The sequence below is a fragment of the Rattus norvegicus genome, chromosome 3 (assembly GCF_036323735.1).
Source record: "Rattus norvegicus strain BN/NHsdMcwi chromosome 3, GRCr8, whole genome shotgun sequence".
Lineage (NCBI taxonomy): Eukaryota > Metazoa > Chordata > Mammalia > Rodentia > Muridae > Rattus > Rattus norvegicus.
The window spans coordinates 138,888,963-139,023,595 of NC_086021.1; the positions used below are offsets into that span (position 1 = coordinate 138,888,963).

General features: G+C 43.4%; 3 protein-coding genes, 1 long non-coding RNA gene and 1 other non-coding gene across 29 annotated transcripts; 3 read left to right on the top strand and 2 right to left on the bottom strand.

The window, feature by feature from the left end:
* Positions 1-15,710: 15,710 nt before the first annotated feature.
* On the top strand, positions 15,711-30,167 carry Mavs (mitochondrial antiviral signaling protein). Of its 14 annotated transcripts, none has more exons than XM_006235036.4 (8): positions 15,781-15,843; positions 17,018-17,068; positions 20,328-20,506; positions 21,919-22,096; positions 23,098-23,267; positions 25,190-25,343; positions 27,395-27,870; positions 28,606-30,167. In XM_006235036.4, exons 3-8 carry the CDS (start codon positions 20,390-20,392, stop codon positions 29,032-29,034), a joined length of 1,524 nt encoding a protein of 507 aa, XP_006235098.1. In that variant the 5' UTR covers positions 15,781-15,843; positions 17,018-17,068; positions 20,328-20,389; the 3' UTR covers positions 29,035-30,167. The 14 variants fall into 14 exon arrangements, with proteins under 14 accessions (XP_063139851.1, XP_006235096.1, XP_063139845.1 ...); XM_063283776.1 differs by having other exon boundaries at positions 15,826-16,076; XM_063283781.1 differs by lacking the exon at positions 17,018-17,068 and having other exon boundaries at positions 15,711-15,843; positions 23,176-23,267.
* Positions 30,168-40,441: 10,274 nt separating this feature from the next.
* LOC134486155 (uncharacterized) lies at positions 40,442-47,487 on the bottom strand. The gene is made up of 2 exons (XR_010064901.1): positions 47,352-47,487; positions 40,442-47,082 (listed from the first exon to the last, which is right to left on the bottom strand). It is a non-coding gene; the product is annotated as an uncharacterized LOC134486155 (long non-coding RNA).
* On the top strand, positions 47,486-85,234 carry Pank2 (pantothenate kinase 2). 12 transcript variants are annotated; one of them, XM_039104583.2, is made up of 8 exons: positions 47,490-47,828; positions 48,117-48,206; positions 60,446-60,798; positions 66,275-66,528; positions 70,065-70,241; positions 73,666-73,816; positions 79,203-79,328; positions 81,855-82,051. In XM_039104583.2, exons 1-8 carry the CDS (start codon positions 47,582-47,584, stop codon positions 81,903-81,905), a joined length of 1,449 nt encoding a protein of 482 aa, XP_038960511.1. In that variant the 5' UTR covers positions 47,490-47,581; the 3' UTR covers positions 81,906-82,051. The 12 variants fall into 12 exon arrangements, 11 of the variants coding, with proteins under 11 accessions (XP_038960516.1, XP_038960514.1, XP_038960511.1 ...); XM_017591584.3 differs by having other exon boundaries at positions 47,492-47,828; positions 73,693-73,816; XM_063283333.1 differs by lacking the exon at positions 81,855-82,051 and having other exon boundaries at positions 73,693-73,816; positions 79,203-81,401.
* Mir103a2 (microRNA 103a-2) lies at positions 74,265-74,350 on the top strand. Its single transcript, NR_031860.1, has one exon. It is a non-coding gene; the product is annotated as a microRNA 103a-2 (primary transcript).
* Rnf24 (ring finger protein 24) lies at positions 84,530-98,392 on the bottom strand (the record flags this gene model as incomplete). Its single annotated transcript, NM_001413708.1, is given in 5 exon segments — positions 84,530-89,687; positions 90,340-90,419; positions 91,172-91,213; positions 94,397-94,439; positions 98,235-98,392. Coding segments are annotated over 5 exon segments (447 nt in total). The 3' UTR covers positions 84,530-89,548.
* Between the last annotated feature and the right edge of the window lie 36,241 nt (positions 98,393-134,633).

The window sequence follows — 134,633 nt, forward strand, 5'->3', positions numbered from 1 at the left end:
CCCAACTGCTCTTCCAGAGGTCCTGAGTTCAATTCCCAACAACCACATGGTGGCTCACAACCATCTGTAATGAGATCCGATGCCCTCTTCTGGTGTGTCTGAAGACAGCCACAGTGTACTTATATATAATAAATGAGTAAATCTTTATAAAAAAAAAAAGGCTGGGGTGGAAGGTCAGGCCTCGAAGTCAATCCAGAGACCTTCAGAAAACTTGGTACGGATATGGGTGTTGGAGGTGTATTGCTAAGTAGCCTGTCTACACAGCAATACCTGATCTCAAAATAATAAAGAACAATCAAATACATGTAGGGCGTCTTTTCTGTGATGTAGCTACATAGATATCCATGGGCTTGGTAAATACTGAGGATGGATCTCTCCTTATGCCCTACACACTTTAAGAACAAGTATAAAGTCTGTCTTGTAATGTCAACCCAAGCAGTAGCCCCTTTGGTCATTGCCCGCTCTCTCCCTTGCGTGAGAATGGTTCAGTTTATTAAATTCTCTTCTGTACCACAGTCTCTAATCATTGATCTATGCTATGCCCTGCATGTCTCTTTCAAACTAATTCAGTAGAGGGTCTAAGGAGCAGAACAGTGCAGAGCAACAACCTGGTAACAGTTTCTATTTCTAGAACATTACCATTTGAGACAGACACTCTAGGCTTTGTGGCAGGTAGTTTCTAGGAAATCCTTGGGGCTGGGAACTCTGAAATCTCACCATGTGCCAACCTTTCCCACTTTAATACTGGAAGCAACCCAGAGCCTTGTTTATTCTTGGCAGGTGTTGTCCTAGCCCAGTGAAGGGATTTGCCTTTCTCTTGAGATTCAGAAACAAGCTCAAGGGTAGTGTTCGGGAGAGCAAGTTTTCTTCCAGTGCGTGCTCTAGATGAGGCTAGAGCTATAATGGGACATTGCTACACACGCACAATTTCCGTTCTGAGGGAAGGCAGGTGAAGAGTGGCCAGAACTACTCCCTCTCAAGAACAGTCACCTGATTTGTTGTGGCAAGGTCAGAGTAATTTCAACCTGTCCTTGCCAGCTTAAAGGGCTACAAATGTTTGGAGCAGCAAAGATTTTACCTGAGGCTAGAGAGAGGTGGCATTTGGGCACTGCTTGGGAATCAACACTCGATGGACTCAAAATGTTTTTAAGAGCCTTTAGCAGTCCTCCATTTCGTGTAGTCCTGGGACGTCCGCATGGTAAGAACAAAGTGCTGGCAGGCAGAGCAAACTTCAGCCTCAGGCCCAAGCAGAGGCTGACAATAAAGACAGAAACACAGACCAACAGTTTCCTAGGTATGAAATAGTAAGTCAGTAAGTATAAAGAAAATAAGATGCTAACCACTTTACAGGGCTAAACATAAAACCTTCACGGCCAAGCATAATTAGATATAAACAGAGTGTGTGCAAAGACCTCGAGCAATCTGGAAATGTCAAAGTAGACAACAAAAGGACAATGGGGAACAGGCTCACAGTGCCTTTGCCTGATCACTTGATCATTCAAAGTTGGGATCAGAGCCGGGCAATGGTGGCACACACCTTTTTTTTTTTCTTTTTTTCGGAGCTGGGGACCGAACCCAGGGCCTTGCGCTTGCTAGGCAAGGTGCTCTACCACTGGGCTAAATCCCCAACCCGGTGGCACACACCTTTAACCCCAGCACTCAGGAGGCAGAGACAGGCAGAGTTCAAGGCCAGCCTGGCCTACAGAGCGAGTTTCAGGACAGTCAGGGCTACACAGAGAAACCCTATCTTGAAAAACCAAAACAACAACAACAGCATGAAGTGGGGATCAGTACTCCTACAGGTTGGAATGTTCAGTAACCCTGGCCAAGGAATCAAAGTGAATTTCCACAGGTTTCGAGATCAAGAGTGCTCACCTGAAACAGGCAGTGGCGGTGGCGCATTTTCATCATCCTCCCAACGGGGAGGTTGAGGTGGGAAGAGTGCTTCAGGGCCAACAGGGATAAAAGTGAGCTCAAGGCCATCCTAAGCTTCATGTTAAGACTGTCTCAAAAAGCAATAAATAAATAAATACAAAATTAAAACCCCACCTGATGGAGGGGAGGGCTCAGAGCACTTAGAAGAAAACTCCTAAGTTGAATTTAGCCAGGAAAGAAAGAGAGGGGGTGGGGTGGGGGAGGGAGAGGGGAGAGGGGAAGGAAAGGAAGGGCAGGAAACCTTAGACAAATCAGAGGAAAATGTTTTGAAGAATTTAGTCTGTTCTCTGAAAAACAGGGCAAGGCAGTGAAACTCTTCCTCCTGCTCCTCCTCCTCCTGCTCCTCCTCCTCCTTCTCCTCCTCTGAATCATCATCATCATTTTCGAGATAGGGTCTCTCACCTAGCCCTGGCTGTCCTGGAACTCACTCTGTAGACCAGGCTGGCCTTGAACTCGCAGAGGTCTGCCTCAGCCTCTCAAGTGCTAGGATTAAAGGTGTGCACCACTATGCCAGGCTTCAGATGTTATTCTTATCTTTAAAATTAACCAGACAATTTGGAAAATAAGGCCAACCAACAAAGAGCGTACCACATAACAAAACGTATTATAGTCAAATGCAGGAAGTTTTACTAATTTATTTATTTTACAAAAAAGAAACACCAAAGATGTTAGTGGGGTGGGACATACCTTAAGTCCTAGTATTTGGGAGGCAGAAGCAGGCAGATATTTGAGTACAAGGCCAACCTAATACAACTACACAGCAAAGCCCTGTCTCAAAAAAGGAAGAGGAGGAGGAAGAAGAAGAAGAGGAGGAGGAGGAAAGGAAGGAAGGAAGGAAGGAAGGAAGGAAGGAAGGAAGGAAAGAAAGAAAGAAAGAAAGAAAGAAAGAAAGAAAGAAAGAAAGAAAGAAAGAAAAAGAAAGAAAGGAAAAGAAGCTGAACAAACAAAATAGGCAGTGGTAGACACCTTTAATCCCAGAGGCAGGTGGGTCTCTTTGAGTTTTTCAATGTTAAAAGCTTGTTAAAACACAGGATGTTTAGCCAAGCATTAGGCAGAGCTCTGGGGTTCCTGCAGCAGAGAGGGAGGAAGGATTGTAGGAGTCAGAGGGTCAAGGACACCACAAGAATACAATCCACAGAGTTAAATAATCAGGGCTCATAGGGGCTCACAGAGACTGAAGCTACAACCAGAGAGCCTGTGCAGGTCTACCCTTGATCCTCTGCAGATATATATGGTTGTTCTTGTGAGACTTCTAACTGTGTTGGGGACTATCTCTGACTCTTTTGCCTGCTTTTGGGTTGCCTCATCGACCCTGATATGAGGGTATGTATCTAGGCTTGTATCTTGTTATGCTATGTTTAGTTGATATCCGTGGAAGGCCTGCCATTTTCTGAAGGGAAATGGAGAAGTGGATCTGGGGGAGAGAGGTGTGAGGAAGGAACTTGAAGGAGAGGAGAGACACGAAACTGATCAGAATGTAATATATGAAAGAGAAATAAAGAAATAGGGACAAGACACAAGACGTTGGGGCTGGAAAGATGGCTCAAAGTTTAGGAGCACTGGCTGTTCTTTAGAAGAACCAAGTTCAATTCCCCTGAATCCACATAGCAGTTCACAAATGGCTGTATGTAATTTTAGTTTCAGAGAGTTGAACACCCCTTTTTTACTTCCTCATACACCAGGCAGGCACATAGTTCATAGACATACATGCAGGCAAAACACTCATGTTCATACAATTAAAAAATAAATAAAAATGCTCAGTATATTCTAAGACAAAATGAAAATGCTCTGTTAAACAAATAAACAACTCACAGTCTTCAGGAAGTCCCTGAAACTGACAAGGCTCACTAGGCTCCCTCATCCCCAAGCATACCTAAACAATAAGGACTGCTTATAAACTAAGCTGCCTAGAAGAGATTCAGACCTTATGAGCTGCCTATAAGAGATGCTTTTTAGGTTTTTGAGCTGCCAGAAGGCTATGCAGTGTGCTCCATGTTCTCAGCTTCCCTGTGCTGTCACGCTGGGAGAACTTTGGTGACATAGCTGCCTTTGAGTTCCTTCCTGTAAGAAACCACAATAAAACTCACTGGCTCACCAAGTTGGACTTAAATGCGATCCTTACTTTAGAGTCTTAAGTTTAAACTGTCATAGACTCCTTGTCTGAGGTGAGTAGATATGAACTAATGTTCATGTCTCCCCAGGAATAACATCACACAACACCAAGTAACTCCAGAGCTGTTTCGGGAAGGCCAGCCCCACATCACCAACACAGACAGGGAAAGAAGTAAGAGGTGCGACTAACATAGCCAGCTCCTCTACCTTCTTCCAGGGTGAAGCGCCTCACCACTTCCCAGACTTCTTGGCAGCTGCAACTGTAAATATGAAGTGAGTTAATAATTAGATACCACATGAGCTATTCAAGGGACAGAGGCAATTTTCCTGCTGTCACTTGATAACAGGACACAATGACGATAGGGTCAAAAGCCAGCCCCAGCATTCATGTCTCTGCAGTGTTGAAGAGGCTTCTCAGAGCCATGTGAATGGGGGTGGCAGGAGCCATCTCCGCTTTTGAACAAGGGTTTTTTTTTTTTAAGATTTATTCATTTATTATATATAAGTACACTGTAGCTGTCTTCAGATACACCAGAAGAGTACATCAGATCTCTTTACAGATGGTTGTGAGCCACCATGTGGTTGCTGGGAATTGAACTCAGGACCTCTGGAAGAGCAGTCAGTGCTCTTAACCTCTGAGCCATCTCTCCAGCCCGAGTTTTTTTTTTTTTTTTTTTAATGAGTTTTTGCTTTTATTTTATTTTGGAGGATTTTTTTTCTCTTTTATTCTTTCTTTTTTTTTAAATTGTTTTTTTTGAGACATTATTTTTCTCTGTGTAGATTTGGCTGTCCTGGAACTCACTCTGTAGATCAGTCTGGCCTTGAACTCACAGAGATCCACCTGCCTCTGCCTCCTGAGTCCTGGGGTTAAAGGCAGGTACCCACATTGCCCAGCCTTGATATTATTTTTGAGAAAAGGTCAGACTATGTAGCTCAGATATCCTAAAATTAAACCTATGGTCTCCCTGCCTCGGTTTTTCAAGTGCTGGGGTTACAGATGCATATCACTGCAGTAATGTACTCTCAAGTCCATTCAATGGCAGTGCCCTGACTCCCACATTCTGCAGCCCATTAAATTTGTGCATTAAACTCTTTGACTGGAAAAACCCGGTCAAGTGTTGGTGAGGAAATGAACCAGACTGAAAAGACTGGAGCTCCCACCACGCTGCTGCTGGGGATGTGATGCAGCCTCTTTGGAGAACTCTGGAAACTGCTGATAAGGCTAAATACAGCTTAACCTCAAGGGAAATGAGCATCCCACAGAAAGACTTCTTGTGAATGTTCATAGCAGCTTTATTCCTGTCCATCCAAACCTGAGAGAGTCCAAATGTTTCAGTAAAAACAGAAGGAACATGAACATGAGAGAAGGCTCAGTGGTTAAAAGCACTCGCGGTGAACCTCTGAGGACCTGAGTTTGCACACCAACACGCTCAGAACAAGCTGGGTGTGGTTCCACCTCTGCCTCCTCCTCTTGAACCAAATGACTGCTCATCTTCATCCCTGGTTGAAATAACCCAAAAGGATCAGATGTAGCCTTCAAAAGCTCATGTTCCAGGGTTGGGGATTTAGCTCAGTGGTAGAGCGCTTGCCTAGCAAGCGCAAGGTCCTGGGTTCGGTCCCCAGCTCCAAAAAAAAAAAAAAAAAGAAGAAGAAAGAAGAAAAAAGCTCACGTTCCAGTGACCTACTTCCTCCAGCTAGGTTCCATATCTAAAATTTCCAGAACTTCCTAAAATAACACCATTCATTGGCTGGGGTCCGAGAGAGTTCACAATATGAGCCTGAGGAGGAAATTACACATTCCACTCCTTCACAGTGATAGAATCAGAAAAAAAGCCGAGAGCTTGAGAGAGCCAGCACATGTGGAAGGTGGAAGTAGGAAGATCAGAAGTTAAGGCGGGGCCACAGGATGGCTCAGCTGGTAAAGGCACTTGTCAAGCCTGAGAACCCAAGATTGATCCCTTGGACCCACGTGTTGGAGGAGAGACCTCTTCCAAGTTGTCCGCTGGTCTCTGTCAGTCCAAGGGAAGACCCCCCAAGCACTCCAAAACACTGCAAGCCTACTGACTCTGTCCAATAGATGGCCTAGGCTCAGCTCGAGGTAGACTATAGAAGGAGTTTGGCAGATGGGTCAAAGCCTACAGTCAGCATTCCTCTAGAGTCTGTGAAGTGGGTTTCTGCCAGTCAGAAAGGGTCAGTTCTCTTGGAATATACCTGTGGTTAAATACCAAAGCCCAAAGCTAACCTCCAGGCTCCTCCAGACCCCTCCAGGCTCCTCCAGTCCCTAGTGACAAAGACCTGTTATTGAATATCAAAAGCCCCATGGTAGCCTCTGGTTCTGCTCACTACCCACTCCTTATCATGGTAAGGCCATCCCCTCCCCACTATTCCCTCCCCTTGCTTCTCCCTGCTGTTTTCTCTGATCCCAAGAGATTGCTCCAGCAATAGCCAGTCTGTTTCTTTTTCTCTCTGCTCTGGACTCTTCCAGATGCTTCTGGGTGCATGCTCTCATATTTATAATAAAAACCTCCCAAAATGGACAAGTGGTCATTTCTGTGGTTTCTTTACTGTGCCCTAGCTTACAATCTCCACATACACACTATAGAGCATGAGCAAGCGTTCATGCGCGCGCGCGCGCACACACACACACACACACACACACACACACACACACACACACACTAAATGTAATAAAAAAATTTAAAGAGAGTTCAAGGTCATCCTTCGTTACATAGCAAGTTCATAAATATGGAGGCCAGCCTGGGCTATGTGAAACCCTCCCCCCATTTTTTAAAATGTTGGGAAGAACTGTCTAGAATATGGAACATTCTAGATTCTAGATTCTGGATTCTAGATCCAAAATCTAGAATCTAGAATATGGAACATTCTAGATTTTTTTTGAGGGGGCAGATTTTGAGACAGGTTTTCTCTGTGTAGCCCTGATTGTCCTGGAAGTTGCTCTGTAGACCAGGCTAGCCTCAAACTCACAGAGATCTGCCTGCCTCTGCCTCCTGAGTGGTAGATTTTTATCTGAGTGCTACTACATAGGTATTTACTTGGATAAAAATCAAGTGCTAGGGGCTAGGGAGACATGAGTTCAAATCTCCAGAGCTCATCTAAAAGCCAGGCGTGGCAGTGTGGGTCTGTGATCCTGCATACCTACAGCGAGATGGGAGGCAGATGGGAGACAGAGACAGGAGAATCCCTGGAAGCCTGCAAGCCAACTAGCCTGGAGCATACAGCAGCAAACAAGAAAGGAGAGAGAGGCCCTGCCACCAAAGAAGGTCAAAGGTGAAGCTGACACCTGAGGTCATCCTCTGAGTTCCACACATGTGCTGTGGCATACATTCATGGTGCACACACATACATTCACATACATGAAGATTGGTATGACTCACTGAAGGTAAGTTATGCTTCGAAGAGCCAAACCTTCTTATGCATGAAGTATCCAGGGACTTGTAATTCCTGAACTGAACACCCAACACTGGAGGAAGGGCTCTAGACCAACAGGTAGCAAGGGGTCTAAGGGCATGTGCGTTCTAGCAGTACAATGGGAAGCTAGGACCCTGGAGAGGCATGACCAGGGAAAGGTTCTTTGCACAATATGATTGGCATCTTGGAGTGGAACTTATATTTGCCCATTCACGCTGCAGTCAGTTGAGCAGAACAGAACAGGAGTAGCCAGGTGTCTGTTAATAATAATGGAGCTAGTTGGAGGATGGGCAGGTATGGGGAGCTGGAGGGGGGATACACCCTCACCTGGGATTGCAGCCATCCCTCTTGCCCTCCCCCAGTGACAAGTGTCACTGAAGTGTATGAGTGCCTGAAAGGGGATCCACAAGGCAGCTTCCATGAGCCCATTATGCTGGGTTGGCTTTCTGTGGTGCTGCAGCTGTTTTGAGGTCACCCATAAGTAACCCATTACCTGTGCTCTGTAAGTGACCAGTAAGTTCACTGGTTCACGACACTGGACTTTGGTGGTAATGATTTCTTTGGTCTATTATCGGTGTCCTGTTCACCTCTCCTAAGGAAAAGTTAAATGCGTTAGGGGAGGGCTGTGGATTTTAACAACTCTCTCCTTCATCTTCTTTTTGTAAGTATGGGATGTCATTAGACAGCTGGCCTTGAATGCAAAGATTTTTCTGCCTCAGACTCTCAAGTGCTGGGATTATAGGTATAGGCCACTACATCCAAGTATAAAAGGTATCTTAATCTACCTTTTTTCTATTTTTTTTTCTTTTTAGGTTTTTTTTTTTTTTAAATGTCTCCGAGTGTTTTGCCTGCCGGCATGTATGCCGTGAGCATATCTGGTGCCTGTGGTGTTTAGAAGAGGGTATTAGGGTGATGAAGCACTATGACCAAAAGCAACTTGAGGAGGAAAGGGTACATTTGGCTTACACTTCCCTGGCACTGTTTAACATCAAAGGAAGTTAGAACAGAAGTTCAAACAGGGCAGGAGCCTAGAGGCAGCCACTGATGAGGCCATAGGGGAGCACCGCTTGCTGGCTCGCTCCTCATCGTTTGCGCAGATCGCTTTGTTATAAAACCTAGGACCAGCATCTTAGGTGGCACCATCCACAATGGGCTGGGCCTCCCCCCCATCAGTCACTAATTAAGAAAATGCCTTACGGGGTTGGGGATTTAGCTCAGTGGTAGAGCGCTTGCCTAGCATGCGCAAGGCCCTGAGTTCGGTCCCCAGCTCCAAAAAAAAAAAAAAAGAAAGAAAATGCCTTACAATCAGATCTTATGGAGGCATTTTCTTAGTGTAGAGTTCCTCCATTCAGATGACTCTAGCTTGTGTCAAGTTGACATAAAACTAGCCAGCACAGGAAGGCTCCTGCTAGCTCTTGCACTCTATCTTGGAAGTTCTTCATCAGACATTTCTGTTACACACACACACACACACACACACACACACACACACACACACACACACACACACAGAGAGAGACAGAGACAGAGAGAGACAGAGAGAGACAGAGCCTGAGAGAGAAACAGGCAGAACGAAGACTAGTTAAAGCACCGCTAAGGAGCTAGGAGCCTGTCTTGGTGGTAGAGTGCTTGCCTGTACCACTAGGTAATGTTACAAGAAGGTCCAGAGGTCTCAGGTTCCTTTGGCTGGATCCCAGCAGCAGCCTTGTTTCCTGTGCATCCTGAAGACGAGAGTTAAGATGGTGGGACAGTAGTACATGAATAATAGGACTACTTAGAAGCAAGGAAGCATGAGACACTCTCTCACTAAAGAGTGGGCTAGTCCGGCAGCTGTGAGACCCGTCACACTCTTCTGTGTTGACTCCTCTTCGTGCCTTCCCCTGGGTGAGCATTCTCTCCTCAGAAAGCCATTTTACCCAGAATTCACTCTGTTGTAACTAGATGTGTAAGGATATGCACAGGAATGTAAGTACTCCTAAAGTTCGAAAGCTTGCTGGAGACAAGGGTAACAGCACACTCTGCATACACTTCGGAGGGAGTCTTGGAGTGGCTTTAATCTGATCTAGTTAGCATGGACCACTATCATTCATTGTCCCTTATCCATTTGGGGTCCTAGGAGTCAGAGTCGACCTCGGCCATTCACTGCCATTATGTTACACTGTGTCAGGGCCTTAAACTGGCTCACATTGTTCTGTATGTCCTGTCATTGGAGGCCAACTGGTCAGTCCCTACAAGAGCTAACCTCCTGAATAACATTCTCTCCTGCAGAAACTAGGCCTCAGAAACCCTTCAGGGAATATAGGGAACAGCTTTTCTGGCTACTTCTCAGTAAGTACGGGTGACATTACGATAGGTGCCTGAGGCTTGGGGTTCCTCTGGGGACCGCTGGTCCAGGAGCACTCTATAGAAGGAGGTGGTCATGGTGGTCAAGGTTTGGCATCACTGGTCAGAATCACTTGAGGTTTTAGATCCCAGAGTCTAGATGGCATCGATTATACCAGAAAGTTAAATAAAAAGGATCCAAGACACGGGGCAAAATTAAAACAGAAGAAAGGAGCTGTTGGTACGAGTAACAGCTAATTTTGTTAATTAGAAAGTCTCATACACAATTTGCCCCATTCCGGTGTAGAGCATATCTCAGGATCGGGTTCAGAAGAGGTGAGCCAACATTTTGGTTGCATAACCATTTGAAGCTTGAAGAGAGACTTTCGATTAGCTATTGAAGGAGGCGGGGTCTGAAAATGTACAGCTGCATAAGAAATCTTGTTGAGGGCTGGAGAGATGGCTCAGAGGTTAAGAGCACTGGCTGTTCTTCCAGAGGTCCTGAGTTCAAATCCCAGCAACCACATGGTGGCTCACAACCATCTGTAATAAGATCTTCTGGCCTGCAGGTGTACATGCAGGCAGGATGCTATATACATAGTAAATAAATAAACCTTAAAAAAAAAAGAAATCTTGTTGATGGACAACAGGGAACAACTTTCACCATACCCATTGAAACAATGATAGGAAAATATATTTTTTAAAAAGATTTTTAAAAATATGTATGAGTGTTTGCTTGCATGTTTCTCTGGGTGTCTCTTGCATGCTGGGTCCCAGAGGAGGTCCAAAATGGGCATCGAATCCCCTGGAACTAGAGTTACCAAAGGCTGTGAGCTGCTCCCTGGGTGCCAGGAACCAAACCCCAGTCTTCTGCAAGAGCAGTAAGTACCCCGAATCTTGACCGTAAGGGATTTTATAACCTTTAGTCACTACACACAGACCGGACTTCAGTTCTGTCTACCACATGTTTGTGACTCTCACTCTTTTTGCATTATTTTTATCGCCTACTTATCAGTTCCTTTCTTTTTGTGTTACTTTAATTTCTTGAAAATTTTTACAGGTTTATTTTTATTTTATGCCTATGGGTGTTCTGCCTGCATATAGGCCTGTGTACCATGTGCACATTACTATAGCACATATGTGGAGGTCAGAGTATAAGTCTTAGGGCTCAGTTCTCTCTTCGCACCACGGGATCCAGGGGTTGATTTTTTTTTTAACTAAAAGTCTGAGAATCACAGGACGTTCCATTCTTGCAACAGTTGGCCCAGATAACAGGGCTCCCAGCCACCTTGGAGAGTAAAGTGCCTTGAAAGCAAGAAAATAGCCCAAAATCTTAATCTAGTAACTTATAGCTTGAGATTCAGAAGGCATCTGCCCCCTGAAGAACTGAGGAAGACAGCACATGGTCACTTCTCTTCGAGTGCCAAGGGAAGAGAGAACAACATCTGGTACTGCAGGCAGGATGGGACACTCACTGCTGAGCCCAGGGATGACAGGCTGGACACAGAGATTTGTCCTGTCCGGAACATGCATAGATCTGCTCAGATGAGCTACCATTGCACGCTGCAGTGTTCACTGGGAACGGGAATTGGCAAGAGACAAAACTTTTCTCCCAGTGTGGTTATCGCTTGCTTTTAGGAAGAAGGAAAAGCTACCAGAGGGGAATATTCGGTTTTGAAAGGCTGGCATCTAACATTTTAATGCTTAAGATCCTCTAGTACTCTCTGTGAAATAAGATATGATTGTGTTTAGTTTCTCTCCCTACAGAATAAAAGAACTGATTTGTTTATTTTTATTTTATGAGTATAGGTAGGTACCTACATGTATATTTTTGTACACTGCTTGTGTGCCTGGTGCCCACAGAGGCCAGAAGAGGGCATCTGATCTCCTGATACTGGAGTCACAGTTATGATCCACTATGTGGATGCTGGGGATTGAACTTACACTTTCTAGAAGAATAGTCAGTGCTCTTAACCACTGAGCCATTGCTTTAGCTCCCATCATGAATTTTGAACTCATGAAAGCAGACTTGCTCTCAGGAATAAAACGTTTGAATCAAGATCCAGTTGTAGTCTTTTTTTTTTTATTTTATTTTTTTTATTAACTTGAGTATTTCTTATATACAGTTGTAGTCTTTATAGAAGTGGGAATTGTCTTTTAAGGAGAAGGAAACCTGGGCATAAGGAATGTCTCCCCATGTGCCTTTTAACTGACGAGATCTAGCTGTAGAATCGTGTTAGAATTTCAGTTAGCAGCCAAGGGCCATGCTTCCCCACCCCAGCTCATACTGGGCCACACTGTATTTTAAAAGAAAATGAAAATATGATTTGGTATGAAGTTGTAAAGGCAGGAATAATTTTATTTTTCTGTCTAAGATAGCACCCTGAAGGACAGAGGAATGTAAATGTTACCCTTTTTGAGGTCCTCCGTCACTGTCTCCAGGCCTCATCACTGCTCCCTGGGGACATGAGTCGATTGCTGCTGAGCCATTGTGGTGAGTACAGTCTTCTCAGAGCTCTGATCTGAAGACATGCTCTGACCTTGGGTGAGCTTTACCAGAGACGGGACATTCTAAGGCCACTATAGAGAGAAACTTGGAGCTTAGATCTGTCCTTGCACTAATAGAGTTGGGCCTGGTAGTGGACTTGAGAGACAGAGGCAGGTGGATCTCTGTGAGTTCCAGGCCAGCCTGGTTTATGCACTGAGTTCTAGAACATCGTGGGCTACATAGATCTAGTCGCTGTGTCTCAAACACATGAACAACAACAACAACAACAACAAAGACAACAATTAATTGTGGCCATGAAGCTGGGGGATATAACAAGCAATAAAAAAAGTAATACCATAACCAGAGTCCAAAAACTATTCATTTTGTCTTACTTTATAATTTGGGGAAAATTTCAGACTCAGGACCCAGTTTCCAAGTAACACAAGCCTGTCACTCAACTGCAGTGTATCAGTCCAAACAGAACAGTAACATGACAGAGCCACCACCGTCCAAAGCTTACTTCAGATCTCACCTTTGCCCCACTGGTGTCCTTTTCCTATGTACTTCCAGAGCCACATTGGATCCCACTGTGCATTCAATTGTGATGTCGCTGTGGTCTCCTTTACTCTGGAATAGTTTTCTGATCTTTCCATGACTTTCATGACCTTGCCACTTTTCTTTTCTTTTTCCTTTCCTTTTTGAGATAGGGTCTTGCTAGGTAGCCAGCTTGACTTCAAACTTTGGATGCTCTTGCTTGAACCTCCACTGCCTAAGTGCTGGAGTCATAGGCTGTATCACATGACCCTAACATTTTTGAAGTTAATCTGTAGACCAGCGCTATCCAGTGGAACTTTGTATGTAGCTGGTCTTTGTGACTTTGTGGGTTCTTCCCCCTCCCCAACCCTTTATCCCCCTGGTTTCACCTCTAACACTAGGAGAGAAACAAGGACTTAAGGAAGAGAGGATTTAGGAAATTCCCTGAATCTAATTTCTTTCCTTTTGTTTCTTCTTTTGACCCTGGCTACTAGCAAACTGCCACCAACCTCCCTAAATGACCAACAAGGACTGACCCTGCCTCTCAGGGCCCTAGCATTGATATGCTCTCTGTAAAGTTCCCAGAATTCCTAATGTCACACAATCCTAGAAATTATCTGCAGCTGGCAAACCCATACTTCTGCTAAAGCACGAGGCAAATCATGGTCAGTTGCTCCAGACAGTCCAAAGCAGCCCCACATTCCTGTGATTAAAGCAAAAGCACATTCTTACGATATTTCTGTGTAAAAAAAAAAAAGAAAAGAAACAAAACTCCAGAATTCTCACTACATTTCTAAGATGGAAATGTTCCATAGCTCAATGGCTAGTACCCGGATGGATTTCACATTTGAAATGTGGCCAATGAGGCTCAGAATGCTGGAGGCATGACAATGTCCCTTGTCTAGATTTTAAAAGCACTGACAGGTGATTGGGAACCATGCAGCCAGGAAGCTGGATTGTTACAATGCCCTTCAGAGTCCAGCAAGGACAGGGCTATGTATAACTACATTTAGAAGCTGGTCCTCACAGGCCTGGTGCCCTCTTTGCAAGAATTGCAAAGAAAGGCCCTTGTTGTTCGAAACAAGACTGTTACTAAAATTCACTTTAGAATCGTTTACATTTACAAATTTGTTTTGTAGGGACAGGCAGTTGTGGAGATCAGACGACAGCTCTGGGGAGTTCTTCTGCCATGTCTGTCCCAGGGATGAAACTTATGTGTGATTTGCATATGCTGAAGGTTGTGAACTATTTGCATAACTACCAAAACGAACAGTGTGGTCTGAATGAAAAAGGCCCCCACGGCTCATAGGGAGAGTATTATTAGGAGATGTGGCCTTATTGGAGTGAGTGTGGCCTTGTTGGAGAAAATGTGTCACCCGGAGTGGATTTTGAGGTTTCAGAAGCTCAACCTAGGCTCAGTGGCTCGCTCTTCCTTCCTGCTTCCTGAGGATGCAGAGGTAGAGCTCTCAGCCCCTCTACAGCACCATGTCTGCCTGCGTGGAGTCTACTCCACCATGCTTCCTGCCATGCCCATAATGAACTAGCCCTCTGAACTGTAAGCAAACTCCAATTAAATGTCTTCTTTTTTTTTTTTAATTACATATAAGTACACTGTAGCTGTCTTCAGACACACCAGAAGAAGGCATCGGATCTTATTACAGATGGTTGTGAGCCACCATGTGGTTGCTGAGATTTGAACTCAGGACCTCTGCAAGAGCAGCCAGTGCTCCTAACCATTGAGCCATCTCTCCAGCCCAATTAAATGTTTTCTAAGAGTTGCCATGCTAATAATGTCTCTTCATAGTAACAGGAACCTAAGACAAACACTAATAAAATCTAATCGCATTCAAAGAGTTCCGGCATCTTTGTCACACAACTAATTCTGTTTGGTGGCAGCTCAAACCTCAGTGATCTCCACTGAATCCCTTAGGCCTCTCTTTAACATGGAAATTGTAACATTAAGTATGTCATTGATGCATTTTTTTCAACTTTTTTCATGTTTTACATTTATAGGGGGAGGGGTGATAAATGCCAATGCTTTGGGGAGTTAGTTCTCCTTCCACCATGCAGATTATAGAGACCAGACTCAGATCTTTGGCTTGGCAAAAAGTGCCCTTACCTGCTGAGCCATCTCAGCAGCCCCAGTTGATAGATTTTTTTACATATGCTCAAGCTGCGTACTCACCACCTACATTGAGTTATAAAACATTTCTACCATCTGGGCATGCTAGGGTAACTGATACTTCTTTTTAAGTACGTTAGTTTTTACTTCTTGTTGAAACAATTGACTGGAAGTAAAAAGCATGCATTCCTTTGTTTATCTCTGGTGGGCAGTGGAGGTCAGAGGTGTCGGGTTACCCTAGTGCTGGAGTTATAAGCGGTTATAACTTGGTGCATATCCCCAGATAGGTGCAGTCTTTTTGTTGCATCCTGTTCCTATCAGCCCAGCTGGTGTCACCTGGTTAGGCACCCACACCCCTGTGACATTTTGCGTGACATCCCTTGTTTACGGAGTACTGGAGACATAAGAGTGGATCACACGAAGACTCTCTCTCCTTCAGTATTTGGCTATCAGAGCTGCTTTGCTTGAAGAACATGGGACGGAATTTAAGAACATTAGTTTTCTTGGCTTCTGGACTTCCCTGGAAAGTGTTCTAGATCAAGCAGGAAGAAACAATCTCCTTTATGCACCTGCAGGAAATCAGAAGAGCCCCAGAGCAAGGCCTGCAGGGCGCTAACCTCTAGACGAGCGCTCTGGAACCTCGGGACTCATCCAATGGCCCAGAGACCGACCTGGCTCAGCTCCACCCAGGCCTTCCCAGCCAGGCAACAGCCATACTTCCGACCCCATCGCAGCGGGACTCAGTTAGGCCAATGGCCGCGCTTCCGGCCCCACCCCTCCCTCCCTCCCCACGCCTGACCAATGGCCGCGTGGCTGGCCCCGCCCCACTCCGCCCCTTCATCTGGGAGGGCTCTGCACAGTCGAACGCGGTCAACCTGTTTCCTAGTCTGGTTTCTTCTTGGTAAGTTCGCAGCCTGGGTGTGGGTCCTCAGTGCTCTGTGCTCACTGAGGTTGTTCAGGGAGGGGACCTTGGTCAGAGCCGAGTGCTCCTAGGATTTCGCAGGAGCGCCCCGGGCCTGGGCGCTCGGTGCCAGAGAAGATCCTGAACCGGATTAGGGGAGAATGCGGTCTGCCCCATACGGATTCGCGACCCCGGCAGTTCCTTGAACCGCATCCAGCACCTTTAGCAAGCAGGTAGGTGGTGCAGAGCGTTTGCCCAGGCTGGACAGAAAGAACCTCGGAGTGCCCCCTGCCTCTCCCAGGCCCTGGTGACTCGAGCGAGGCCTGGCCGCAAGCAACGACCTGTGGCAGCCGCGCCAGGGGGTAGGCCTGCCAGTCCGGGCTACGGCCTGATCCTGGATCTGGACAGTTGTAGGCAGTGACATCTGTTCAAAACAGCCTCTCTGCACTTGGAGACCTGAGTCCCGCCAGGAATCTAGCCTGAGGCCAGGAGACTTGTCTCTCGGGAGTGTGGATATTTATTTCCGTGACCGGATCAGAAGCTCTGTGGAAGTCAGGTCGGAAGTTTTGCTGTATCCAGGACGCCCCTGCCATCTCCCTTTCTCTGATATAAGAAAGAAGTTTGAGGAAAAGGATGAAAACAAGAGAAAGCAAAAAAAAAAAAAAAATGTTCTTTGGATACTGCGAAGCTTCAAAAACTTGAAGGGCATTCAGCCTCGATCTCAGAACTCAGGTGAATGTCAGTGAGGGCAGCATTAATTCCAGCTGTGTCTGAGAGACTTTTATGTCTTCAAAAAGCCTAAATGCTGCATCTTCTCAAACTTTAGTCTCATCCCCAGGCAATGACCTTGGCATAAAGATGGGTTTTGTGGCTTTTCTGCTGCAGGGACCTCTATGCTATTAGTCCGTGGCAACAAGTCGGGGGGTACAAATTCCACACTGCAGGTCAGCCGTGTAGCTTGGTATCACTTCCTCTCTTGTGATTGTGTCAAAGGATTTAAGTACAAGAACCCCAGGCTGCTTCTGTTAACAGAAAACCCTCAAGAAATGAATAAATGTGAGCTTCCTCTGCTTCTGGTGGGGTTACATGCCACTCCCCACCCCTAATCTGCATTCAGTATTGTGGTTGGACTGCAGAAAATCACTAATTTGACTCCCTCGTCATATTTTTCTAGGTGACCTGGGAAAGGAGGAGGAAGGGTTTCACTTGGCTGGCCTCTACAGAGGTATCATTTTTCATCCCCTGAAGGCCCAACAGACCTCAATCTTATCTCCCTTTATCTCCTGACCTTCTATCCGTAGCTCTTCATAAGCATGTAGCATTTGTTAGTTAGCTGTGCTAGAGTTAACATGGGCTGAGGTCACTAGGCAGAACCGGTACCTAATCTGTGTGGCAGGGGCCTGCACCTGCAGCAACCGTAGATATTCTCTGCACTGTTTCCCAGAGGCCTATACTCCCCTTCCTTCTTCTCTCCTGAACAATACTCTTGGAACCCAACAACTTGTTAAACTTGTCAAAGTGGAGCTCTTTCCATGGCTTCTCACTGCCTTCCCTAGTGTTGTAAATGGCACCTTCCTTGCCCCACCTCCCAAGAAGAAGCAATGTTTGATCCCCACCCACCTCCCATGTCCGAAGAGCACCAGGAATGTAGCTGCTCATCCCCACCTCTGTTGCCATCCTGGCCACACCCACCCACCATCCTCCTCTCAGTTGGCTGGGACTTTTCACCCTTTTTCATCCTGGGCTTCCTGAAGACTTTAGAACCTCCAGAGAGTTCTGCAGTGCAAATCGGAGCCCTGGCTCGTCAGTGATTTCCCTGTTCCACACCAAGTAAAACCCAAATTCCTTCCCACAACACCTTATGTGCTAGTGGCCTCTTTGACCTTGACCTTTGTCCCACCCCTCAGCTTTAAACCACTCACTTAGTTTCTCTTCATTCCAAATGCCATCAGGTCTTAGGACTTGGGCATCTGCTTTGCCATCTGCCCAAGATGCCAGTCTTTTCACAGTGGAAAATCATTCAGTCAGGCGTTACCAATCAGGGGCCTTTCCTTGATCACCTCCGTTTAAGCAAGGAATTTCCTCCTGGATTCTGTCCCATTGTCTCCTTTTACTTTCTTCATAATCAGAATTACTCTCTGGACTTGTCATCTGATTATGCACTAATGGATCTGGTACCTGTACCACACCAATAGTAGATAAATTGGATGTGGCATATCTTGTCTTTCTTCTCGCTGATGTGGAGAACAACTGAGAGACAAGTGAGCAAAACACGTGAGTGCAGATGGTGGTGCTTCATACGTAATGCTTGCTTTTAAGGCACTTTGCTGTGTTTAAATGGTGGGATGGCTCAGTGGGTGAAAGTGCGAGCCTTATGACCGAGTTCCATCCCTGGAACCCATGGTGGAAGGAGAGAACCAAATCACAAAAGTCGTCCTCCGATTTCATGTGTGTGCTGTGACATGTGTGTGCACACATTCACACACCCATCATATACATACAATAATAAGTGAGTAAAAATATGGAAGTGGCATATTTTTAAAAAATTTAGGCTTAGAGGATCTGGAAAGAAGGCTTAGTGGGAAGGAGCACGGCTTGCTTTTCCAGAGGACCCAAGTGTGAGTTCCAGTACCCACGGGACAGCTCACAACCATCTGTGAGTGCCCTCTGCTGGCCTCTGTGCACAGACATACATGTAGGCAAAACATTTGAGTACATAAAAATAGATAATAAACCTTGGGCCTGGAGAGATGGGTCAGTGGCAAGAGTACTGACTGCTTTTCCACAGGACCTGGGTTTGATTCCTAGCATCTACATGGCAACTTACAACTGTCTTAACTCTCGTTCCACAGCATCCGATGCCACCTTCCGGCCTCCATGGGCACCAAGCTCACAAGTGGTGTGTAAACATACAGGCAGGCAAAACACCTGTACACATAAATAATTTGAAAGAAATCTTTTTTTAAAAAATATTTAAGCTTATATTTCTGAACTACTATGTTGTATAAGCTCTCTAAATCATTAAAAAATTTTAATTTATGTGCATGTCTGTGTGAATATATACCAAGTGTGTTCAGGCTACAAGAGGGTGTCGATCCCCTGGAGCTGGAATTACAGGTAGTTTCAAGCCACTAGCCGTGGGTGCTGGGAACCAAACTTGGGTCCCCTGGAAAAGCAGCAAATAAGTGTTCTTTTCCACTAAACCCATCTAAAGGAGTAGTTCTTGTGATCCCACTGGGGGTCAAACAATCCTTTCACAGGGGTCACTTAAGACCGTCAGAAACTTTACATTCTGGTTCATAACAGCAGCAAAATTGCACTTATGAAGTAGCAACAAAATAATTGTATGGTTGGGGGTCACCACAACATGAGGAACTGTATTAAAGGGTCTCAGCAATAGGAAGGCTGAGGACCACTGCTCTACCCCACCTCTTCACCAGTGCCCTTTTCCATTAACCATTAAACCAGCCCTCCAGCCGCTCCCCAAACCATTGTGTGGAAAAGGCTAGTAATTTACCCTGTGGCATAAAATGACTTCAGTGTGGTGGAACTCAGTTTTCTTCTATGAGAGCATATTATGTATATATGGCAAACATTAGTGGTGGGCTGACATCATCATCCAGAAACAACCTGATCTGAGAGTTCTTTACTCTTCTAGTAGCTGGCAAGCTCCCTAATGGCAAGTGTTTTCTCCCTCTTCACAGTAGAATTATTCTACTATTATCATATGGACAGCTCTTGTTTGTTTGTTTTCAGTATACCCCAAAGAAGCAACATTTGTAGGTGACTCTTGTACTATCCTACCTTAGAGGTAGGAGGGGATCCAGTACCTTTCACATCCTTAGCAGCTAAGGATACAAGTGGTACTTCTGTGTTGGAGACACCCACAGACCCTTTGTAACAATGATTAAACCCAACAAGCAGAAGTGGGTTCTAGATTGCTAGCTCTCTGCTCATTAGTTCACTTTTAAGGAAAACTTGAGAGCTTCTGGATACAATCAGTAACAATACAGGTTGTTTAAAGAACTGAAAGACTAGGATTGGGTCAGCAGTTAAGAGTGTGCTGCTGGGGCTGGGGATTTAGCTCAGTGGCAGAGCGCTTACCTAGGAAGCACAAGGCCCTGGGTTCGGTCCCCAGCTCTGAAAAAAAAAAAAAAAAAGAACCAAAAAAAAAAAAAAAAGAGTGTGCTGCTGTTCCAGAGGACCAGAGTTCTGATCCCAGCATCCACATCTGGCAACTTACAACTGCCTGTTACTCCAGCTCCAGGGGTTCCAGTGCCCCCTTCTGGCCTCCACAGGCACCTTCACCCATGCACATATCCATGCTCATATACATAATTTTAAAAATTAATAAGAAATCTTTTAAAAGGAGAAAGAAGTAAAAGCTAAAGAAAACAGCGAAGATTCTAGAAGCCGAGAAAGAACTGTCTTCCTTTTCCTCCAGGCGTACCGCCAATTTGTTCTCCTGTCCATCTTTCTTCCAGTCCATCTCTCTCAGTCCATCCCACCCACCCAGGGTTGGAGTCCCTCCAGAAGCTGAGCAGCCATGACATTTGCTGAGGAAAAGACCTATAAGTATATCCGCTACAACCACAGCAAGTTTTGCTGTGTTGATGTTCTGGAGATCCTGCCTTACCTGTCCTGCCTCACAACCAGTGACCAGGTGAGCGAGGGAAGCCACAGCTGGCCAGTGTACTGGCTATAGGGTTGTACAGTCCCAAGTTTCAGCCTGTCCTGGTCCTTCTCCCAAGTCAGGGCCAGGTCCTCCTTCCTGTCCTCTGAGGCTGCTGTCTGCCTTGCTTGACTGACTTTTAGGTCAAGCATATGTCAAGCTGGCTTTTCTGACCTTGCTGAATTTCTTTCCTTTTATGTTGCACACAAGAACATGGCCCGAAGATCAGCAGGTTTCCTGGCTCTGACTCCATATTTTCCAGAACTTTCTCTTTGCTTGTTCTGGGGTCCTAGTCCTGCTTGGTTTTGATTCATTCTCTCACAGGACCCTGGCATGGAGTCAGATCTGAGGACTTGGAGCCATCAGAGTCTTGCACACTAAGACGTGCTGCAGGCCTGCCTGCACTCAAGCCAGTGAAGTGACAAAACTGGGTTTATGTTTTGGTCCTCTGGGTTCCTGTGCTCCCAGAGCTGCCTCTGTGTGTGCTCTTGGGGTCTCCTGTTCTAGGTGTCTCAGGACTACTATGCTTTCTTATGTTGTCTCTGGTACAAATGCTGTTACAGTTCAGGGCTGGGCAGTTAGGAGAGTGTGCTGGCCTCACCCTGTGTTGGACATTCTTCAAGACACCCAGGCATTTAGTTTGTAATAAACATTTCCTGTGGGTTATCACTTGTTTTTCTCTTCCTCTCCTGGTCTTCCTCTCTATCTTCTTCCAAGTCTTCCTCTTTCTCTTCTTCTTCTTCCTCCCCTGCACTCCCTTACCTTCCTCTCTCTCCCTCCTTCTTCAAACGTCTTATTATGTACCACAGTCTGGTCTCAAACTTGTAATCCTCCTCCCTGGAAGTCAGGGAAGTCAGCCTCCCTGGTGTTGGGATGACAAGCTGATTGATCATTTTCAAGTGGGAATCCAGTGAATTTAAGCAATACTACAGCTGCTGTCATACTTCTAGAACTTCCCCAGTGTGTTCTTCCCCAGTGTGCTCACCTGCCTTGCTTCCCTTTCTTGCCCCTTTCATAGCACTGTTGCTGGGCCCCTTCTCAACTCATTCAGACCCTTCTCCTTGCTTTAAGGGCTGTGGGATTCAAGCTTTGCTCCCTCCCCAATGCTGCTTTGCTTCTGCTCATCCTGTCTCTTCATCTGTACAGTAGGGATGGTCATAGCATTTAATGGGACAATGCCCGCTAACATTGACGTGCCATAGCCTTTCCCACACCTCCCTTTATTGTTGTTCATTGCCCTCACACCATACTTGGGCTACCATTGTGGCCTTGTCCTGCCTCTCACCCAGTGTCAGACAGCTGCCTTCCTCCTGTGGCTTTCTTTGTGTCCCTTTTGTAGTAGCTCTCTTCTGAGTAGAGAAAAGGCTAGGCCACTTGGCCTGAGTGGCTGTGCTGTCTTTCAGGATCGATTACGGGCTTCCTACAAGCAACTAGGAAACCAGGGCACACTCTGGGAACTCTTCAATACGCTCCAGCGTCGGCCTGGCTGGGTAGAGGTCTTCATCCGGGCACTGAGGATCTGTGAGCTGCCTGGGCTGGCTGAGCAAGTGACTCGAGTTTATCAGAGCTACCTGCCTCCTGGTGAGCATCCTACCCTAGCCTTCTTCCTGGGCCACTGCCTCTCCCTCTGGCCTGCAATCTCCCTCTTCCTTTACCCTTGGACCTCCTGCCTTTCTGTCTTCATCACTCTCCATTATAGGATATGCTTGGGTTTAGATCCAGCTGAGTCACTCACTAGCTATATGTCCCTTTGGCCCTATTCCTTAAGTTTTGAGTCTGTCACACTGGGGTGAGTGGCCACATCCCTCATGTGTGGCTGCACTTAGCTGGAGTTCCACATCTTCCCTATGCCCAGCACAAGGCACCTGCCATCGTGTTTGTGGCTCTGGTGTTTGTCTCCCTACCTGTTTCCATTCCTTCTGTTTCCACCTGCACAGAGTGTAGAGTACAGAGTCTACACCCAGTCACTTTGCCCTACTCGCCATTTCTCTTCCCTGCCCCAAGGTTTCTCTGAGAATATCCTGGTTTCTAATGATAACGGCCGAACGTCTGGTTCCTCTCAATGTCACTGCCAAGTCATGTGACCAGAGGGAGTTTAGTGTTTGGGCCTGAAGAGAAGATCCGGGAAGAAAAACCAAGCCAATCTTGAACACATCATGTTTGCTTTTGTTTCTCTTTTCTTCCCTTCTTTCCATGTTGGTCTTTTTGTTTGTGGAAGCTACGGTGCTCTCTCAAGAAAGAAATGGCTATGGTAGAGTCAGAGATGGCCATGGCAGGGGTCATTTGGGGATGACAGCTGTGAGGAAAAGGTCTTGGGACAGCAGAGAGTGAGCACTGAAAAGTCTGGCTGTGAAAGGCTGTGCCCCTCCTCACTCATTTTCCTTGCACCCTTTCCTGTCTTCCCCAGTTCTTCTTTCCCTCCTGTTCCCTCCCCAGTGATGGTTATCATGTCTAATAAATCCATCCCACATTGGGTCATGGAGTTACTGAAGGGAGACTAGATGCCCCAAAGCATCCAGGCTTCTTCTATTACCAAGTTACCTCTGATTCTTTCTGGAGATCACTCTGTCTTTGTACCTTAGGGGCCTCACTCCACTCCCTAGACCCATTGCAGTCACCAAGAATTCCTACCACGGTTTCCGAACCTTCTGCATTTGCAGCAGGCCACACCATCCCTGACAGTGGCTTCCAAGATAAACCAGGTTACCCTAAGCCTGTCCAGGACACCCAGCCACCAAAGTCCCCAGTAGAGGTAAGTCCTCATAATCTGTTTTAAGCTGCCTGCTTTTGTGTGCCTGTCTGCTCACTTCTGCCCACCCAGCCTTCCAGAGCCCCTTTCTTTTTTTTTTTTTTTTTTTTATTTTTTTTTTTTGTTGTTGTTGTTCTTTTTTTTTTTTTTTTTTTTTTTTTTTCGGAGCTGGGGACCGAACCCAGGGCCTTGCGCTTCCTAGGCAAGCGCTCTACCACTGAGCTAAATCCCCAACCCCCCAGAGCCCCTTTCTACCTCCTGAAAATCATGCCTCATTTCTGCTAAGAATGCTGGGGTTCCCTAACTAGCTACCTAACTGCTGGCTAGACCTGTGGCCCCTTAGTGTGCTGTTGAGGTCTTTGCAATGGTCATGTGATATGTTGAGCTGGGTAAAAAAGACTAGAGGGTAACCAGATTTGTATGTGAGAGAGGTGATATGAGGGCTCAAGAAGGGTGGGTAGTGACAGAGCTAATTATCAACAGTAAAATCAGGTATCAGGGGAAGATAACTAGTTCCACCGGGATGAAGTGAGTTAACAATGGGGTATAGAAGAAACCCTAGACCTAGACTATGGGTCTGAAGCCATAGGGTCTGTGCAGACTGCTGAAGAAAGGACAGTGGTTACAGACACATGGGTAGGGAACTTCAGCAGTGCCTGGTTTTTTGTTTTGTTTTGTTTTTTTAATGCACTTGAAGTCATCCTGGGGACTGGGCTGGAGAGATGGCTCAGTGGTTAAGAGCACTGACTGCTCTTCCAGAAGTCCTAAGTTCAATTCCCAGCAACCACATGGTGGCTCACAACCGTCTGTAATGGGTTTCAATGCCCTCTTCTGGTGTGTCTGAAGACAGCTACAGTGTACTCATATATAATAAATAAATAAATCTTTAGAAAACACAGTTGTCCTGGGAGGCTGGGAATAGAGCTTTCAGTTGCTGGGGTGCTTGTCTGGCATACACACGTGCCTGAGGTCAGTCTCCAGCTCCATATAAATTGGGCATGATGACACACACCTATACGCCTGCCACTCAGGAGAGAGAGGCAGGCGAATCAGAAGTTCATAGTCATCCTTAGTAAGTTCAAGGCTAGGGTGAGATACGTAAGGTCCTATCTCAAAACAAAACAAAAACAGCAACAACAAAACCAAATAGGTGGGGCTGGAGAGATGGCTCAGCGGTTAAGAGCACTGACTGTTCTTCCAGAGGTTCTGAGTTCAAATCCTAGCAACCACATGGTGGCTCACAACCATCTGTAATGAGGTCTGATGCCCTCTTCTGGTGTGTCTGAAGACAGCTACAGTGTACTTATATATAATAAATAAACAAATCTTTTAAAAAAAAAAAAACCAAATAGGTGGGCTGGAGAGATGGCTCAGTGGTTAAGAGCGCTGACTGCTCTTCCAAAGGTCCTGAGTTCAAATCCCAGCAACCACATGGTGGCTCACAACCATCTGTAGTAAGATCTGATGCCCTCTGGTGTGTCTGAAGACAGCTACAGTGTACTTATATGAAATAAATAAATTAATCTTAAAAAAAAAAAAGGGCTGGAGAGATGGCTCAGAGGTTAAGAGCACTGACTGCTCTTCCAGAGGTCCTGAGTTCAAATCCCAGCAACCACATGGTGGCTCACAACCATCTGTAATGAGATCTGATGCCCTCTTCTGGTGTGTCTGAAGACAGCTACAGTGTACTTATATATAATAAATAAATAAATCTTAAAAAAAAAAAAACCAAATAGGTACTAGGGATGGAGACTTACATTAGGCAAGTATAATCGATGAGCTTCAGCCTCATATGTGAAGGCTTCCTGTAGCCTGAAGCCAAGCAAAGGTTCCGAGGAGCTTGTGCTCTTGAGCCCCATAAATATATGCTGCCCTTTTTCAGCCCCAGGAGAAGCAATGGCTTTATGTTATTTCCTCTATTTCAGAATTCGGAGGAACCCCCACAGGCCAACTTTGGGGCCATTCCAAGGATGTCGGGTGACTCTTTGATATCCTCACCTAACCCACCGGCCCTCAGCCCTCAGCCCTCCAGAGAGCATCCCGAGCAAGAACCCGAACTGGGGGGCCCCTCCACAGCAAGTATGTATAGAGTGTGGTATGAGAGGGTCTCCTGGACCGCTCACATGAAGGTTAGGGTTACAGTTACCACTTGGCCTTCCTTAGATAGGAGGCAGGGTAGAAATAAAAGTGTGTGTGTGTGTGTGTGTGTGTGTGTGTGTGCTGTGTGCATACCTGTGTGTGTAGTAGTAGCAGCAGCAGCAGCAGCTTAAAATGCAGTCATTCATTAGCACATGGCTCAGCTGGGTAGGTCTTCTGATCTTGCTGATTTTGTGTCGGGTGTTCCCTGACATATACATAATGTTCTACTACATCCATTGGCTGGTACTTCCTCATTCTCTCTTCCTCTAGCACAAAAACCCAACTCACAGCATCTGGGTAAGGCTCTGGGTAAATAAAAGAGAGGCAGAGCTCTGAGCTTAGGCTCAGTAATAAGGCAAGAGGTCTTATTACTCCTGCTCTGTTCTGTGGTCAAAACAAATGATAAGGCCAGCCCAGATTCTGAGATTTTTTTTTTTACTAGATTCTGGTCAAATCACATTGGAGAGTGTGATTTTTGCCCTGTGGGTGTATAGTTTTTGTACCTTGCTGCATGTGGGAGAGAGCTAGGGCTATTTCTGCACTCAGGTAGAAGGTAGTGATTGCCCAGGACCTGAAGACGGGAAGGACACCTTATGGGTAGCTAATGAGGGAGCTCTTCACAAGGGGATGTCTGGTTCCCAGCTGTGGTTTGAATGAAGTGGCTCCCATAGGCTTCTACATCTGGATACTTGGTTCCCAGTTGGTGGAGCTGTTTAGAAAGGACTATGGGGTGTAGTCTTGTCAAAGAGGTGGGCTTGGAGGTTTCAAAAGCTCATGACATTCCCAGATAGTGTGCCTTTGCGCTCTCTCTCTCTCTCTCTCTCTCTCTCTCTCTCTCTCTCTCTCTCTCCCCCCCCCACCCCCTTCCAAGCCCATCCCCGCCTCATGCTTGTGGGTAAGATGGAAGGTCTCAGCTACTGCTCCAGTGCCTGCCTCCTTGCTGCCATGCTCCCTACTATGACGGTCATGGACTCTAACCCTCTGGAACGATGAGCCCCAAATTAAGTGATTTCTTATATAAGTTGTCTTGGTCACAGCAGTAGAAAAGTAACCAAGACAACCAGAAAAATCACTAAAGTGGTTCAACCCCAGATAAGTCAGCCAGGGTTCAGAACCTGGTGTCCCCCTCAGGACTAGAGTTTGTCCACCCCGACTTCCAGGCTAGAGCGGCTCACCTCTACTTCCCAAATTGAGTTCTGTTTGCTCTGTTTGTTACTGGTGCCAGGTGAGCCCTCAGTGCCCTAGGATTGCCATGTGAACAGTTAAAGGTTAGAGGAAATTGTCCCAGTGCCCCCAACTGCTTTCACAAATGGCACTTGGTTGAAGTATGTCTGTAAGCACGGGCTCCGGGAGATTTTCTGTCAGGTTTAGGGAGAGATGTCGGACATCACTTCTGACCTTTGTCAGTGATGGCAAATGTATCCTCAGAGTTCTGGGAAGAGTCTGTCGTCATCAGCTCTATGCACTGTAACTTCCTGCTACTTCTGTTTCCCCAAATCAAGCTCCCTTTCTGGGACTACTAGGTCCCTATCCTTGGGGACATATGCCTGTGGGTCAGTTGACTGGTGTTAGCGGTTCTATTGAGCCATCCTGCCACTGCTTGCCCTGATTCAGGATTGCTCCTGCTAGAAGGTAGTGAGGGACAGTAGTAAGAGGAATGTCTCAGGACATCCACGCTCATGCCCCAGGACAAGGTAGAAGGGGCTGAAGTGAGAGAAGAGGCAAGTGCTTAGGGTCGATGGAAAAGGAATAATTTATACCAAGGTTTAAGCTCTTAGGTGTGGATGAAGGTAGAGCCCATTTTACTTTGATGATAGGACAGACTAGGGTTACAAGTTAAGGGCTGAGGGGCAAGAGTCTTTTCCATGGGAGGAGATTGGGAGGCAAGATGTGGAAGGGACCATGTGATCAAGGACATGGGGACCCTTCTCTAGCCCTTAAGTTAAAACCATCCTTTGGGTTTGTTTCTGCTTTTCTCTCCCCACCTGTAGATGTTGACTCTGTTCCCATAGCAACCTATGGACCTGTGTCTCCAACTGTTTCCTTCCAGCCCCTTCCACGTATTGCCCCGAGGACAAACCTCTCGCCTGGGGTCACAGTATCAGCTCTATCTGCCAAGACCACTTTGTCCTCCTCTTCTACTGGATCAGCTTTTGCAAAGGGAGCAGGTGACCAGGCCAAGGCTGCCACCTGTGTCAGCACTAAAGAGGGAGTACCTACCAATTCTGTGACTACCAGCTCAGTGCCTTCCATCAAACCAGTACCAGTAAATACCATGTCTTCCAAGTTGCCCATCAGTACAAAGTCCACTGCTGCAACGCCCTCTACTGTGCCCACTAATATAGCGCCATCAAAATTACCCATCAACTCAGTATATACTGGCATAGTGCCATCCAAAGTGACTGCTAGTGTGGCCAAAGCAAGTGCCAGCACAATGCCACCTGAGAGGAACAACAAGCAAGCCAAGGTGAGTCCTTGTTCCTCCTAATAGTGGCTCAGGCTACTTTGCCAAGACAGCTGGTCCTTGCCCTCAGACCCTTTTACTTCCTGTGCTGTCCCTGGTCTGTTTCTTCAAGGTGGTGGGACAGATGGGAAGCAGCCAAACCCAGCCCTTGCACCTTGTTTTCCAAGAGGAATGAGAGTCATGAGCCCGCCTAAGCTCGGACTAAGTAGGGTGGGGCATGGGACTTCCCCCACTGGCATGTCTGTTAACTCATTTGGAGCTTGAAGCCCCAGTGAAGGTCAGCAGTACCATTTTGTAGCTGGAGTAGTGGGGACTAAACGTGATGGCTCATGTGTCCTAGTGCCCTGTTCATTCGACAGTGTTCTCAAGCATCCTGCTTGTAGTAGCTTCTCCAACCTAGTGACCCCTATAGCCATTTTCCCCACGACCATACAACTGTCTACCTAAGGGAACCAAGTTTGTAAACCTCAGGATCTTGTGCCTGCCCTGTGGCTCTCAGGCCCAGGTAGTACAAGATGGTTCACATGCCAGCAAGGGCTCCCTCTTAGTGGAGCTCACAGCAGTTCCGTGAGTGGGAGAGGGCTGCCCTGGAGGGGTACTGCAGCATCTTGGTCACCTACTCAGCTGTGTCTTATCCCCAAGAGAGGGTAATTTCGGCTATTGTGGGATACTAGTTCAAGCCCTTGCCACACCCTGGGTTATCTCCTGTCACCTGAACCCCTCTTCTTATGTTTGCAGGAGACCCTGGAGGCTCCAGCAACCGTAGTCACCACTGGAAGCAGCCTGACCAGACCAGATATCAGTTCCAGGAGCTTGCACTCTGGGCCAGAGTTAAGCAAGCCAGGGGTGCTGGTGTCCCAGGTGGACAACGAGCCATTCTCAGCCTGCTCTATGGACCTTGCCATCAGCCCTAGCACCTCCTTGGGCTCAGAACCCAACCATGGTCCAGAGGAGAATGAGTATTCATCCTTTCGAATCCAGGTGGATAAAAGTCCCAGTGTTGATCTGTTAGGAAGCCCTGAGCCACTAGCCACCCAGCAGTCCCCAGAAGAGGAAGAGCCTTGTGCCAGTTCAGTGTCCTGGGCTAAGTGGCTGGGGGCCACCAGTGCACTCTTGGCTGCATTCCTGGCAGTGATGCTCTACCGTAGCAGGCACCTGGCCCAGTGAAGCCTCAGCTGTATGCCACACTCACTTGCTCAGTCCTGCCAAGCATGCCCTCTAGGCTTGGGGTGGTAGATATGGCGAGGTCCACTGAGTTATCCAGGTACAGGTGCTACCTGTACTGAGGCGCCATCACTATGTGGTGGGGGAAGAGACACTGCTTCTATCCTGGTTCATGTCATCTTCTGGTCTTCAGCTTTTGGGGGCCCTGTATCCCTTCCATTGCTTCTGACCTGCCCACAGGGCAGGGTAAGATTGCATGCTATGTGCTCCTAAGGAGGTATCCCCACCAGACTCATCCCTATTGGCCCAAGCCTGAAGATGAGGAGGCATTGCACTGTTGACAGTGCCCCTCCTCTCACCCAGGTCTCCTGAAACACAAGCGTAGAATAGTGATGAGTGGTCCCGTAGCATCCAATGCCTTCCACCAGCAGCCTGGCTGAGGCCTCGGCAGAGTGCCTGGGAGCAGCAGAGCAGCTGGTCTCTTGGGAGCTTTGGGTGCTCTGCCCCTTTGGTCCCTCTCCCCAGCCAGACAGCCCTAAGGGTGGGCCTGGAGGTTCTCTGTGGACTCCAAGAAAGCCAGAAGCAGCTCCCAGGCCTGAGAAAGCCCCTGGGAGCCTTGCTCCAGCCTCCTTATCCCAGCTCTTCACTTCTCCCCTCCTGGTCTCCATTCTCTTTGACCTCCTACACTGGATGATGAGATACCTAGTGGGCAGAGCTCAGGCTGGGCTTGGATCAGTTCCACCCTTTCTCTGCCTTTAGCAGATGTTTAGCTTCTCTAGTCTTCCTCCCAGTGTGGACAGTGGGTAGCACTTCCTTTTACTGGGCTCCTCTGAGTTTGAAGGATAGAGATATTTGCCTAGTGCCTATCCCCGAGGGTGTGAGCACAAGTTCTTGCCGTCCTGCCCAGGCTGGTAGAGCTAAGGTGAGAGCATGAGAGACAGAGTGCACAGTGGTAATAGCACAGTCTTTGAGAGAGCAGCCTTCGCCTCCATCGTGCTTTTGTCTCCTCCCTGGTCAGGTGTAGACCTTACCTCTGTGCCTCACTTTTCTCACCTGTGAGATGGGGTGAATATGCATATATATGCTAATATATTCTAGTTTTATTGGGATTAATTAAAAGAGTTTATCTGTACAAATCTTGTGTGTTCCAAATTTCTTAAAGGTTGGATACATGTTATCACCACCCCACCCTAGACTGTTTCTCTGTGTAGTCCTGGCTGTCCTAGAATTCACTCTGTAGACCAGGCTGGCCACAAACTCAGAGATCCACCTGTTTGTTTCAAGTGCTAGGATTAAGGGCATGGGCCACCACCATCTGACACATCATCACTTTTAAAGAAAAGGTACCTGGTGAGAGATAGGTCTTAGCACATTCTTCCCTTCTCGGTGAGAGATAGGTCTTAGCACATTCTTCCCTTCTCAGTGGGCAGGAAGTCTAGTTATTCCTATAGCAGAAATACAGTTAGGCTTAGGCTGGCTGTGCTCATGCCTTTAATCAGCACTCAGGAGGCAGAGGCAGGCAGATCTCTGAGTGAGTTCAAGACCAGCCTGGTCTACACAGCTCCAGGCCAGCCAGTCTCCAGACAGTGAAATACAATGATGTATATTGAGGCTATCCTCACGGGCTTCCTCAGGGTGCCCTTTGCTGGACAGGGGATAAGCGTGTAGCCACCTCTATCTCTGGGCCCTATTGTGGACAATTTCTCTATCAGGGGTTGCTATTGCAATCTTCCCTACATGCCCTAATTACCTATACTTAACTTCAAGGCTCACTTCAACCTGTGCCATGAATCTAGGTGTAACCTGTCCCCAAGTTGTCTACACAACTTCTATCACCTTTGTTTCTAACAACCCTGGACTTTGTACCCTCTCCCAGAGCCATGCTGGCCATGCTGGTGAAGAGTTGTGCATGGACTAGTTTTAGTGTTACTATTCTAGTGTAGCTTTGAAAGACTAATCTCAGTAATACAGTATGTAGCCCTACAGAGGTTACCCAGATGGCGAGAGTTCAAGCACTGGTCACTAGGCATCTCTTAGGTCAAGAATGTGTGGGAAGTATCTATCAAAGGCCTTCCCTGCACTTTGCAAACTTTGGTGACCAGGCCAGCATTCAATGACACCTTTGTCTCAGCTAGACGCTTTGATGCCACCTTCAGGAAGAGGGGGGGCTTTGGTCGTGTCAGGTCCCAGGAGTCCAATGTCTGTGGGTTGCTTTCAGCCGCAGTGGGGTTCACAGCTGTAGGAGGGAGAGTTGGAGCAGGTCTGGACAAAGTGAACCAGAACCCAGGGGATGGAAGGAGCATGTCTACCCACAGAAGGCATCTAGGTACACATACCTGCGGACTTGAGGAAACAAGATTTTCCTTTAAGATGATCACTGTTGGCTGGAGGAACCCTCTGCCCACCTTTCTCTGGTGAAGAATTCCCAGAAGCCCAAGAATTCTGTTCTATCCCTGGCAAATCCCAGTGGGCCCCGCTGTGATTGGATTTGGTACAGTGCAGCTCCTTCACTTCCTTTCCCTTGTTAGATGCCCTCATTTATGGGACTCTGTGTCAGAGATGAAAGAGACATGGGTACACTCCATTACATCAGGGAGCTGTGTCTTATCATGACACCTCAGGCCTGGCAACCTTTTCTAGCAGGGCAGAAACTCCCATGCAGCAAGATTCAAATAGCATGACTCATTAGATCTCCTAGGAATAAAATCACGTCGATCCTAAGGTCCATAGTGTCCATAGATGTCTATTATAGAGTTGAGCGCTGACACTCTCCCCTCACCCCCCCGCCTCTGCCAAAGGAGAATCTGTTGGCTGGGACAACATGTGAAATGAGATATTTTTTACACCAAAACATTGCTGTCCAATATGTCAAGATCTATCATCTGCTCTAATAGTAAAGTAAGACTCTGTAATTAGTACAGTCTCAGGGATGACATAACCACATGATTATAACCATTGTGTATGTGCCCAAAGTCAGAACCCTCAGGCCGGGTGTGATGGGGTAGAGGGTATGGATCTTTAATTTCAGTCCTTAAGAACTCCCTTGATTTGGCAGGCATTGAATATTTATTAAAGGCCATGTTCAAGGGTGCACCGAGAACCACATGTGATACGTGGCAATAAGATTTCATATTATTGGCTTGTTTGTTTTGTTTGGTATTTTAAGACAGGGTCTCTCTACATAACCCTGGTGTTCTGAAACTCACTATGTAGACCAAGCTGATTCAAACTCACAGAGATCTGCCTGTTTCTGCCTCTGGAGTGCTGGGATTAAAGGCAGGGGCTTTATCATTTTCTTTCTTTCTTTACTGTTCTAAGAGTCACCCCTCTTATTACTGTCTCTAATACAAAAGGGTCTAAGGAAGTGTCCGTGGGCACGAGGGCAATTCGAGAGGAGGAAAGTTTGTTTGGATATGCTACATACCCTTAGTAATTATAGTGACTAAGCGAGACATGGTGGTGTACCATGCTCATAATCCTGGTACTCAGGAGGCCAAAGCATGAGAATTGCTGCAAGTTTAGAACCAAGGACCCATATCAAAGTGATAATTTTACAATAACTGTGATGGTTAATCTTCATGGTCAATTTGACTGGATTTAGAATCACCATGGGAAACTTGCTTCTGGATGTGACTGGGGAGATGTTTCCAGAAGGGTTTGCTGCCACCATTTATTTCCCTGCTGTGATGGACTGTCCTCGGACTCTGACTGCGAACCACAATAAGCCTTCCTTCTTAAGTTGCTTTTGTGTGAGACGTTTTATCATATTGATGAGAAAAGTAATTTAATTTATGGGGGAGCTTACAAGAGGTTAAGATCATATAACATAAAACAACTGGCACTCTTAGTTTTGGGGAGGATATAAGTTGGTATTGTGGTTTGAATGTGTATTTCCCTCCTCAGATTCATAGACTGAAACCCAGTACCAAGGTCATGGTGTTAGGATGTGGACCGTTGGGATGAGGCTCGATCATGGTGGTGCCACACTTCTGAATGGAACTCACTCTTTCATAAAGAGGCTTGAAGGCCAGTGAGATGGCTCAGCAGGTAAAGGCCATTTGACACCAAACCCAGTGACCTGAGTTTGATCCCCAGGACTCATATGGTAGAGGGAGGGAGCCAACTTCTCTGATCTTCACACATGCACTGTGACACATGCACAGTGACAGACATGCACAAGTACACTGTAATTTAAAAAAAAAGTATGAAGCCCTTCTTTCCTTCTGCTCTGTAAGGTAGCAAGGAGAAAGTATGTTATCTTGGATGTGGAGAGCAAGCTGAATTTGCTGGTGCCTAGATCTTGGTTTCCCAACCTCCAATAAGGTCAGAAATTAATTTCTGTTGTTTATACACTGTCTAGTCCAAGGTCCTTGTTGATAACAGTGCAAGCAGACTAAGACAATTGATGTGACCCTGTTGGAGATCTGGGGTTACCCTACGGGTCAGCAGTTCAATCTTTTGGCATGCTCATGACAGAAGTAAGGACTCATGTTCAAGAAATGTAAATGACTCTAACCATCACAGTAGCTATAACATCCCCGAACTGGATACGACCCCAAATGGTTATCCACAGTAAAATGGTGTTATGGTTTGGATATAAGGAGCCCCCACAAATAGCTTATGGATTGAATGCTTGGTCTGCAACTGGTGGGGACCTGGCTAGAAGAGGAAGTCACTAGGGAAACTGCATCAGATTGTGTTGCAGATGGTTGTGAGCCACCATGTGGTTGCTGGGAATTGAACTCAGGACCTCTGGCAGAGCAATCAGTGCTCTTAACCATTGAGCCATCTCTCCAGCCCTGGGAAAGAGTTTATTTAGCTTACACTTCCACATCATAGTCCATCACTGAGCAAAGAACTCAAGCAGAAGCCTGACGGGGCGCTGCTTATCACCTCAGGCTCCCTCATCTCTGAGTCAAGTGGCTTGTGTCAAGTTGAATGTGGCTCAACACATTCTGGGAATCAATAGAACCCAGGATCGTGGACTGACAAATCTGAAACAAAGTTGAAGTAATTTCTCTCTGTAAGTTGTTTGGTCAAGTATTTTGTCACCATTTATGAGGAAATTCCCACATTAATATATAGCAATGAATATGGAAGAATTTGCTGTACACAGTGGTGTTCATATAGCACATGTGTGAATCTCCAGGTGTGGTATTGAGCAGGAGTTGGTATACACAGAAGAGTAGGATCTATCAGTTACCAAGTACAGAAACAGGCGAAGCTGGCCTATGGAGGTAGGAGTCAGAATGATGAACCGAGGGAGGACAGAGCTGGGGAAAGCATTCTGGATACCGGTCAGCTTCCTCATCGGTGTGCTGATTTTACAGGTGTGTTCAACTCACAAAGTGAAGTCATTTGGGAGTCTCAACTGAGAAAATGCCCCACCAGATTAGCCTTTGGAGAAGCCTTTGGTGCACCTATCTCCCTTCTTTCCCTCCTTCCTTTCCTTTTTTTTTTCTTTCCTTCTCTTTAGTTTTTCAAGACAGGATTTCTCTGTGTAGCCTTAGCTACCTGGAACTCACTCTGTAGATCAGGCTGGCCTTGAACTCATAGAGATCCATCTGCTTCTGCCTCTAGAGTTTTGGGACTAAGTGCCGCCAGTGTCCTGCTACACTCTTATTTAGTGACTGACGTAGGAGGGTCCATCCTGCTGTAAAATGGCTGAGTAAGGTGTGGGAGCAAGGCAGGAAGCAGCACTCTTCCATGGCCTCCATATCAATTTGTGCCTCCAGGTTCCTTCCCCCTTGAGTTGCCTTGACTTCTCTGGATGATGGACTAGGAGCTGTAAGGTGAAATGCACACCCCACCCCGTGTTGCTCTTGTTCTTGTTTATTTGTTTGTTTGTTTTTTTATAGTAATAGAATACTTAACTAAGACAGTCCCTGCATTTGGCAGGGACCCGAAAGCGGTTGGGCAATGTTAGGGGGAGGGAGATTAGGTCCTGTGATGGAGGCTGTTGATTTGGGGAATATGGAAATGGCATGTCCTGGCTGGTTGGGGTATATATTTGGCTTTTGGTTGGTCCTGATCATAAGAGATGGAGTGTTGGTTAGAGGTGTCAGCTAGAGAGCTGACTTCTCTAGCTCTGGGTTGATGTAGCATGTTGAGTCTAAGCTTCCTTGGCTCCCCAGAATGCTCGCTGCCAGGGGTTTGCCTCAGAGTTCTATTGCCAGTTAGGACAGTCACTTTCCATATGCGTGTTTACCTTCTCAGACAGAGACTCATGAGCACTGAGAAGGGCTGATGGCTGATGTGCCCCGTTTCCTCAAATTCTTTACCCCTCCCTGAGGGGTGCCTGCCTGCGCTGATGAGTCTACGGCCAGTGGGTTCTCCTTCCAGCTTCATCCCAACGTGTCAGCAACAGAGAGGCAAATATCAGTTACTCCACACCCACTGCCTTCCAAACTGACTGAAAATTCTGTGACTGAGGGAACCGCGTACCTGAGCCAGCTGCCTGGCTGTTAATAAACTGCATGCTACATCAGTTGGTTATGTCCTTTACCTCGGCTTACAGTTCTTCCCGTTATCAAAAGCTAATCCCAGGGTCCACAGCCTAACCACCCTGATTAGAGGAGGCTGCCGGATACTCTGCCATCAAACTCGCAGCTTTGGAAAGTTGCTCAGACTATCCTAGCAGCATCTTTGGAACTTTGCTAGACAATCCTATAAAAGTGATTCGCTGGGATTCGATTTCCCCTTTAAATTGCTGATTAGATGCCGATTTCCCCGAGTTCTTTTACAGAAGCTTCCAGGTGCTTGTTCCTTATGCAGGCGTCCGGTACAAACAAACAGCTCTGGTTACTTCCCTTCTACAGAACTCTGGTCATGGTCCAGCCCGTTGTACAGCTGCATTTACCTTTATGCTAACTTGATATTTAACCTTGTATTCTGTTATTCTTGATGTAAATTTTTTCCTCATTAACTTTGTCACTTAAAGTCCCCCACTAGGTTGTACAGTTAGTACCTCCTGACTGCTGGTCTGATCTAGCCATCTGTTATGTTTTATTGTGGCCCCTTGGATCAGCCCTCCTCTGAGACACTTTGCTACCCCACTTGTTGACCTTTTGTCAGCTTGGAACAGTTAAACAGAGATGGAGTCAGGATAGGGGGAAGGCAAGCCCCTTAAAGTAGCTTGGGTGACTTCTGAAAGTGGAACTAATGGGCCATCCCCTTCACTACTCTTTTTGCAGTGTTTTGAGACTCAGAACTAAAACAGCCAGGTTGGAGCCTTCTGTGCGTCTGTTAACCTGTCTCACAAGAAACTGAAGGTCAGTTTAACATCCTTCAGGCTGTTCTTGATTCTTTGGCTGTTGCCATATTCCACAACTAGATGTGACTGTTGCTGAAGATGGAGTCTGTGTTCTCCTCTAACAATGCTGCTTTCACACCCATAAGTAAATCCTAACTCGTTTGAGATGCGGTGTGCAGAACCAGACCAACCCACGACTTTCTCAGAGGCCCTGATAATAGGACAAAGGGAACTTTAGTTCTGTGTCCCTGTCCAGGAACAGAATTGGCAGGGCTGGTCTGGTGCTGAGGCCTGCGCTTTGGAGGACTTGAGATGGTGGGGACCCGACTCCTCTCCCTGAGCTGCTGTTATCTATCCCAGGGCAGCTGTGTCTGAAGTGTCCCGTATTCTCTTTACCAATAGTCTGACTTAGCTGTCTGCCGACCTTGGCCATTCCCACCCCCACCACATACAGTATATCAGATGCTATCATTCTTTGATTCTTTTTTCTTTTCTTTTCCTTCTTTTGTTTTTTGAAACGGGATTTCTCTATATGGCCCTGGCTGTCCTGAACTATGTAGACAAGGATGGCCTTGAACTCAGAGAGCTGCCTGCCTCCACCTCCTAAGTGCCGGGATCAAAAGGTGTGCATCGCCACACTCGGTTGGTTTATTTCTTAGTAAACTTGCTTGGTATAAGAAAAGGTTTATATAGTAGGTATGGTGGTACATGTCTTGTACTGGGGACACATGAGTGAGTTCAAAGCTAGCTTGGTCTACAGAGGGAGTTCCAGGATAGCCAGGGCTACACAGAGAAACCCTCTTTTGAATCCCCTCATCCCCTTTTATCTTTCTCACCTTCTGGCACCTCCCCATCAGGACCCTCTCACTGAAGAATGATTGCCTAGTCCAGTTCACATGGGAACCAGACAAAAATTCAACCACTAGCCTCTTCCTATATGCAGGGACTCTGGCCAGATCAGGGGTAGGGCATGGCTCAGGCAGACCTTTCTGGTCTCTCCCATGAATGCCCTCTGCCTTGCTAGATTACATTCCTTTTTTTTTTTTTTTTGGTTCTTTTTTTTCCCAGAGCTGTGGACCGAACCCAGGGCCTTGCGCTTCCTAGGTAAGCGCTCTACCACTGAGCTAAATCCCCAGCCCCGCTAGATTACATTCCTAAAGCTGGCCACCAAGGTCTATTTCCTTTTTTGGACACTTCCTCCTCCTGAGGCTATTAACATCCAGCCATCAAAGAATGGAAATCCAGCAATCAAAAGCGCCCTTTGACTCACTTAATTAATATGACCAAATTAAAATCAAGCACTTCATCCTAACATGGGGTTCCCCTCATACCTTACATACTACCATTTTCCTATGGGCCACATCTGTCTCCTCTCTATCAAGGGCAGACCTTTGTCCTCTGTCCCCATCAAGGGGATGGGATGTTCCCATCCCTTTCTCCATCTTCTATCTCCTGTCTTTGTCTTTTATCCTCTGCCTTCTGTCCCTCTGGGTTAAATGAATCTCCTTTGTGCTGAGAACTTGGTCTTGGGGACTTGAGACAATACTTTTCCTTTTATTATGTATGGGCTTTCGGTACCCCTCCCTTCCGGCTCCTCCCCTGGATCACTTCCTTATTATCCCCATGTTAATGTTTTTACCCTGTCTTTTAAACATCTTACTTATGGAACTTCTCCCTACACCCAAACAAACTGTTCCCTTTGCTCCAGTTGTTCCCAATACATCTGCAGTGCTGCCGAGGGGAGGGGAGGGCCCTGGCACAAGGGACCGTTGTCCCTTTTGTCCCAGGCCAGATATAATTCTTACATTAGTCCTGTGTTTTCTCCTGTTTCCTTCCTTCACTGCTCTGCGGCTCCCTGAGGCTTCTGCTAGCTCATTCTGGTGCAGCACTCCTGGTAATGGGACTAGTGACCGTCACCCCAAATCAACTCTAGACTCATTTCCTTTCATGGTCTCGCTGTCTCTCTGGCTTCTACTCCTCCCCCTTTTTTCCAGCTTCCCAGACAGGCTCTCAGTCTCACTCTAACCACGTCATGTGCTTACAGTGCTATAATAATTTTCAAAACCCCAGAGGACCTCCTCTCCAACAACCTTAAGCTAACTCTGTCTAACAACAGCTCTCCTCAGCAGGAAACAGTTAAAGAATCTACACTCCCGCCCCTTTAGGGTTTGGAATGGTAAAGTGTTTCTCCTTTAAAACAGTATTCTTGTGAGATTACAGATAATCTTGCTCGATCTTGCTCAATTTGGCTGGGTTATCGGCTGAGACAGTCTGTTTTGCCCTGGGCAGGCAACTCTGGGAGGCTGAGTGCTGGTTCATTTCCCTGGCCCTATAAAGCCATCTTTTCCCTCTGACAGACTGTTCTGCCTCCCTCAGGAGTCTGCCCCCTGGCTGTGCATTTCAATAAGCACATACAGGACTGCCTGAGGAAGTCCTGTTTCTGTCTTCTGTCTTGTCTCTTTAAGCTGCCTCTGAAATTTTCTCTCTCTCCAGCCTCTCAATTCCTTTCTCTTTTTTTCAACAGGTTGGCTTGGAACTCATTTTGTTCCCAGGCTAACCTTGAAGCCCCTGCAGCAATGTTCCTGCACTGCCCTACACAGTATTGGATTATAGGCAAGAGCCACAAAACTGGCAAAACGAGGTTGTTTGTTTTTAATTATAATAAATAACATCCCCTTCCCCCAAACAAACAAACCAGGCTGCAGCAAAACAGAACATCCAGGCAGACTGCTGATGTAACTTAGTGCTCTATGGCAGTCTCCTCTGAGCTAAATTATTTCCTCCAGGGAGGAGAGGAAATTTCAATACAAACTCATTGGTTCACCCAGTTGGACTTTGTCCTGTCATGATTTACCTCTCTGGGGTGAGTAGACATGTATATGTTTCCCCAGAAGTTGCACACAATGCCACAATTCTTATCCAGCCCTGTGTTTGATCTCCAGTGTGAAAAGTTTTTTTCTCTCATTCAAAAGTAGTTAGTAGTGGGGCAGGGGTGGCACATGGTTTTAATTCCAGGACTCAGAAAGCAGAGTCAGGCAGATATCTGAGTTCGAGGTCAGCCTGGTTTACCAGTGAGTTCCAGGACAGCCAAGGCTATATAGCAAAACCCTGTCTCATCTTTAAAAAAATAAATAAATAAATAAAAGTGAGGCAGAGAAGCATACAGATTTGATCTCAACAGGCTGAATCTCCTTTATTTTAACAGTACGGGGCCCCAGTTAACTCCTACTTCCTGGGATGAAAATTGAATGCATGAGAGGGGCTGGCGCGCGCGCACGCGCGCACACACACACACACACACACACACACACACACACACACACACACACACCACACACACCACACACACCCTGGACGTTATAGCTGTTTCTGTGAGGTGACTGGGAGCAAGTGGGTTGTTTACCTCTGTAGGTGCAGCACAACAGTTAGTCTGGTGCTAAGCAATTCTTTATGGCTCAGAGCTACTGTTTAGCCCAACTTAATTACTCGTGACTCGAGATTTTCACCCAAAAGCCCGGTAAGGGCCCTCATCTCCTGAACCTCCCTCTTTGCTTTTGTGCCCATTAACCAATTGAGTCTGGTTATGAGGTTGAACTCCCAACAACGAGGAAGCATTTAATTGGACTTACAGTTTCAAAGGGCTGCAGTCCCTGAGGATGGAGAGAAGGCATGGCAGCTTGTACAGCTGAGAGTGTACACCGTAAACACTGCACATAGGAAGCAGTGCACACTGGGAAGGGCAGGCGTCTTTTGAAACCTCACAGCCCATCCTCAGTGGCACACCTCCTCTAACAGGACCATACCTCTTAGTCCTCCCCAAACATCAACTAGAGACTGAGTATTCTGACATATGAGCCTGTTGGGTCCTTTCTTATTCAAACCACACATTCTCCTACTCAAACACCACCAGTTGCCTCATCTTTCTCTTTCATGGTCTACTGTTAGGATGATGCATTTAGAATTGCGAGTCCATGGCCACTCATGTGCAGCACTTCATTTTTGCCATTACTGCCTCTAAAATATGTTTGCCTATACTTGTTAAGGCCACCAAGACCAACATAAACATATACAACTTTAAAAATCCCACATTCAGGAGTTGGGGATTTAGCTCAGTGGTAGAGCGCTTGCCTTGCAAGCGCAAGGCCCTGGGTTCAGTCCCCAGCTCCGAAAAAAAAGAAAAGAAAAAAAAAACCCACATTCTTTACAGATTTGAACACATTAGCATGTCAGTCTCTTTAAAACAGCCAATTTCTTCCAAAATCTAAAGTCTTTTAAAGTTCAAAGTCTCTCAGTCATGGGCTCCAGTAAACTAAAAAAAGTTAAAAAACAAAAACAAAAACAAAATATGGGGGCTAGGGATTTAGCTCAGTGGTAGAGCGCTTACCTAGGAAGCGCAAGGCCCTGGGTTCGGTCCCCAGCTCCGAAAAAAAGAACCAAAAAAAAAAAAAAAAAAAAAAAAAAAAACCAAAAACAAAATATGTTCTTACTTCAAGAGGGAAAAAATTAGGGTACAGTCACAAATCAAACCAAAATCAAACTCTAGCCATTCAATGTCTGGGATTCACTCACCATCTACTGGGTTCCTCCAAAGAAAGGGCTTGGATCATTTCTTCAACTCAGGTCTTTGTAGTACACACAGCTTGTCTTCTAGGCTCTGCTGGTTCCACTCCACTGCTGCTGCTGTTCTTGGTGGTCATCCTGTGGTACTGCCATCTCCCAAATACTGGAGTCTTCTGCAGCAACTGGGCTGCACTTTCTTCAATAGCCTCTCATGGATTCTCTTCATGGTGCCAAGCCTCAACTTCTCTGTATGACCCATTCCATTTTGGGGCTTTAGCTGCTACTGAGGCTGCACCTTCATTAATGGCCTCTTCTGGCCTCTCACAGTGCCCAGCCTCAGCTGTTTCCCATGATTCCTTCATGCCTTGAAAACAAGTACCACCCGGGTAACTCTTACACATTACCAAGTCCAGCTGCCAGCACCAGGTACAGTCTTGGCCACCTATGGAACAGGCTTCTCTGTGGTCTCAGAAAACACTTCCCAAAAGATTTCACCTCAGTGACACTAGTCTCTTCTTAATCACTGCCAATTCCTTAGCTCTAGCTAACTAGCATAAACTACCCCAGCAATGCAAAGGTATCAGTTGTTAATCATGGCTGGCTCTTTAGCCCCAGCTGATGAGAGTGATAGATACTTAATCCAAAATAGCAAACAGCTCTGATAGTCCTTAAATTTCCCTCTGAAACTTCACAAGTTGGGCCTCCATCCTCTGCATTGCTTTTCACATTCTTCTAAGCTCATAAAGAACATCCCATTGAGCCACTCAGTGGCTAGCCCAAAGTTCCAAAGTCCTTCCAGTCTTCCCAAAGTATGGCTGCCCCCACTACACTGGTACCTACTTGTCTTGGTTAGGATTTCTATCGCTGCAATTAAACACCATGACCAAAACACAAATTGGAGAGGAAAGGGTTTATTCAGCTTATAATTCCACACTGCTGTTCATCACCAAAGTCAGGACAAGAACTTAAACAGGGAGGAACGTAGAAGCAAAAGCTTATGCAGAAGCCATAGAGGGATGTTGCTTACTGACTTGCTCTCCAATGGCTTGCTCAACCTGTTTTCTTTTTTTTTTTTTTTTTTTTCGGAGCTGGGGACCGAACCCAGGGCCTTGTGCTTGCTAGGCAAGTGCTCTACCGCTGAGCTAAATCCCCAACCCCTCAGCCTGTTTTCTTAATAGAACCCAGAACTACCAGCCCAGGGATGGTACCACCCACCATGGGCTAGGCCCTCCCCTATAGATCACTAACTGAGAAAATGCTTTACAGCTGGATCTCATGGTGGCATTTCTCAACTGAGGCTCCTTCCTCTCTGCTGAGTCTAGCTTGTGTCAAGTTGCCACAGAACCAGCCAGTACAAGACATTGCCCTCAGCATGGTTGCTTTGGAGAATGCTGCTTTGGGTCTAACGAACAGTAACGAAGACAATATCATCTTTTACTCTCCAGTGATGCTCTCATTTAAATGCAAGAAAACTCTGTGGAAACGCAGAGTTTTTACTCTCTTAGAAGAGAGACAGCAAGCACAAGGCCCTGGGTTCGGTCCCTAGCTCCGAAAAAAAAAAAAAAAAGAAGAGAGACAAGAAGCGACTCATTGGAAGCCAAGGGCACACGATGGACTCCAAGTTGTCTCTAAGAGTTCTTTCTTTTCTGTTTTGTGAAAAACAAATCCATAGTGAATATGGCTGCCTGTTTAGTAACAGGGCATTGTCATAGATCATGGAGTTTGACCTCCCAGCCTATATCATAACAGACACTGTTACCTCTGCCTGTTTTCTCACACATCAGCAGCTCTGTGTGGAGAACATCAGTTGCTGTATTGTGGGGACACTTAGGGAACCCTAAACAAGCCCGCATTTTGATCTGAGGCTTCCTGCTAACTTGGCACTACCCTGTGTGTCCCATGATATCCAGCCATGATCCTCCAGTCTGCTATGACTTCATTTACAGCACTTCTTTTTTCTTCAAATTTTTATGTGTATGACTGTTTTTCGTGCTTGTCTGCCTGTGTACCATGGGTGTGCCTTGTGCCTGCATATCAGAAGAGTGTTCTATCCTCTGGAATTAGAGTTATGGTTAGTTTTAAGATCAACAAGTGCTCATAACCAGTAAGCAACCTCTCTAGCCCAACTGTACCCTTTAAAAGACCCTAAGGTACCAGGTGGTGCCCAAGTCTTTAATCCCAGCAGGCACTAAACAGAGCAGAGTGGGTCTCTGTGAGTTAGAGGCCAGCCTGGTCTAAGTTCTAGGATAGCCAGGACTACACAGGGAAACCCTGTCTAAAAATAAATAAATAAAAATAAAATACTAAGGCTAAACTTGACAGCTAAGTCACTCTTAATTTTCTTACTCAGAGCAACTGAGAATCACTAATCATTTGTTTAAACTTTCTTTTAACATAGCAATAAACAACTAATGTGGTATTTCAGCACAGAGACGACTTTAGCTTAGCAAGTTGTTCCTTTTAGAATTTGGTGAGTTCCTCTGAAGTGCTTATGAAGTCCTCTGTGCTGTTTGCTCTGACTTGTCCACAAGAAAACTGAGGGAGACCAAAAGTGATAAAACCCACAATAATGGGCTGGAGAGGTGGCTCAGTGGTTAGGAGCACTGACTGGTCTTCCAGAGGTCCTGAGTTCAAATCCCAGCAACCACATGGTGGCTCACAACCATCTGTAATGAGATCTGATACCCTCTTCTGGTGTGTCTGAAGACAGCTACAGTGTACTTACATATAAATAAGTAAATAAATAAATAAATATTTAAAAAAAAAAACAAAAAAACCCACAATAATGCTCTCTCTGAAAACCTTACCTTAACCCCAGAGAAGGGAAACTTCTCACTTGCTATTTTCATTTCATGTTTTTTTTAATCTTACCTTTTGAAGGTAAATTGCTGTGCTTAATCATAAGTTTGTTACTACAGTGTTAATATTAAATTTCTTTTTTTTTTCTTCTTCTTTTTTTTTTTTTTCTTTTTTTTTTTTTTCCAGAGCTGGGGACCGAACCCAGGGCCTTGCGCTCGCTAGGCAAGTGCTCTACCGCTGAGCCAAATCCCCAACCCCTAATATTAAATTTCTTTTTAAAACATTAACACACAGACTATTGCTCAAATCACAAATGAATACTTTGATGAAGTATTACATAGAGAACACATGTTACCCTTCAGATCAAGAAATCCTCGGGCTGGAGAAATGGCTCAGTGGTTAAGAGCACTGACTGCTCTTCCAGAGGTCCTGAGTTCAATTCCCAGCAACCACATGGTGGCTCACAACCATCTGTAATAAGATTTGATGCGCGCTTCTGGTGTGTCTGAAGACAGCTACAGTGTATTCATATATAATAAATAAATCCATTAAAAAAAAAAAAAGGAATCCTACCAGTTAGTTGCTGGGGCTCTGAGACAGCCCAATGGGCAAAGCACTTGTAAGCCTGACAACCTGAGTTTAATTCCTGGGACATGAAAGACAGAGAGAAGTAATTCTACAAAAACATCTTCTGATCTCCATGTGGGCACAGGCCCAGGCCCCAGGACAAAGTTCCCCATCTCCTAGATCTCCTTCCCTTCCTTCCTGTCTTTCCCACCAAATAATGTCATCTTCACTTCTTTTTTTTTTTTTTTTTTCTTTTTTCCAGAGCTGGGGACCGAACCCAGGGCAGGGCCTTGTGCTTGCTAGGTGAGCGCTCTACCACTGAGCTAAATCCCCACCCCTCATCTTCACTTCTTATATTTTACATTAATATTGAAAAAATTAGGTTTTGAAACTGGGCTTTATGTAGCTCAGGCTGACCTCAGACTACATACATAAGGGAGACAGCCTGACTTGGTCTCCTGATCCTCCTGCCTCCACCTCCCAAGTGCTAGGATTCCAGGTATGCACTACTAAGCCCGGTCCTACAGTTCAATTTAGTAATTGCAATGCTAAGGATTGAATTCAGGGCCTTGGGAATGTTAGGCAAGTGCCATGGAGCTAGTCTCCAGCCTCTGAACGTAATACAGAATCTTATATTATCTCTTTTGCCTTTTTTGAAACAGGTTTTTACTATGTGGCCCAGGCTGGCGTCAAACTCACAGAGATCTGCCAGTCTCTGTCTGCATAGTTCTGGGGTTGACTGGAGGTATGTGCCAACAATTTGCTTCTGATTTAAGATTATAAATGTCCCGCTTGTGATTAAATTTGATGATACATAGAGTGTCAGCAAGTTCACGATATAAACAATGTGAAGGGTGAGAATTATATTTAAGAGACAAATCCAGGCATGGTTGGAAAAGCTGAGGTGGGTTTTCAGAAATCTATTAAAAACTCACTCATCTGTTCTGTCCCTTTTCTTCTTAGGATAGGGTCTTCCTATGTAGCCCAAGGTAGCCTTGAGCTTGAGAGCCTCCTTAGTACTGCAAGTGTAGGCACGGACCACCACGGTTGGCTCCAGTCTCTGCCTTCTTTTGACTATGCAGGCAGAGAATGGTATAACTTCCCTCCTACTCTCTCAGCCACGATGGGGCCTGAATCTAGGGCTTCCCCTTTTTGAAGCACTCTCTAGTGAAGCTATATTTCCCTCTCCACATTCTCTGCCATTTTTTAAATCTATGTGTTTTTAGATCAATTGCCTCATCATCTAAATCTAAGCCTTGATCTCCATACTTCACAAGTAAAGCTGGCTGGGTTGGCTAAGGTTTTGTAACCTTATTCATGTCTGACTCCTCGGATTCCTTGGCTTCAATTTTGGCTGAGGGAGAAGGAGCAGGAGCTACAAAAGTAAGCGGAATAGCTAAGGAGGCTTTGATCTTATCAGCAAAAGGGGAGGTGTGTTCAGTTGCCAGGCATGGGGGTAAAAGTCAGCTACGCAGTCTGCAGATAACACCAGGAGCAAGAACAGTTTCCCCGGGGTAGCAAGCACTTCAGGCTTGTAGGTCCAATGTACACCAGCTGGATGACCAGCCCAGAGGAGGGGGGTGCGCTGAGTTCAGCAGTAGGGCTTTGATGGCTCTCACTTTTTCTCATCTATATCTTGTTTTTATTGTTTGCACAGAATTCAGAATCCCAGTGATGTCTGAAGATTTTAGCTTAAAGTCTAAAAGGAGCTCTTCTCAGGCCCCAGCCCAGGGCTTTGGGTTGGCATAGTGGCTGCACATGGGACAGAGACAGCAGGAGAGGCTGGAGCTCTTCTCGGGCCCCAGCCCAGGGCTTTGGGTTGGCATAGTGGCTGCACATGGGACAGAGACAGCAGGAGAGGTTGGCAGCATTCATTCTTACTTCAGCATGTGGCTGCCTGGCACTGCAGGGAGACCAGGAGAGTGGAATGCCCTGAATTACAGTGGTTGGGAGCCATGTGGGAGCTAGGAATTGAATCCTGGTCTTCCGAAGAGCAGTCAGTACTCTGAAGTATTGATCGGGTTTTCCAGCTTTGCCACGGGCATTCTCGATTTTTTGTTAGATCCAGAGGAGGGGGCTGGGGATGGGAATATGTATATGTGTGCCTTCCTGCAGAAGCTGGAATTTCAAGTTAGGAAATAGGTTTCCAGAGTTAATCCTACATTGTGGGGTACTAGTTTGGAGTGAGTATGGGAGTGTTAGTCAGCAGACGCAAAAGCTCAGCCCGGAACTGTCATTCAAGGGACATTATCTCCTTCAAAGAAGGTACTTGGGAAATTGTGAGAAAGACCTCTCGCACTTAAGCCTCAGTCACTTAAAATTGAGGGACTGAGGGGGATGTTTCAGGAGTACAGCTGGGTGGGATATCCAGAGTCAGGGTAACCAGAAGATGTTGAAAAAGGGCAAACAATTTAAAAGCGAAAACAACACAAAACCTGTCTTCTGTAAAAAGCCAACCCAGGGGTCTGGAGCTATGTTTCAGTGATTAAGAGTATTTGCTGTTCTTGCAGAGGACTGGGATCCATATGGGGACTCCTTGGGTTTCTTCTGCCCTCAGTGAGCATCAGGAATGCACCTGGGTCACAGACATACATACATGAAAAATGCTCAAACACATTAAAAAAAAAAAAAACCAAAAAACAACAACAAAAAAACGCACCCAACACCAGGCCTTCACACTGCCTCCGTCAGACAGAGGTAGGGGTAGGAAAAGGATTTAGAATCCACCTCCTCCCGTCAGTTGCCATGGAGACCAACCTCAGTCTTTTCATTCCTTCTGGCACCCGGGAATGAAGGGTCTTAGCACAAAGGAAGAGACGGTGCCTGTACTGTGCGGATAGTTGTGCGCCCCTACGGCAGCTATAGAACCAGACCTATGGACAAAGGCTAAGTGAGGCTAGTCGCAGCTCAAGAGTCCTTCCTTCTGCTAACACTGACTTCTAGTGGCTTCGGGAGCTCTATTGGGCCAGAGGAAGGAGCAGCAAGGAGATACTAGACTCTAGACTCCCTAGAGTTCTAGGGAGAAGGGAAGCAGCCTGACCACCGCTCTCGTGGATGAGCAAGAGAGGGTGCCCCTCAGCCAAATCTTTAGGTACTTCTACCATCTCATCTTGCAAGCGCCGACCCCGCCTACTCCTCTCACCGGTCCTGAGTGCCTGTCATTGGATGGCGGCGCGGTCTCTTCGGCTCGAGTCTGGGAGCCTATTGGACAAAAGCTCTGGCGCCCGCCCCTAGCCATCTCGGATTGGCTGGTTGCACGTTGGCGCAACGGAAAAGGCGGCAGCCGGCGTGCGCCTGCGCTCTAGCGGGCTGCGCGGAGGCGGCGAGGCGGCGCTGGGGGCCTGGCTCGGGCGGCAGCGGCGGCTGTTGCGGATGGGAGCGGGCCGGTTTGGCGCGCCTATGGAGCGCCAGGGCAGGGCTGCCGCCACCTCAGCCGCGGCCGGCGAGTCTGCGGACTCCGAAGTGCGGAGGCGGGAGCCGCTCAGGCGCCGGGCGAGTAGCGCGGCTCCGTCAGAGTCAGGGCCGGCAGAGAGCTTGAGACGGGAGCGGCCCGGCTCCCTCGGCGGCTCTGTCTCGGCCGCCCGCCCGCGCGGCGAGGGCCTCCGGAAGAGGCGGCCGCGTAAGTGCCCCGGCACGGTCGTCGTTGTTCGCGCGCTAGCGGTGCCCGCGCCTGGGTTCCCCGCCACTTCCTCCCTGCCCCCTGGAGCGTTCTGAGACTCGCTCTTTTTTTCTTGAGAATGTTCCTCCTCTCCCAAGGCCCTTTGAATCCCCCATCGCGCTCCCAAATTAAGCCTTTTATATGGCGATTTGGAGCTTACCAGTAAATGCCCCCACTCAAGCGCAGCAGGCCCAGAATTCGACTCTGGGCTCGGTACACCTCTAAGCTTTGCTCGCTTTTCTTCCCTAGAGAATTCAGGTCATCGCGGGCCCAGAGATTTTTCCGTTTCCCTTCCGTTAGTTTACGGGAATTCCGGTTTCAGCCGAAGCATTCTGTGCAGTAAGGCCTTTTCTTTCTTTCTTTTCTTTTCTTTTCTTTTTTTCGGAGCTGGGGACCGAACCCAGGGCCTTGCGCTTGCCAGGCAAGCGCTCTACCACTGAGCTAAATCCCCAACCCCAGGCCTTTTCTTTGGAGGGGAGTCGACCTGTTCCTCAGTTACTCTCAAGCCTAGGGAGTTACTCTTTTTGGAAAATCGGTTTCTCATTTTATTACCAATTTGTGTTTCTTGCCTTGTGTATTTCTCCCCTTTAAGGCCTTTAGGGTTGTTGTCTAGCAGCCATTACTACTATTGAAAGTGTCAATTGTCCTGATACCATAATAGGAACTTTACAACGTAACTGTTGTTTTACATGTGGTTAAGACTTGGTTATTAGATTGCTGTATGAGGAAGGTGAATGTTGAATGCAGGCGATGAGAGTTAAGGAAAGTGCCTGATGTGTGAGGTCCGTTGGATGGTCTGTGCTCAGCCCTACCCCCAGTGCTTTTAGCGGTGATTTGAGTAATTGGATGTAGCTCTATTTTACCACGGAAAGTTTGGGGGTATATGTATATATAACGTTTTATATCATTATATGTGTATATATTCTTTTCTCAACTTGCAAGAGATTTGATAATACCAGCCACTTGGGAGGTGGAGGCAGAAGGATCTGAAGTTTAAGACCCTGTCCTAAAGGAAGAAGGAAAACAGATTTTCAAGGTTTCTTGTAGAGTTGTTTACTTGATTAAAAATTTTCTTACCACATTTACTTATTTATCATGTGAATATGTGTGTGTGTGTCTGTCTGTGTGTCTGTGTATAGATGTAGGTCAGGGGACAACTTTCCCCAGTCCTGGAGATGGAGCTCAGGTGGTCAAGCTTGAGGGCAGTGCAGTCTTACTGACGCTGATAGGCCTTTTTGTTTTTATTTAAGACCTGAATTGCTGTCTAGCCCAGATTAGCCTGATCAGGGCAGTCCTCCTTCAGCCACCTTAGTGCTGGGATTATACTGTGCCACTACCAAGTTCCTCTTACGCTATCACCTTTCTTTCAGTCGAGGGTTAGAACATAGGGCTATATACATGCGGTAAATGTTCTGTCTCTGAGCTGTCTATAACATCTCCAGTCCAAGCACCTGAGCTTTGTTTTTGTTTTGAGACAATCTCATAGTCCAGGATGGCCTTGAACTCATCCTTTTGTGTACCTCCCAAATGCTGAGGTCTTAGGCCTGTGCACCAAGCACCTGATTTTTTTTTTTTTTTTATTAACTGGAGTACTTCTTATTTACATTTCGAGTGTTATTCCCTTTCCCGGTTTCCGGGCAAACATCCCCCTAATCCCTCCCCCTCCCCTTCTTTATGGGTGTTCCCCTCCCCATCCTCCCCCCCCCCATTGCCGCCCTCCCCCCAACAATCTAGTTCACTGGGGGTTCAGTCTTAGCAGGACCCAGGGCTTCCCCTTCCACTGCAAGCACCTGATTTTTAAGCAACACAAAAACCTTAGTTCCTTTGTGGGTTTGTAGTGCCAGTTTTAGAAGTTTAATATGACAATTGGCCATATGTAGATGATTATGCCACCCAATTTTGCAGTGTTTTGGATTATTTGTGTGTGAGTCCAGCACAATTCAGTCTGATGAACTCCAGTGGTAGGTTTGTGGTGATAGTCTGTTTCACTGACCAGAAAAATGGTATCCAGTGACACGGAGCTACTCTGGTGGAATATAAATGCAGTTGAGGAGTTTTAGCCTTTGTGCTTTTCCTCCTATCTGCTGTTTTACTGAATTGTTCTTACTTTTTTTTCTCCATTGCTTTAAACCAAACAAACATGATTTTTGTGTGTGTGTGTGTGTGTGTGTGTGTGTGTTTTCAAGGCTGTCTTGGGAAAAGTTGTGACTACCAAGTACAGAATGTAAAAGTGAGGTACAGAGGAGATGGCTTGGTCAGTAAATTGCTTGCATCAGAACACAGGTAAAACTGAGAATACAATGGCTTGTGCCTGTGATGGCCATGAGAGCAGACAGATCCTAGAAATTCACTAGTTCCAGGCCAGTGAGGCACACTAGCTCAAAAAGTAGAGGGCACCCGAGGAGCTACACCCATGTACACAAATGAGCTTTAGTTTGCACTTGCACATTTTTATATGCATGGAGAATTAGAACACAGATTGCTGGGCCCAATTCGGTAGTTGGAATAAGAATTGGAGAGGTGAGGTGGTAGCCCATTTTAATCCCAGCAAGCCAAAGGCAGAGGCAGGCAGATTGCTGAGTTCATGGCCAGCCTGGTCTACAGAGTGAGGTCCAGGAGAGCCAGGGCTACACAGAGAAACCCTGTCTCAAAACCCCCAATCCCCCCCCCCCCGGGGGGGTGGTAGGAGGAGAAGTAGAAAGAGAAAAGGAGGAAGAAGAGGAGAAGGAATATGGATCTAGAGGTGTTGAAGACACTGCCTTGGCCAGGGCTACATAGAAAAACAGTTTCAAAAAACAAAAATCAAAACAAAAGCAAATATAAATAGAATATAAATGCAAATAAGTCATTCAAACCCAAGAGATTAAAAATTCTGAAAACATTTGGGAGTGTTGTATTACTGTGGTCTAAGAACTTTTTTGAAAGTACTAAGTAGACAAAGCTTGAGTTTGTGTATTTATTTTTTGAGATCGTGTTTTATGTTTCCCAAGGTGATCCTCAGATTTTATGGTTAAGGATGTTTTGAACTTCTGATCCTCTTCACCTCTTGAAGGCTGGGATTATAGGTTCTTTTTGTCACTATGTCTGCTTTGTCTGGTGCTGGGGGTTAAACCTAGGGCTTTCTGCATGTTAGGCAACCATTCTTATATTTTTGGTTGTGAGCCTAGCCTTTAACGGCTGAGCCATCTCTCCAGCCCTAGGCAACCATTCTATACACTGAACTACATCTCTTTCCCTCCCTTCCTCCCTCCCTTATTTAAACAAACCACAGACATTTAGTTACTTATTAGTATACTTATTTTGTTGTATATGTATTTGTGTGTATGTGAGGGGGAAGTTCAGAGGACAACTGTGGGAATCTTCTACTTGGTGAGTTGTGGGAATTGAACTTAGGTGGTCATGTTTGGAAGCAGGCCTTTGTACCCACTGACTTATCCTGCTAACCCTAACCTCTGATTTCTTTATTTTTTTCTAATATGGTGTCTGATATTGGCCATATTCTCTTTCTTTGCTTGTTCTGATTATATGACAGATTATGAAAGACTGTATTTCAGATAATGGAAGTGCTGAAGAAACAATTTTGTTGTTGTTATTGGGGAATTGGTCTCAAACATAGCTTAGGTTGGTCTTGGACTTGAGATTATCCCACTTCAGTTTTATCTTTTTTTTTTTTTTTTTTTTTTCGGAGCTGGGGACCGAACCCAGGGCCTTGCGCTTGCTAGGCAAGCGCTCTACCACTGAGCTAAATCCCCAACCCCCCACTTCAGTTTTATGAGTGCTAAGATTACAAACAAAGCTACCACTCCAGGATTCAAACAAGATACTGGTTTTTTGTTTTTTTTTGTTTTTTTGTTTTTTTTTTTAATACATCCATTTGATCTTCTGTAATACCCTGCTGTAATACCCCAGGATGCCCTGCTGGATGGAGAATGCAGTTTGTTGGCTGTTGAACCCTTCCTTCCAAGAGTGTACTTCTTGGAAGTAGTCATACTTCTGAGAGAACCCACTGATAACTAAATAATCTTTGTCTCTATTGGAAAGCCATCTAAGGTTAGAAACACTTGTTTTATTGTCTTTATACTACTTTTCTTTCTTAAAATATTTATTTATTTATTTATTTATTTATTTATTTTCTTTTTTCTTTTTTTCGGAGCTGGGGACCGAACCCAGGACCTTGCGCATGCTAGGCAAGCGCTCTACCACTGAGCTAAATCCCCAACCCTATTTATTTATTTATTTATTTGAGGCAGGGTCTCTATACATAGCTCTGGCTGAACTGGAAAACTTGTAGATCAGCTTACTTTGAAGTAACTGAGATCTGCCTCTTGATCAGAGGCATGTTGCCACCATGCTCAGCCTGTACTGCTTTACAAAGGCAGTTGAAACTAGTAGGAGCTAATTTGTTTTGTAAATTGTGGCCCTGGTTTATAGCAATGTTCTGCCACACATGTTAAATTGAGCAGTGTGGTTTCCAGACTGGTTTCATCCTAGACTTCTGTATTAGAAGAGAGATGAGGGGTATGGATAAGAAATGTAAAGTATTTTAAAATGATATTAATTTGGGCTGGAGAATTTGTTGAACAGTTAGGGAGTTTGTCGCTTTTGTTAGAGAGTCTGAGTTGATTCCCAGCACCTACATGGTGGCTCACAACTGTAACTCTAGTCTCAGAGGACCTGTCTTTCAACTTCTTGGGGCACCAAGTACTCATAAAAATTAGGTGCACATACATAAAAATTCAAGCAAAACAGTTGCATACTATAATAAAATCTAAAAAAAACTATACTAAATTTTGAAAAAAAAGCATTAATGTTGTATGTTTTTGGGCACACACGTGTTGTGGTGCAGTGTGGAAGTCGGAGGACACATTTTAGGAATTAGTTCTCTCCTTCCACTTTTTGAGTTTGCATGGTGTTGTATAGCACTGACTTCTGAACCAGAGCCATCACTCATTCCACTTGCAAAAGATTATCACAACTGGGCTTGTTGACTGCTAAAGTTCCCTCACAGAGAGAGGGTAGGGAGGGTCAGTTGAACTCAGGAATTGAACTCACTTAGCAACAAGTGTTGTTTTTTTTTTTGTTTTTTTTGTTTTTGTTTTTGTTTTTGTTTTTGGAGCTGGGGACGGAACTCAGGGCCTTGCGCTTGCTAGGCGAGTGCTCTACCACTGAGCTAAATCCCCAACCCCCGCAACAAGTGTTTTTACCTGCCATCTTGCTGGCCTAGAAGTTCTTTAAAGCTTTTCAGTCAGGTGGTTGTTATATATCACAGAATGGAAAAATACCAAATAAAGATAATGTTAAATTTTTGGGAATTGCCAAGGAGATGGTTTAGTGGGTAAAAGCACTTAACATGTATTGTGAGAAATTTTGCCGGTGGAGAAAGCAGCCTCCTCTTCTCCCAAGGTTCTAGTGACAAACTACAAAGTTCACAGAAGTTCACACTGAAGGACCAGTGAGTTGATTAGGGTTACTTAACAGCCTAAAGCAGCCACATTGCAAAGTCTGGGTTTAGCATGGATGATGGTTTCCTTAAGGCCCCTTGCCTAGAAGCAATCATCAGTTACAGCAACATTGCATACAGATGACTGGGAAGAGTGGCTGGGTACTCAGGTGAGGGTCCATTGACCCTCCCTACACTCTCTGTGAGAGAACTTTAGCAGTCAGCAAACCCAGTTGTGATAATCTTTTGCAAGTGGAATGAGTGATGACTCTGGTTCAGAGGACAGTGTTATACAATACCATGCAAACCTGACCACCTCAATTTGATCCCTAGAATGTGTCTCTGCTCCAAGCCTTTTTACACTGAGGTGGGAATGGCAGAGACATGAGAATCAGCCAGAAGCAGAAACAGAGTCCCTGTCTCACAGTGGAAGGAGAGAACCAATTCCTGGAAATTCTGTGATTGGGGAGGATGGTGTCACATGTGCTGTGGCACAAGAGAATAAATAACATTGAAAAAAGAAAACAATGAAGACTGGAGCTGTAGTATGCAGGAATCCCTGAGTTTGAACTCCAGCATTGTATAAATCAGATATAGTGTCACCTGCTTATAATCCCACCACCAAGGAGGATGAAGCAGGAGGATAAGAAGTTGGAGTCATTTTTGACTACACAGCGAACTCAAGACTAGTCTGGGCTATGAGAATATGAGATTCTGTCTTTTAAAAAAAGGGAAATATGGGGTTGGGGATTTGGCTCAGTGGTAGAGCGCTTGCCTAGCAAGCGCAAGGCCCTGGGTTCGGTCCCCAGCTCCGAAAAAAAAAAAGAAAAAGAAAAAGAAAAAAAAAGGGAAATATGGGGTGAAGGTGTAACTCAGTTGGCAGAGTTCTTGCCTGGCAAATAGTTGGCAGGTTTAGCATTGCTTTATATAGGTAAAAGGTGATGGCAGCAAGATGCTAATGATGGTGCTCTAGCTATGGAGATTGTTAAACACTGTGCTCTCCCCCACCCAGGTATTTTATCTGGGTCTCATCCAGTGAGGTAGGGGTGTGTGTGTGTGTGTGTGTGTGTGTGTGTGTGTGTGTGTGTGTACATTGCATGCAAATGAGAATTCCGGTGTGTGTGCACATCCAAGTGTACACACGGTCTCGAGCAGGGTATAAGGTATCTTCCTCTGCTGTGCTATTGCTTGAGTCTAACTAATGGAAAGCTTATATCAGCAAGAGATACCCTGGCAGCAAGGATGACTAGCTAATGAATTCTTGGAATCCACTGGTCTCCATTCTCTAATGTTGAGGTTACATGCATGCATGGCTGTGCTGTTTTGTTTTGTTGTTTTTTTTTATGGGTTCTAGGGACTCATGCTTGCAGAGCATAATAGTTATTACTCATTAATTCACTGAGCCATCTCCCTCTCCTTTCAGTTTCCAGATGGAAAAATAGGTTTAGTTAAACTTCTAAAACTTTTATTGAGATATAGTGACACAGTAGAGCAGGTTTTGCAATGTCTATACAGTGGAGGATACAGGTACGTAGGAAGCATGGGAGCACAGGAATCAGAGCCCCGTGGCACTGTGGAGGACAAGCTCTTCCTTTGACGAGGACTCCTTGTGTGGTGTAGCACATAAAGGAGTTCTTTGGAATCTAATGATTATAGACTCCTCGCCCATCACGGGACACCCTTCAATTTCATTAGTTTAGAAAAAGAAGCTTTTGTAGCTTGGCAGTACTAATTTCAAAAAGGATTCTTAGGAGAACATTGGTGTTGGCAGAGTGGAGCTGGTGTTTCATAAGTGGCCCTATTTGTTTGGAAACCCAAAGGGCCTGCCCCCCACTGCCCTTCAGTGATTTTTAGTGCTTCTGATCTTCATGACTTTTTCTACTTCATTTTGAACTAATTAAAAAATCTTTTCTGTGTGTATGATTTGTGTATGTGTGAGGCATGGGGATGGAGGTCAGGACAGTCTTGAGTGTGGGTCCTTGTCTTCCATTTTGGTTGAGATAGGATTCCTTTGTTTGCTAGCTGACCCATACATTTCTGGGGATTCATTCTCTTGTCTTGGTTTCCCATTTATCTTTAGGATGCTGGGGTTGCAGATGGGAGCTGAGGTGCTCAGCTCCTTATATTTGTGCTGGGCATTAAGGTTTACGTCTTCATGTTTATACAGGAGTCAGCTTCTGTCCTTTGAGCTTTTTTATGAGTTTTTTTCCCTGTAGCTAATCTTAGTGTACCTTTTAAACTTTTGTTATAAAGATACTTAATTTTAAGTACTTAAAATCTCTTCCATATGAACTTTTTCATCTTTGACTTTGCAAATTAATTAATTTGTAGAGAAAAGTTAGGTATCTCAGTTGTAAGGTGCTTGTGATGCACAGGTGAGGACCTCATTTGTATCCCCAGTGCCCACTTACAAGCACAATGCAGGCCCGTGCCTTTCAGTATACCCGAAGTTGTAGGTTTAATGAGAAACTCAGACAATACGGTAGAGAAGTGACTGAGGCATACGCTCCGTATTGGTTCCTTCACAACCACACCTAAAGCTGCTAGAATATCCCACCTCAACCCTGATGCTGAAAATTGAACTTAGAGCCATGCATGCTAGGCAAGCACACTACTGTAGTCCCAGTCCAGGAATCATTACTTTTTGTTTTTTTGTTTTGTTTGTTTGTTTTAAGTCAATAGAAATAAAAGTTTGTTAAAAAGAGTCTCAAGAATGGGAGTGGGTTAACAGCCATGCAAAATATCTTTTGCTCCATGTATGTATGTGTGTAGGTGTAGGTATGCTTGCCTCTGTATGTGTGGAAGCCAGAAGACACTGGATGTCTTGTTCCACACTTCCTGCTTTTTCTTTTGAAACAGGATTTCTTTCTAAACCTGGACCTAGGTTGGAGGCCAGCTATCCACAGCCATCCTCCTGTTTCCACCTTCCACAGTTGGTTGTGGGTGAACAACCAACTTTTTACCTGACTGCCAGGATACTAATTCAAGTTCTCCTCTTGTACAGCAGGTGCTGTATGGCCAGAGTCATTTTTCTAGCTCTTAAGTTTTTTTTTTCCTGACAGTTTTGCTTTGTAGCCCTCGCTTGCCTAGATATCATGTCAATACTCTGGCACTTCCTGAGTGCTGAGATTGCAAATACGTTTGTGTTACCATGCCTGGCTTGCTTTTACCTGTGTTAGGTCTAGCATTATTTTCTATCATTTGAAGTTGTACATGACATTATATACATATGTTTTATTTGCTAACATAGGCTCACACTATGTACCTCAGGCTTTCCTTGAACTTGCAGTCATCCTCCTGCCTCAGCCTCTGGAGCACTAAAATTACATGCCTGGGCCACCATACTCAATTTAAAATTTGTTTTTAGCTATATGTAAAAAATATTCCTGTTTGTAAGAAACTGTGTGGTGATTTGACTCATATATCTATTGTATGTTTAAATCATTAATGTAAGCATATCTACTCAAGTGTAATTTTTCTGTGGTGAAAGGTTGCAAAATCTTTTAGGGCTGGGGATGTATTTAAGTGTTGAGGTGTACATATTGCATACAGTATGTGAGTCCCTGGGTTGGCTCCACAGGGCTACCTCCACCCTCAAACAGTTGTTTCCTGTATCTAGTTATTTGAGAAATCTTATGTTCCTTTTTTCTTCTGGGGGGTGGAGGATGCATGCATCTGTCTGTCTGTCTGTCTGTCTATCTATCTATCGATCTATCTACTTCTACCTACCTACCTACCAACATGGAGGTCTCATTATGAAGTCCTAACTAGCCTGGAGCGCCATATGTAACCATGCTGGTCTAGAATTTGCAGTGATCTGCCTTTGCCTCCTAAGTGCTAGGATTGCAGCCATGCACTACCCCTGCATGTTTTGTTTTGTTTGTTTTGTTTTGTTTTGTTTTGTTTTGTTTTAAAGTGGCCCTTTTCTGTTCTTGTCTTCAGCTGCTCAGTGCTCTTGCCTTCTTTTCTTCCCCTACAAGACAGACGTGCTGCATTTACTTTCTACTCCTTTCCTCCTTGATGTCCTTTGTTGAAATTGTGTAAGTATTTTAGGTCTTAAAGTCAGCATGCGTTTATTCTTCTGCTTATAGCTTATGGATACAATTTTTCTTAGACCCTTTCGAAATGTAAAATTATGCTACTGTGCATGTACATGATTAAGCATCTCTCTTTGATAGTCCTTGGGTGTGAAGTCTCTTGGATTCCTTCTTCCTTTTTTTTTTTTTTTTCTTTTTTTTTTCGGAGCTGGGGACCGAACCCAGGGTCTTGCGCTTGCTAGGCAAGCGCTCTACCACTGAGCTAAATCCCCAACCCCCCTTCTTCCTTTTTTTTTTTTTTTTAATATTTATTTATTATATATAAGTACACTGTAGCTGTCTTCAGACACACCAGAAGAGGGCATCAGATCTCATTATAGATGGTTGTCAGCTACCATGTGGTTGCTGGGAATTGAACTCAGGACCTCTGGAAGAGTAGTCAGCACTCTTAACCGCTGAGCCATCTCTCCAGCCCTGAATTTCTTCTTGAAAGCTGGTTGACTAGATGTTTTTCTACACTTTTCCCCTTATTTCTTTGAAGCTGATGTGTCTTTGTCTCCTAACACATTTGTTGCTAATGAAGAACACTGTTTACCTTTGTGGGATTTGTTTATTCTTAACTCAGGTTCTTCTTAGGGTTTCTCTGAAATTGTAGTATGGTTTCTTTTCTATTTATTTTTTTTGAGACAAGGTCTTACTGTATCTGTCTGTGCTGGGACTAAGTCTTCCTAAGTGTTTCCACTCTGTCCCAGGAAGTTCTAGAGCTTGTGGAAGATAAGGCATTGGCTTTTGGTTCAATCTCTATTTCCACCCCTTTTTTTTTTTTTCATACTTGAGAGACATTCTGGGAGGGATTTCTCAGTTTTGATTTCTATTTTGTGTGTCTGCACTCCCAGTTTACAGTTAAATGTATGTTGGGCTTAGAGTATATAGCTCTAAGACACATCCCCTTCACCCCTTAAAGTTTAGATTTGGATCACACTGACGTATCCTTGTGAAGTCCTTTGTGTCTATCAGTGTGATCATACAGTTGCTTTCTCTCCTAGTTGTAGACATGATTAGTTTGTGTTTCCTAGAGTATGAAGCCTTTCTGCAGGGCTTCTTTAACTCAGCTTGTTTTTGAGTTTCATAGATAATTTGCCCCCCCCCCTTTGACAAGGACAAGTGTTGAAAGCGTCTTCCATTTGACACATAATAGCAATAAACTTACTCATCAGTTTTGTTTTGTTTCCCTCAAGACAGGACTTTTCTGTGTAGCCCTGGCTGTTGTAGAACTCAATCTGAAGACCAGATGAGACTGGCCTCAAATTCAGAACCTTACCTGCCTCTGCCCTCTGCCCTCTGCCCTCTGCCCTCTGCCCTCCACCTCGAGTGATAGGATTAAAAAAGCATGAGCCACCACTGCCAGGTCATTTTTGTTTTTGTTTTAAATTTATTTTCTTTTAAAATCATGTGTATGTGTATTTGTGTGTCAGTATGTGCATTGTGAGTGTAGATGCCAGGGGAGACCAGAAGAGTGTTGGATCACTGGAGCTGTTGTAGTTACAGGCAGTTGTGAGCCACAACTACAGTTATGAGAACTGAACTCCGGTTCTTCACAAGAATAGCATCTATTCTTTTCTACTGAACCATCTCTCCAACCTGTTATCAGTTTTACATAAACTTACAAGTCTCTGGTTCTGTATACTTTTTTTATTGTACATTAATTCTTACAGTTTTTAGTTTTTGTTTTTCATGAATGAGATCACATTGTATCTGAAGATGTTCATTAGTCCTGGAAACCTTTCTTCAGATACTTTCTCATTTTTGTGGCATTTGTTTTCCTTTTTGTGATTCATCCTTGGGTGAGAATTGCTGTTCATCTGCCAGTGGGTGTAGATTCTGTTCTAAGCCACGGGATAGAGTGTAGTGGGGAGATGGGGGTATATGTGGCACGGTGTGGAGGCTCTTTCCTCTGGGTGGCAGCAGTCAAGTGTGTGACACCTTTGACTCTCTCTGATCCATGTACTCAGGGAAGAGTCTTTGCCTCTGTGAGGGTGAGAAGCACTCTTGGTAGAGAGAAATCTATGGCCTGTTGAGTTCCTCTAAATCCATTTCCTGACTGTATCCTCTTGGCTGATTGCTCTGTGCAGCTATTCCATTGTTAATGGGTAGAGGGACCCTGTGTGCTTTCCACCTTCACAGCTGCTGTTTTATTAGCATTCCTTTTGATGGTTCTGGACAGCCATCGACTAGGGGTAGGAGTGTGTGTGTGTGTGTGTGTGTGTGTGTGTGTGTGTGTGTGTTTGTTTGTTTTCCAGAATTTTTAAAGGAAAGAATATCAGTAAACAAACTTTTATTAGTCATTTCTTGATTTAGGGTTGGGAAGGCACATATATTTCCACATTTATCTGTTCTGAAGCTATTATTTTTTATTTTAACTAATGTTATGTGTATGGTTTGTATGTTGTGCTTCATGTGTGTGCCTGGAGCCCTTGGAGGCCAGAAGAGGGCATCAGATCCCCGGAACTGTAGTTACTGTGGTCTCGATCTGCCAAGTAGGTGCTCTCCGTAGCCCTCTATTTGTCTAATTTTGAAAATCTTTTTGGGCAACAAGTAGCTTGGACTTAAAGTCCATTGAAGCCTTTTATTTTTAAGCTTCCAGTGTTTTCCTTTGTCTTCCCAGAACTTAGGGCCTGGTGTATCGTGGACAAGTACTCTACCACTAAGGTGTACACAACGCTTAGAGTAAGTTCTGCGAGGAACTGACCCTGGAGTCTTAGGTAGGGTTCCTTGCTCTTTAGAGTGAGTCCTATAGCTCATTGCTTCCTCGGAGCTGGAGGCAGGGTGAAGAGTTTTTCATTTATAGTTTTTGTTTTTTAGTGTTGAAACTTAATTTGTTAGCTTTTAAGTATTCATAGTATAGTTTGGGCATGTCTGTACAGAAGAGTTAGTTTGGCTAATACTTTGTTATTTTGATTTACATTTCTCTTCCTCAAAACATTTTTAGTTTAGAATTTATTCCTTAGAAACCACAGTGTATGGAATAAGTTGCTAGTCAACTAAATGTAGACTCTATTTTTAGAAAAAGGTATTTTGACAGTTTTTTTTTTCCCATTTAGTTTTTCCGTGGTTTGGCTTGGATATTGGAGGAACCCTGGTCAAGCTGGTTTATTTTGAACCTAAAGACATCACTGCTGAAGAAGAAAAGGAGGAAGTGGAGAGTCTGAAAAGCATTCGGAAGTACCTGACCTCCAATGTGGCTTATGGGTCGACAGGAATTCGGGACGTGCACCTTGAGCTGAAGGACCTGACTCTGTGTGGACGCAAAGGCAATCTGCACTTTATACGCTTTCCCACTCATGACATGCCTGCTTTTATTCAAATGGGCAGAGATAAAAACTTCTCAAGTCTCCACACTGTCTTTTGTGCCACTGGAGGTGGATCATACAAATTTGAGCAGGATTTTCTCACAGTATGCATTTTTTAGCTTATATACAATTTATGGAAATTTGATTGTGTAAAATGATGCCAATTACAAGAATCATTTCCATTTCTAATACAGCTTGAGTACTTTTAGGGAAATGAATATATATTTAAATTAGTGGTAGTCAGGAGTTGATCCTGTAGTGATTGTTGGGCAGTGTAGTTCTTACCTGCTTGAAATATATTGGTGTATCTCAACATTTTACCATTTCTTTAGTATGAAAACTTTGAATATGGGATAAGCACAAAGATGGGATAAGAGCCTACAAGGAGTAACATCATCCAGTCTCATTAAGGAATTAAAAACAAAATTTTGTAATTTAGTCCTGGCCTAGGGAGATGGTTCAGTTGGTAAAGTGTTTAGAGGACCCGAGTTCATTCCTTAGAACCTACATAAATGTCTGGGTATGGGCCAGAGAGGTAGTTTAAGGACCTGAGTTCAGTTCCCAGTACTTATGTCAAAACATAAACTGTCTGTGCTTGAGTGGTAGGATATATGACGCCTACTTGGTCATCTTAGACAGTGCACACACACAGGGACAAATAGAACATGTTAGCTGTGGTGGTACACATCTTTCATGTCAGCAGGACCCAGGAGTTAGAGGTTGGCATAGCTCATTGAGTTTGGGGCCAGCCTGGTCTACATAGGAAGCTACAGATCTGTCAGGGGTATATAGACCATCTCAAACAACTGGTTGGTGGTGTTCCGAGCACTAGGGAGGCAGGACAAGTGGATTCTAGGGGCTCAGTGGGTAGTTTCTCCGGCTTACATAGGGAATTCCAGGCTAGTGAAGAAATGGGAGAAAGTTAGATGACACCCAGGTTGTCCTCTGATTTCCACATGTGCACACATACTATCTGACCACAAAACTGTTTTCAATCTTGTGTACCACCTAGTTTCTCTTCTGCCACCTCAGTTGTTTTCCAACATGTCTGGTTAAAAGTTTGTTTGGTTTTTGAGGAGTAGTGGGACAGGAGTGATGGCTAAGTGGTTAAGAGCTCTGGCTGGTCCCTAGAGTACCCAGGTTTGATTCCTAGAATGGCTCTCAACCATGTTTAAGTACAGTTCCAGGGGATCCAGGTAAATACATACATGCAGGCAAAAACCCATACACATAAAATTAAAAATAGAATAAAAATTTGAGAGTGGTTCTTTTCAGGCATTAAAGCTGATAGCAGATCTCTCTTACTCAAACTAGGCAAATACAGTCCCAGCTTGTGCTGTGCCTGCCAACCAAATTTCTCAAGCACATCTAAACTCCTAGTGCCAATACACTACTGTGCATTAGGTTTTGCTTTTCTCCTGTGAGCTGCCAAGTCTTAAGACTAGGTCTTTTGAGGGTTGATGTGGCGAAGGAAGTTGCAAGAACTAACAGCTACTTCCTCACTTCTCCCTTTGACTCTGTCAGCACAAAGCATAACTTTTGCTTCATGAGCAGCCAGGCTTGGCAACACAAATTTGGGCTGCTTTGAGTGACATTAATGACATCCTTTTGTGGAAGAGGTTAAAGAACAAAAGGAAGCCATAAGGCAGTGCCTTTGCGAATGCATTGGTGGAGATGTTAGGTCAGCAGGTTCTGTAAGTTTCAGATGTTTTCTAATGACTTCTTAAGTTAGTGGTCTGTTAACACATTCAAGAGCTTTTAGCTGATAGTCTAAGAGGATGTTAAATTACGCATAAAAGTTGGCAGTGGCTATTGAGAGGACTAAAGAACAGTTAAGAACAGCTAACCAGTTAGTATGCAGAATCTCCAGCACTGTCTTTATGTCTCATTCCTTTCCCTATGTGTAACTTCATAGGCTTTGTTCTTTTCCGATGTGCCCCCCCACCTCCTCACTACCCTCCAACCCCACCCTGGAAATGGCTGTTGTAATCCTGGCATAGAGGAGACATGAATTAGCCAATAAGGTTTTATACTCTTCCCTTGGGTTTTTCTTGTTCACTGGTTTTTAGTAGTTTCTTTTCCAATCTTTTGGGTGAGGCATGGAATAGTAAGTTCTCCTTTGTGAGCGTCTTCCAGTGGGTCATACTTGAGAAGTAGGTGGAGAAAACTTCTGTTTTCAAGGCACTGTAAAGGCCCCATTGCAACATATTAGAAAATTATTCAGATTATTAACAAGCCTCAATTGTGTGAGAACCTAAGGAAAGAGTGCAAACTGGACTTTGTATATTAAGAATAGGTTCTGAGGCAATTGGGTTTCTTCTGTTCATGTTCTATGAAAACTACATGGAAGGAAGGAACGGTGCTGGGAACCGACCCAGTGGGTAAAGTACCTGCCACTGGACCATGAAGACCTGAGTTTGAATCCTCAGCACTCACATTAGAAAGCGGAGTGTGGGGGCTGGGGATTTAGCTCAGTGGCAGAGCACTTGCCTAGGAAGCGCAAGGCCCTGGGTTCGGTCTCCAACTCCGAAAAAAAAGAACCAAAAAAAAAAAAAGAAAAAAAGAAAGCTGAGTGTGTGCCTGTGCAGCCAGTCTAGGCATCCAGCAAGTGCTAGTAGTTTTAGTAAGAGACCTTGACTAAAAGGATGAGGGGAGAGCTATGAGAAAGCCTGGATGCTGGCTTTCAAGCTCCACATGTGCACATGCTACACGCACAACACAGACAGACAAAGCATGGGAAATGAAATTGTGTATTAGTACTGAAAAATAGTTAATCTGTAATTTTTTTTTTTTTAAATTGGGCTGTTTTTATACTGAGTCAGATTTTCTTTTTTTTTTTTTTTTGAGACAAGAGTTTCATTACGTAGCTCTAGGAGGCCTGGAACTTGCTCTCAAGACTCACACAGAGATCCACCTGCCTCTGTCTCCTGAGTATTGGAGTTAACGGTGTGTGCCACCATGACTGCCTCAGGTTTTCCTGATCCTGAATTTGCCTCTTGATACTGAATTACATTCTGAGTAAGCTGGATTAGAATATTTGCAGATGAGTCCTTAGGTGTGACATCTGTGTTGAGACTCATTAGGAACAGTAGCTCAGTAGGATGTTTCTGTAGTGAGAACTTTGGTTTCTTTAAAAAACACAGATACATTATAATATGTATTTGTTTTAATCCCAAATGTGGGCTATGGGGCTGCTTCAGATTATCCACAGCAGCTGACTGTGATTTGCCTCAGCAGGGGTGTGATTTTGCCAGCTGCAGATAGTTTCTGCCACTGTGTGACACTGGAGAGGGTGTCTAGATGGTTTGGCATCCGGAGGTGGGACTGCTGTTAGTTGCAGTTTGTTGAGTAGTCCTGCACAGAGAAGAAATTAGATGTGTGGACAGTGAAGATTAAACTTGCTCCAAGGAACTTGAAGTAGTTTAACAGTAACGTTGTCTTCCCCTCTATCCTTTTTTCTCTTTTGTCTAGTGTTATGGGGTTCATTGAAAGGGTGGAAAAGGGAGTGGAGAAGGGTGGAAGATAAAAGAACCCACAAATTAGCCAAAGTTGGTTACATGTTTCAGAATAACAAATTCTGGGAAAGAGAAATTGATTTGACATTCAGTGTCAAAAACGACTTGTGTTCTAAAATTAGTCTACCAGTGTGGAGTGGTATTTAGTGTAGAAATGAAAATGCTGACACAGCACCGACTTACCTTAATTGAGGGAGAGAATGGTCAGATAGAGTGACAGTGGTCATCATTAAAGAGTGGGTTTGGTTGGAAGAGAACTTAATAAGAATTCATCTGAAGTTACTGACTTTTGTTGCTCACAGTAGACTGCAGTAACCTGAGTATAAACATAATTGAATGGGTATTTAAAACAGGAGCGAGGAGCGAGCTTTGTAGCAGAATTGGGTTCTTCAGTGACTGAGCTATCACCACTTCTGTAATGTGTTAGCATCTTCTAGTCAACGCCCAAACTAATCAGCCGTTCTTGAGTTACTATGTATTCATGTATTTAAGTAGCTATGCATAACTGTCACATGTACATATAAACATGATTGTAAGATAGAGCTAGTTAGAGTTTATAGTTTCTGATTCGACTAAGTATGTCTTGACATTTTCTCTGCTTAGGTAGGATTGCTGTATTTCCTACATAATAAGAATAATAAGCTAACATTTTTCTATTATTTGAAAGAATTAAGTTGATGAAAGGATTTGAACTTGATGATACTAAGTTTTGCTCTTCCAAAAAGCTGTAACCATAACCAATTAGATAGAAAGAAATCTTCTCTTTCTTTTCTTTTGAGCTGGAAATCTCATGTCTGGCTTTGACCTGCCAAGCTTCCTCCCTCCTTAGTACAGAGATCACAGGTGTGTGCCACAGGGCTTGACTTTAAATCCTACTTTTCTTGGACACTTTGTATTCCTTTAACTTCAGGTAGGTCGTTTCTGTTTTTTGTTTTTTTTTTTGGTGTTTTTTTTGTTTGTTTGTTTGTTGTTGTTTTTAACTGAACCCAGGGTGTCATGCTTTATGCATATAGGTGAACTCTACCTTTAAATTATATCCTCAGTTTCTTTCTCAGGTTATTAAGTAGTAGTAAGATGTGGTTTCTTTGATACTGCTTGATAGCTTTAGATGGTCTTTTTGAAGGTAGGTGTTAGTGTGTGTGTGTGTGTGTGTCCGTGTGTGTCTGTACGTACGTGTACACATGTACATGTACACATGCTCTGAGTGTGTGCTCACTTACATGGAGTCCAGAGGTCACCGTTGGTATTATCTTATGGAGCTGTCCACACGGGCTCTTTGATTAGACTCGACTATCTGGTCAGGGATTTCCCCCTGCACTGGGGTATTACAGGTGTGTGCCACCACACCCAGTTTTTTCTTTGTTTTGAGATAGGGTTTTACTGTGTAGCCTGTGCTGTCCTGGAACTTACTATGTAGACTAGGCTGGCCTCAAACTCAAGAGATCTGTCTGCCTCTGCCTCCCAAGCACTGTGATTAAATGCATGTGCTACCACCACCTGGCCACGCCCAGCTTTTTAAGAGTGTAGAAAATGGAACTCAGTTCTTCTTGCTGGGTGGCAGAAACCTTACCAACTGAGCTATCCTTCCATTCAACATGCCACCAGTCTTTATGATTCTGCCATTGTTGCCAGGTACTCTGATAAGCCATGGCCTCTACTGTATCCTGCTCTACTGTTCCTGTCAACAGAGGTCCTGTTTTCTGCTGTTCACTTAGGACTTTGCTCATCTCACAGTTACAGTGGTTTGTATGTAGAGTATCTGTGTCTGTAGGAACTAGAGTTTGTCTTGGTCCATCCTCCTTTTCTTTGTCCCCAGATCTGCTCTACAAAGTGTATACAAATGTATACATTTATGGGTGCACTGTTATGGTTCCTTCAGTGTAGAGATGTCTTTTAAAATGGAATTAATTTTTTTTCTGTTGGTTGCCAGATGTGGTGGCTCACATCTGTACTTAGTAAGTGGGGGCAAGAGAATTTGAGGCCAACTTAGGCCACAGTGATACTTTGTTTCAGAAAAAAAAGTTGGTTTATTAGAAAGTCTGATTACATTTTTATTTTATTACAGATAGGTGACCTTCAGCTTCGAAAACTGGATGAACTAGATTGCTTAATAAAAGGAATTTTATACATTGACTCAGTTGGATTCAATGGACGGTCACAGTGCTATTATTTCGAAAACCCTGCTGATTCTGAAAAATGTCAGAAATTACCATTTGATTTGAAAAATCCATACCCTCTGCTTCTGGTGAACATCGGCTCAGGGGTTAGCATCTTAGCCGTGTATTCCAAGGATAATTATAAGAGGGTCACAGGCACCAGGTAAACCCTTCATATAGCCATTGTCTATGCTTGATACAATAGGTCACTGAATTGTCAGGTATCACAACAGCACTCACTAAAGTTATGTGAAAGATTGAAAGTTTTAAAACTATGCAACCGCACGCTGCTTCTCTTTAAGCATTCTGATAGCATTGCCCTCTTTTAATCTCTTTTACTTAGGGTTTTTATTATTATTTCAATAAGCGTTGCCTTGTCATTGCATCCGTAGTTTATGGTGTGCATATATAGAGTACCTGAAGTTAACCATGTAGCCCTTTGGAAGAGAAAGCAAGAGAAAGTCCTTCCTTTGAAACCTGTAGACTTTGTGCACATAATGCATATTTGCTTTAGCATGGGCATGCATGCATTCATAACAGAGGATGGTATAAGGTGTCCAGGGCATGTTCCTGGGATGGTGTGTGGTAGTTTGAATAAGAATGGCCTCCATAGACTCATATTTGGTCTCCAGGTAGTTGAAATGTTTTGGAGAGATTAGGAAATGTGGCCTTATGGGAGGAGGTGTATTACTGTGGTAGGCTTGGAGGTTTCAGAAGTTCAAGCCATTCCCAGTTAGTTTTCTTTCCTCATTTGTGTCCAGAGATGTGAGCTCTCAGCTACTGCTGAAGTACCAGTCCTGTCAACTACTACTATCATGCCTACTGTTGTGTTCCCACCATGATGGTCAGGGGCTGTTAAGTATAAGCCCCCAATAAACTCTACTGTAAGGTGTCTTGGTTATGGCGTCTTACCACAGCAGTGGTACAGGGGAGTGGGCTGTGGTTTGGTGTAATATGTGGATTTTGGATTGGGAAAGTGATTAAATGCTGTAAGCGGGGCTGAATAGGGTCATCCTAGTAGGAGCTTCAAAGACAACAGTGCTGAGAGCGGTGCTGACTTTGGATGCCCAACTCAAGAGGTTTTAGAGGAGGGAGGGGGTCAGGTGTGACACATCCTTTAATCCCAGCATTCAGGAGGATTTCTGAATTCAAGGCCAGCACAGACTACAAAATGAGTTTCAGGCAGCTGGGACTGTATAGAGCAGTAGTTCTCAGCCTTCCTAATGCTGCCATTCTAATACAATTCCTGAGGTTGTAGTGACCATAAAGTTATTTTTGTTGCTACTTCATAACTAATTTTGCTACTGTTGTGAATCATAATGTAACAGTATATCTGTGTTTTCCATGGTCTCAGACAACTCCAGTGAAAGTGTCATTCAACCCGCAAAGGGGTCACAACCCACAGGTTGAGAATTGCTGATAAGAGAGACCCTGTCTCAAACAAAAAACAAAACAAAACAAAACAAAAAAAAAAAAAACCCAAAAAATATTTCAGTGGAGAACAATATAAGCAACTGGGTAGAAATTGTTCTTGTGATATTTTGGCAAGAATGTGGCTGCTTTTTACCCTTGTCCTAAAAAGTTGCCAGAGGCAAAATTGAAAAGTAATGGATTTATTTTCTTTGACTGAGAAGATTTCAAGACAGCCTCATACTGTGTCCTGTGGTTATTAGTGGTAACTGTTACACAGACTATAGTGCAAAAGAACAATTGGGACAAAAAGAAATACAAAACATAGTGTGAACTGGAAAAATAGTATCATATTTAATACAGCAACCAAAGCCTGTGTTGAAAGATAAGGTGAGGTCTGATGGGAATGAATGAGAGGGGGACCTCCAGGGCAGAACACTGCCCAGCTAAGCTTACAAGCTTGTAAGAAGGAAATGCCTCAGAAATGTTCTGCTCTTATCAACAAAGGAAGCTGCTGCAAATGTAATTCAAGGAGGGACCTGGGCCTCTTCCCATGAAGGCAGCCCAGCTTGGCAGTTATCCATTATGGCTTTAGAGTCAAGATGCATATATGAATAAAGGGATTATGTGGACTCTTCCTCCATGGTTAAAGAAACCCACCAAGGATTCCCTGCCTGTCTCTGAGGTGGCTATTATGTGAAGCTATGAAGGTGAAGCCTGGATTGCCAAGGAAACCCCAAGATGTTGGAGATGTCAGAGTCATTGGGACAGATAACTGTCAAAGAGAGCTACAGACAGGGTGTGGAACTAGCCCAAGAGAGGGAAGTGTGCGGTCAGACCGGATTTGGAGTTTGTCCTTCTGATTTTTAGTCTTGGTTTGATTCAATATTTCCTCAGTCTGCCTGTTTCTCCCTCCATTTGGAAAGCTAATATGTATGTTCTATGCCAATGTATGTTGGAAGTACATGATTGGCTTTTTGCTTTCGCTTTTACATGGCGTTACTGTTAGAAGATTGCCTGAATTTCAGAAGAGACGTGGATGGACTTTGAAGCAGTGTTGAGACTGAAATACTATGGGGACTTTTGAAGGTGGACCAACTACTTTTTGCATATGATGTGGCTTCAAGCCGATGAGGGCCAGGGAGTGGTGGTTTGAGAGGCTTACATATTTGAATGCTTGGTCCCCAGTTGGTTGAAATGTTTGGGAAGGGTTAAGAAGGGTAACCTTATTGAAGGAGTTGTATCACTGGAGATGGACTTTGAGGTTTCAAGAGCTCAAGCCATTCCTAGTTAGGCTCTCTCTGCCTCATGTTGTGTTTCTTTTTTCTTTTCTTTCTTTCTTTAATTTTTTTAAGATTTATTTATTTTATATGAGTACACAGGAGCAGTCTTCAGACACACCAGAAGAGGGCATTAGATCTCATTATAGGTGGTTGTGAGCCATCATGTGGTTGATGGGAATTGAATTCAGGACCTCTGGAAGAGCAGTCAGTGCTCTTAACTGCTGAGCCATCTCTCCAGCCCTGAGTTTCAAGATAAGAGCTTTCAGCTACTGGGCCAGTGCCATGGCTGCCTGCTTCCATGCTCCCTGCCGTGATGGTCACCAACTGTAACCCTCTAGGACTATGAGCCCCCAACCAAATAAATTCTTTTCTTCTGTGGGTTGTCTTGATCATGAGGTCTAATCATAGAAATAGAAAAGTAACTAAGTTTGGATCTAGCAGTTGAGGTACTGATAACTAGAAAAATGATTTTAAAAGGGAGGAGTAGATGAACAAGAAACAAGATGTTTGGTTAAGCTTCAGAGATTACTTGAAAACAAAGGAACTGAGGATGTGAATAGCCATTTGCCTAATGAGTAGTAACCAACAAATGAGAGTAGTTTGGGAAAGCAACAATTATCAGTAGTGGAGTCTGGTGGGCTAGGATGACAGATGCTTGAATGACTTTAGAGGTTGTTCTGCACTTGAATACAGAAGGTGACAGCATGACACTGGGTATGCTGGCCTTATGTGTACCTGACGCTCTCATACTCATCAGGACTAGACCTCCTTGGGGACACATACAGGGAGATGGGCTATATATATTTTTCTACTTTGTTGGATCACGTGACTGCATTTTGTGTTTCTGAGGCACTTGTATTTATCTTCTTGCAAACCTTATTGGTATCACTCATGTTTTAATTGAGGCAAGATTAGACTGATACGTAAATATTGATTTGGGGTTCTTAAGTCCAACATTTCCATTCCTGTGTTTTAAAAATACTATATTGTTTGCTTTTAATCATAGTCTTGGAGGAGGAACTTTCTTTGGTCTCTGCTGTCTTCTTACCGGCTGTAGTACTTTTGAAGAAGCTCTTGAGATGGCGTCTCGTGGAGATAGCACCAAAGTGGACAAATTAGTTCGAGACATTTATGGAGGAGACTATGAGAGATTTGGATTGCCAGGCTGGGCTGTGGCTTCAAGGTAAGGGAGTATGTAATGTAGTAAGAAGTACAGGACTAAAATCCTATTAGGTATGTTTTATTTTAAACCCTTTCATTGACATGTAACTTATACAGTTATCTGTTTAGAGCATCTAAACTGTAGCTGAAGATGTAGTTGTTAGTAGAGTACATACTAGTGTTGTCTCTGAAGCCCTGTACTAGTGAACAGTCCCCAGCATAGTATACACTGGCTGTGGTACCTGCCCATAACCCCAGTCCTGCAGTGGAGGTAGGAGGAGCAGGAGTTTCAGATCATCCTCTGCTCCATAGTTAATTAGAGGTTAATCTGGTATACACAGCACTTATCTCTTTAAAAATGTGTAATTTAGTGATTTGTTGTATATTTACAGACTTTTACAACTATTACTATAACTCAGTTTCAGAACATTTTTATCATTTTAGAAAGAAACTTCACAGCCCATAGCTATCACTCTTCTGTTTTAGCCTTACCCTTCTCAAAGCTGCTGTTTTCTATTGATGTGCCTACTCTGAACATTTCTCATATATATGGCATCATATTTTTGGCATCTCTCATGACCAGCTTATCTCCCTAGTATAATATTTACAGAATTTTTTGTTGTTGAGTATTGTTAATATGTCATATTTTATGTATTTATTAGTAAACATTGGGTGTTTCCATTTTTTTCTGGTGGTCATGAGTAGTGCTGAAGACCTGTGTGCTTGTCTTTGGACATGTTTTTAATTTTATTTTTTGTTTATTTTAGTTTAGCTTTGTTTTTTGATTCAGAGGGGTTTTTTTTGTTTTTGTTTTTGTTTTTTGTTTTTTTTTTTTCTTTTTTTCGGAGCTGAGGACCGAACCCAGGGCCTTGCGCTTGCTAGGCAAGTGCTCTACCACTGAGCTAAATCCCCAACCCCTTTTTGCTTTGTTTTTCTTTTTTTAAAGCCCTAGCTATCCTGGAACTGACTCTGTAGACCAGGCTGAGCTCTAACTCAAGATCGTGTGCCTACCTCCAGAGCTGTGTAATTAAAGATGAGTGTGCCCTGCTTTACTTCTCTTGATCTCTAGGAATTATATTGCTGTGCTGCATGGTGACTTTATGTTTAATCTTTTGAAGAACAATAGACTACTTTCCAATGTGACCACACCATTTTACAGCCCCAGCAACTCTACTGATAGGCTACATATCTAGCCTCATTTGGCTGTTTTGAGACTGGGTTTCAGTGTGGGCCTGTCTGGCCTCAGACTATTGAGTCTCTTTCTGCCTCTGCCTCATGGGTGTTAGGATTATAGAAAATGTTATCAATCCCCAGCAATAAGTTTTGGTGAGATCTGTCTTTATATGTTTATCTATTTTGATTTTAGTGTCATTTGCTCCATCAAAATTATGAGGATTCACTTTTAAGAGTTTATAATGACATTAATGTCTGACCCATTTGGTGTTAGCTTTCCTGTATAGTGTGTGGTAGAGTTCCGTATTCTCCCTTTTGCATGGTGTTTCTCCCTTGGTCCAGCTCATCCATCTGCTAAAGACTTCTTTCCCTAGGCTTTTGAGCCCTTTGTCAGCAAGTGATTGACTCTGAATGTTTCAGTTGAATTCTGACTGTCATTCTCATGCTGGTCTGTATTTTGTCTTTAGACAGTACCACAACCCTGTGTTTACTGCAGCCTTGCACTAAGTTTTTAAGGGGAGAGTGGCAGACATACAGGACACAAGCTCTTTAACTTGTTCTTCTTTCCACGATTATTTTGGCTATTTTGAATTCTTTGACTTTCTGTATGAGTTTCAGTATCAACTTGGCATCATCTGTAAAGAAGATAGATTTTAATAGGGATTTTGTTGAATCTGTTGACCAGTTTAAGAAGTAGTGTCAACTTTTATTTTTAATTATTTAAAAATTTTTTTTTTGGATATATATATGTATGAGTACCCAGTATGTGCCTGGTGAGTGTGAGGTCAGAAGAGGCTTTTGATCTGGAAACACAGTTATGAGCCTTCATTTGGGGGTTGGGAATAGAACCTGGGTCTTCTACAAGAGCAAGTTCTTCTGGCTGCTGAACCATCTCTATAGACCTGAGCATTACCAGCTTAACACTGTTAAGTTTTTGTTTCAGGAAGATAGACTTCTTTCCATTTCTTTAGGTGATAGTTATCTTTAAACTGCAAAAGATTTTAGTACACCAGCATTGTATTTCTTTTGTTAAGTTTATGCCTATTTAGTTCTCTTTAATTCTATTTAAAAAAAAATGAAAGTCTTTTTCTCCATCTTCCTCTTGCTGTTTTTGAGTCCAGATTTCGTTGTGAAGCCCAGGTCTGTCTTGGTGGCTCAGGTGTTGAGATGCTGGCCCATGCCACCATGATTAGCTTGGGCTTTCTATATTTCATTCTGTTTATTTAGGTATGTAGTTTTTAAAATAATTGCTTTTATGTGTATGGGTGTTTGCCTGAATTTATATCTGTGCACCATGTGCATGCCAGGTACCCATGGAGACTAGAAGAGGCATCAGATTTCCTAGGACTGAAATTAGATACTTAAAGAAACTTAGGAGCTGACATGTGGGTTCTGGGAATTGAAAGGGTCCTATGGAAGAGCAGTCAGTGCACATAAACCGAGCCATTTTTCCAGCTCCCCTAGGTATGTAATTTTGTATTTTTGTGTTAGAGAATATGTAATTTTTGTTTTGTTCTGTTTTTGAGTCAAGATCTCACTATGTAGCCCTGGCTGGCCTGTAACTTGTGATGTAGAACAGGCTCTCCTTGGGCTCTCAGAAATCTATCTGCCTCTGTTTCTAAGTGCTGGTATTAAAGGTGTGTGTTACCGTGCACAGCAAAGTACTTGGTTTTTAATAATAGAAAAGGCATTCATGTATAACTTAACTTGCTGAGAAATAGGCACTGGATAAATAACAATAGATTGTGTTTTATTAGCAGCATTTAATCACTGGTTATCTCTTCCTTATTCTTGTCCTTGGATTTTGTTCACAGTTACTATTGTAGTCCTTCTGCTGGTCAAGAAACTTGAAGTCTTTTATTTACTTTCTAGGGCAGTCTAGAACTTCAGTAGCTCACTGTGGGCCTCAGCTGTTTTTAATTTGTTTGCCGATCAAATGAATTTTCTATACTAGATGTGACTGTGACTATCTGAATAGAACAGTTGCACAATAGGGATGACCTGCTGATAAGAGATGTCTCCCAGAACCTTCTGCTGGTAGATCAGGCAGTGTTGCCTCTCGGGGAATGTACTGGATGCTCTTGAATAGGGAGCTATCTGGTACCAAAGTTGAATTTTAGTACAAGCAGGGACTGTTACCTGCTCATTTAGAGTAATTTGTGGGCTCTTTTTAGTGGATGTTCCCATCGTTCTGTAATAAAAGACTCGCTATAAAGTCATTTTATCTAGAAAAGTAACATTGAAGTTACTGGACTGTGTTGCCTTTGTTTCAGCAGTGAAATGTCTTTCTTCCACCACAGTTTTGGAAACATGATGAGCAAGGAGAAGAGAGAGGCTGCTAGCAAGGAAGACCTTGCCAGAGCAACTTTGATCACCATCACCAACAACATTGGCTCCATAGCAAGAATGTGTGCTCTTAATGAAGTAAGGGCACATGAGATTGTTCTGTTAACTCTAAGGAAAATGCTGACTTTCCTAAATGGGTTCTACCCCAACCTTACACAGTGTCTGTCTTCTTAAAGTGTGCCCAGATGTAGTTATATGGGGTAGACTTGAAATGTGAACTTCACACTCTTCAGATTCCTCTTCACTGATTGTCCCCCATCTCCCACAATACTCTTGTCTCCGCCTGAAGATGAGCACAGCTGCAGGAGGTGAATGGTTTCTTTGAGGAGAATCTAGAGGGGCCAGGAAGAAGGCCAGGTTTGAGCTGGGGATGGGCTGAATGACGGATCACAATGGTGACTAGATGCTGTGTTTACTGGGTGCTGTTGAGGTGTGGGAAGGAAGCCACAGGAAGCCACTGGAGCTGGGAGAAGACTGAGCGGTCAGAGGAAGGCCCACCTTGGTTCTTCTCCACCTCAGCAGAGCTGTCTTCGTGCTTTCAGCTTCTTTACAGTGCTGCCTTGTAGCATTCAGGTCAAGCAGCATTGTACAGGGCTATGAAAGAACCAAGAATGGGCTGCCCTTAAGGAAAGAGGATCTAGGATCCAGTTGGTGCAGCTTTATGGCTTGTCCCTATTTATACACTTTGGTTTATAATTATTCTTTTAATAATATAGACATGTGCTTTAAAAGGAGACCTTAAGACCCAAAAGGATTTGTCTAAATTTTAATTTAGAAGTTACTATATACCAGATTTTTAAAATTCCATCTTCATTTGAATAACATCACTCTTATATGTTCTCTTTCCTGTGCTTAGGTATCTAAAATTTTAGTTGTTGTGCATACATTTTATGCTTTTAACTGAAATACATATTGTGGCTATGCTTTGTGTGTGTGCATGCTCGTGCAGGTGTGAAGGTTAGAGGACAGCCTAGGGTGTTCCTTGGGCTCTGTCTACCTTGTTTATTTTGTTTTGTTTATTTTGGTTTTGGATTTTTGAGACAGGTTGTGTAGCCCTGGCTACTCTGAAACCTCTTTTGTATAACAGGCTGGCTTCAAACTCAGAGATTCACCAGCTTCTGTCTCCCAAGTGCTAGGATTAAAGGTGTGCACTACCACTGCCCAGCTTTTTTTAAAACTGGCTAAGGAGACGATGCTGGCCTCAAACTCCTAGAGATTTTGCTGTCTCTGCTTCCCTAGTGCTGGGATTAAAGGTGTGTGCCACAATGCCTGGCTCACCTTATTTTTTGACACAAAGTCTTTTCACTGGTTGAAACTTGTTGGGTGACTGTCCAGTGAAGCCCTAGGATCTGCCTACCTGGCTCCCTAGTGCTGGGATTATAAACCCACTACCACTGCTGCTGCTTTTCTTGGTGGATTCAGGGGAATTCAACTCAGTGCCTCATGTTTGCATGGCAAGCACTTACTGACTAAGCTGTCCCACTAGGTTATGACTGTATGTTTGATCAGATTTTTATTTCATCGTAATTATTCAAATAGAGCTGGGCATTTGGTTTCTTGGAAGTAGGGACTGTGTATTTAGAAGTATGAATCTGTTCTTTGGCTGTTTTACTCTTGATATGGGTCTTCTTTTGTGAGAGCAAACCTTGTGACCCTCCGTCATGGTCATGCTTAATGAATCCTAGTAGATTGCTGAGGGGCTTCGAACGGCGTGTGCCCATTTAGAGCAGCATCTTTAGCACTGATGGCTGGACAGCTTTCCTGGTGATGTGGGTGGATTTCAGTCAGTCTCTGTTAAACAGCTGTAAGAGTTTGCTTTCTTGGTTTCACAAGTGAAGCTGGATTGTTTTTAACTGTCGCATACCTTGCATAATTTGCTTTTTTGTGTCATGTCCTGTTTTGGGTTAGTTATTTTTCTCCTCGCTGTGACCAAATCCCTGACAAAAGTAGCTTAGGAGCAGGATTTATTTTGGCTCACGGATGAGGGCATAGTCCATCATGGTAGGGAAGGCACAGTGGTAAAGTGACTTGTGGCAGAGTGTGAGGCTGATTATATCTGAATGTGCTAGGGAACAGATAAATGCTGGCTCTCAGCTGGCGCTGGCGTGTCTCTTTTTTCCTTTTTTTTCAGTGCAGGATGGTGTTCCCACTTTGAAGGCAAGTCTTCTTAGTTACTCCTCGGGGATGCCCTCATAGACACGACACAGCCAAGGCCTGCACACGTGTGCTCTGATGCTTCCGACTCCAGTTACGCTGACTGACAGGCAGTATTGCCCCTCAAGCTCATCCCTTGTCAACATGACACTCAAATACCTTACTTTAAATCTAACCTTCCACTTCTTACACCTAATGTCTCATTTTTGTCATTATGCAGAATACATGTTCTCTGAGTGGCCGCAGAGTCTGTCTTTCACATCACATATGGTCCTCAGCAACTACTTTTTGTCTTTCACTGAGCCTTCTTTTACCCCAAATCTCCCACCTACTTTCATGCTTTTGTTTGTGTTGTTGTTTTGTGGCCACTGCATTTAGTTGGAGTTGCTTGCATAGTTAGGACATTATTTATTTGAGTAAGGCAGCGTGGTTCTGAAGCTGGACATAGAGAACCACACCTTTAATCTTAACTAGCATTCAGGTGGCAGAGGTAGGCAGATCTCTGAATTCCAGGTTAGCTTGGCCTACAGTGTTTCAGGCTAGCTGGGGCTACATAGTAAGAACTTGTCTTAAGAAAACAAAGCAAAACAAAGTTTGTTCTGAGACTTCCATAGTCGAATAATGGTGGGGTTCTATAAAAATCAAAACCCAAAGTACAACTTCTAGTATAGTAAGGCAGAATAAACATTTCTAGTCCATAAAGAGAAACAGGAGCATAGCGAGGAAATTACAGACTGTGGGCTCATGATTTCAGGTTCCAGCAGGCTTTCATAGTTCTCTTTCAGCTATTGTTGGTGGCAATTGTAGTTTCTCTCTTGAGCTGACTTCACATGGAGTCTATAGTTTTACTTGTCAAATAACTTGTTCCTGGCATCTCCAGTCTTTTCAAGTCTACATTGCCACGTAGACTTTCCATTCAACCCTGTCCCACATTGCTTGGCTCCGTTAGCAGTCTAGAGCCTTGGTGATTCCATAGCTTTTGCATCCTTTAAAATATTATTTACTTACTGATTTAGTGGGTATGTGCTGTGTTTTATAAAATGATAAAAAAAAAAGAAGAAGGGGGTATGTTTGATGGAGTTGCAGTGTGGGAAGGAGGTGCCTCTGTGGGCCCAAGGTGTGAGGTATTCCTTCCCTCTGAGGGACCAGCCTCAGACAGTATAGAATAGAGTTTACTTAGGGAATGGGGAGGGGAGTTGAGGGAGTAGTAGAGACAGAGAAAGGCAGAGAGAGAGAGAGAGAAGAGAGTAGAGGAGAAGAGGCCAGCCATGAGCATGTGGAAAGATGCGGGAGGGGAATGAGGAGAGACGGGGAAAGGGGGAAGGGAACAGGAGTAAGAGGAGAGGAAGAGAGCAAGAGAGGGCTTGGCGGGGGGGAGGGGGGGTGTGTGGGTCAAGCAGGCCCTTTTATAGTGAGTCAGGCATACCTGACTATTGCCAGGTACCTGTAGGGTGGAGCCTAGATGAGATGTCAACAGTGTGTGTTTGTGTTTGTATGCCAGAGGTTGTGTAAGTCAGGACAACTTTTGAGAATTGGTTCCATCCTCTTACCATGTGGAATCAAACTTGGCTTATCAGGCCTCATCTTTACTACCGAGCCAGCCATCTTACCACCAACTCTGAGATTGCGATACCTGCAAAATAATACCATGCTGCTTCCTGCCTTCAGCTCCACACGTAGCTGTGCTTCATTTATAACCGTGACAGAGGCCTTAGGTGTCTGAACCTAGGAAAGCAGTCAGAACTTTTGGAGCAAGGTGTCACTAATGTGTTCAGGTAGTGTTTTTGCTTGTTTTGTTTTAGGTTTTTTGTTTGTTTTTTATGAGAGTTTCTCAGGTAAGATTCCATTGTTATGCCCTGGAGCTTTTGATGGTGTGGTCTTAACCTCAGAGTGTCTTTCTTTCTGTTGTCTTGATGTATTGTCCCTGGTTTCTCTGTAGTGGCACTAATCTCTTTAATAGAGTCACACTAACAGGATTCAGTTCATGCTCCTTTCAAATTGCCTGTTTTTCACGTTTCTTGGATGGTGCTTCATGTTCCAGCCCTCCGTGTATCCTTCCAGCAGCCCAGAATGCCTGTTGGACCACAGTCAGTGTTATCACAATGATGGCCTCACTTTTTGGTACCAGTTTCTTTTAAAGTGTAATTATTATTATGGGGTGGGAATATACATGTGTCATATCATGCTTTCATATGTCAGAGGGCAACTTGTGAAGTTGGTTCTGGCTTACAACCTTTATGTGGGTTCTGGGCCTTAAGGGTTTGAGGTAAGCATTTTTTAACCTGTTTCTCCATTTCACTGGCCCATTGGTACCAATTTTCTGGTTGCTTTTCTATTTTTTTCTCTAGAGATATCCTTCCTTTTCTCACTCCCTCATTCCGTTCTCTTCTCTTTTCTCTGTGCCTCTGTTTCTCTTTCATACATGTGAATGTGCAGCTGCATACCCGTGCTTGTGTATGGCTGGAAGCAGGGTGCTTTACCTTTCTGCATCCCGCATTGACATAGGCTCCAAGCTCTCAGATCTACCTGTCTTGGACCCCCAATGCTGGGTTTACAGGCAAGTGCAGCCTGTCTAGCTTCTTATGTAGGTGCTGAATTTGACTCAGGTCCTTCATGCTTGCAGAACAAGTACCATTACTTACTGAGGTATCTGTCTCAGTCTCTCCGTATTCCTGTTCTTGTTGGCAAATTTCTGTCAAGGGCAATTTAGGGGACGAAGTATTTATTTAAACTAGTGGTGGGGAAGGTGTGGCCATAGGAATTGCTTGTGCTGTGGCAGTGTGAATGTGAGACTCCTGATCGCAAATGGATGGGCCAGGAATGAGAGAGAACGTGTGAATGTTGGTGCTCAGCTGGCTTTCTGTTTTCCTCAGAGTGCCCCCACCCACCGATTTAAAACCCTGTAAGTACCTTCACAGATAAACCTTAAGTTGATCCTCACTCACTCACTAATGACCTAGGGTATCTTAATCTAATAGGATGGCAAAATTAATCATCAGGAATTGTACTATTTTTTTTTTTAGCTTACTTACTGTTAAATTTTCCTTAGTAATGTTGCTGTTTATCATATTTAATACAAGCTTTTTTTTTTTATAATCATTCTGTGTATACTTTGGGGCAAGCTTGCAGTGGGTCCAGTATTGTCTAAATATCAAATCTCATTAGACCTGGACTCACTAATTGAGCCAACTGGATTGAATTTGATCCATCAGTCAAATTGCTGCTGAAAAATTGCATGATGGTGCTGGGTTTAGCTTTATGAGGAAACAGAATTCAGGGTGTGAACTCACTGTTGCTTTTCTATGCTCAGAACATTAACCAGGTTGTATTTGTCGGCAATTTCCTGAGAGTCAACACAATCGCCATGCGGCTTCTGGCGTATGCTCTGGATTACTGGTCCAAGGGGCAGCTCAAAGCACTGTTTTCAGAGCACGAGGTAAGTGACTTGTTTCTGACACTGTCCTGCAGACAGGAGGGTACAGAAGGAAAGGACTGGCCTGGGCTGCAGTGGCCGGCCTGTTCTGACTATTAACTATGAAGACTTCGTTCCCAGTGTACTGAGGGGAGTGTTGGGCTAGTTTACACAGTTTTGTGGTTGTTTGAATCAGGGCCTTGCTCTATAGCCATAGTTGTACTGGAACTTGCTCTATAGATCAAGCTGGTTTTAACTTTACAGCCTCCCTCATCTCTGCTCTCCCGGCTGGGTTGAACCGTTTTCTAGGTAACTGTGGGAAATAGTATAGTTTCTTAGGATAGCGTCCTCTCCTTCCTCTCCATCTACACAGATGAAACATCTCTGGGCAGCAACTTGAGGTTTTGGGATTAGATGTGGTGCACCAGTTAGTCCATGCAGATACATTAAAATATTCCAAACCAGAACCACTTCTGGTCCCAAGCATTTTGGATAAAGGGAATTCGGCCTGCAGTCAAAACGTCATGGATTCTGTTTCGTTCCTCTTGGTGCTTGCTCATTTTTCCCTTTTTCTTAGCCTGGCCATTTGTTCTTGGCTCCTTTGCTTATAGTCAGGCCTCTCACTTGCATGCTGATGTCTGCCCTTGCCAGTCGTTATTTGGGTCCTGAGGTACTTGTCTGCCCTCTCAAGGCAAGGCATTGGTTGAGCAGTTTGGAGGTAATAGTCTGCCTGCTTCTCAGCCCTCACCTTTGTTACCTAATCCTTTCCACAGCGGTAAAGACCCCACTGCAGCTTTTTTCTTTACTCAGTAGTAGGTCCTGGGTTTTGGTTTAATGTAACCTGGTGTGTTGTCCATTTTTCTTGTTACTTTATCTTTCATTATAAAGTAAACCTCAGACATTAGAGGCTATATCGCTTAAGGCTGACTCGCCCTTGGGTTGGGTGTGATGGGTTCCTGAGCATTGCATGTCTGTCTGTCCCTCCTTGCTTAGGTGTGACTCCTACCATTTGCCTTGGGTTTTTTTTTTTGTTTGTTTGTTTGTTTTTCTTTTGTAACTGAGAAGTAGAGGAACTGGGACCTTTTTAGTTATCATATTTAGTGTGTTCTTTGGAATCCACCTCTAGGATGTGAGGATTTTCCTGTCCCAGTTGTTGTTTTGGGAGGTCCTGGGGAATCGAACCCTGGCTCTCTATTCCAGCCTAGTGGTCTGCCCCAGCCCAGCCCAGCCCAGCCGTTCTTCCTTGCAGTACTTCAATGTCTGATGTCCGACTAGAGACTGGTGTCGTCAGTTCTTCCTATCATTCTTCTGACTCCGTCCTCTTTCTGTTGGTGAGGTTTTTGCCTCATTTAATAGTTTTTATCCTTTGTTTTTTGGTTTGGTTTCTGGTTCCAGTTTGAGCCCACTCTTTACTGTTGGAGACAGTAAGGCGTGCATCTTTTTTTTTTTTTTCTTTCTTTCTTTTTTTAAATGAGTTTCACTGTAGCTGGCTGGCCTGGAACTCTGTAGACTAGGCAGTTGAGCTTACCCCCTCTCTTCCAGTCCATTCAGGCTTCCATCCTCCATGGTTAAACTTAAGTGTCTCTTCTCACCTTCTGTCTTTGGCTGTTGGAAATGTACAGGCCCCTGCCCCAGGACAAGATGACCACTATCTGTCATTGTTAGGACTTTATTGCTGTGATAAACACCATAACCATAGTAGCTTGGAGAAGAAAGGTTTATTTGGGTCATATATCCCTCCATGGCCAGTCCGTCAAAGGAAGGGGAGGCAGGAGCTCAAACTGGGTGAGAACCGAGAGGAGGAGCTGATGGAGGCAGTGGGGAAAACTTACTTCTTGCTCTTATGGTTTGCTCAGCTTTTCTTACAGAACCCAGAACCACTTACCCAGGGGTGGGACCCCAGCAGTGGGCTGGACCCTCCCACATCAATCACTAATCAAGAAAATGCCAAATAGATTCACCTATAGGCCAGGCTAATTGGCATTTCTCAATTGAGGTTATCCTCCTCTGTCTGACTCTAGTTTGTGTCAAGTTGACAAAAATTAAAATAAATAAATAAATAAATAAATAAATAAATAAAATAAAAATAAAAAAAAACTAAGCACAAAATCTTTGCCAGACCTGAGCCTTTCTTCCCTCAGCTGCTGTAATGTCTTCTCTTCTTGTTGGGCATTTCCCTTCCCTGCAAGAGAGTTCCTTAGGGCTTCTCCAGACTGGATAGGCTCTCTGTGCTTGGGAAACAATTGGTCAGGTGTTAAAGGGGCGTGCTAGCTTTATTTAATCAAGTAATCATAATTGTGGGAGCCAGTGACCTTACTGGGTTGGAGGGCTTGCTCACTGGCTGACAGCACATAGTGTCCTTGCAGAAGACCTGAGGTTTGCTTGTCTGTACTCTAGTTGGGTGCTGCACAACTGCCTAACCAACTCAGGCTCCAGGGGATCTGATGCTTCTGGCTTCTGTGCACCTGTACCCACATGCATACTACCCCTCCCCACACATATTTAAAAATAATTAAAAAAAAATCTTACTTTTGGTGTGTCAATTTTCAGGGTTATTTTGGAGCTGTTGGCGCACTCCTTGAGCTGTTGAAGATACCCTGACTTACCCAGAGGACTTCCTGACATCTGTGGATATATATATATTTTTTAAGAGACTCAAGTTTTATGATCGTGTACTATTCAAATCAGAGCAAGAAACAAATGTATTTTTCTAAGACATCAAGATAAATTCTTAAAGTTTTGTCTAACTTAGCATTCAGTAAGGATATCATCCCCCCCCCACACACACACACAATTCACACCCCCACCCCCACCTCATCTAGGCAGTGTGGAGATTTGCTGTTTATAAGGTGTTCTTCAGGGTAGCATAAATCCCTGAGGTACTTTGGAATCCCAGCATCACCCACTGGATATGCGTGGAGCTGTGTGGACCCCCACCAGCAGCTGACTGCTTGTGCTGTTGAAGTGTGTGAGAGTCTATCAGTCTCATCAGTATGCCTTTGGAGGTTGCCTTCCTTTTCGGGTTGGGCCATGTTTACCTGTGTTCACACACTTGAATTGAAATTGGTTATTTCAAGCTTCTGCAAACTTGGTGGATTTGTTCTGCATCTGATGTTAAGAGCTGGCCTGCATTGTAGCTGAAGGCAAGGTTGTGCCTGTCCACAGACGCATGGGGCAGGACCGGAAACCTCAGTCTCTGGCTGGAGATGCCTCTGCCATTCATTCAGCTGTGGATTCTGGTACCAGGTTTGGGGCAATGGAAGGTTCTTGTTGGTTTGGACCATGGGAACTCAGGGTCGCATTTGGCTGGCTAGTCTGCTTGATGCTTCCCAGTTCCCACAGGGATGCCGTTACCTTTTATTACAGGCTTTGGCCCACTAGGACTAAGGGTCCTATTAGGCTAGGGTCTGACACAGCACATCACACAGGATGTTGCAGGGATGGTTAGTCCTTCCCCCTCCCCTTCTCCCTGCTTTGCCTCCTGAGAGCCTCAAAATTGTATCTTTACCTGCCACTTACACCAGAAAGTTTCTCCATCCGTGGCAGGGCTGTGCTCCTCCTGACCATCTCTGTGAACTTATCTCTGGTCTGGAGACTGGCTTGCTAAGCCCCTGAGGTGTTGTGTACACCTTGGCTATTTCACAGTTGTGACCAGTGCTTTGTATGTGTGGTTCTGTCTTCCTCCATTGTTAAAGCTCCCACAGTGTTAAAAGAGCGAGCCTCAGGATCACAGTGGGTGTATGGGACTGTTCTGCACCTACCCCATCACTTTCTTCTTTCAGCCCAGTGTCATTCTGGGGATGGGTTCTTTTTTTTAAAGAGTATCTCTGGTGGTGAAGGCTAATCTCAAACTTGACAATAACACTGTACAGCCGAGGCTGGCCTTTCAACTGCTGATCCAGTTGCCTTCACCTTTGGAGTGCTGGGATTGGATGATAGGTGTGCCCTCCCTACATACAAAGGGTTGTTCAGGGCTTCATTTTATACCTAGGTCTCACCTGCTTTTCCTGCTTCCTTGGCTGCAGTCTCACTCAGACTTCCACTCCAAGCTCAACTGAGTCTCTCCAAGCTGTCCTCATGTTGGTTCCAGCACTATTTGCAGAAAAATAGACATTGCACCTCACAGCCACTTCTGAACTGGGAGCCGCTTCCAGTGGTTGTTGGAACCATCTTGTCTTTTCTCAGCTGTCCAATCCACTTCACTACCCCCACTCAGGAAGGTTTGTGGCTCTGGAGCACAGAGTAGCTTGAGGGTATCTAGTTTGGTTTGAGAATGCCTGGTTTTGAGAAGCCCCAAAGCATGGAGTTATTTGGGTAAGAGACAAAGCAGAAGATGTATTTGTGGGAGGAGTTAGTGGACCCCAGAGCATAAGGAAACAGATGGGAAGTTAAGGAGCATGTTGCAAGGAAAACCACCTGGGGTACAGGGGTCTGGGGGTCCCAGAGCAAAGTGTTAGAAATGGGTTACAAGGTTGCCCAGAGGTAGCTCCAGGGTTATGTGTGCCTTGGTGGAACCATGGGCTGAAGCTGAGTAGCTCAGAGCTGCTCACCGCCTGGAGGTAGGGCAGATTCGGGGGTGGGGTGGGGTGGGGGTGCAGACTGTCAAACGGCAAAGCTGTATACATAAGTCATCCCAAATGCTGTGGTCACAGATGGAATACATGCTGTGGTCACAGATGGAATACATGCTGTGGTCACAGATGGAATACATGCTGTGGTCACAGATGGAATACATGCTGTGGTCACAGATGGAATACATGCTGTGGTCACAGATGGAATACATGCTGTGGTCACAGATGGAATACATGCTGTGGTCACAGATGGAATACATGCTGTGGTCACAGATGGAATACATGCTGTGGTCACAGATGGAATACATGCTGTGGTCACAGATGGAATACATGCTGTGGTCACAGATGGAATACATGCTGTGGTCACAGATGGAATACATGCTGTGGTCACAGATGGAATACATGCTGTGGTCACAGATGGAATACATGCTGTGGTCACAGATGGAATACATGCTGTGGTCACAGATGGAATACATGCTGTGGTCACAGATGGAATACATGCTGTGGTCACAGATGGAATACATGCTGTGGTCACAGATGGAATACATGCTGTGGTCTGGCAGCTTCCTGTCTCAGAGGCGCGGTGCCTTCCCCCACACTGTGGGAGGACATATCAGGCACACTAGTACACAAGTTGACAGGTACATAATACAAAGTATTTCAAAATCTGCTCTTTATTTACACGTTTGGGTCGATTACATGCATGTTTTACTTTTAAACAAGTGATTAGCAAAAAATGCATTAAAGTTTTAAAATAGCAATTAAATATACAAAAATATAGCTTACAAAAACCAATGTTTAAAAATATTCTGCTGCAGAATTCTTAGTGTACAAACACGTCTATGAAACCTGGGGCTCAGCATTTCATAAACCTTTGTTGAGGGAGTTATATCTAGTAAACAAGCCCCATAGGGCCAAACTACAAGACTAAGTGCCACTCCTCCACTTTCCTGGACATGACTTGTCTGCAGACCTAGAGCCTGGCAGGAGAGGCATGGACGGCGCTGAGGTCTCAACCACATAAGTCGTGTAACACTGGTGAGAGGTCATGAGCTGAGTTCCATGGCATATGAAACAGCAGGGGTAGCTTCCCTGACCCTGTCATCAAAGGAGCTAAGGGCTTGGGATGCTTGCTGATCTAACTGGAATAATAAAAGCATCTTGAAACAACTTAGGTTCGAAAGCTGAACCTGTAAGTGACAGGTGTTCAACTTTGTGAACCCAGTCCTGTTAATCTGAAAAACCTTTACCTGGCATTTTAGGTCCTCACCTTTGTGCAAGAGTAAGTTAAATACTTTGACGGTTCCATTTTAAGCAGTTTTTTTTTAAAAAAAAAATAAAGATTTATTTTTATGTGTATGAGTGTTTGCTTGCATGTACATGTCTGAGCCTGTACACTCAGATGCCAGATCTGGAACTGAAGTTACAGATCGAAGCTGTGAGCCACCAGGTGGGTTCTGTGAACCGAACCCGGATCATCGGAAGAACAGCCAGTGCTCTTAGCCACTGAACCATCTCCCCAGCCCCTCAGGAGGTTCTTAACAGTTGCAGGGGAAGATTAACCAAGCTAGAGATTGCATGAAGTGCCAAAGGGGTGGGTCTCCCCTTTTCAAGGTTCATCTTGGGTAAGCACAGGCAAACTACCCACTGAGCTGCTGCTTGGGCTACCGGGAAGCAGGTGAGTCGGGAAGACCTTGGGTGGTGGATGCTAGAGAGCGAGGCACAGGTCTGCTTTCTCCCTTACTGGCTGCCTGTAGAAGGCAGCTTTAATTTTTTTATAATTTTTACCTTAGAAGGGAGAGGGGGAAAAAAAAGGTTAGGTGGAAGGAGAATTTGCTTCAATGACTTATTTGCAGACACAATGACTTGGCCCTGGGGACTTAGAGGAGACCTCTACTTTAATACATGCTTTCCTGCCTCAAACACACTGGCAACAACTACTAAGGAGAGGGAGGAAGGTGGCAGCTGGTCCAGGCACCTAGAGAAACTGCTTAGGGCTTGGGGGAAGCTTTGTCATCCTAGAGAGGACAAGAAAAACAGCTGTGCTGTTTTATTAGGGGTGGGGGGGGGGGCTGTGAAGGAAGCCATATAAAAAGGAATGTAAATGCAAAAACCTCTACTGCAGGCTTCTCTTTCATACACGGTACACTTCTGGGTTGGCTCTCCGTATAAGTAACAACCCCCCCCACACACACACACACACACACATTCCCGTAAAAGACTAAAGAAACAAGAAGGCAACTATTGTGTGAATTTTGTGAAGGATTACCTATTCAAAGACTCAAGGAAGACTGAGCAACCAAGTCAAGATTCAATGTGGATGTTAGGCCTGGTTCTCTGATTTTGAGGCCAGCCTGGTCTATACAGTTTCAGGATAACTGGGAATACATAGAACCTGTCTCAAAAAAGACTGTGGTGGAGCCAGGGGAAGTCCCATAGTTGAGAAGTTACTGAGTTTGTGACCAGGAAGGTACGTGCTATCAGCAGATCCTGTTCCCCTAGTGTCTACCAGACTGGACTGGCAGATCATCTAGAAACCTTGCTACAATTCCTAGGTGGTGGCTAAGGAAAGGGGAATCAAGTGATCTGCAGAAAAGCACAAGTGGCCAATTCAAACTTCCAAGAACTGTAGAGCTCTCAGGAACTTCTATAGATATCTCAAATTCCCAGAAAGTAAGTGATGTAGGTATTCAGCACAGCCTGGTGTGGCTGTTCCAAGTCAGAGATAGAATGCTTTGGAACAGCCATGGAAAATATCTTTTTGTCAAGGCTTGTCAAAAACAGTATTTGGTGGGAGGCCCCGGTTCCCCAGCACAGAGCTCACCCAGAGGCTACCTGTCCCTGCCTGGCTGGTTTTTCTACTCCTGGTTAGGTACATGTTAAAAGAACCTTAATGATGAGGGATAGACCAAATGAAATTACACTTGGCAAAGAAAAGCTGCAGCTGTCAATTTCTTGTATGTTACAGTGACCCCCAATCCTTTAGCTACTTAAGACACTTAGTTCAGTGGTTTAAGAGTTGACCCAAGGGGCTGGGGATTTAGCTCAGTGGTAGAGCGCTTACCTAGGAAGCGCAAGGCCCTGGGTTCGGTCCCCAGCTCCGAAAAAAAAGAACCAAAAAAAAAAAAAAAAAAAAAAAAAGAGTTGACCCAAGCCCTCACACATCCACACAAAAAGGTTACCAGAAACTTAGGAAATGATGTGGAAAGGGTGGTCTCATTTTAAGTTCGGGCTCAAGTATTGTTTGGCCAAAGCTGCAGATGCATAGGAAGCACTGGTGGAGGACCCAGACATCAGGAGCAAATATTGGGTTGCCGTGGCTGGCAGGTGCCGGAAGTGGGAGCGGTGGCCAAGAAGTGGAACTGAGAAACATACTTTACAGTTGCAGCTTCCAGCCGAAGGAATGCCTTTTAGGAAGCAATCACATTAACAGTGGCTAAGCACAGAAGGTTAGGAGACCTCATTCAGGTTGAGCACAGCAAAGCACCCCAGATTCTTCCAATGCCCATGACTATTCAGGTTGCATACCCAACCACCTCAACCTATCTGAAAGTTTTGTGAGCAATTTTGCCTCTAGAAATACAGGGTTTTGGTGATGCCTGCTTTTGAGTGGCTGATTCCAAGGATAGGAAAAGCTGCACTAATGCTAAAGGCCAAGGATCTACTAAAGCTGTGAGTGGCAATAATTTGCAGTATCGATCATATGGAAATCTTTAAGGGGGGTGTCTTAATGTATACAGTTATCCAATATGAAATGGTAAACACTAGCCTGTAACAAAATTAAACCAGGAGAAGCCCACTTCTGGCATTGGTCACTTGAAGACATTTTACTGTAAACTGAGTGTGGGCATTTGACTCTGGTACTACAGAGGGACATAGATAATGGATTACTGGGGTCAATCAGGCTAAGGCTCTCAGAAAATGTTTCACACTCCCTTGCCCTGCATAGGAATCCAGCTGGTCTGCCACAAACAGAGCACACTGGGAACAGCTCATTCTTTCCAACTGGATTTGTAATTTTCCAAATGGACTCTGCCAGGAGCCCCGATCCCCACCCCTGCTGCCCCCTTTTGCAAGAGGATCCCACTATGAAGCCAAGTCTGGGCTTAAACTTGTGACCCTGCCTGCCTTAGTGGGGACTATGCAGATGCACACCACCACACTTGGCTTCCACACTTTCTGGACAAATTGGAACTTTCTTCCTCATCTGATCCCAGATACTGGAGGCAAAGGCAGGTCCCCTCTCATTCTAAGATTAGGTAGAATCCAAGAACAGAGTAGCAAAGCCCTCCATCTTCTCCATGCCAGAGTGTACTTCCTGAAAAAATTTCCTCACACCTGTGGGATGGAGCGGAGCAGAGCAGAGCAGAGCGGAGCAGAGCAGTTGGCGAGGCATTGCAGTGGCACTGTTGTGACAAGGGAAGGGAGAGCAAGCTGTGTAAGAATAGTCTGTGCTTTACACGGCGAATTTACACTGTTCACAAAGCCTACTGGAGGCGATCATCTCTAGAAAAGTTGGACAGAAAGAGCCAAAGAGCAGCATGCATTTTCCCTATAAAAACACCTTCAGTTAGGGATCTCAAGTCCACAGAACTGAGGTCCACACCAGCAGAAGGCCAGCCATGCAGGAGCTTCCTCAAACTATTTACAACTCCAGTGGCTCACTGGCTTCAGAATTACAGGGAGCTTATTTGGGATAAATGTTTAAAAATGCAGTAAGACATATTTCTTATGTAGAAAAAGAGCAGAGGAGAGAGGGAGAGAAGCCAAAGTGTCTGTCCTGGCCATCCTGGTGGGAGAAGACTGGCTTTGCTAAGGAAGGGCTCTCCTTTGGAGCCATCTGAGGGCCCAGAGAGACTCCTTAGCCAGTGGGCTGAGGCCAGCAGCTGTAATGGAATCACACTACACTTGTAGTGTACTTGAACAGGCCCCTGGCCCCTGGGTTACACGGGACAGTGGAGGTTCAGGGCTAAGCTCCTGCTGGGTCTTACTGATGACTAGGAAGGCAAACAGAAGAAGAATGGCTCCTGACCAGGCCTTTCCAAGTGTTTCCAATGGCTTCAACTTGGAAGATGTGACAGCAAGTGTGAACTGGCACATGTGGCAGGGGGTTCTGCTGCTGCTGTTTTCAAAGTCTTCAGGTTCCAAGATGGCCTTATTAAAAAGAACAGAACCTGAAAAGCCTTGCAGGGTTGCCTCACCAAATACTGGCAGCCAGTTGTGCTTCAGCTGATGGAACAACTGGCTTCACTTGACTTGGGGTGCCAAGAGGACATGTGGCAACAGCAGGCTGTGAAGTCCGCACAGTAGCTGATGGGTCCACAGGTGGGGTGGCATCGAAGCCGCATTCACAGTTCTGGTCTCTGACACCTGTGCTTATCTTCCCTTTTGCTTGACATGGAGGTGCCTGGGAGACACAGGAGATGCTCAGGAAACTTCTGAAACCAACCCTGCAGGCTCATCCACTCCTTTTGGCATAGGGTGATATCAGGGTGCTTTGGTTGTCACAAAATCCAGATGCCTAGGGTCTTAGCTTGCCTGGCTCAGGAGTTCTTCATGAGGCAAAGGAAGTGACAGTGGGTATCCCAGGTAGAGCAGCCAAAATAGAGTCTGCTTGTGTTCCTCCTGGCTCCGTACTGATGTGTCCAGCGACAGTCTGATCCTTGCAGCAAGCTATACAATATTCTCTGCCCCAGGGAGGGGCTCCTGAGGGGGACCTCGGTCCTGTTTACTGTGCAACTGGGCCAGCTGCAGCACCGGCATGTTGCACAGGGGACACACTTTCCGGACTTCCAGCCACTTAACAAGGCACCTGCAGAACAAGACAGCCAAGTGGGAGACATGAGCTCCAGACTTAGAGCAGCCCCTGCCTGGGCTCTCTGCTGAGACTGTCAGTTACACAGAGCCACTGTGGGGTCTGATGTGGGTGCTCAGCCCTAGAATCCATGTCACCCTCTGACAAGCCAGAGCCTTCTACCTCCTACTGGGTGACGTGAAGTACCACTCAGTACTCTGTACTTTCGGTCACACATGACTGCCTAGGAAGTACGCTGGTGAAGGAAAGCAGGAGAACCCGAAGTTTTTAATAAAGGAAACCAAAATCTATGACCATGACAGAAAGGGAGGCGGCCCACAGCGCCATGCATACCTACGCTATTTACTCTGACTTACAACAAATGGTCTGATTAAAAAAGTGTCTGTCACGAGACAGGAAGCCCAGCTAAAGAGCTGTTTGTAGAGGTGTAGGATGAGCTGGACCTCTGCCCAAGCCTGCAGTGATGTTGTTCACTTTCCACTTCTCTGGTCCCTTCTAATGTCACGTACACATGCATGTGCCCCACCCCGTGGAGTGCTGTCAGTTTTCTGCACTACAGACCAATTGTGAGGCCATCGAGCTGGGCTGGCAGTGCCCCACAGCCCATAGTAAGTTGGGTTAAACTAAATAATTCCATACCAATACTCACTTTCTGTGGAAGGCATGCTTACATGGGCAAATCCCCAGTTCATCTCGAGGCTTGAAGTCTTCTAGACACACAGCACAGAGCTGAAAGGCAAAGTCACAGGTGAGGCCAGTGTTTGCAACAAACACAGCGTGGGTTCCTGAAGCTCAGCAAAGCAATAGGAACTCGGGCTCCCTAAGGCTGCTAGTGAGAGGCCCAAACATTACATGGAATTCTTAAATCAGCTATGTTGAGCCATGCCTACCAGCACTTGGGAGGCTGAAGCTGGAAGACTGTGAATTCAAGGATGACCTGTGCTTACAAGTGAGATCTCACAAAGAACCACTCCTGAGATCTCGTGTAAGGGTTAATCTTCACTGTCAATCAGGGAGCACACAGCTGCTGCGGCTGACAAGGTGTTCTGGGGAGGTGTAACTGATGAGGAGGACGCACCTTACGTGTAAGCTAGGTGTTCAAACTGAATAAGGAGAGGAGGAGAGGGCAGCCTGGCGAGCGGCAGTGTTCATGTCTCTGTTCCCTATGGAGGGCAGTGTAAACAGCTCATCCACCCAGGGCTCAGCTAAGCCTGGCTCGCTGCCAGCTCTTCTTCACCATGATGGGCAGAAACCCAACATAGGAGCCATGACATGTAAGTTACTTTCCAGTGTTCTATCACAGTGGCAAGAGGACTAACGTTAATACATCATATGGTATTGTCACAATGCTGCTAGAGGTGCAGGGAGAGGGGAGGGGAGAGGCCCATCTTTTTCAGCTTCTGAAAATGAAGGTATTCAAGCACACCACTTACGTTAGGAAATGGCTCAAGGAACAATTCAAATACTTAAAAGCAACTTACCTCATGTAAATTAAGTTCTTTTACTTTTTCTTTTAATATAACCTATAAGATTAAAAAAATATTTTTACACCAATGTAAATGTACAGTGAATCAGGCTTGTAGATCACTATATAGATTAGGCTAGCTTTACACTCATGGAGATCTGTCTGACGCGAAGTGCTATAATTAACATTCTTTTAAATATTCTGAAAAACACCCTTTTTGTTGTTCTTTTAAGACATAGTTTCTCTGTATAGCCCTGGACGTCCTGGAACTCACTCTGTAGAACCACGCTGGCCTCAAACTCAAAGAAATGCTGGGATTGAAGGCATGTGCCACCACCAGCTGAGCTCCTGTTTAAATATAGGGTCTCGTAGCTCAGGCTGAGCTTGAACTCATTGTGTGGCTAACAATGACTTAACCTCAGATCCTCCTGTCATGACCTCGAGTGGCTGAGATTACAGGTGTGCCTATGCTCAGTGTAGGTGCTACTGAGGATTGGACTCAGGTCCTTGTGCATGCTTGGCAAGCACTCCTCTGCGTTTCACCTTCAGCTATAACGTGTGGATCTTTTTAAGAGTACAGCAGGGGTTGGGGATTTAGCTCAGTGGTAGAGCGCTTGCCTAGCAACCGCAAGGCCCTGGGTTCGGTCCCCAGCTCCGAAAAAAAGAAAAAAGAAAAAAAAAAAAAAGAGTAGAGCAAATCTTGGGGAAAACATAAATTTGGTAGAAGCAATAACCTCATATTCAGTAAAGCAGTACTGGCTGATGAGAATTAGTAATTCATACAAGATTATAATGTAAAGTGAATTTTAATTTAGGAAGTTTGATTATTATGTGCCAGTGTCCTCAGAAAAATTTTATCTAAATCTGTCTTGGGCATGTGGTAACAAACATCGGTTGAAGTGAATGTAACACTGCAGGGATTCCATCAAAAAATAAAAACTGCAGAATACACATCATTAAAAAAATACTGTTTGGAGGCTGGAGAGATGTCAGGGTTAAGAGCACTGACTTCCTTTTCAGAGGACCCAGGTTCAATTCCCAGCACCCACATGGCAGCTCACACCCTCTGTAACTCCAGCTCCAGGGGGTCTGACTCTCTTGTGCCTTCTTTTGGCCTAAGGATGACACCAGGCAAACATGCAGGGAAAACACCTGCACATGTAAAATTTTTTAAGTATTTTATTTTACAAGCATGGGCCCTTTGCATGTGTATTTGTGCACCATGTGCATGCCTGCTATCTATGGAGACAGAAGACTGTCAGATCCCTGGAACTAGTGTCATGTGGTTATTAATTACACAGACCCTCTGCCAAAGCAGGAAGTGCTCTTAACCCACACATCATCTTTCTAGTCCCAACACAGTTATCATTTTGTTTGTCTGTGGAGGAGGGATTGAGACAGGGTTTCTATACTGCTCTGACTGTCCTGGAATTCACTGTGGAGACCAGGCTGGCCTCACACTCTTAGAGATCTGCCTGCCTCTGCCTCCTAAGTGCTGGGATTAAAGGTGTGCATAGGTCATTACCACCTGGCTATCTGTGCTTATTGTAAAGGAGAGAATCAGACAAGTTTAATTTGGTGAAAATGTCTAAATTTTAGATATTCAGCATTCAAATAGAAAATGATTTAAGGCAAATTTCATTTTCATAAATCATAAAGGAAGCTACCATTCAGTCATGAATGATGTGCTAAAAATCTTACTCATTTTAGAATAAGTTTACCTTTAACCTTACCTCATTAGTTCTCAGTGAATTTCACCTATTAAATGACCACCAAGGCCAGTTTCACCCTATGTTAACCTACATGCAAGCATCTGGTAAGATTTCAAGATTATGACAAAACCTAGACAGAAGGACTCATTTAGAAAACTACAGCACTCACCTGTGCTAGACCCACACTGCAGACACTCACATACCTGTGCTAGACCCACACTGCAGACACTCACATACCTGTGCTAGACCCACATAGCAGTACTGTAGAGGTCACAATAGTCATGAACAGGAGTACAAGAGTTCACTTCAAACAGAAGGATACACAACTCTAAAATACGACCTCAGTGCCAGAAAAGTTAAAGAAGCTACCTCTCTTCCCCACTCAAAAACAGCTAACTAAGGACAAAACAATTTTATGCTTGGGGCCAAAATTAAGGGAAATCTAGGACCACTGTTTGATTATGTTAGTAGTAAAATATTAATAGATGACAAATGGAAGACTAAATGACTCGTATCAGCACGGAAGCGCAGGCCTGTATGGGGCCATGACAGGGCCTTCATGTTCAGACCAGCCTGGACTACAAAATAGGTCCCAGGTCAACCTTGGACATACAGTAAGACCCTGTTTTAAAACAACAAAACATGCTAACACCAACAAAGCAAGCTGGGGTGATCAAAAGCACATGGGTGAAAGGCTGCTGACCCAAGGGCAAGAGAGCGAACATAGTAATACAGCTGGCCCCTTTGAGCAGTTGCTATTGTTCATGAAGGAGACCCATGCTGTGGGAAGTGCATGCACTCTATTAAATCAGTGGTAACTTGAAGGGTGACAGAGGACAACATTCTTCTTCAACAAATACTGGCTGAAATTCAGTCATTTTATCCTATCATCTAAATTTTCTATAGCTTCAAGTAATAATACAAGATCACGTTAGAAAATCGAATTGCTCTATTCTGTGGTATAAACTAACAAAGGAAAAGCTAAGATGAACTCATATTAAGAGTTTAAACATGGGGGGCTGGGGATTTAGCTCAGTGGTAGAGCGCTTACCTAGGAAGCGCACGGCCCTGGGTTCGGTCCCCAGCTCCGGGGGGGGGGGGGGGGGGGGGGAAGAGTTTAAACGTGGGGCTGGAGAGATGGCTCAGCGGTTAAGAGCACTGACTGCGGGGCTGGGGATTTAGCTCAGTGGTAGAGCGCTTACCTAGGAAGCGCAAGGCCCTGGGTTCGGTCCCCAGCTCCGGGGGAAAAAAAAAAAAAAAAAAAAAAAAAAGAGCACTGACTGCTCTTCCAGAGGTCCTGAGTTCAATTCCCAGCAACCACATGGTGGCTCACAACCATCTGTAAAGAGATCCGATGCCCTCTTCTGGTGTGTCTGAAGACAGCTACAGTGTACTTATATATAATAAATGAATAAATCTTAAAAAAATAAAGAGTTTAAACATAATCACAGTTTAAACTATGAATGGACTCACAGTCTCAAAGTTTACTGAAAAGCACAGTAAAAGCTACTTGTAATTAAATTTCTTACCTGTTTGTAGGCATAAAATTCTTTGTGTGCTTGATGTCTCAGCCTAAAAGACACAAATGAGCGGTGAAATATAGAGATTTGGGCGAGAGTACCCACTAAACCATGGGATATCACCCACTGTAAGTTCTAGAGAAATCTCATTGAAACAGGAATCTCAATACAGCAGACAGTGTAACAAAGATAAAGATTTTCATGTTCAGCAAAGTCTTAGTTCAATAATTTGTCTCATTCTTAATTAAAAAATTCAATAAAGTGCAAAGACTAAGTACATAGTTTAGAAATGAAAAACATGTGTCTGTAGGAATAATTATCATCTATATCAAAATATAGGTTCTTCTGAGGATCCCTGAAGTTCTGAAACGTTCTTTCCCAATCATCGCCCACCTAGAGCTGGTTCTGTGGCCGAATGTACATTAGCTGTGTCTGCTTCTAGACGCACATCCATGGCTGCTTGGTGCAGCCTCCTTTGTGTTTACTTTCTCCAATCCTCAGTCCCTAAGATTCTTTTTGCATCCAGTAACAGGAATGTCTGCTTAGCCAAAGATTAAGATAATTCTCCTGGGGTTGGGGATTTAGCTCAGTGGTAGAGCGCTTGCCTAGGAAGCGCAAGGCCCTGGGTTCGGTCCCCAGCTCCGAAAAAAAGAACCAAAAAAGAGCCAAAAAAAAAAAAAAAAAAAGATAATTCTCCTGAGCCAATGTCTGGAGACAAACGTGTTATCTCAGCACTTGGGAGACAGTAGTAAAGGGATCAAAAATTTAAGGTCTTTCTTGGCTACAGAGAATTTGAGGCTAGCCTGGGCTACATAAGACAGTCTCAAGACAATGCCCCGTATTCTGAAAAATCATGTACTATTTTATCTACTTCATTTAGGTCTGAGACCCGCCTGAGCCTACACTTTATGTGTGTTGTAAGGTAAGGTCTTAGATCCTTTTTATCCCTGTACTGTTTCTTACTGGCCTCATAACGTTTACCTAGACATTGAATCCTGTCCCAGTGCTCTATCTTCCTGCCTTTGCATATAAGGGCATCCCTCAAAACCTCTGAATCCTGGGTCTGGTGTCGCTTAGGCAATGGGAGGGAGAGGGAGGAAAAGGGCAGGTGACCAAGTGACTGCAGAGCAGTATTGCCAGTCAAGGAAAGCTAGGGTTTGCTGGTCACTACCAGAAACTAGGAAGAGGCTGGCGTGGATGCCCTCAGAGACACTGTGATTGTCTGGACTCATCTGCTTCACACTTGAGAGGGCGAAACCTAACGCCCTGTGTTGTTTTTTAATGTTTAATTCTAAGGGCTAGAGAGATGAGAGGACCAGTGTTCCGTTCCCAGCACCCACATCAGATAGCTCACAAGTGATTTTAATTTCAGTCCCAACACTATCCAGCCTCCACTGGTACCAGCACACATGTGGTGCACAGACTCATGCAGATACATACACATAAAAAAACACAACTTTTAATCTAAACTAAACACATAAAAGGTAAAGAATCTGCACATACTTTTGATTTGAGACAATGTCACTATGTAGACCAGACCAGCTTGGAACTTAAGAACTTCCTGCCTTAGGACCCTGAACCACCATGCCCAGCTCACACAAACTTTTCCATGTTTCTCCAATGCTTACAGTTATAGAAATATAGTAAAGTTACAACATAACTAGAAAGTGGCCTAACCCTGACAGGACATCGCTGACTATCACCCATTTGAATCCACAAGATTTTCCACTCATGCCCTTTCCTGAGCAATAGTCCAACTTACGACCCCATTTTACACCTAGTTATGCCTCCTTTAGCCTCTGTTGTCATGGCAGTTCCTTAACTGTGCAATCCTTTGACGCTCACCTTTCATTGGTTAGTTAGGTTAGTTCAGGTATTGTCAATCATAAAGTGCCTGTTGTACCATTTCTGACTCACATCTTGGGGGGATAAGTTAAAATCATATCCCTATCTTACTCTTTGCTCTTCCACTAACATAAACATCCACCTTTCTCTTGATAGTTAATCGGGATTCACACACAACATGAAAACAGCCATTATGGCAGCCCACAACTTTAATCCCAACACTCAGGAGGCAGAGGCAGGTCAATTTGGAGCTGGAGGCCAGCCTGAGCTTCAAAACAAAACAAACTCCGGGCTAATTGAGGCTACAAATGAAGATCATGTTTGAAAAAAAAAAAAACAAAAAAAAAACCAAATCCCCAAGTTTACACAATTTACATAGGATGCTCTGTGGGCTAAAATTTAATATGATCGTTATTTGTTGCTCAGGCATATTGGGACTACAGTTTAGTGACGGAAGGCTTGTCTAGCATACAAGGTGGAGGGGACTCGGCTTATGATTCCCTTTACCGATCCCTGATTAGAATGCTAAGTTTCCATGCAGCAGTGGTTTCAAACCCTTCCTACTCTCAAGTTTTTATCACATCCTCTACCCTCTTCTTTGAGACAGGTTCTTGCTGTGTAGTTCAGGGTGGCTTTGAACTCGGGATTTACTTGCTTTGTCCTGAGTATTATTCTGGTTCTCCTATTCTTCTTGTGAGGCAGACAGTCTTCCTCTACGGGAAATGACAGCCAGGAGGCTCCTACCTGTAACCAACATTGCACTCAGAAGCCTAAAGCGAGGAACAAGGGTTATGGCTAGTCTGAGCTGCAGAGGGAGACCCTGTCTCAAAACAAAACACATAACCTTTGCTTTTAATTTCCTATTTTTTTTAACAAAAAACAAAACACAACAACAACAACAAAAAAACCTCTTTGAAGACCATGTAACAATGTTTTTAATTGTTCTGAGACAGTCTCACAGTGTAGCTCTGGCTCACTATGTAGACTAGGGTGGCCTCTGAGAGCCGTCTACCTCTGTCTCCCCAGTGCTAGGATTAAAGTCTGTGCCACTACACTGGGCTTCACGTAACATTTTAAATTATGGTTTGATATAGGGCCTCACTATGTACTTTAGTTGGCCTTAAACCCTTGACCATGTTGACTCTACCTCACTAAGATAACAAGTGTCTGCTACTACACCTGACTTGCATAAAAATTTTAAAGTCAGTTTTGGCTTTGAAAATAGGCTCCATTTAATAATACAAAGGGTAAAAGTGTTTAGATAATAACAAGTCAGCAGGCATGAAACATTATTAGCAAAAGTTATCACCCCAGCCCACATGAGCTGACTTCTTCAGCCCGTGTCTCTATGCATACTGAATGTGTGGACTGTTTAGTGTATTATGCAGATAAGTAATCACACAACTATTTCTGCCTCAGAGAGGGGCTTAAAGACTGGGAAGATCAGAGGCAAGTGGCATTTTAAGGCATGGCTCCTGACTTAAAACGCTGTCTTCTGACCTGTGATGATGTCAGGTGACAGTGGTGCAAAATGCCTTCTACCAGAGCAATTTCCAGCAGACTGAACCAGACTCCGGAGGCAGAGGCAGGTCAGTCTCCATGAGTTCCTGGCTTGCCTGGTCTATCTATGCAGTGAGTACCAGGCCAGTCAGGGACGCATAGACTGAGGCTCTGTCTCAAAACAAAACAAAACAATACAAAACACAACTTAAAACCAGAAAGTAGATTAGATCTTAAAGACAAGGGTTTAAGTGTATCAGAATGGGGAGCTAATACTGTTGAAAACTACTGAAGACCAATTCTACTACAGAGTAAAACACCTCATCAGCAGTCAGGACTGACAATTACACAAAAGTGGGTTACTAAACACCAGCTCACAATTAAATACTGGGCTACTATGGCTTTAGAAAACTGGCCCATTCTTAATGTTTTTTGCCCTTATTTGTAGAAATGACTGTTTCAAGTATTCTGAAATATTTGTGAAATATTAAAAATTGATTACCTAATCAAGTAGCAACAGAAGAGTAAACTAAGGATAAAGACAAACACAGCAGTGCCGAAAACCACGATATATATGTTGAGAGGCAGGTTCTGGAATCCAATATTAGGCATCCTGAAGTTATAATGTGGGAAATCTGAGCTCATGGATGAACTGTGGGGAAAGAAAGAATGGAAAAGAATTAGGTGTGGACAGGTATTGCAGTGCATATCTGTAATCCTAGCCCTTGGGTAAATGAGGCAGGAGAATTGCTAGATGTTTGAGGTTAGCCAAAGTTACATAGCAAGACTGTAAAAAACAAACAAACCAAAACCAACCCCCCTTTGGAACTAAGATAGCATTATATATTTATACACGAGAGGCAAAAGTTTTTTAATGCCTGACCTGAACTAAAATAAGGTAAAGTATTAATACTCTTATCTTCTTTCTTGCATTCATTTGTCATAGCAAATATTTACCAATTTTATTAGATTCAAAATATAGAGCAATTTATATTCAAAAGGCACTACGTGAAATGATGTCAGTAATTAATCAACATGGAAGCTTTTAAGTGCATAAAGAAAAAATGTATTAAAACTTCGCAGATTATCTAACTTAATTCACCCATTAATATAGAAATATTCACCTCTTAACTTACCAGTACTTATAGTGGTAAACATAAAAATAACTCACATGGACTGGCAACATAGCAAGACTGACAAGCCGTCCCATGCCTGGAACCATATAAAGGCTAGAAAAGAGACTACCTCCCTCCTATGGCACTAACAATAACCTCAGAAAGAGAGGACTAAGTAATTACACAGCATCGAGTGTTACCGTTTGGTTATTTCTCAAAAAGTTTAATAACAAACTTGGGCCTGGTAATGCCCAGTTTTAATTCCTGTGTTTGGAGGCAGAAGTAGGTAAATTTCTGTGAGTTCAAGGCCAGCTTGTCTACACAAGAAGTTCTAGGCTATCCAGGAGAAATATACAACCAACATTTGAGAATCTACAAAAACAAAATAATACAAAACACAATGAAAAACACTATTGGATTATCATGTGATCCAACAATTCTAGTCCTAGCAATATCACAAAGATCTGAGAACAACAGTTCAAACAAATCCTGCATATAAACACTTTAGCAGCACAATTCATTGTTGCTCAGAGGTGGAAAGGCCTAGATGCCTAATGAGATGAACAAGTAAACAACTGTGTTTGTCACCTACAATGGAGTCCAAGTCAGCCATAAAAAGTGGACTGAATTCCCTGGGAACCCACTGGCCAGGGAAGCTCTCAATCTGGTTCTTACCCCAGCACTGTAGCAGCAGCCACCTGCTGTGCCCCTCCCTCTCTGCCCCATTCCTAGGACACTAAGCAGATCCTAGGCCAACACCTTGCTTTCTTCCCTTTTTTGGATCCCTTCAAACCACCCAACCCTATGCTCATTCCTAAGATCAAGAAATACATTTACCTGAAACCCCCAATGTGCACACTTGGCAGGATCCCAGAAGAATCCCCTTGTAGGCAACAAAGGGCACCACACACTCCTAAGGTGCAGAAAGGGCAACAGAAGACAAGGAACAAAACACTACCCAAAGACAAGACTGATGTCAGAGCTTAGAATTATGATCATCGCAAACCCAGACACCTAGACACAGCATAAAAACAGTAATAAGGACAGTGTCTCCAATACAGTCCAGCATCCCACTACAGTAGGTCCTAAGGCTTGCCACCATAGCTGAAGGTCAGGATAAGAACTTTAAAGTAGTCTTTATAAATCTGACAGAGGACCTTAAGAAGGAAATGAGTAAATCCTAAAGAACTCTAGGAAAACAGACAAAAGTGAGAGGAAATGAGTGAAACAACCCAAACCCATAAGTGGAAATGGCATCGATAAAGAAAGCTCAAACATGTGAGGAACAGCTGGAAATGAAAAATTTAGGAGCTTGAATGGATACCTCAGAGGCAAGGCTTTCTTGCCAAGAGAATAAGAGATGGAAGAGAGAATCTCAGGCACTGAAGGTATGATATTTGAAATGGATACCTTGGTTAAAGAAAATGTTAAATCAAAAAAAAAAAAAATCCTGGCACAAACAGCCAGGAAATCTGGGACACTATGAAAAGACCAGATCTAAAACGAATAGGAATAGAGGAAGAAACCCAGGTCAAAGGCACAGAAAATAGGCCAGACCAGAAAAGAAATTCCCCTAGACACAACAATCAAAATACTAAGCATACAGAACAAAGAAAGAATACTTAAAAACTGCAAAGGAAAGAGACCAAGTAACATATAAAGACAGACCTATTAGAACAACATCTAATGTCTTAACAGAGACTTTAATGTTCTATAGATTGAGACCAGAGACACTGTCCCAGACTACTATACCCAGCAAAACTGTCAATCGCAACAGATGGTGGTCTGGGTGGGTAAAGCACACCGAGATGACCCAGACACCCATAGGCTCCAAGTGTCTAAGATGAGCAAGCATTGGTGGAGACATGGAGACAGAAGTAGGATGGTGTATGCACAATGAAGAGGGGCTGAACCAGAGACCTGAGGGCGGTAAGGAACAGCCTGGCATGAGTTGCCAACAATGTCACCTGAGGCCATGGTGAGGTCCTGCCCATGCTGCTGTGGACCAAAGGCCATGTGGACATTTCTGAGGGCTGTATGAAGCTGGTCCACCCCTTGCCTCAGCATTGTGGGAGAGGAAGCACCACTCTGCATCAGCTGCAGCACTTTAGAATGTGCTCACGCCTCACCTGGGCAGCACAGTAGGGCTGGTCCTGGTGTGGGTGTGAGAACAAATGAGCTGTTTCTGCCCCTTGCCTGGGCAGTGCTGGAGAGCTGCCCTGGTGGAGTAGCTGCAGGTGAGCCAGCCTCGGGGTGGGGGGTGGACATGAATATAGGAGAGCTGGAGGGGAGGTCTGTTTATATTAGTGGAAAGAAGCTAGAGCAAAGAGTAAGATAGGGATATGATTTTATCTCCCCAAGATGTAACTCAGCTACCACCCGGACTCAGGGCTTGGAGTTGGCCTACACCCCAACATGTACCCCAACTATGAACTGCTGGACCATTTGAAGGGGCTGGTGCTGCAGAACTAAAGCTGAGGGATCTCCATGACACAAGACAAAAATAGGGTAACTCCTGGAGAAGTCCCAGTGAGGATCCAGTATTGATAGTGTAGAAGAAGCCAGAGGCCCCAAACCAGACCAAGGATTCTTGCAATGAACATTTGCATGAAAAGCTGTTTTAGCAAAAGGTTGTATGTGTGACACACTGCACTTTCTACACCAATATTTTGTTTGTTTTCTGTTTGGGGGAGGATGCAAGGGTGGAGAGGGAGGATGTGGAGGGATGGGAAGATGAGTGGGATCGGGGTGCATGATGAGAAATTCACAAAGAATCAATCAAAAGTTAAAAAAAATAGAAAAATGAGAATTTTATGATAAAACCAAATTTAAGCAGTATCTATCTACAAATCCAGCCTTATGGAGGTATTAGAAGGAAAACTTCATGGGCTAGAGAGATGGTTCAGTGGTTAAGAGTGGATCTGATGCCCTCTTCTGGTGTGTGTGAAGACAGCTACAGTGTACTCATATAGAATAAATAAATCTTAAAAAAAAGAAAAAGAAAACTTCAACCTAAAGAGGTTGGCCATACCCAAGAAAACACAAGGGATAAAAACCCAAACCAGCAAGGCAAAGGCAGAGGCAACCATGACAACAAAATGGCAGAAATCAACAAACACTGTTCACTAATACCTGTCAGCATGAAGCCTCAACTCCCCCATTTAGAAAAACAAAACAAAAACAAAACCACAAGCTTATGATTTGACTAGAAAACAGGATCCATCTTTGTGCTGCATCCCAGATAGTCATCACCTCAGAGTAAAAGGATGGAAAAAGATGTTCCAAGCAAATGGACCTAAGAAGCAAGCTGGTGGCCATTCTAATGTCGTCAAACCAAGTAATCAGAAGAGACCAGGAAAGAGAGACTACATACATAAAGGGAAAACCCACCAAGAGACTACTGCAATTCTTTTATGCACCATACATAAGGGTACCCCTGTTCATATACTACAGCTTAAATCAAACATTGATCCCCATACAGTGACAGTGGGTGACTTCAATACTCTACTCTCATCAATTAACAGGTTATCCAGACAAAAACTAAGCAGAGAAATGCTGGATCCAAATGATGTCATGAGCCAATGAACCTAGCAAAAACACATAGAACATTCCATCCAGACAGAATATACTTCCTTCCAAAAAGTATATGAACACTCCAGTCAAAAAGAATACACTTGTTTCTTTGCAGCTCTGGAACTTTCTCCAAAGCTGACCGCACACTTGGCTATAAAGCAAGTCTCATCAGATACAAGAAAACTAAAATAATACCCTGCATCCTGTATGACCTCCATGGAGTCAAGCTAGATATCAACAACAGAACAAGAGAAAGTTTACAGACCCATGGAAGCTGAACAACACAGTACACACTACTGAATGAAAAATGGATCAACACTGAAATTTGAAGGAAATTAAAGGCCAACGATTGAATGAAAAGTACAGGACATATACAAACTTATGGGACACAAATACAGGACATATACAAACTTATGGGGCACAAATACAGGACATATACAAACTTATGGGACACAAATACAGGACATATACAAACTTATGGGACACAAACACAGGACATATACAAACTTATGGGGCACAATGAAGGTGGTTCTACCAGGCAAGTTCAAAGCCCTAGGTGCCTACATTACAAGAACTAAATTCAAAACCAACCAACCAAAAAAAAAAAAAAAAAAAAAAAATGGAGATCCCAGTAGTAAACACCTGAAATCTCTAAAACTAGAAGAAATCATACCCAAAAGGAGAAGATGACAAGAAACAACCAAACTCAGGACCAAAATCAATAAAATAGAAACGGTAAAAAAACTAATACAAAGAATCAATGAAACTAAGAGTGGATTCTTTGAGAACATCAGTAAGACTGACAAACCCTTAGCCAAATTAACTATAAGACAGAGAGATGATGCAAAATAGTAAAATTAGACATGAGATGGAGGACAAAACAGACACCAAGGACATTTAAGAATCCTTAAGGGGCTGGAGAGATGGCTCAGTAGTTAAGAGCACTGACTGCTCTTCCAAAGGTCCTGAGTTCAAATCCCAGCAACCACATGGTGGCTCACAACCATCTGTAATGGGATCCGATGCCCTCTTCTGGTGTATCTGAAGACAGCAACAGTGTACTCATGAACATAAAATAAAAAAATCTTAAAAAAAAAAAGAATCCTTAAGGACAGGCTGGAGAGATGGCTCAGTGGTTAAGAGCACTGACTGCTCTTTCAGAGGTCCTGAGTTCAATTCCCAGCAACTACATGGTGGCTCACAACCATCTGTAAAGAGATCTGATGCCCTCTTCTGGTGTGTCTGAAGACAGCTACAGTGTACTTATATATAATAAATGAATAAATTAAAAAAATCCTTAAGGACACACTTTAAAATCTTGTACTCCCATCATATTGGAAAATCTAAAAGAAATGGATAATTATAACCCCTATTTATTACTTCTATTTAGAAGCAGTAATTAAAAGTCTACCAAAACAAAACAACCCCCAAACCACAACCAAGAAAAATAAAACAAAAAAAGCAACCAAACACCCAGGGCCAGATGGTTTTAGTGCAGAATTCTACCAGATTTTCAAAGAATTATTGCCAATACTTCTCAAACTATTCCACCAAATAGAAACAGAAGAAACTTTGTCCAATTTGTTTTATGAGGCGAGTTATTCTGATACCAAAACTACATAAATATCCAACATATAAAACTACAGACCAATTTTCTTTTGAACATAGATGCAAAAAAAATTCAGTAAAATACTTGGAATATAAGTACATAACAAAAAGATTATTAACCATGATCAGGTTGGCTTTATTTCAGAGATGGTACAGCACATGCAACTGATAAATATGATCCACCAGATAAATGAACTGAAAGAGAAAACTACATGATTATTTCAGTAAATGCAGAAAAGGCCTTTGGCAAAATCCAACATCACTCCATAGTAAAAGTTCTGAAGAGACAAAGAATATACCTTTACATGAAAAAGGCAATTTAAATTGGCAAAGCTAATAGCCAATGTCAAATTAAAATAGAAACTCCACTGGGAAATTTCTGCAGCTGATACAAACTTTCAGCAAAGAAGTTGGATACAAAATCAACTCAAAACAATCAGTAGCCTTCCTGTATACAAGTGACAAATGGCCTGAGAGAGAAATCAGGAAAACAGCACCTTTCACAATGGCCTCAAATAATTAAAATATCTTGGGATAACTCTAACCAAGCATGTGAAAGACTTGTGTGATAAAAACTAAGACACTGATGAAAGAAACTGAAGATAGCAGAAGACCCCCCCACCCCATGCTCACAGATTGGTAGGATTAACACGGGAAAAATGGTCATTCTACGAAAAGCAATCTACAGATTCAATTCAATCTCTATCAAAATTGCATTCACAGGTCTTGAAAGGATAAATTTTGGCCTCATATGGAAAGACAATATACACATGCACACACAAACAGTACAGCTAAAATAATCCTAAATAATAAAAGAACTGCTGGAGGTATTAACCATCCCTGACCTCGAATTGTACTAGAGCTATAGTAATAAAACAACGTTGTAGAGGAGTTTTAATCCAATAACATGGCAACTCTGGCTAGAATATAGTAACACCCTTAGTACCTTTAATCCCAAACAACAATGTCTAATTGAAGGAGAAAGTGAACGAATCATCGAAAAGACTTAACAGAGTAGGGTATGCCCAATTCTTACCAGGACAGGAAAAGAGTCTACTTAAGAGCAATGCCAGGGAGTCGGAAGTCAGTCAATTGTGAATCAGTACAGTGAGTATATTACAGTAGGAGTGAGTTCATTTGTAAGTTCATACACTTCAATGAAGGACCCCAAAGGCAGCTGAATCCAGAATAAGGAGCTAAAAGATTAGAATAAATTGACAGTTAGTTTGAGGCACAAGCAGAGCAATAAAGTGAGAAGCTGAGAGAAACCAGTATGAATCAGTCAGCTTGGAGAGGTGTTTGGGCTGGAATATCTGAGTTGAAACAGCTAGCCAGAGTTTAGAAAGAATTAGAAAGAATGAGCTTATTCAGTAGTAAGCCTCTGAAATGACAAATACATCAGGAGAATAAAAATTACATTTATTAGCATGGTATTAGTACAAAAATATATATATTGATCAATGGAATGGAACTGAAGACCCAGATATAAATCCTTATACCCAAAGACACTTGTGGGTTTTTTTTGTTTGTTTGTTTGTTTTTTTTTGTTTTGTTTTTTTGATAAAGTCAAAGACACACATACAAGGAAAAGGCAGAAACTTCAACAAATGGTGTTGGTCAAACTGGATGGCTGGATGTAGAAGAATCCAAATAGATCCATAGTTATCATCACCATGGACAAAATTCAACTCCAAATGGATCAAAGACCTCAACATAAAACCAGATACACTGAACCTGATTGAAGAGAAAGTGGGGAGTAATCTTGACTGCACTGGCACAGGAAAAGACTTTCTGAATAGAACACCAACAGCACATGCACTAACAGAATGGGAAAAGATGTACTAATTATACATCCAACAAAGGGTTAATACCAAAATATATAAGGAACTCAAGGGGGAAAAAAAGCCAAACCAACATAGACATCAAGAAAACAAGTAAAATTTAAAAATAAGATCTAAATAGAACATTCTCAAAAGAGGAAACTCAAATGGCTGAGAAACACTTAAGTGTTCATCCTTAGTCACCAGGGAAAGGCAAATCAAAACTCCTTTGAGATATCATCTTAACCTGTCAGAATGGCTAAGATCAATAAAACAAATGACAGCTCATGCTGGCATGGATATGGAATAAAAGAAATACTCATCTATTGCTGGTGGGTCTGAAAACTTGAACAGGCACAATGGGATTCAGTGTGGTGGTTCCTCAGGAGGAGGGAAATCAATCTACCCCCAGATCCACATCTGGGGCATATACCCAAAGGATGCTCATCCTAAAAGACACTTGCTCAATGTTCATTCCAATAACCAGAAATCAAAAACCTCGATGTGCCTCAACAGATATCCTACAGTCTTTCCTTTATACTATCAATTTTAAAAGAACAAAAAATGCTGGAAATGAACTGGATAATTAAACTTTAGAAGACTAAATCATGTAAGCCAGAAATAAGGGAAAAGACAAAAATAGATTAAGAAAAAAAGAAAAATCAAGTAGGTTTGAGTCAACTAACCAAACCAAACAAAAAATTTTGCTATTCTGAGATCTTTAAAAACTAACGAGAATTTGAATATTAATTTATAATTTAGATTAATATATTTTATAGGCATATAAATAGCCAAAGTGGCTCAAGAAGACATGACTTTTTAAAAAGCTATTGTCGCTGAGGACCTTGAGCATGCTAAGCAAGCACTCCACAAAAGCTGTATTCTTGCATGGCTGCTTGGGGCTGCATGGCCATTCTGTAGGCTGCTGTACTGTTGTATAACTGGGTGGGTGGCGGTAGCATTTTTACAGTCTACAGAATGCCTGTGCCTCTGAATGTATGCCAGTAAGTTCCCACTAGTCAGTTTTCACCACTTCCTGTCATTTATTGTGTTTCTGTTGTTATTTTCTCTAAAGAGATAATATTTCTGCCTGTATTCAAATGAAAGATAGGGAAGAAAAAGAAAGAAAAAAAAGGAAGGAAGGAAGGAAAGAAAAAGGAAGGGAAGGAGGGAGGGCATTGTGACTTTATCTTCTGTGCAACAAGCAGGTCTACCTTAGGTCCTTGTCTGGCTGGTCCCTTCTGCCACTAAATCTGTCATCCATCTTTTTTTTTCCCCCATTGGTTATTTTATTTATTTACATTTCAGATGTTATCCCCTTTCCCAGTTTCCCCTCCAAAAACCTCCTATACCCGCCCTGCTTCTATAAGGGTGCTCTTCCACCTGCCCACCCACTCCTGCCTCAGGGCCCTAGTGTTCCCTTACACTGGGGCATTGAGCCTCCACAGGATGAAAGGCCTCCCCTCCCAGTGATGCCCAACAAGGCCATCCTCTGCTACATACGCAGCTGAAGCCATGGGTCCCTCCATGTGTATTCTTTGGTTGGTGGTTCAGTCCCTGGGAGTTTTGATTGGCTGATATTGTTCTTCCTATGGGGTTGCAACCCCTTCAGCTCCTTCAGTCCTTGCCCTAACTCCTCCACTGGGGTTCCTGCACTCAGTCCAATGTTTAGCTGCGGGCATCTGCATTTGTATTAGTCAGGCTCTGGCAGAGCCCCTCAGGGTACAGCTATACTGTGCTCCTGTCAGTAAGCACTTCTTGGCTTCAGCAACAGTGTCTGGGTTTGGTGTCTGCAGATTGGATGGCTCCCTAGGTGGGCAGTCTCTGGATGACCTTTCCTTCAGTCTCCACGTCTTTATTTTTTCCATCTTCCCAGACTGATTAAAGAAATGTTCACTTATATTCTCTTTTCTCATTTTTATGGTTTTATTCCTTAAATTTAAATGTTTAATCCACCTTGAACGTGATATTAGAAAACACTGATGATTATGATGCCTAGTGCTTCGTATTAATTTAAGCACATTAGTATTTCATCCAGGGTGAAGCAGTAGTTCCTTTTTAATATCTCAAGATTATTCTTACATAATCTTTTCCAGGTATGTTTATTTTTAAAGACTTATTTTTAATATGTGTAGGTGTATGTGTCTGCATACGTGCATGTGCACATAAATGCGAATGAGTGCCTGAGGAGGCCAGCGGCACTGGACAGCCTGAAGGCAGAATTAAAGACCCACCTGAAGTAGGTACTGGGAACTGAACCTGAGACCTCTGGAGGAGTAGCAAGTCTCTTAATCTCCAAGCCATTTGTGAAGTCCTCAGATTTTAAAGTGTTCTCTTAGGCTGAAGAGAATATCAGGTGCACAGTTTACATAAGAACAGGTCTTGTTGGGGCTGGGGATTTAGCTCAGTGGTAGAGCGCTTACCTAGGAAGCACAAGGCCCTGGGTTCGGTCCCCAGCTCCGAAAAAAAAAAAAAAAAAAAGAAAAAAAAAAAAAAAAAGAACGGGTCTTGTTAAAGTCCAAATTTCTGTTAAAGTTAAATTAAGTTGTTATTAACAAGCAAGACCTTTGAGAGGCACAAAGGGAGACCTATCACTTAACAAAGATCTCCCTTTGCACTCCTTCTACAATCTTCTGTGCTACTTCCTTGCTGGAGACAGATATCCATTCTATCAGGGAATAAGATCTCAGCTAAAAAATCTTTTATGCCTCAAGTGCAAACAGCTAAGCAAGACAACTGCTGGTGTTTATAAACATTTCTCTGGTGAACTGTATCTATACTGTTTGAGTTGATCTGAGGTCATTCTTATCATTTATTCTCTCTGCTGAAGAAGCTGCTGGCTGACCATCTTGGTCATCAAGGCCTGCAACCCCAGCAATGTAGAGTCTGGGGCAGGGCACTGTGAGACCCAAGTTGGCCCAGGCAATGGAGTGAGACTAGATATCAAAAACAAAAAGGAAGAAAAGAACCAGGGACCATGGTTTACTGTAGAATGCTGGGCCAGGTCCTAGGGTTAGTCTCCAGTATTTAAAATCAACCACCCAACAAATGATGGATATCTGGGTGTTCTGTCATCAAGTGCCAAATCTGGAAAAGAAAAGGAGTCTTGGGCTGGAGAGATGGCTCAGCAGTTAAGAGCACCTGACTGCTCTTCCAGAGGTCATGAGTTCAATTCCCAGCAACCACATGGTGGCTCACAACCATCTGTAAAGAGATCTGATGCCCTCTTCTGGTGTATCTGAAGACAGCTACAGTGTACTTATATATAATAAATGAATAAAAAAAAAAAAGAAAAAAAAGAAAAAAAGAAAAGGAGCCTTGCCACAAATTCAATAGGCTAACAGAGACTTCTCTGCAGCAACTGGTTTGACTTCCCCCTTTGAATTCCTAGCCCATCCCCACTATTAGAGAACTGGAAAACAAACCCCTACAGCGACTGCAATGCCATATCCTAGTCACCTGTCTCATCTCTATTTCAATGTGGACTTTTCCCATTTACTTCCTTTTCCTCACTATTTTGACTCTACCTATTTTTATTAAAGAATGTCACGGGGGTGGGGGAGTAGGGAGTGGAGAGATGGCTCAGTGATTAAGAGCACTGACTACAGCACTGATTGCTCTTCTAGAGGTTCTGGGTTCAAATCCCAGCAATCACATGGTGGCTCACAACCATCTGTAATGAAATCTGATGCCCTTTTCTGGTGTGTCTGAAGACAGCTACAACAGTGTACTTATATAGAATAAATAAATCTTTATTTTTAAAAAAAGGAGAATATTACAGGGGACTGGCAAGATGGTTCAGTGGGTAAGGTTGCTTGCTGCCAAGCCTAATGACTTAAGTTTCATCCTTGGAACCCACATGGTAGAAAAGAGAAAACAGACTCTTATAAGTTGTCCTCTGACTTCCATATACACACAAATAAATAAGTAAATGTAAAATAACAGTGACAATGTAAAGCAGAATGCTACAAAGTTTTATTTGTTTGTACTTTGCTTTTAAAGACACTTAAATTCTAAACAGAGCTGGTTCTGGTGGCCCAAGGCTTTGTCCTGGTACTCAGTAGTCAGAGACAGGTGGTCCTCTGAGTTCAGGCAGCCTGGGCTATACTGTGAGAGCCTGCTTTTTTTTTTTTTTTTTTTTTAATTGGGGTTGGAAAGAGGGTTCAGCTGTTAAGAACACTGACTGCTCTTCCAAAGGACCTGGGTTCAATTCCCAGTACCCACATGGCACTCACAACTGTCTGTAATTTCAGTTCCAGGGGGCCTGACACCCTCACAGAAACATACATGCAGGAAAAACATCAATGCAATAAAAATAAATCATTTAAAAAAAAACCCAAGCAGCTGCTTTAATAGTCGTGGGCGTCCCTGCTCTGTAAATGGTGGTGTGGATCCCTCTGCGGATTCTCGCTGCTGCCACTGATTCATCTGGGTGTGTGTACAGTTGTGTACAGTTCTCTCCTTGGCTGGTCCTGCCCAAGTAATCAAGCCTGGGCTGCTGTCTTTAATTTGTGTGCCATAATTGCAAGCCTGGATATTTGTATTCTAATGGTTCTTTTATTCTGCCATATTCCACGGGTTAATTATTTTGTTGCTGTTTTGTTTTTCAAGACAGGGTTTCTCTGTGTGGCTGTGGCTGTCCCGGCACTTGCTCTGTCAACCAGGCTGGCTTTGAACTCAGAGATCCACCTGGCTCTGTCTCCTGAGTGCTGGGATTAAAGGTAAGTGTCACCAAGGTCCAGGTGAAGTGTCAGTTGTTCTATGTTTCAGTTCATAAAGACACTTGCCCATCTTTTTACATAATTCAGTCTTTATTTAAAAAATTTTAAGAATCTCACCAGACCTTTATGAAACTTCACTGTGGTAATGATGAGGAATCAAACTTGTAATCTATTTTCTGATCTGTTTCAGGCACACAGTACATACACTATAATATTAGAAAGAATCTATCAGTTGTTAATTATTGGATTCTATTTAATTCATGGTTTTACAATTAGCTTGGTGAAAGTTCTTTTTTGTTTGCTTAGTTTATTCTTTGAGACAGGATGCCCCTACATAATCCCTGGCCTTAAACTCACAATCTTCCTACCTCAGCTTCCCAAGCACTGAGGTGTACACTTTTACACAGGGCTCTAAGTGCAGAATTTCTAAAACTCTATCCATCCATCAATTTTGAGACAGGTTCTTCTTATGTAGACCTGGCTAGTCTGAACTCCTATATGTAGATGAGGCTAATCTCAAATCACAGAGGTCTGTTTTCCTCTGCCTACTGAGTACTTAGATTAAACACATGTGCTACCACATCTAAGGACAGAATTTTTAATTGTTAAATTGTTTAAAATAACAAAAACAATAACACTAACACGCTACAATGCTCAGAGCACAGAACACGAATTGTAAAGGAGGGAAAGACATGTTGAGCTTCACAGTCAGTTACTCAAGGGCACTGAAAGTAAGCAGGCAGAAGAGAGTGGCCAGCCCTCTTCTCAATCTACAATAAACTCTAGACATATAATCTGCTTAATCTTAGACAAGGCTCTTTTGTTCCCAAGAAAACAGTATGTCTTTCTCAACAAAGGAAATCAAAATAATGACGATGTCAGTAATAACTACTCTTATTTACCTGTGGATATCAATCTTTTAACATCTCTCAAATTCAATGGGACCAGTACTTATCTTTTTAAAGCTGGATATTAGTCTACATTGATGTGCATCAGCTCCTGGCTCTTATACAGGTGCAGGGCACAAAAATAACCGTATTTTTAAAAAATTCTGTAAGACTGTTATATTATAATACAAAAGGTACTTTTAGTTGGTTTAATATAATCTACATACTTACTAAAATATAAAGAGAGATCATGTAAAGAAAATCTTTAGTATGAATTGTTTGGCTCGATCTGGTGTGGGTAACAACTGTTGCCCACAGCTCTCTTCCCCACCTACCAGCTCTCATTCCTCCTGCCTGCTGAGCGCTGGACAGTGTTGGGGATGACATGAATATATACGATTCATACACAGCTGAGACCTCAGTTATTTTTTTTTTTTCGGAGCTGGGGACCAAATCCAGGGCCTTGCGCTTGCTAGGCGAGCACTCTACCACTGAGCTAAATCCCCAACCCCAGTTATTTATACTGAACAGTTATGCGTCTCTGCATTAGCCACTACCCACTCCTTAAAAACCCTTCTCTGACCAAAGTTGAAAGCACCACAAATCTTTGGGTGTAAACATAAATATTTAGAAGGAAGTCTAACAGCATGACTAATAAAACTATGGGTTCTCCCCAGGGCCTATTTCTCATCATTTGTCTTAAGATTTCTATTTCTAGAATAAAATGCCATGGCCAAAATCAACTTGAAAAGAAAGGGATTTATTTCACCTATACTTCTAGGTAACAGTCCATCACTGAGGGAAGTCAGGGCAGCAACTCAAGCAGGCAGGAACTTGGAGGCAGGAACTCAAGCATAGGCCACGGAGGGGTGCTGCTTACTGACTTGCTCCTCATGGCTTGCTCAGACTGCTTTCTTATATCCTCCAGGATCACCTCTCTTTGGGATGACCCCGCTCCCTTTGGTATTAGACCCACCCACATCCAATCATTAATCAAGAAAATGACCCACAGGACTGCTAATCTGGTGAGGGCATTTTCTCAACTGAGGTAGTTTCCTCTTCCTACATGACTCTAACTTGTGTCAAGTTGACATAAAAACTAGCTAGCATACCAGGTATGGACTTTTGATTAGGTTTACAGTAGGAGGCTTGAAATACCTTCTGGGAGGTGACCCTATGACCTCAGAAAGCTGCTGGTTACCCTCATAACCATTATGCTGCTATTGTACCAGTAAGTACAGACAGCTTCCTGGGTAAATGGGTATTGTAGTATACACAGTCCAGTGATAGCTGAGACGGGAAAGGTTACACAGAAAGAGTCAGCCTATGTAATCATATGCAATCCTTTATGTAACAGAGTTGTGTACATTACTATCTTTAAGACAGTAATCAGAATGGGCACTCTGCATGGTGCTTTACAGTCTATGAGTAGGGTTTGTGTATGTAGGCCTTTAAGACTTTATAGTCACCATATTGAATATTATACTTTCCAATATGTAGATGAAAAACAAAACAAAAGAAAACAACAACAACCAGATTCCAAACAGTAAAACTGGCTTACCGAGCCTCTTACTTCCCCAAGATCCTACTGTCTCGGTGGACTTTGCAAGCTCGGGTGAAATAGCCGGTGCTGCAGCCGGTGCGCACGGGAAGTCAGCAGACTCACTCACCCCAGCTCATTCATACTGTCTGTATTCACACAGCCTCAAGAACAGCCCATATCGAAATTCTCTAATAATTTTGAATGAGGTATATATAATTTCTTCCTAAGGTCAGGTGTGGTGGTATGTACTTTTAATCAGAGCCCTCAGGAGGAAGAGTCAGGAGGCTAGCCTGGTCTACATAGTGAGTTCCAAAACACCCTTGGCTATTTAAACACCCTGACTCAGAGGAAAAAACAAAACAATGACAACAAACCCCCAAACATTTTCCCACACTCTCCCCTTAGCATCCCCTAATATTAAATAAAATCTTACATTAGGAAAGGAAAGCAAGACGGAGTCAAGTCTATTAAATAAACGATAGACTTTATTCAAACGTTACTGGTTCTTCCATTATTGTTTCCCAGTTTAGTCTCTAATCCAGGATCATACCCTGAATTTAGTTCTAACTCTTTATTCTCTTCCAAAATATGACAAAGTCTATGTCTTTTAAATTAAAATTAATCAAGGTTCATCTTATTCTGAAAATACCATGGTATTTCAGAATACTAAACACTAGCTTTAGCAGTCACTAGGCCTATGTGATAACTAAGGAAAGGCTGTGACATCAGAGCCTGTGGCTCTCAGGACAGAGAGGCCCTTAACTTTTAACCTTGGTCAGTGTGTACTGGAGGAAATGATGTGTGGAGGTGGATGTGTGGTGGCCACAGTGCACATGTGGAGGTCAGAGGACCACTCTGTGGAGTTTGTTCTCTCTGTCCACATCTTCATGGGCTCCAGGGACTGAAGTCAGTTTGCCAGGCTTACACAGCAAGAACTATTCCCATGTGAGCCATCTCACAGGTCCCTAGAGCCTTTTTCTAGTAAAGAGAACTGACTGTGACAACCTAAATAGGTCAACTACACTTAAGATACCTGTCAATAAAATAAAACAAATCAACAGTTGGTCATAAGTTCCTGGAAAACCACAGGTCACCAGATAGAAATCAATACAACTTTGTTTAATGGAACAGTCATGAAAGATTTAATTTGTTTTTAAATTAAAGAACTTGACTTTGTTCAGCCTCTAGACAAAGTAAATTGATAATTTTATTAATAAGTAAATAAGCATGCACAGGTTATTAAAAGGCATTATGTTTTCTCTTTTCTTACTGGCAGCATTAAAGTTGCCTAGCTAAGTGACTCTAATCAAACTCTGAACCCTAGGGAAAGTTTAGTCTTTATATAATATCCCGTTATTATGTGTAATACATATATATCCAAGCTACTTTAAAGTGTTTAAGATCCTCTATGATGCTCGATAGGTTCTCTTATTTTTGAGGCCCAGGCTCTAAGCACAGTAGGCTCAGGCCTTTATTGATGAATCTCCTTTCTGGCAATTAAACCCAGGGTTTTGAACATGCTGAGTATGCATTTGTTCTGACACTGATTTATAAGCCCAGCCCCACTGGTGGGTTCTCAATTCCTAGAAAAGGTACTAGTTTTTCAGAATTCATAAAGGGGCTGAGAATCATTGGAGAGAAAAAGTACTGAATGTGAATAAAGCACATAACTAAGCAACATAAAGTCTAATTAACCATAATAACCACATTTAGAATGTATGAAACAACAACAAAAAAAATTCTGTCATCTGACAGGCTTAAGAAAAAAAAAAAAAAACAGAAAGCAGTGTAAGCAGTGTTTTAGAAACTGAGCAGCAGTAGAATGAGGGTTGGTAATAAGCTTCGTGGAGAACTTAGAATCCGAGCCAAGGGTTCACAACAGCTAGGCCGTGCTTCAGCTCACTGCTCTTTTTCCAGGGACGGTAGCCACAGGGCAGTCCTATTCCCTACTCCCAGACCAAGAAGCTACAGCAGTTCCCTGAGCCATGTGCCTGGTGAACAGCAAGCAGCCATCATTGGTATCAAGGTTAGTTTTGGTTTGCAGATGCAAGGTCAGCTGGTCTTGGGAGTGGGAGTGTAGTTAAATAAATGTAAACTTCCCTGAGTTAGCAATCATTTGGCTCAATCACATCTTCCTGGCCTACTCTGGCTCACAAGTAGACATCCTTCTAAAGTGACTGGCTTAGAGTATGAAATTTTGAGAAACAGGCATTCATTAAAGTTTTTTTTTTTCAACAAGTTCTAGATGGCTAATGTGCACAAACTAAAAACCTTGTTTTTAAACCTTAATCTGTAGAAAGAAAGTCTATGGACTAAAACAACCATCTAAGAGGCTCATGATTAACTCAGCAAACCTTAAATGGCTATAAATCCAGAATTTGAAGGCTGCTTTTTATGTACTGTAACAGTTGGTGATAATTACCTCGAGTTTCTAGATATTAAATCCTAGGCACTACACCCAAATATCTTTTTGACTTCTTGGGTCACTGTGTTCTTTTACAAAAGATCTAGGAACCTTTTATATGTGTATGTGTACTGAGGACTGAACCCTGGGTCTCTTATAAGCCAGGCAGGCACTGTACTGAGCCACAAACCCAGCCTGTTTGCTTCAGACATTTTCAGACAAAGCCTGGAATTACTGGGATGATGGGGAAGGACGAAATGTGTTTGTTCTAAGTTTACCTGATTCACTTTTATGTTTTAAATCATCCCGAAGAGGTCATAACCATGCCAGAATGATGAACAATCTCTTTCTAAACAGCTTTTGAAAGAGACAAGTCTTGCAATGTCATTAATCCTGAAAGTTTCATTCTCTTTAACATTTAAGAAAATATTTACATGATCAGTATTATAACCTTCTTCACATAAAGCACCATTATTTGGATTTTACAGATGCCTATATTAGAAAATTCCAAGTTCCTCCTGCTACAAGATTAGGACTGATAAGCCTTAAAGGTAAATGTCCTCGGTGAGGTCACTGTATGTGGGATGGGTCTATTCCCTACTGACCCTAGGAGTTACTGAGCTCTGTGGGAAATTCACACAACTTATTTTCTAAAAGGCTGGCTCATAAGTCCTCTCAGGTCTAGCAAGTGTCTTTCAGATTATCCCTTTACAGTAACCCATTACAGAAAAAGGAACAGTTTATTCTTTTTGTGCTTTACTTTGAGACCAAGTCTTGCCATGTAGCTCTGACTAACTTGAAACTTAGAATATAGACTAAACTGTCCTCAAACTTGCTATTCTTCCTCAGTCTCACAAGTGCTGGGACTACAGGGGCTAGACACCACATCTGAGAATGACATATTCTTTTTGTTTTAAGGTTTATTTTCATTACTTTTAATTACCTGTGTGTGCCTGTGTGTGTGCAGGCATGAATATACAAGTCCAAGGGTTCACGGAGGCCATATATCCCCAGCATTGGAGTTTTAGACAGTTGTAAGCTGAATGACATATGCTGGGAACTGAATTCCCATGCTCTACAAGAGCACAGTACTTATCCCTAATAACTGAGCCCTCTTTCCAGCCCTGCAATGACATATTCTTAAGAAATATTCATTAGCCTTTTATTCTCTAAAAGAATAATCTATTTAGAAAAACACTATCAAATAGTAGAAACATTGAATCTTTCTTTAGAGGAGGAGATATAATAAAAAATGTCCTTGGGGGGTTGGGGATTTAGCTCAGTGGTAGAGTGCTTGCCTAGGAAGCGCAAGGCCCTGGGTTTGGTCCCCAGCTCCGAAAAAAGAACCAAAAATGTCCTTGGGTTTCTCTTTTATGAGTAATAAGATAGTAGCATGGGGTTAGAGAGATGGTTTAGCAGTTAAAAGCACTGTCTTCCCTTCCAGAAGACCTGAGTTCAAGTCCTAGCACCCACAAGCAGGCAAAACACACAAAACACACAAAACACACACACACACACACACACACAATATGTAAATAAATAAAATGCTTAAAAATAGTTTTTTTAAAAAGACTGTATGGAGGATGATGGTGATGCTTGTCCTCCTCCCCTGCCATGTCTGTCTTCCTTTTTTCTGTGTAGTTAGCATTTGTAGGTGGGCAGGCGTCTACACTTCCCAACTCTCCTTGAAGTCACACTTGACCACATCTTAGTTAAGACACGTGCAATGGATGCACAAGAAAGTGTCTGGAAATCGTGGGAATTGAGCACTGTTTTCTACTTCCTACCTCGTCCCTCTCTGTACATTGTTTTCTGTAATGTGGGCACTATGACCAATCTACTCAAGGGCTGGAAATATAGCTCACCGGTACAGCGCTCACCCAGCATGCACGAGTTCTGAGTTCTATTCATCACATGACACATAGAGAAAGAGGATGGAGTTACCCACAACTTGTGAAATGGCAAGAAAGAAATGGGGGTGTTTAGTATGAGGTCCCTTACTCCATGATTCTTCATGCTAGACCTGTAACATTTGCATTCATGAAGAAATAATTTTTACTATTTTTTTCTTTTTTCTTTTTTTTTTCAGAACTGGGGACCGAACCCAGGGCCTAAGCGCTCTACCACTGAGCTAAATCCCCAACCCCAAGAAATAATTTTTAATCTTTTCCTAACATTTGTTTTAGGAGGTTTTCTGTACAGGTAGCTGATCCCATCTCAAACATCTAGGTCAGTACTATTTTAAATTATTTTGTATTCTCAGACATTCAGGAAACCAGACCACAGATCCCAATTCTAGTTCAGAAAAATACACTTTTTGCTAAGACCATATATAACTCCTGGTGATACATTCTGACACCATAATTAGAGCACAGAAAATTTGACATTACAGTGGTTTTTCTGTATATACAGGGTTTCTCTGTGTAGCCCTGGCTGTCTTGGAACTTGCTCTGTAGTTTGGGATAACCTCAAACTCAAGGAGATCCACCTGCCTCTGCCTCTGCCTCCCCAGTGTTGGAAATAAAGGTGTGCACCACTTCCTTAGCTGGCTACACTGTAATCTTAATGTGACAGCTGAAGTAGTCTGGAACCATCAGCAATACCTTTATTAATTACCTCCACAGAATCACAACACTAATGATCAATTACTTCTGACTTTACATCCAGATTCCAAAACTCCATTTATATTACAGGTTGAATATCACTTATATGAAATGATTGGGACAAGAACTGTATCAAGCTTTGGATATTTTTTTTTCAGATTACAGAACAACCTCTCTACCCCCTCTCTGTGTAGTTGTGCAATGTAAATACTGGGGGTGGGATTCAGGTCTAAAAGTCATTTGTATTTTTATGTATTATATTGAATACACGTGACTAAAGCCACTTTCACACAATTTTCTTTACAGTCTCTATTTTCTGACTGCAGCCAGTCACATGAGGACTGGTATCAAAAGTCTCAGCTTTGGGAGCATTTCAGACTTTCAGATTAGGGATACACAATTTGTAATATATACTAGTTGGTTGTTCAAACTAAAACAACTAAGTTTTCATCACATAAAACTTACTTGATAACTACAAATGTAATGTGTAAGAAAGTATAGAAATTATATAATAATGTCTGAATTATGGAGAACCCAGAAAAAGTTACAAGGAGAAATACACAAAATGAAACTGCCAGTGGCATAACAGTTTTGGTTACAGTAATTTTAGGGTCTCATATTATCCTGCATATGGAAAAATACATTGACAGTCACACATTATCCATGCACACAAAGGAGTGCAAAGGAACTAGCCTTTCCCATTCTCTACCAGAACACCATTGTTCACCCTACAAAACTACTTAAAGAGCAAATCTCATCATTCGTGACTGAGGTGAGTCATGGCACACAAATTAGTTTTCACTATTAACAAAAGTCATTCCATTTATCCCTCCTATAGGTCCTGTGCTTCTTAGAAGCTTAATATTTCAAAATGATAACCAAAATGAACCTTGAAAATATTGTTAGGTCAAGCAAACTAGTCCCAAATGGACACACAGTATGTGACTGTTTATATGAAGGACTGAGAATAGAAACAGAACACTGACTTAGTGTAGAGTGTAAGGAACAGCGATGGCCAGAGAGAGATGTCCTCTTAAGACAATGACAATGAACACAGCCAGAATACAGCAAATACAGAGGCGAATGCCAGCAGCAAACCACTGAACTGAGAATAGGACCCCCGTTGAAGGAATCAGAGAAAGAACTGGAAGATCTTGAAGGGGCTCGAGACCCCATATGAACAACAATGCCAAGCAACCAGAGCTTCCAGGGACTAAGCCACTACCCAAAGACTATACATGGACTGACCCTGGACTCTGACCTCATAGGTAGCAATGAATATCCTAGTAAGAGCACCAGTGGAAGGAGAAGCCCTGGGTCCTGCTAAGACTGAACCCCCAGTGAACTAGACTGGTGGGGGGAGGGCGGCAATGGGGGGAGGGTTGGGAGGGGAACACCCATAAGGAAGGGGAGGGGGGGGGATGTTTGCCCGGATACCGGGAAAGCGAATAACACTCGAAATGTATATAAGAAATACTCAAGTTAATAAAAAAAAAATAAATAAATAAAATGTAAAAAAAAAAAAGAACTCATCTTAAAAAAAAAAAAAGACAATGACAATGAAAATGTTCCCAAATTAGGATAATAAGTGCTCAACTCTAGGAACAAACTAAAGTCCAGTGAATGTACGTTTAAAGATTTATTTGTATGTGTGTGCCTACCTATGTGAGCTTGTCTATCACATGTGAGCAGGTACCCACAGAGGCCAGGAGGCGGTACTGAATGCCCTAGAACTGGAATTGCATATAGCTGTGAGCTGCCTGACATGGGTGCTGTGGGAAACAGTAAAAACTTGTTCGGTTGTTTTAAACTTTTATTAGTGATTTTATTTTATGTATGAGTGTTTTGCTTCCATGTCTGTATGTGCACCACATGTGTGCGTATGCTTGCAGAAGTGAGGAGGCATCAGGTTCCCTGGAACTGATGTCATAGACTGTTATGAGTACTATGTGGACACTGGAAACTGAATCTGGGTCCTCTACAAGAGCAACAAGTGCTCTTAATGGGTAGGCCATCTCTCCAGCCTAGAACTGAAACATTAAACAAACTATAAAGATGGGAATTTGTCAATAAAGCTATTCAAAAGAGGGGTGAAGAACAGACTTTAAAGCAACTACCATGAATGATACATATAGAACCCCAAAAAAGATGTAAAAGAATGAAATGAAGTAGGAACAAGCTTTTACATCCTCCGATAATCGCTAGAATGAACCTCTGACCAGGCACACTTCAGCAGCCAGGAAGGCAAGGCTGGTTGGGTAACTGCAAAGGCTATCTGTTCTGCGCTCACTCTTTCCAATGTCTAGCCCTTGCACAGCAACGATAATTATTAGTACTTTGTAAAAGGAACTAAATTACATTCACGGTATTTAGCTGTAATTACTTCCACCTGAGGCTAAGACCACCGTTAGTAAGAGAGGCCAGGACTTGCTCAACTACCATATGCTATCCTTATATTACTCTTTTCAAAATACCATTGCAATTTACTGTGCAAAAAATAAATAAATAATGGTTTGATTTTGAAGAGAGTTGGGAATTAGCCTAATGAAAGTCAAATGCAAGCTCTACCTCATCTCACTGCGATATAGGAAGTAGCCCACGGGAAGTATTAAAATGTCTCAGAAGTTCCTGTTTTAAGTTTTACAGGACTTTTCAGTCAGATCATATGAAAAATGTAAGGAAAAGAATATTAAAGTGACAATTGCAAATCTAATAAATTCTGATTTGAACTGTAACTCAATGAATCAGATAAAAGTGTTATCTACTTATACATTCAATTAGATGATGCTTGGCACATAAGATATGATAAATAAGACATGAATAAAGACAGTAAACCCAAGCAAAAATGTTAGATGGAATAATGGGAATTATAGAGATAATTTTGGTTTCTTTAAAAACACAGAAATAGGAATGTGCTTTTGTTTTAATCCCAGTTAAAATTTACAAAGGTATTTATTTACTGTGTATGAGAGGGGCACATGCATATTGGAGTGTATGTCATGGTCAGAGGACAACTTGAAGCTTTTGTGTCTCTTCTTTATTACGTAGGTTCTGGGGACTGAATTCAACGTCATGGGGATTGGTGCTAAGTGCCTTTACCTACTAAGCCATCTCACTGCCCCAAGTGACATATTTACTTAAAAAGATTAAAAAATGTACACTTGTCTCTTGGGGAACGTAGCTTTGTGGACTCCCAAGAGCTTAAGGCTGGTAGGTATTGTGGTTCACATTTTATAGGTCTCCTCGCCGCAAAAACAATCAGTCGGACAATGGCTACATGGTGACGTCTACACCTTGTGGGATCTGGTTGCATTAAAAGAGGGCAAGGACATGAGGCAATGAAGTGGTGACACAATTTCCTAGAAGGACTCTATAAAAAGGAAGTGTTTCTTATCTGAACCCGTGCACTGATCCCTCTGCTCAGCACCTAGATACAATGGCTTGCACATAGTGGCTGTTCTAAAGCAACTGTTGAACTTGGCAAGTAAAAACTTCATTTTCAGCACTAAATCCCTTTGGCTAAGATGCAGAATAATGGTTACCTGTAACGCCTGGCTCACCTGACTAAGGTCAACTATGTTGATTTTATTTATGATTTAAGACTGTTTCTAGTTGTTCACTGTGCTAGGGATGGAACAGGCCTCCGGCATCCTAAACAAGTACTCTACTACTAACATTCACCAGCTCTTCTGTATACAACCCTTTGTTTTTCAATTTTAAAAGTTAAAAATATAATTGCATCTTTCCCCCCTCCCTCTTTAGCGTATAACCCTCCCATGCTACCTCTTGCTACCTCTCAAACTGATGGCCTCTTTTTCTTTAACACACACACACACACACACACACTCTCCAAAACAACAAACCCCACAAGCGTGACCTGGTGAGTTGCTTATATGTATACGATTTCAGGTATCAGATGACCAACTGGATGGACAGCAGCAACCATTCTCCCTCCCTCAGGAGTGACTGTAAATGGACCGCTTCCATGATAGCATGACCACTGGGTTGTCATTGTTCAAGTCTTGTTTAGGCAGCCACGTTGTTGAGGTGTCAGGAGTGTATCTTCCCTGTAATTTCTAGGAGACACAACTGTGAAGCTTGCTGACCTTCTGCCCATCTTCTTTCTGAGGTTCCCTGAGTACAGGAATGCTGTTGCAGATTTATCACCTGGGGCTAGGCACCCCACTATCAGTCCTCTAGTTCTGACCAGTCGTGGGTTTCTGTAAAGATCTCCATCTGCTTGCAGTCTTTTACTGGCATGCTGCAGTTTTAGAGGACAGCACACAGTATTATTCCTTGGGAGTAAACGCATCCATAGCAAGGGTCCTACATGGTACTTGTGATGGCCTTCTCAAACAGTATGGTTAGAGCCTGTCTAGAGATGGTGGCTAAGCTAAGAACCCTAACCTACTTAATGCTCCTTTGGAGTCAAGGCTACTTTCCTGAGAACAAGGATTCAGGGAACAAGTAAAAATAAAAGGTGTTGGGGCTGGGGATTTAGCTCAGTGGTAGAGCGCTTACCTAGGAAGCGCAAGGCCCTGGGTTCGGTCCCCAGCTCCGAAAAAAAGAACCAAAAAAATAAATAAATAAATAAAAGGTGTTAAGTAAGGTAAATCAGAGTAGGACAAAATTAGTGAGGCTTTCCTCAGCAATAAAGGAATTGAATAAAGGATTGTGAAAGTTAAATATCAGGAGAGGGGGCTGGAGAGATGGCTCAGCATTTAGAGCACTGACTGATCTTCCAAAGGTCCTGAGTTCAGTTCCCAGCAACCATGTGGTGGCTCACAACCACCTGTAACAGGATCTAATGCCCTCTTCTGGTGTGTCTGAAGACAGTAACAATGTACTCATATAAAATAAATAAATCTTAAAAAATAAATAAATAAATGTCAGGAGAAATGATCAAAGAACTCTTTAATATAATTTTTTTTCCCCAAACAGGGTTTCTCTGTGTAGCCCTGACTGATCTGGAACTTGGAGATCCACCTGCCTCTGCCACCACTGACCAGCTGATAAAGTAAACAAATAAAAAATATTAGACAATGACAAATTTCTGCTTTAAGATTTTTTTTAAGTGTGCAACCTTCATTTTCTTTAACTTATGCATAATTTCATAAAAATGCAATCTTTTAGGGACACATACATAAAAAGCCCAATAGTTTTGGGAGAGAAGAAAATATAAAACAAGGGCTAGAGAGATGGCTCAGTGGTTAAGAGCACTGACTGCTTTTCCAGAGATCCTGAGTTCAATTCCCAGCAACCACATGGTGGCTCAAAACCATCTGTAATGAGATCTGATGCCCTCTTCTGGTGTGGCTGATGACAGCTACGGTGTACTCGTGTACATAAAATAAATAAATCTTAAAAAAATATATAAAACAATAAAAATGCAAAGCATATCCTATAGCTTTTATTTCTATCTTTATAGAAGATATGTACTTCACAGTTCTGACTTCTCAAGTACTTTGTACATAATAAATTTAAACGAACTTAAAATGGGAAAACAAGGACTGGAGAGATGGCTCAGTGGTTAACACTGACTGTTCTTCCAGAGGCCCTGAGTTCAATTCCCAACAACCACATGGTGGGTCATAACCATCTATAATGAGATCTGATACACTCTTCAGGCTATGAAGGCAGAGCACTTATTTACAAAATAAATAAATCAATAAAAACAATGGGGAAACAAACTATCAACTAGATTATGTTCAGGCTAACAGGCCTCCAACAATCCAAGTCTTAGAGTATTAGATTTGGTTACTCTGCAATACTTCTAAGAAATCTTAAAAACTGAACAAGTGAAGTTCTTTTCAGTATTATACTTTAAAATATGAGGGAAGCAGAGCTTTTTATAGTCCAACTAGCTTTAGATTAAAGGTTTGATTCTCTAAAAATAAAATCTTGCTTAAGAAATAAGTATGTCCTCTGTGGATGTAAAATAGCTTGTACCTGCTTTATGATACGTAGTAGTGACCGTGCTTTATCAGAGCTGTTTTTAATGATGTTGCTCAGAATGTTTTCTTTCCAGATGATGATTGAGAAGCTAATTTAAAAAAAAAAAATGGTGCCAGGTACCACAAGAGTAACAGAACTGTGCTGTTTTCTTGGGTTTTGTTTTTTTACTTTTTTTTTTTTTTTTAATGGAGTGTGCTGGATGTCTCTACAGTTTTGTTCAGATGACTGCAGAACCTGGAAAAGCTGTTGCTGCTGTTGATGCATAACACACTGCTATTATTGGTCTTTTTATATAAATATAAATATATATATACAGATATATAACTTGAATTTTTGGAAACTTTAGCTGTGCTGTCAACTTTGGAAAAAAGTATCCCCGTTTACTGTGTTGAGTTGGCACTGTACAGAAATTAACAGCCATATTGGTCTAGAAATGTTGAACTTAAGTTTTTTCCATTTGTACAGGGGTAACGCACTGTATTAAATATGTAAGGTCTTATCTACGTGGGTTTGATTACAAAAACTAATAAAGTATTCTCTAAATTTAAAAAAAAAAAGAAGAGAGCATCAGATGCCAGCTATCCTGGGACAGTGATTACAGTTGGTAGCTACCATGTGGGTACTAGGAATCAAGCCCTGTCTTCTGGAGAAACAGCTGAGTCAACTTTCTGGCTTTCACCACAGTCTTTTTAAAAGGTATCCACCACATATGGTGACCAGATATACATACAGGCAAAGCATTTACATACATAAAATAAAAATAAAATAATTTTAAAACATTAAAAAAAAAGAAATAAGTATGTCTAGAAAAAGATATGCAAGTATCTGTTTTTCATATGATGGAGGAAATAAATTTAAAGCCAATGTCATCTGTAGTATTTATTTATTTATCTTGTATTTTATTGCAGATTTGTTATTTCTTGGAAGCTTAGTAACATTTACCAAGGACCAACCCATGAAGAACGAGTGGAATGGACAGACAAGACATTCAGTTGCATCTGAGGAAGGACTGGGTCAAATAAACTCTAGGAATCTGGACTTTTTATCTTAGCCTGGTGTGCTTTCCTTCCACTGACTAATTAAAAAGAACTTTCATATGTTCCCATCTTTAGCTTGCAGAGATATTAGACTCTGTCAATTTTAAAAGAAATATAATTCATATCTTGATGATACTCAAACAAAGGCAGAACCACTATCATAATAGATCAAACCCTCAATTCAAACAATTAAATTTCCCTTCTTATTAAACTTGTTTTACCGAAGAATACAACAGTATAAAGTTATAGTGAAAGCCTCTCACATAGAGTGTATCTTATGGCCACTTTGATGAGGGGAGCCCTTTGATGAGATAGTCTTAAGGAACTCTTGCTAACAAATTAAGAAAAGTCATCGATCATTACAACCTTGATGAAATGCCTTATACTATGGCTATCATTCTGGTCTCTTTTGCAATACCAGAAGTAGGATAGATAGATACATATGGCCTCTAGATATGATACAATGTTGAACTTGATACAGGGAACAGAAACAAACTGCAGCATGTGATGAAGAAGCAGACAGCCCAAATGTGAGTGGGGTGGGGTGGGGTTACAGGACCAGGACCCAGCTCCTGTGATACTTCAAAACATAAAACAAAATGAGGAGGAACTAGCCTAAAAACAGCCAGTGACAAAATGACATGGGCTTATCTTTAAAATATGTCAGGGAAGGAAGGGGAAAGAAAAAACTAAGAGAATGAAGCCTGACAAACAAGCCCTGTAACTCAGTGCTTCTCAACCTTCCTAATGCTGAGACCTTTTAACATAGCTCCTCATGAGTAGTGACCCCAACCATAAAATTATCTCATTGCTACCTCATAACTGTAATTTTGCTACTGTTATGAATTGTAATATAAATATCTGTGTTTTCTGATGGTCTTCCCAACAAAACCTAAACTGGCTGCAAACAGAAATCAGAGAAGCAACCAAAGTTGAGCTGGGTGTGCTGGCCCAGGCTTGTAATCCCAGAACTCAGAAGGCAGAGGCAGGCAGGCACAGCTGAGTTTTAGGCTACCTTGGTATGGAGTGAGTTCCAGGCCCTATCCCAAAAGACAACAACAACAAAAGCACCAGCAGCAACAACAAAAACAAAGACAGTTAAGTCTATCAAATAATATTAATCTCAGGCTGAAGAAAATAAAGGGAACCCATGGGGGAAATCCACTGTTTTCTTCAGTGTATTAAAGTAGGATAAGTTGTTATATGGAGAATATCCATTTCTCCTTTAAATAAAACAGCCACACAGCTATAGAACACAAGTATTGTTTTATACTTGAAATACATTCTTTTACTGCAAATCTGTAACACAGAACAAGGAGTTACACACACACACACACACACACACACACACACTGAGAGGAGGAATCTCAAAATACAAACATCCATTTACAGATGAGCCACCCAGTCCTCAGAATTGTGCTGCTCTCAGAGAATTCTGGAGTTGTAAATGATGACAGCGGTAAACTGAGCAGAGAACTGAACCACACAAAACAGAGGTCAGAGCTGCATTCGGAAGAGAACGCTGGTTTTCCTTTGCCGGCATTCCATCACTTCACGTCTTTTCTAAGATCACATCTTAACTCACAACATTCCCAGCATATTCCACACATGGTACTGACTAAGGCTCTGTGGAGCTCACTTTGTAAATTCTCTTCTCAAGACCTTCAAAGTAAAGCAGCAAGAAAAATCAATAGCCTTCCAGAAATATCTTCAAACCACAAAACATTCTGCTTCTAACAGAACAACGGTTGTGTAGCTCTGGAGGCTGTTTAGGGAAGTATGCCACACACTTACACCCCCTGCCCTGCAGCACTTTTTAAATGCATCTCTTTTAAAAGCGCTATTTCCTTCTAAAAAATCTATAGAAAAAATTCCACAGGGCTGCAGAAATGGCTTGGTGTTTAAGAGCACTGGCTGCTCTTCTAGAGGACCTGGGTCTGATTCCCAGCACCCACACGGCCGCTCACAACTGTAATTGTTCCAGGGAATATGACATCTTCTGTCTTCTGTGGGCACTGGATACAGGTGGTGCACAGGTATGTATCCAGGCAAAAACCACACACACACACACACACACACACACACACACACACACACACACACACACAAAATAATTTTAAGAATCTACAACTAGGAGCGGTAGCTCATACCCGTAACTCTAAACAAAGGTTGTGCCACAAGGTTGGGGCTTGAGCTCTAGGGTGAATTTGAGGTAAGCATTGACCTTCTCTTTCAAAACTAACACTACACCAAGTACAGTAGTCTATGCCTGTGATCCTAACACTTGGCAGGCAGAGGCAGAAGGCCTGCGGCATAGTCAAGGTCAGCCTAACGCTATATAGCAATACCCGTCTCAAAAACAAAACAGGGGCTAAGGAGACGGCTCGGTGGTTAGAACTCATATTCTTGCAGGGGATTACAGTTGTGTCACAGCACCCACATGGCATCTAGGAGCAATCTGTAACTCCAGTTCCAGGGGACCCAATGCCTCCTCTGACCTCTGCAAGTTTCTGCATGCATGTGCTACACACATAAAGTATTTTAAAAATAAAATGTAAACAAAACAAAAAACCTCTACATGGTTTTATAACATCTCTGAAGACACGTTAGAAACTTAACATGTGCTTATGGAAAGTGACTCTGAGCAAATCCATCTACACAGTACTCTGGACCTTGCGTGAATTGGCCCAGACTTGAACCTTACTCTCCACTATTTCTCAAACAACTACACTGTAATCAGGTGCATCTGTTGTGGTCCCCTAAAGACACCTCCCTATCTTTGTTTTTGACTGCTTCTTCTTTTTTTTTTTTTTTTTTTATCTAGGGGGGTTTTTTTGAGTTTTTTTTTTTTAATTAACTTAAGTATTTCTTATTTACATTTTGAATGTTATTCCCTTTCCCGGTTTCCGGGCAAACATCCCCCTAGTCCCCCCCTCCCCTTCCTTATGGGTGTTCCCCTCCCCACCCTCCCCCCATTGCCGCCCTCCCCGCAACAATCACGTTCACTGGGGGTTCAGTCTTAGCAGGACCAAGGGCTTCCCCTTCCACTGGTGATCTTACTAGGATATTCATTGCTACCTATGAGGTCAGAGTCCATGGTCAGTCCATGTATAGTCTTTAGGTAGTGGCTTAGTCCCTGGAAACTCTAGTTGCTTGGCATTGTTGTTCATAAGGGGTCTCGAGCCCCTTCAAGTTCTCCCAGTTCTTTCCTGATTTCTTCAACGGGGGTTCTGTTCTCAGTTCATTGGTTTGCTGCTGGCATTCGCCTCTGTATTTGCTGTATTCTGGCTGTGTCTCTCAGGAGAGATCTACATCCGGCTCCTGTCGGCCTGCACTTCTTTGCTTCATCCATCTTGTCTAATTGGGTGGCTGTATATGTATTGGCCACATGTGGGGCAGGCTCTGAATGGGTGTTCCTTCTGTCTCTGTTTTAATCTTTGCCTCTCTATTCCCTGCCAAGGATATTCTTGTTCCCCCTTTTAAAGAAGGAGTGAAGCATTCACATTTTGATCATCCGTCTTGAGTTTCATGTGTTCTAGGCATCTAGGGTAATTCAAGCATTTGGGCTAATAGCCACTTATCAATGAGTGCATACCATATGTGCTTTTCTGTGATTGGGTTACTTCACTCAGGATGATATTTTCCAGTTCCAACCATTTGTCTATGAATTTCATAAAGGCATTGTTTTTGATAGCTGAGTAATATTTCATTGTGTAGATGTACCACATTTTCTGTATCCATTCCTCTGTTGAAGGGCATCTGGGTTCTTTCCAGCTTCTGGCTATTATAAATAAGGCTGCTATGAACATAGTGGAGCATGTGTCTTTTTTATATGTTGGGGCATCTTGTGGGTATATGCCCAAGAGAGGTATAGCTGGATCCTCAGGTAGTTCAATGTCCAATTTTCTGAGGAACCTCCAGACTGATTTCCAGAATGGTTTTACCAATCTGCAATCCCACCGACAGTGGAGGAGTGTTTCTCTTTCTCCACATCCTCCCCAGCATTGGCTGTCACCTGAGTTTTTGATCTTAGCCATTCTCACTGGTGTGAGGTGAAATCTCAGGGTTGTTTTGATTTGCATTTCCCTTATGACTAAAGATGTTGAACATTTCTTTAGGTATTTCTTTCTCAGCCATTCGGCATTCCTCAGCTGTGAATTCTTTGTTTAGTTTTGAATCCCATTTTTTAATAGGGTTATTTGTCTCCCTGCGGTCTAACTTCTTGAGTTCTTTGTATATTTTGGATATAAGCCCTCTATCTGTTGTAGGATCGGTAAAGATCTTTTCCCAATCTTTTGACTGCTTCTTATGCACATCCCAAGTATCCTCAGTCATGTAATTAAAAACATCTGTCCACTCCTCATGTTCCATCTCCAACATCTCTCCTACATGAGATCTGCCTGATTCCCTAATCATTCCCATGTTCGGTCTTCTGTCCTTCTCTACTTTCCCTACCTCGTATTGCTCTGCTGCATACCTGTCAAATCTGAGGTTCTGAGTCGCACGGCACTGAAATTAAAGGAAGTTGTTACTTTCTCATAGGAAGAATGGTTAATGTCCAAACGAAACCAAACCAAAAAAAAAAACCTGTCCTAGAAACCAAAATGTGACCTTAAAACAAAGGGTCTTTGCAGATGTAATTAAGGATTTGAAGCTGGCTCTGGTTGTTTAATCTCAGAAACTGGGAAGTAGAAGCAGGAGACTCAATGTGCCTGGTTTACATTGTATTTCTAGGCCAGCTGGGGCTGCACAGCAATTCTGTCTCAAAAAGAGTTAAGGATTTAGAGATGGGATCTGAAGGCTCTGTAGATTATATATGTATTTACAAGTGTTTTTTCAGAAACATCTAAAAAAGTTAAGGAAGATTTTTCCTAGAGTCACTAAAGAGCTCAGCAGCCTGTCACCTTGATTTCCACCTTCTGGACTCCACAACTGTGAGGAGTAAATTTCCGTTGACATAAGCATCCGCTTTTTAGTCATTTGTTATGGTGACTCTAGGGAACACCATCATGCTCTGTCCCTTTCCAACTGTGATGGTTTTTATTCCCATCCTTTAGCTGTTGCAGTAGCTCTCCAGCAGGTCTTTGCAAAGAACCCTGAACTCCTCCGGTCCTCAGCACTCAGCTCACTTCTCTCCTGGGAGTTGGCAGCATGGACTCTGCTAGGAGGTGGCTATGGAGATGCCTGTGCCCTGCCTGACTGCTCAACCTCAAGAGGCTGCTTCTTTGATCTTTAATTTTATCATCCACAGGCCATGATTTCAACACAGCTGTAAGGAGGAACTAAACAACGCCTATATTGCCACAGACATACCATGTTTTCAGAGCAGCCTAATCCAGGTAAAAGATTATTAGGTAATCCACATAAAGTTATCTGGAGCTACTGATACTGCTTTGTGATTTAAAGAAAAAAAATTGCTTTAAATTTCCTTTTGGACCAGATTTGGTGGTATACAGCTTTATTCCCAGCATTTGGGAGGCACTGAGTTCAAAGCCAGCCTAGTCTACATCTACAAAGAAAGTTCTAAGACATCCAGGGATACATAGTGAGACCCTAAGTAAGTAAGTAAGTAAATAAATAAAGTTTTTAGCTTGTTTTCAGATAAAATTGAAAAATAGAAAGATTAAAGAAACTTTAATTGTAGCCATTGTACATAATTCAGTCCAAGTTGTAGACACTAGATTTTAAGTTTAAAGCACAAGTATAATTTTACATGCTCATATTTCGGAGAGAATAAAAAGAAATGTAGGTTAGTTCATAGTGAGTTTTGGTTTGTTTAGATGAACTTAACAAACAGGTAATACAGAACCATTCAATCTCCAGATTGGGAAAAACAAAAGACAAAAAACAAAACAAAACAAAAACAAGCAAGCAAAAAAAACAAAAAAACAAAAAAACCCACCAAAACCATATAGGTTTCTTTTTCTGTCAAAGGGAGTTTCCCCACCATCATTCCATAAACCTCCGAATGATAAGACTTGTTTTAAACAATGTCTGCCACCACATCCCACACCCTTGAAGTCCCAGACCTCGATGGCTTGAAGTACTGACCCCCCTTCCCCTTCTGCCTTCCCATCATCTGCTTTTCACCAATTCTTTTAAAACTAGCCAGGCATTAAAGGCTGTGAAGTCTGAATGACTATCAACACTGAGGACGAAAAGGTAGCCATCATCTGATGACATGTCTGCTCGCACTGGCGGTGCCACACTTACACTCCCTTTGCCCTCAATTAAACTATACAGCAAATTAGCTCAAGGATAGAAAGAAATGCCTGGTACAAGTACCTGACTAATGAGGACAACATTGGTAAATAAAATGAGACAAGCTTTCAGATGACATACATAGTTAGCCCTCTATTGAAGCCAACGGTTAATAATAATGTAAAATTTTTTACTAATCCAAAGGATGCAAATTTTAGAAGTTAAAGATGAAAATAAGGAAGTCCCAGTATAAGACCATTCACTCTTATTGACAAGCCATTCTTCTGTCCTTAGCACTAAATTCATAAAAATGAAGGTTGCATTAAGCTTTCCCAAAGCAATTCATAACACAGGGTTCCCTTCCAACACAAGTGGCTTCTTTTCCTTGACACTGCAGGCCGCTTCACTCCCTGAAGCAGATACCACAGAGGGAGGCCTGGCACAAGCAACTAACTCTGGCCTGACTATCCTTAGGGTAGATGGAAAACCCAGGCTGGCTTTCCAAGAGTGGCCAACCCAAAATAAGGCCACTGGCCAGCTATTCATGGTCCAGCTGGCATGGTACAAAGTGTCTCGTTCTTACCTCCAGAGCAGAGAAGGCTTATCCAGCTGGCTTTCAAAGGCCGGCACTAGCTGGGGTGCTCACAATTCCTTTTCAACCATCTGGCATTCTTTTAAAACCCACAATTTACACAGCACTACATTCTAAGGTTTGAGACGCTCAGATTATAAGAGTTCCCATTATGCATCTAGATAAGAAAAAGTAGAGTAACTACCAAATGAATCCAAGAAACCATTTCGAAAACTAAAGAATGTTTTAGCTTAAAAAGGCCATGGTTGTTAAGTAAACTTCCAAAGTAAAAAATCAAGACAAACAATGAGAAAAACTAAAAAACAAACAAAAACAGCTTAACACATAGAAACAAATTCTTTAAGTCTACTAAGACCTAGTCCTTTCTAGCGGGACATCTACAGCCTGTTCATATCCTTCACGTGGCTCTCAAAGTATGTTGAACTGCTGCATCTATCATTCTGCCTAGCTTGCCATCAGGTAAAAAAAAACATCTTACAGCTACTCAGGGAGGGGCAGGGGCGGGGTGCTGTTTGTCAGGTATGATGCCATTTATCTATAATCCTAGCACTTGGGAAGGTAGAGAATCTGGAGTTCAAGGTCATCTTTCCAAACTCAATGCTTGTCTGGAATCAATTAAATACTGTCTCAAATAACTAAAAGAAATAAGTAAATCTGTTTGATGATACACTGAACATTTGAAAGTTTTAGCACGTGATTATAATCGTTTCACACAGGTGGCAGAGGTAGGAGGATCATTCAAGCTGGAGGCCAGCCTTGTAGACACAGGGAGGTCAGGCCAGCCAGTGCTACACAACAGGGAAACTGTTTCAAAAGAAACATAAAAGTAATAACAATGGAGTAACACGAAGAAGGAATCTTGGAGCAAGTCAGATAAACATTACCTGGCTCAACACTAAACTTTTTTAAGATTTCTTTTTGTGGGCATTGGCTTTTTTCCTGCAAGTGTATCTATGAGGTGCCAGATCTCCTGGAACTGGAGTAACAGACAGTTGTGAGCTGCCATGTGGGTGCTGGGAATCTCACTCCAGCCCTCAAAATTAAACTATTTTATCAAATGAGCAAGATGATTTATCAACTGGCCAAACTGCTATGAAGTGCTGTAAGCTGCTCACTTGTCAACTGTAGATCACTTTATTAACCTAACACATGATGCAATCCGGGGAACAGACAGGCAAAAAATTGGAGGGATGCAGGGAAAAGGAGAGAAAGGAAGAAAAAACAAAAACCATATTTATGACCAATATATGTAGAAGGATATAAGTATTCTAAACAAAAATATTAAAGCGATGGCTCTGAATATAATGGTGTTTGCCTCCAAGCCTGATGATCTAAGTTCAATTCCTCGGGCACACTGAGAATAGATTTCTGTTGACCTCCACATATGCCCCATGGCATATGTCTACCACTCACACAAAAACAAATTTAATTTTTAAGTATTAAAACATTATGTTAAAGTGAAGTATAAATTGAAAAAGGATGTAACAATTTTTCATTGAGTTCATTTCCATCCCGAGTACCAAAATGAGTATTTTTCATTATCCCATTTGGTCCACAGGACAAATAAATGGAGTGTGTGCTCCTATTCTCATCATCCAAGTGAAGAAACTGAGGGGTTAAGAAACTTCCCAACCTGGGTGTGGTAGAACACACTGGTCATTCTGGCACTTAGAGGATGAGGCAGGAGAATCTCAAGTTTGAAGTCAGTGAGACCCCCTTCATCTCAAAAAACTACTAAAATTTTGACATATCACATGTCAAAAAGTAAAGAGAGAGAATTCAGTTCTAACCAGTCTGATGCCAGAATCCAGCTCCAAGAATGATAATATTAACATACAAGAAATTCAATGTATGGTAGGGGAAAATATCAATATAATTATCATGACATTTTAACTTTTTTTTTTTTTTTTTTTTTGGAGCTGGGGACCGAACCCAGGGCCTTGCGCTTGCTAGGCAGGCGCTCTACCACTGAGCCAAATCCCCAACCCCGACATTTTAACTTTTAATGAGACTTTTCTCTATGTATCATATCAGCCCTAGCTATTCAGGGACTTGTTCTGGGACAGGCTGAGTTCTGGGTTTAAAGGCATGTGCGCTTACACCAGGCTAACGTTTTAACTCTTAAGTGTAGAAGAAAAAAAAAAAGAATAAAACAAAAATGAAATCATTTTCTTCTAAGAAAAATTAAAAGACAAGAGCTACCTGGTGAGGCTAAAAATGTTGGTCGTGCTTTCTGTTCATATATCCTGTAGGCTCTTGAGTTTCAGAGCAGATAAGGTTCTTGTCCCTGGCATTCTAGTGGGGCTAGAGTCAAGAAGGTAGCCAACAACAGCAGTCAAGGATGGCAGGTGGTACTCGAGGACACAGGAGGGACTGGTGGCAGGCAGACACAGTTTATCAACTTGGGCATTCTGTCTGTAAAGATGACAGGGAGAGAGCTTGCTATGTGCTGACATGGAGAGACCTGCATAAAGTTTATGATGCCTGAGAGAGGGCACAAATTCAGGGACAAAGAAAGAGGGAGGAGGGTGCTTTTTGATGTGAGGAAGACACAAGCAGGAGACCTAAGGACAGGCCTCTAGAGCTGCTGAGAGGAAGGGAAGGGGCTTCTGTCTGAGATCTTCTAACCTTTACAGGCAGAGGGAGGGAGGGAGGGAGGGAGGAGGGAGGGAGGGAGGGGGGGAGGGAGGGAGGGAGGGAGGGAGGGAGGGGGGAGGGAGGGAGGGGGAGGGAGGGGGGAGGGAGGGAGGGAGGGGGGAGGGAGGGAGGGAGGGGAGGGAGGGAGGGGGGAGGGAGGGGGAGGGGGGGAGGGAGGGAGGGGGAGGGAGGGGGGAGGGGGGAG

Excerpts from the sequence above, each read along its gene's own strand:
- Mavs (XM_006235034.4), top strand. The coding sequence starts at position 20,390 with ATGACATTTGCTGAGGAAAAGACCTATAAGTATATCCGCTACAACCAC. Across the intron at positions 22,097-23,097 it reads TCAGAGCTACCTGCCTCCTG|GGGCCTCACTCCACTCCCTA; the intron begins GTGAGCATCCTA and ends TTTGTACCTTAG. Across the intron at positions 25,344-27,394 it reads GGGGGGCCCCTCCACAGCAA|ATGTTGACTCTGTTCCCATA; the intron begins GTATGTATAGAG and ends CCCCACCTGTAG.
- Pank2 (XM_063283333.1), top strand. The coding sequence starts at position 47,582 with ATGGGAGCGGGCCGGTTTGGCGCGCCTATGGAGCGCCAGGGCAGGGCT. Across the intron at positions 70,242-73,692 it reads GGCTGGGCTGTGGCTTCAAG|TTTTGGAAACATGATGAGCA; the intron begins GTAAGGGAGTAT and ends CTTCCACCACAG. Across the intron at positions 73,817-79,202 it reads GAATGTGTGCTCTTAATGAA|AACATTAACCAGGTTGTATT; the intron begins GTAAGGGCACAT and ends TTCTATGCTCAG.